Below are 144,179 nucleotides of genomic sequence, written 5' to 3'. Positions count from 1 at the left end.
ATTTAATGATTGTGGACATTTGGGAGAGTTCTTCGGACGAGGAAGATGCTGATCGGAGGATTCCTATTAACATTTGGGACGAATCGGATGATGAGCCGGAAATCACCGTCATGACGAGATCAGGTCGAGTGGCCGAGGGAAAGGCACCTATGGTAGAGACTAAGATAGGGGAAGGGTCGGCTCCTAAGCCCGATGACCAAGTTCTTGAGCAGTTGAAGAAGACACAAGCTAAGTCCACGGTCTGGGAAATTTTATGCCATTCCAAATACCATCGTGAAAATTTGATGAAAGAGCTGCAGAATTTGGTTATTTCTACCGATACTGAGCCGGAAGCACTAGTAGGGGCAATCATGGCTCGAAAGAAAACCGAAATCACATTTACGGACGAGGATCTCCCAGAAGAGGGGAAGGCTCAGAATAAGCCTTTGTATATCCGAGCGGAAATCAATGGGAAGAAGACTAGCTGTGTGATGGTCGATGATGGATCGGCTATTAATGTTTGTCCGTTGAAACTCTTGTCTAAACTGGGAGTGGAAAGAGGAGACTTGACGGCCTCGGAAACTGTGATTAGGGCTTATGATGATAGCCGAAGGCATATTGAAGGAGTCTTTAAGGCCAAGTTGAAAGTGCGGCCGCATGAAGAAGAAACTGAGTTCACAGTGCTGGATATCCCGGTAACCTTTGCCGTATAGTTGGGACGCCCATGGTTCCACAAGTTGGGAGGTGTGCCCTCCACGCTCCATCAAATGATCAAATTCCCCTTCGGGGAGGAGATAGTGACGATCAGAGCGGATAAATTAAGCTCGGTGGCGGCATTGGGAATTGAGCCCCAACTTTTCTCCGGATTCTAAGTTTCTGGGATTTACGAGTCTAGCATGACCACCGATGTAGTGAAGATGATGAAGGGAGGCTTCATCCCTGGTATGGGCTTGGGAGCGCACCATCAAGGGTTGCCAGAATTTCCGGACTTCAAGAGTCAGAAAACCCGGAGGGGTTTAGGATATGAGCAGGGAGGTCCATCCAACACAAGTAATGAAGGAAAGGTGGGCCTAAAGGGGTATTTTATGAATGAGGGGCACGGAAAGGTGTATTCGGGGACTCCCGAGTCGTGGACTAGCACTGAAGGAAAGATTCTGCCAGGTTTTGAGATCTTCAATGATGTGACTGACTGGGGCAAATAAAAGGCGAGCTGCTTCGTCGAGGAGATCATGGTGTTAGATTTGAATGCCGAGGAGCAGGTGATCACCATTGAAGCCACTGTGGGAGCGGTGGACGAGCCCAGTACCTCCGAAGCTTATGAGAAACCCGAGAACCCCGATGATGAAAATTGTATTACTGCTTTATTTGAATCAGATGATGTACTCGCCAATACTATCAATGAAATGAATTCTGATTTTGCTTACTTGCTTGATGTTGATCGTGATCATTCCATGCATTCTCATTCATATAACATGCCTACATTTGAAATCAATGCAATAGAAATGTCAACTTTCAATCTTGGCACGGATGAAAATCCTAAACTTATACAAATTGCTCAAGAATTAACTATTGAAGAGAGGAAAGAATTCGAGAGAATAATTAAAAAATACGAAATAGTGTTTGCTTGGAAATACGAAGACATGCCAGGAATTGATCAATCAATCGTAACTCACCGTATTCCAACATACCCCGATGCGAAGCCCGTAAAGCAGAAGCTCCGACACATGAGACCGGAATGGGCAGATAAGATCAGAGAAGAAGTGAAAAAGCAGTTAGAAGCAGGGTTCATCGAAGTAATCGACTATCCCCCTTGGGTCACAAATGTAGTGCCCATCGCAAAGAAGGACGGCAAAGTGAGAATGTGCGTCGATTATAGAGATCTTAACAAGGCGTGCCCCAAAGATGAATTCGCGTTGCCTCATATTGACGTGTTGATCGACAGTGCAGCATCAAGCGTCTTGCACACGAATGTGGACGGTTTCATGGGCTACATGCAAGTTCAGATGGCTGAGAAACACAAAGCAAAAACCTCATTCACCACTGAGTGGGGAACATACTGCTATAGGGTGATGCCGTTTGGTTTGAAGAATGCCGGAGCAACTTACCAGCGAATGGCTACGGCTCTGTTCCATGATATGATACACAAGGAGGTAGAAGTTTATGTGGATGACATGATGGTCAAATCAGAGACAAGGGAAGGGCATTTTGCTGCGCTCGAGAAGTTTTTGGCCCGAATCGCAGAATTCAAGCTAAGGTTAAACCCGAAGAAGTGCTTTTTTGGCGTTTCGTCGGGGAAAATCTTAGGCTACGTAATCGGAAATAAGGGAATCGATGTAGATCCCGATAAAGTGAAGGCCATACGGGAAATGCCGGCACCAAAAAATGAAAAAGAGGTGAGAGGGTTTCTAGGGCAGGTTCAGTATATCAGTCGATTCATAGCGAGACTTACCGCAATCTGCGAGCCAATCTTCAAGTTGCTATGGAAAGATCAACCCACAATTTGGAATGATAAGTGTCAGCAAGCTTTAGAGAACGTCCGGAATTACTTATCCAATCCACCAGTGTTAAGACCGCCTAAACTAGGAAAACCTCTTCTCCTCTATGTGGCGATCGAGGAGCGATCTATTGGGGCAATGTTGGCCCAAGAAGGAGACACCGGTGTGGAGCACGCGGTGTATTATCTGAGTAAGAAGTTCCTGGAATACGAGCTTAAGTACAACATGATCGAAAAGACGTGTGTGGCAGTAGTATGGTTGACAAAGAAACTACGACACTATTTTCAATCGTATAAAGTGATCATTATTTCTTGGATGGACCCCGTGAAGTATTTGTACCGGACTCCGTCTTTAACAGGGAAGCTAGCCCGATGGTTGTTGCTTTTGTCCGAATTCGATATTGAATATGTAACGAAGAAGGTTATCAAGGGAAGGGCCGTAGCAGAATTTCTGGCCAACCAACCTCTGAACACAGAAGAGGAAGAGATAAATTATGATTTCCCCAATGAGCACTTGAACGCAATAGAAGTCATACCGTGGAAAATGTTCTTCGATGGAGCGGTTAATTCAAAGGGAGCCGGAGTAGGAGTACTACTTATCTCACCAGAGGGAGAAAGGATCCTGATGGCGAAGAAGTTATCCTTCCCTCTCACCAATAATATGGCCGAATACGAAGCATGCATCTATGGGTTGGAGTCACTAGCAGCACTAAGGGCATCATATGTCGAAATCTGGGGCGACTCAAAGCTGATCATCGAACAGGCACAAGGAAACTAGGAAGTGAGGGAAGAAAGGTTACGTCCATACCTAGACCAGCTAGAAGGGTTGGCACTAAGATTCAATGAATGTCGTTTTTATCATATCCCTCGAGCACCGAACCAAGTTGCGGACGCTTTGGCCACTTTGGTGTCAGTTTGGGACAACCCTCGGAACCTTGCCTCGAAGTCGTTGGTGTTGAAGAGATCTCACAAACCATGCTACGAAGACGTAATGCTATTAGGGGCAGATGAAAAGCCGTGGTATTTCGATATCGTGAATTTTATGAGAAGTGGAACATACCCGGCAGAGTCAGAACTTAGGGATCAAGCTGTGATTAGAAGGTTAGCTCAGCAGTTCGTTATCCACAACGACTTGCTTTACAAAAGGCACATCGATGGGTTACAACTGAGGTGCTTGGATGCGGGAGAAGCCCGCGAGGCAATGGAATCGGTACACTCGGGAATTTGTGGGGCCCATATGGGAGGAGCGGCGTTAGCAAAGAAAATCATAAGGCAAGGCTTCTACTGGCTCACCATGGAAAGGGATTGTAACGAATATGCGAAGAAATGTCACGATTGTCAAGTCCACGGTGATCATAGTCATCTACCAGCCATGGAATTGCATGCGTTGGCGCCTATTTGGCCATTCGCGGCTTGGGGCATTGATATCATCGGGGAGGTGAGGCCTAATGCTTCGAATGGGCACAAATTTATTGTAGTCGCCATTGATTACTTCAGCAAGTGGGTAGAGGTAGAGTCGTTTGGCAAGTTGGGGTCTCAACAGATGAGGAAGTTTATCGAAAAACACTTAATCACCAGATTCGGAGTGCCTCATCACATGATTACGGATAATGGGGTCCAGTTTCAAGGGGAAGTAAGAAGTCTCTTCCGAGAATATGGCATTGAACATCACAGGTCTTCTCCGTACCGTCCACAAGCTAATGGGGCAGTAGAAGCAGCTAATAAGAACCTTAAGAGAATTCTCATAAAAACGGTGGAATCACATCGGAATTGGCATGAGCAGCTCCCACTCGCGTTATGGGCTTATCGCACGACGGTTAGAACCTCAACTGGGGCAACGCCATTCTCCTTGGTATACGGAACAGAAGCAGTCCTCCCAATTGAGATCGAAAAGCGATCGTTGAGAATCGCAGTGGAAGCAGAGATTCCCGAGACGGAATGGGTGAAGAAGCGATATGAGCAGTTGGCTTTGGTTGACGAGAAAAGGATGGAAGCCCTTTACCATGTGCAGCTATATCAGAGAAGGATGGCCCGAGCCTTCAACAAAAAGGTCAAGGCCAGCCCTATCAAAGAGGGGAACATGGTGCTGAAACAGATCCGTGTGACGCACACCGACCCTAGGGGCAAGTTTAAGCCTAACTGGGAAGGGCCATTCTTCGTGAAGAAGATACTAAGCAAAGGAGCGGTGAAGTTAACTACTATGGACGGCATGGAATTCTCCGAACCTACCAACCTGGATAGGCTTAAGAAATACTTATCGTAAAAAAAAAAAAAAAAAAATTCCCGATAGGTTGAAAACCCGTAAAGGGCGGCCTATGCAACAATAAGGGACATCCCAGTGGGTGAAAACCCGAAAGGGCACTCATTTGAAAATTCCGGGAGAGAGGAGAAAAATCACCGGGATCCGAAAACCGAAAGGCGGGTCCTGGTAACAGTAGTTATAACTTGAGCAATTACAAAAACAATGTATAAGAGGCTAAGTATTTCTGTTGTTTGTAAATAAATAAAGGCATGAATATATTTGAAGAGAATGATTGGAATCATCATAATCTACTAAATGCATGGTAATACGAATCATGAGTTATACATTTCTAATCTTTCTTTTCACAATAAAAAGCCTATATACTATCCACCCCACTCCCTATACATCAGCTATACATCGGGGTAATCCTAATAAAAAAAAACTATTAAGCCATACATGACAAGCCTAATAAGGAGGGAAATCCCAGTAGTCCTCAAAATCCCTCAAATACGACGCCCGCTCCGCGGATAAGGTCTCCTCGGTAACTCGGAGTCTGTCCTCGGCAACTCGTGCTCTCTCCTCGGCAGCGAGGCGTCCAATGGTCTCATCACACGCCCTCTCCTCAACGACAAGACGTCCAGCAGTCTCTCTCCATATCACCTCCGACCAGTGGTCGTTCCGCTCCTGGTACACCTGGCCAACCCTGGCGTCGGCCTCCCGCACCGACTCACTCCATCTCCGCTCATGTGCGTGAAGATCGCTCTAAAAAAAAGAAAAACAGATGTGAAAAAAAAAACTGCATAGGCAAGAACAGAAATCATACATGCATGCATTCCACTACACTAAAATAAGGCAAGGATACATACCAGGTGGTCGGCACAGCGCAAGCTGAGGCGGTCTCTGAGGTAACCGGACAGCCCCACGTAGTCAGTACAAGTCTCTCTCGTAGTCTGAGAAGCGTCGGAAGGGTCAAATGGTACCCTCGATGTGAAGACAGGAGGAGCCATCTCGACACCCGCGTAGGCTACTCCGGACTCGTCGTAACAAACGGTCGCAAAATCCCTCCCAAAGTCCGGGACGGGTACGCCTAAAGGGGACCTCTCCGGTCGGACAGCGCTGGAGGACTCGCCGACATAATATGGCGGCTCGCTCGCAGATGTCTGAGCTCGAGCGTCGTCAAAGAAATCTGACAGATGGGCACTCCTCCAGGAACTCTCCTGCAAATACAGACACAATAAATACCGCCAACTATCTCGTAAATAAAGATAAATAGGCCGAACCACTCACCGGAACCGCCTCCTGACCAAAAACCGCCGCGACCGCCTCCCGCGAAAACACGTCCGCCGCAGGGTCCACCTCCATCGCCACCACCGGGGCATCCCTCACACTCAACAAAGTCGATAGATAAAGGGCACGGCCCCCGGCGTGAACCCACACCTCTCTACCAACGTATCGACGGGTCAAGTCCTGACGAATGACCGACAAGGGCATGGTCCGCACCGCGAACATGGAGACAGGGATCTCGCCTGGTGACCAGTGCGAGGCCCTAATCCTGGTAATGCCCCGGTCGCCCAAATACCAGGCCGGCACGCAAGGGCCAGTGAGCACGCACTGTTGCTCCTGGATCAAAGTCACATACGCGTAATCGGGACCGAAGTCAAGGTCGTCCCACCTAAACTTGATCTGAAAACACAAAGAAAAAGTCAGATCTTTTCAAACAAGAATCTAGCACGACTAGAAGATATCTACCTGTCCCAAAGTCCGCGAGTCAATCCAGTCTAGGAGCCGCACCACCGTCCGTCTCTTCTCTGTGCCTAAATCGAACTCTCTCCACCGAGTCATGAGTGGGAGCCTCGGTACTCGTGACCGATGCCGAGACTGGCTAGGAAGAATCCGCCTCTCATACGCCCAAACCTGCTTGTAAAAAAAAACAAAGGTTACGAACGGAAACATGAAGAAGATAGAAAGGGCGAGTCTAGGGTGCACACATACCAGAAGAGCGAAAGTGTAACCACCGAAGTCCTTGCGCTTCTAGCAAGTCAAATCCAAAAACTTATATAGGAAGGCTAGGCCCGCCCCCGCCCAATCATAAGACGCCGCCACATCCAAATCGCTAAAAGCCTGAATAAGACCAGCATGTACCTTCCCGCTCTTAGTGCGGAAAATCGTCTCACTCAAAGTGTACACTAGGAAGCTACGGACAGCCAAGTCAGCGTCATCCGTCTCACAAAAATCTCTGCGACTCAAGAGGCTCGCGGTAGAAATGAACTTCGCTGGAGAGGATTTGGCACCTGGGTAAACTCCTGGCCCAATCAAAGCGGCTAGCCTAGCACGGTCGACCCGCGGACGTATCATGTCAAAGCAGAAGGGAACTGGAGTGCTACTCCCCCGCAGCCCTGTCAGCAAAGAAAAATCTCGGGGTGAGATGGTCATCTCCCCGAAAGAAAGGTGGAAGGTATGGGTCGAGTCAACCCACCTCTCGCATAGGGCCCGCAGGCCAAAGCGATCGCACACCCCATTGGTGCGGGGCAGCGCTGAAATAAAGGGCTCAAAGCCCAACTCACGCACACGGGCTCTCGCCGCGGCGCCTAACATAGAATACCACACGTGGATCTCGGCTGTGGTCCCGGAAATCTCGAGGAACTAGAAAGAACAAGACAGGAAAATTTAAATATGATTCCTAAGCGTGCGTTTGATGAAAACACGTTAAGACTAGTTATTCTTTCGGTCAGAATCTAACCTAGAGACGTCTGGTCAATCTGGACTAATTTTCTATAAAATCTCTCCTTAGGGTCATTTATGTAGGATTTAGTTAATTCTTTATTCTTTAATCCACTCTCTTCCGCACTGACAAGGAGCATTGGTCAAGTTTTTACTATTCACGTGCATTAGTTAAGTTTTTACTATTCACGTGCATTAGTTAGGTTTTTACTCTTCACGTGCATTAGTTAAGGTTTTTACTATTCACGTGCCTTAGTTAGGTTTTTACTATTCACATGCACTATTCACGTTTTTACTATTCACGGGCATTAGTTAAGTTTTTACTATTCACGTGCACCATTCACGTTTTCGCTCTCCACGTGCACTATTCACGTTTTTTTACTATTCACGTTCATTATTAATGTTATTTTTACTGTTAGCATGCATAAAGTCGTAGTTTTACTATTCACAATGCATATAGCGCACATTCTTACACAAAAGTAAACAAGTGTTACTTGTAAGTAAAGAAATTCACATTTTCTAACTAGAGTCCTATAAGGCAATCTAAAGGTTAGCATGCAAATCATGTTCGGATAAGGATACTAAAGCCTAGAATTTGAACCAAATAACGAAAAAGTGAGAAAGTACTTACCTCGTTACAGCGTGTCCGGCTCAGATGCATCGTAGGGTCGTGGAAAGGGTCCACTCTAGCAAGGTTCACGTAAACCTCCTCCATGCCTTTCGTGCCATCGCATTCATCCAAATCCATCCCGAGAATAATCCAAATCAAAATCTAGAGAGAGAGAAGAAAGAGAAGGTGTGGGGTTGAAATGGAACCCCACCACCTTATATAGGAAAGAGGAATGGCATTCCCGTAAATAGCGAAAAAGTACGATGTGACATAAAGGTAAAAAGTAAATAATTAATTACCAGGTGCACAGACCTCCGATTTGCAGTCCGTTTCAGCATGCGCTTCTCCTAGACAGTGGCCAATACTGCCAAGATAAGAACTCCCGATGATAGCCAATTTTTACAGAACTGTGGCATCAGTCAAAATACAGACGACAGTCAACAGAAAAATAATTGACAATGTGAATCATTCCGAACCAAAAAAGACATTCCTACCAAACCATTCGAACCTCCAGGACACTAGCTCCAGTGAGAAAATACAGACAATGGTGTTTTAAAAGAATTCAGAATCGTTAGAAAGAACTTTTTTGCCCTTGAGCCACCTTACCTACGGTTCACGACCGAGGTAGCTTTTTAGCCATCTTACCTACGGTTCACGACCGAGGTAGCTTTTTAGCCATCTTACCTACGGTTCACGACCGAGGTAGCTCTTTAGCCATCTTACCTACGGTTCACGACCGAGGTAGCTCTTTAGCCGTCATACCTACGGTTCACGACCGAGGTAGCTCTTTAGCCATCTTACCTACGGTTCACGACCGAGGTAGCTTTTCAGCCATCTTACCTACGGTTCACGACCGAGGTAGCTTTTCAGCCATCTTACCTACGGTTCACGACCGAGGTAGCTCTTCAGCCATCTTACCTACGGTTCACGACCGAGGTAGCTCTTCAGCCATCTTACCTACGGTTCACGACCAATGTAGCTCTTTAGCCATCTTACCTACGGTTCACGACCGAGGTAGCTTTTTAGCCATCTTACCTACGGTTCACGACCGAGGTAGCTTTTTAGCCATCTTACCTACGGTTCACGACCGAGGTAGCTCTTTAGCCATCTTATCTACGGTTCACGACCGAGGTAGCTTTTTAGCCATCTTACCTACGGTTCACGACCGAGGTAGCTCTTCAGCCATCTTACCTACGGTTCACGACCGAGGTAGCTTTTTAGCCATCTTACCTACGGTTCACGACCGAGGTAGCTTTTTAGCCATCTTACCTACGGTTCACGACCGAGGTAGCAAAAAACGTTTTCAAAACACACACATCACTGTCAAAATAGGAAAGTAGGGGCAACTGTAGACACCGAGTCGGAGGACCTGTGACGAAAACCTAAAAACAGGATGGTTGAAAAGTTACGGCGGGTCGCTGTTGTCGATCGGATGGCTCGCAAATGCTTAGCGGCACGGTGCGAGTGCTTAGCGGCAGCCGACGCGCGTTCGACGACAGTCGGACGCCCGCTCGACAGCACGAAGCGCGAGCTCGACGTCCGTCGGACGCACGCGTCCAGCCACGAATGGCACGCGCTCGACGTCCGAGCGAGGCACGGGCCCGGCAGCGCGGTGCGCGCGCTCGTCGGCCACGGGGCGTGTGCGCCCGGTAGCACGGAACGCACGTTCGGCGGCCACGACGCGTGGGCGCCCGACGGCACGGAACGCGCGCTCAATGGCCACAAGACATGCGCGCCCCGACGGCCGTTGGGCGAGCGCCCAACAACGTCGGGCGAACGCCCAACGTTCGTTGGGCGAACGCCCAACGGTAGTTGGGCGCTCGCCCAATGCTGTTGGGCGATAGCCCAACGGAAGGTTGGGCGGCCGCCCAACATGCCTTGGGCGGCCGCCCAACCCTCTTGGGCGACGCCCGATTTTGCTCGGGCGTCGCCCATTCTTCCGGAGATCCGTTTTCCTATAAAAGGCATGGATCCCCATGCATTTTAAAGGGGTTATTCTTTGGAGCTTTCTCACTCTAAACATTTTTAGAGAGAGAAAGTCATTTTTTTTGGAGAAAATATTTTTTTTCCCAAAAAAATCCAAATTTTCCCAAAGTTAAATTTTTACTAAAAAACACAAAAAACCGGAAAATCACGACTCGTGGAATCAATCGGCTTCGACTGTCAGATACCGAACTTAAGGTATTATCCTAGGACTAGACTCGTTTTATTTTATTTAATTTATTTCTTTTCCTTTATTAATTTTTATGTTATAATTTTATTTATTTAGCTATTTATTTATTTACCACGTTTTATTTAATTTTGCATATTTCTTTAATTTTCGTCTCGTGTTGAATAAAATTTGGTTTTGTTTTAAAATAAAAACCTCGTTTTGATATCCCAATACGAACCGTGATCCGATAAAAAGGTAGTTCGGGTATTAAAAACGTTGTAATTATAAGCTTTTTAAAAAAGATATTTCCGAATAACGTTTTAAAATAAAAACATCGTTTTAGGAACTTCCGTTATTGACTATGATCCATTTTTGGTAGTTCGGAAATCCAAAACGATTGAATTAGACTTAATTTAAAGCTTTTGAATAAATCTGGAAATAATTGGAGTGTTGCTGTAATTTTCCGTTTTCTGTCAGTAAAGGCTGTTTACCGACGGAATTTCCGTCGGTAAATCTGCTGGAATGTAAAAAATGTTGTTTTGGTCCCTCTTTCTCAACTTTTAAGCTTTTAATCCTTTGTACATATATGTATATTTATGTAATAAACATTTTCAAATTATTTTTGGATAGTTGGTACATATAGTTATTTAGGATATTTATATATCATTTTTTTGATTTAATCTAATATAAGTATATGTATATATATCTTTTTCTTTTTCCTTCATTTAAATGATAATGGATTTTATTTTAAAATGATATTTATTTGGGTGTTTTGGGAGTGATTAATTAGTAGACATTTTGTGGATAAATGGGTATTATTTTGATATTTAAACTACATTATGTATGTATATATATAGTTTTGGGCTATTTGGGTTATAATAGTTATTATTAGATAAAACTATTTTGGGGACAAATAATATTTTCTTATTTAGGGGTTTTATTTATTATTTTCACATATTTAAAGTAAAAATGTATTATATTTAGTATTTTCATTATTATTCCTTATATATGTATTATATAGTATCTTTTCACTTATCCTTATTTCATGTTCCTTTTTTTTTGCTAAAATGTATATATATACCTATATTATTTTCTTTATTCTTTGGACATTTATGGGTCCATATTTCAAATGGGCTTTATTTGGGAGTGAATTTTGATTTAATATGCTTATTGTTGTAATTATGACAAGTAAAGAGTCCATTGAGTAAAAAGGGGAAAATAAATCACAAAAAGAGTTTTCAATTTAATTATTTAAACTAATGGATTTTTAGAGGTTCCTAATGTAAATAAATAGTGTTTTCTTGACATTTCAAATCGTTTCTTAAAACACCACGTTTTAAAACCTTAGTCCGTTCCAACGACGGATTAAGCGAACCTTGTAATTAAAATCGTTTTCATTGTGAATAATAGAGTTTTTGAATCGTTTTCTTAAATGATTTATGCAAAATAAATGAACTTGTATGCTTAACCACGTTTTCTTATTGAAAAGTTTTTACCTTAACGTTTTCAAACACTCGAGTCATTCCAACAGCGATTCAGGTGAACTTCATCAAACAGGGTTTTAAAACGCACCTAAATCGTTCCAACGGCGATTAAGGTACGAACCATGTAAATGAACTAGTTTTTGGGGAAATAAGTTAGTATAGAATTAACATGCAACACGACATGTAAATCACATCGTAAATAAATCAATTCTTTCTTCTCCCCCTCTCTCTTGTATACTTTAAATTTATGCAAAATGGGTGATTCTTTACCAAATTGGCTTTCAATAATATATGCTCAAAACGGTTTTCAAAACGAGAAAGAAAAGGTTTCAAATGAATTTTAAACTTAAAGAAATATGCGATTAGTCCGTTATCGCCTAACATGCTGAGTAGGAGGCCGGTGGTTCATAACCGGGCGGTGTCGGGGTGCCTAGTAGCCTTTCTCCAGAAAGGAGCTAGCCTTCTCGGCTCATACCTAAATTTCCCGAACCCTCACCGGTCTCCCGCAAGGGATCGGTGTTCATTTTCCCATTCGTGGGTGGCGACTCTTCCATACTCTGAGCTCCGGTCCTGCCGAGTAGCTTGATTCCACGATTGGTTGCTTTCGGCGCCAATCACCGCTTACGTCGCCATGAGGTGTCCACCCCCCGATCCGCCCGGGAGATTAGGCCGCGGCACCTCGTCTAACAAACGTTTGTTCTTTTCTCCTTTAAATAAACGTAGTGCGGGGAAAGGAAGATATACCTTTTTGTGAACTAAAAATAGATGTTTTGGTAGAGAGAAGAGCTCTCGAGGAAGATGATAACTCCACTGATGGATTTCTGTAGATGGAAGGCAGACTATTCACTCCGTAGTATGAGTGAGTAGTCCTTTTGAACTGGTTCGACCAGTTAGGGCTGGTTATGTAAGCTCTCTATTTTCTATTTATGAATGAATGTTGATAATTTATGATGTGTTTGATGAAGCTTCTTATTCCATTGCTTATGCATGTATGCTAGTGTTAGATGAATGATAGGGAACTGCTTTCATCTTCACGAAACTTTTTATCAAACATCCAACCCTGAAGTAGGAATGTTAGGAGGTTGTATCAAGGGTTTTCTTTATTGAAATGATGTTTCGATCGTAATGCAAGAAAGAACCAACCTTAGGGACTCTTATGATTATAGTAATTCTGAGAATCTTAAGAACACACGAGAGTTGACTTAAGTGAGCATTAAAGCAGAAACCTTGACTTTACTTTACTTCATTCATGAATAAATAGGATGTTTAGGGACTTAAAGTAACCTGTCTGTTGTCCCTAACCTGTTCTACCTTTTATCCATTATCAAGTAATCGTTTTTATAAGTTAAATCATTGACTTAGTTACCTATTCACAATATCTCCTAATCTAAAGAATTCACACACCACGAACACCTTGTTCTGCAAAGTTTTTCTAGTAAAATTTGGTCCTCAATCCCTGTGGAGACGATACTCTATTTATCACTTTAATATTGTATCTAGTGCATTTGCTAGATTCTGTTTAGTGGACAACACTTGGGATGAGTTGGAAAAACAGTTTCTAACAAAATTCTTTACACCCAAACAACTCATGAAATTTAGAAATGAAGTCACCGAATCCTAGCAAAAGCAAGATGAATCTCTATCGGAACCATATGATAGATTTAAGGAGTTACTGAGGCGTGAACCTAACCACCAAATTCTGTTATGGCTACAAGTCCAAACATTGTATAATGGTCTCACTAATTCATTCAAGAGTGTTTTCGAATTTGTGGCTAATGGCGAGCCTGATTCCATGTCTACCACTAACATGTACGCATTAACCGAGAAAATGCTATATCAAACTTACAAATAGTATTTAGAGAGTTCATCTGTGTCTCAACTAGCCATTCAAATGACAAAACTAATTAAGCAAGGTAGGAGCACAAACTATTCTTACAAGTCTATCAATCCAAGTTTTAGTATGTACTTTCTATGGTTATAATCACAAGACTGTTGATTGTGCATCTAATGAATCTGACCCAGAATATGTTGACTATATCAATAATCAAAGGCCACAATAGCACAAACCATACTCAAACACATACAACACAGAATGGACTAAGCATCCTAACTTTTCATGGCTGCCAAATCCAAAGCAGCCAACCACTGTTCAATCTCAACTAATGTACCAAAGCCCTCAACAATACAATCAAGCTAGAAATCCACCACCACCACAATGTGTGCAGCAAGAAAAGAAACCCTCGATGGAGGAATTCAGGGATAATCCATGCAACTAACCCAAACGTCCATAAAAGGGCTAGAGACACAAATGCACCAGCTTCCCAACATGGTCTCTACCGGAAGTAAATGAACTTTACCAACCAAGACTGTACTCGCCATCCTTTTATGGAATGGAATGATGTGTTTGATGAAGCTTCTTATTCCATTGCTTATGCATGTATGCTAGTGTTAGATGAATGATAAGGAACTGCTTTCATCTTCACGAAACTTTTTATCAAACATCCAACCCTGAAGTAGGAATGTTAGGAGGTTGTATCAAGGGTTTTCTTTATTGAAATGATGTTTCGATCGTATTGCAAGAAAGAACCAACCTTAGGGACGCTTATGGTTACACTAATTCTTAGAATCTTAAGAACACACGAGAGTTGACTTAAGTGAGCATTAATGCAGAAACCTTGACTTCACTTTACTTCATCCATGAATAAATAGGATGTTTAGGGACTTAAAGTAACATGTCCGTTGTGCCTAACCTGTTCTACCTTTTATCCATTATCAAGTAATCGTTTTTATAAGTTAAATCATTGACTTAGTTACCTATTCACAATATCTCCTAATCTAAAGAATTCACACACCACGAACACCCTGTTCTGCAAAGTTTTTCTAGTAAAATTTGGTCCTCAATCCCTGTGGAGACGATACTCTATTTATCACTTTATTACTTGTATCTAGTGCATTTGCTAGAGTCTGTTTAGAGGACAACACTTGGGATGAGTTGGAAAACAGTTTCTAAAAAAATTCTTTACACCCAAACAACTCATGAAATTTAGAAATGAAGTCACCGAATCCTAGCAAAAGCAAGATGAATCTCTATCGGAACCATATGATACATTTAAGGAGTTACCGAGGCATGAACCTAACCACCAAATTCTGTTATGGCTACAAGTCCAAACATTGTATAATGGTCTCACTAATTCATTCAAGAGTGTTTTCGAATTTGTGGCTAATGGCGAGCCTGATTCCATGTCTACCACTAACATGTACGCATTAACCGAGAAAATGGTATATCAAACTTACAAATAGTATTTAGAGAGTTCATCTGTGTCTCAACTAACCATTCAAATGACAAAACTAATTAAGCAAGGTAGGAGCACAAACTATTCTTACAAGTCTATCAATCCAAGTTTTAGTATGTACTTTCTATGGTTATAATCACAAGAATGTTGATTGTGCATCTAATGAATCTGACCCAGAATATGTTGACTATATCAATAATCAAAGGCCACAATAGCACAAACCATACTCAAACACATACAACACAGAATGGACTAAGCATCCTAACTTTTCATGGCTGCCAAATCCAAATCAGCCAACCACTGTTCAATCTCAACTAATGTACCAAAGCCCTCAACAATACAATCAAGCTAGAAATCCACCACCACCACAATGTGTGCAGCAAGAAAAGAAACCCTCGATGGAGGAATTCAGGGATAATTCATGCAACTAACCCAAACGTCCATAAAAGGGCTAGAGACACAAATGCACTAGCTTCCCAACATGGTCTCTACCGGAAGTAAATGAACTTTACCAACCAAGACTGTACTCGCCATCCTTTTATGGAATGGAAAAACTGTATCAACTGGGTATAGAATGAGTGAAAAGGGAGAGTCATGAAAAACATCCAAAATAAGCACAAATGAGGAAGCCACTACTCTAGAAGAGAATAAACTGACACTTTTTACCGACATCATCATCAGTTTTACCACCTGCTGTGTAAAAACAAATGTCATGTCCTAAACCGAGGTTGAAGAACTCTCAACTAAAAATATTCTAACACCTGTTACCCATGTACCAATTTATAAACATGTGCCACCATATCCATGTAGACTAAAAGGGAAATAGATGGATGTACACTATAACAAATTCTTAAATGGTAATAATAAGATATCATTCCCACAGAGAACGCTGATTAAAACGTAGTTAAATTCAAAATCTTTATAAGGAAAGTTTGTTGAACACTTAGGCAAATTGATATCATCAGTAGAGTACCAATTTGGTTAAGGTAGCGATCTAACCCGACCGTATGAGGATTGACTGCAGTTCAAAGCCCTAAAATTAGAGGAATCGACGTTTATTTCATTGTTTTAATTTATGCAAAGTTTAATGTTGTTTTCTTTGCTTAATGCAAACGAATATATTTATTCACTTTTCTAAAGGACTAAACGTTTCTGTTTTGTAAATTTATCCCTGTGGAGACGATACTCTATTTATCACTTTATTACTTGTATCTAGTGCATTTGCTAGAGTCTGTTTAGAGGACAACACTTGGGATGAGTTGGAAAACAGTTTCTAACAAAATTCTTTACACCCAAACAACTCATGAAATTTAGAAATGAAGTCACCGAATCCTAGCAAAAGCAAGATGAATCTCTATCGGAACCATATGATACATTTAAGGAGTTACCGAGGCATGAACCTAACCACCAAATTCTGTTATGGCTACAAGTCCAAACATTGTATAATGGTCTCACTAATTCATTCAAGAGTGTTTTCGAATTTGTGGCTAATGGCGAGCCTGATTCCATGTCTACCACTAACATGTACGCATTAACCGAGAAAATGGTATATCAAACTTACAAATAGTATTTAGAGAGTTCATCTGTGTCTCAACTAACCATTCAAATGACAAAACTAATTAAGCAAGGTAGGAGCACAAACTATTCTTACAAGTCTATCAATCCAAGTTTTAGTATGTACTTTCTATGGTTATAATCACAAGACTGTTGATTGTGCATCTAATGAATCTGACCCAGAATATGTTGACTATATCAATAATTAAAGGCCACAATAGCACAAACCATACTCAAACACATACAACACAGAATGGACTAAGCATCCTAACTTTTCATGGCTGCCAAATCCAAATCAGCCAACCACTGTTCAATCTCAACTAATGTACCAAAGCCCTCAACAATACAATCAAGCTAGAAATCCACCACCACCACAATGTGTGCAGCAAGAAAAGAAACCCTCGATGGAGGAATTCAGGGATAATTCATGCAACTAACCCAAACGTCCATAAAAGGGCTAGAGACACAAATGCACTAGCTTCCCAACATGGTCTCTACCGGAAGTAAATGAACTTTACCAACCAAGACTGTACTCGCCATCCTTTTATGGAATGGAAAAACTGTATCAACTGGGTATAGAATGAGTGAAAAGGGAGAGTCATGAAAAACATCCAAAATAAGCACAAATGAGGAAGCCACTACTCTAGAAGAGAATAAACTGACACTTTTTACCGACATCATCATCAGTTTTACCACCTGCTGTGTAAAAACAAATGTCATGTCCTAAACCGAGGTTGAAGAACTCTCAACTAAAAATATTCTAACACCTGTTACCCATGTACCAATTTATAAACATGTGCCACCATATCCATGTAGACTAAAAGGGAAATAGATGGATGTACACTATAACAAATTCTTAAATGGTAATAATAAGATATCATTCCCACAGAGAACGCTGATTAAAACGTAGTTAAATTCAAAATCTTTATAAGGAAAGTTTGTTGAACACTTAGGCAAATTGATATCATCAGTAGAGTATCAATTTGGTTAAGGTAGCGATCTAACCCGACCGTATGAGGATTGACTGCAGTTCAAAGCCCTAAAATTAGAGGAATCGACGTTTATTTCATTGTTTTAATTTATGCAAAGTTTAATGTTGTTTTCTTTGCTTAATGCAAACGAATATATTTATTCACTTTTCTAAAGGACTAAACGTTTCTGTTTTGTAAATTTATCCCTAAATCAGAAGTATTTTCTAACATTTGTTATACTCTATTCTAATTCTTATTTTAGCAATTTCAAAACCAAATCCGATTTAACGATTTTCCATATTATAAACCTTAAAAGTAAATTTAACCAATTCAAAATAAGTTTTTGTTAAAAAACGTTCCCTGTGGGATCGATATCTTTTATTACTACAAGCGTATACCGTGCACTTGCGGAAATCACTCAACAAGTTTTTGGCGTCGTTGCCGGGGAACGCCAAAAATTTTGACAAAAATTTAGATTTTTCATGTTTTATTTCGAATCTAGGTTTATTTATACTTATTCAAAATTTTATATTTTACTTATTTCAAATTACTAACATATTTATTTTTCAAATTCTGTTTTGAAGGTAGTTTCGGTTCGTGCGAAATTTCAAGTTCATGCGCAGTTCTCGAAGTTCAGGCATTCCACCAAAACCGCTAGACCCAGAAATTGAAAAAACGGTTAAAAAGAACAAGAAAGACAAGAAAAACAAAAACAAGACTCCAATAAAAACTAGAGTTACTGAGCTAGAAATTATGGCCACACTTATGGATTATGCTAGGGCAGGAGTGGTCGGTGTAACGAACAGCATAGTTAGACCCCAAATAAATGCAAACCAATTTGAAATTAAGCCAGCATTGCTTAATATGTTGCAAAATAACGTAACATTTTACGGGTTACCTAACGAAAATCCTAACACCCATTTGACAAATTTCTTAGAAATTTGTGACACTTTTAAAATACCAAATGTGACTGTGGAAGCAATCAGCCTTCACCTTTTTCCTTTTACTTTGAAGGATCGAGCCAAAGAATGGTTAACTTCTATGCCAGTCGCAACATTTGAAACTTGGGAGCAATAAGCCCAAGCATTTTTATCAAAAAAATTTCCTTTAGCAAAAACCGCAAGAATCATAAAAGAGTTAACATCTTTTTCTCAAAATGATAATGAAACTCTTTATGAGGCTTGGGAACGTTTTAAAGAACTTCAACGTTTATGCCCACACCACCAACTGCCCACTGAACTTTTAATGCAATCATTTTATAATGGATTGAATCCTACAACTAGAGGTTCATTAGATGCTATGTCTGGAGGGTTATTCATGAAGAAAACGTCGGCCCAAGCAAGAGAACTTTTGGGGGAAATGGCAATCAACAGTAGTATGTGGCCCGCGGAACGTGGACACGTACCAGTGGCGAAACCATCATCCTCAACTACGTCATCAGTTAAAGGTATAGTGAATCTTGATCCAGTTGCGATGTTGCAAGCCCAATTTTCTGCCTTATCACACAAAATTGAATGGTTTATGGCACCGTGCGATCCTAATGGTAAGCCAATCCAAACGAATGTGGATTATGAAGGTATGAGCGAAATTGAACAGGTAAATTTTGTCCAAGGGCAAAACCAAACTAATAACCCTTATTCCAATACATATAATCCTGGATGGAGAAATCATCCTAACTTTAATTGGAGAGATAATAATAATAATGCCAATGCTAATCAAAATCAATCAAGAGATACGATTAGCACTTTATCTTCTAAAATCGATAAATTTATTGATGTTATGAGCGGAAAAATAAGTAATCACGATGATGGTTTTAAACGGATCGAGAATAAATTCGATCAGCTTATTAAAAACCAATCATCTAGCGTCCATAATTTGGAGGTTCAAATTGGACAACTTGCTAAATCAATTCCATCCCGCAAAGAGGGAAGTCTTCCCAGCCATACGGAAGAAAATCCGAAAAAGCATGTAAAGGCTATCACTCTTCGCTCTGGGAAAAATTACTTAGGTCCGGAAATGCCCGGAAATTCAACTTTACCAGGAACTGATTTACCAAAATCCAAAGAAGACACATTAAACCAAAAAGATACACCAATTGACTCGAGTACAAAAAAATTTGTACCCAAACCACATTTTCCACACAAAGTCCGAAATAAGGACTATGACAAACAACTTTTAACGTTTTTAGACAAACTTAAAAATTTGCATATTAATTTGACGTTTATGGATGCGATTACGCAAATTCCCAACTATGGTAAATTCCTAAAAGATTTAATTTCAAAGAAAATCTGTTGGGAAGGAATTTCATCCATTTCACTAACTGAAGATTGTAGTTCAATTGTGTCAAGTAATTTGCCCACTAAACTCAAGGATCCCGGATGTTTTACCATTCCGTGTAAGTTGGGAGATATTGAATTCCCAAGTTGTCTTTGTGATTTAGGAGTGATAGGGGCATTTCGTCCCTATCTTTTAGCGTGATTTACGTCTAATTTGGGACTAAATAAATAAGTTTAATTACAAAAATAAAGTGTTTTAATAAAATAATGAAATAAAAATAAAATCCGTACTGTTGGTTAATTATCTCTATTTTTGATTGAATTTAGGAAATAAAACGTCAAGCTAACTCGGCTCTCGAGAGTTGTATTTGAGGTACGAGCAAGGAGCAAAAATCCACCGACATACGCGGGGCGTGGAACACTTAGTCAGAAATAATTGCTCAATCCGCACGTACCACGTGGGATTCAACAACTGATACGCGGGACGTACCCCAATCTACACGGGGCGTAGATGCAATGATAAGGCCCAATCATGAATGTCAGACTGCATGGTCTCCTAAGTCAACCATCGATACGCGATGCGTGTTTTAGGATACGCAGGGCGTAAATGGTGTATTTCGAGCTCTTTAAAGCCAGGAGCTCAAACACGCACGATGTATATCAATATACGCGGGCCGTGGTTGAGACAACAAGATTCGAATTAAGTCCACATACAGGAAATTATTGAAGGAATGGGTCATTACGCGGGACGTCTTCTACCCCACGCGAGGCGTGTCATGAGAAATCTGCAGAAAATCATGTTCCTCCATGCTTGCACCTTATAAACTTACAATTTTACCCCTAGCTTGATGTGTATAAATAAGAGTGACTAGCACTCATTTAGTAAGCTTTGGATATACAAAAATTCTTGTTATAGATTAAGCTCTTGTTATATAGTTTGAGATTTTATTTTACATAGCAAAACTCTATCACCTTGAGAGCTTGTTCGTTGATTCCGGCATTCCGGCAAAGTTCTGTTCCATATCCGTTCACCAAGCTCGAGAGTTCCACCTCCAAGTCCTAAGAGACGGCCTTGAGTCCGGTTAGCTAGTTCCGAGGATGGATTCTTCCCTTTTCACTTGGTAATTAGCTTGTACTCTTCCTATGTACTAGGCTTGGTTGTATTCCATATTTACATTCTCCATATTTATAATTTATGATTCATAATCTCTTTTTCTATATATGTGTTGATGTTTGTTACTTGTTTTGATACTCGTAATTGATTATTGTGTAGGAGAACACGATTTCCGACGCCATTCGGGCTATCTTTAGGGATTCATATAGGTGTTGCCTCACCGGAAGTGACGCTCTGGAAACCGTAGGAATTGACAAACCACGAAACTTACGGGCCCTAATTTCTGATCCCAAGCATTAGACACGCCTTGACTAGGAACCACATAGTCTAAGTACTTCACGGGTCGGTTACACTACACGTAGTCATCATTGCAAGAGTAAATCATTAACCGTATATGTATTAGGAGTCATTGTTTGTCATATTTATAACTCATCGCCATCCATATTATTTCGTAGAGTTTTTGTTATATAAATTTGTCTCGCCCGTAGTTAGGAGTAGTTTGTAGTTGTTCCCCGAATCAACTCAAAGTATTCACCGATTAGATAACGTATAAAACTGAGTCGTTTAATACTTGTAGTTATAAATCCCGTGGATTCGATACCCGATCTTAACCAGATTATTACTTGATACGACGGGGTACACTTGCCCCTAAGTAGTAGCATCTAGTAGAGATAGAGCATTTAGGAAGATCACATCCATAGTCGTAATGCACTTATCATAATATATATTTCGTAAGCTCTACCTAGGCGCCACTACGCATCAAGGAGCTAGCATAAACTTGATGCCATTATCAATTTTTAATAAGTTAGGCTTAGAGGAAGATATCAAACGTATCAATATGGTTTTGCAATTAGCGGACCAAACCACTAAAAGACCATATGGTATTATCGAGGATGTTTTAGTTAAAGTTGACAAATTTATTTTTCCCACCGATTTCGTTATATTAGATTTTGCTTATGATGTTAATTGTCCGCTAATCTTTGGTAGACCATTCATGAACACGGGACGTGCTCTAGTTGATGTGTCAGAAGAGAAAGCAGTTTTAAGAATAGGAGACGATAAGATCGAGTTTGATATGAACCAAGCAATGAAATATCCTATGGAGGATTTCTCTTGTATGAAACTTGATTTAGTTGAAGATTGTGTAAATGACATTGTTCAAAAAGAAGAAATAATAGAGCCTATAATGAGTGAAGAATTAGAAGATAAGGACCCAGAGCCTTTGATTCGAGAAGATGGACCAGTTTCGCCTTCAATTATAATTCCACCTAAATTAGAACTTAAAGAATTACCAAACCATTTGAGGTACGCTTTCTTAGGCGAAGGCGATTCTCTACCTATAACTATCTCTAGCAAACTAACACAGGTTCAAGAAGAAAAATTAAAAGATGTTGTTAGAAATAGAATAGGAAGTATGGGTTGGCAGATTTCAGACTTAAAAGGAATTAATCCTAGTATTGTAATGCACAGAATTCACTTAGAAGAAGATAAGCCACCTAAAGTGGATAGGCAAAGACGCTTAAATCTGAATATGAAAGAAGTAGTAAAAAACGAGATTACTAAACTTCTAGACAATGGAATCATTTATCCGATCTCGGATAGTGAATGGGTTAGTCCAATCCACTGTGTACCTAAAAAGGGAGGCATAACTGTTGTAAGGAATGACGAACCACCACCGGTTGGAGGGTTTGTATATATTATAGGAACCTTAATAAAGCAACTAGGAAAGACCATTTTCCTCTTCCGTTCATTGATCAAATGATCGAAAGGATAGTTGGTCATGCTTTTTATTGTTTTCTAGACGGTTACTCGGGATTCTTTCAAATATATATTTACCCGGATGACCAAGACAAAACAACCTTCACATGTCCTTACGGAACATTTACATATAGGAGAATGCCCTTTGGTCTATGTAACAAACCATCAACATTTCAACGTTGTATGACTGTGATCTTTAATGATTTCATTGAAGATATCATGGAAGTTTTTATAGATGATTTTTCCGTTTATGGAGATTCTTTCGATTCATGCTTACAGAACTTGGATAAAGTTTTGTCTAGGTGTGAAGAAACAAATTTAGTATTAAACTGGGAAAAATGTCATTTCATGGTTGACGAGGGAATTGTTTTAGGACATAAAATATCTGAAAAGGGATTAGAAGTGGATAGAGCAAAAACTTCAGTAATAGAAAAATTACCCCCTCCAATTACTGTTAAGGGAATAAGGTCATTTTTAGGACATGCAGGTTTTTACAGGAGATTTATTAAAAACTTCTATGTAATTTCCAAACCACTTACTAATGTACTCATGAAAGCTTCGACGTTTGATTTTAATGAAGATTGCATTAAAGCTTTCGAAACATTGAAAACAGCTTTAGTCAGTGCACCTATTATTGCTAAACCCGATTGGGATTTACCTTTTGAAATCATGTGTGATGCAAGTGACTTAGCCGTCGGATGTGTTTTAGGTCAAAGAAAGGATAAGAAACTTCATGTCATTTATTATGCAAGTCACACACTGTCTGGTGCACAATTAAACTACACCAAAACCGAGAAGGAAATGTTAGCTGTAGTTTTTATTGAAACACCTTTACACATGATTTTCATTTGACAAAATTATTTAAGTAAAATTAAATATATTCTAAACACACTAAGTTTAAATGCTTTGATTTATTATACTAATGTGTTTGTTCAATGTTGAGTTAAAATTATTTATAAGTCATAAAGAGTAAAAGGCCAAAGCCCAATACGAAAGTCAAAGCCCAAGTCAAATAGATCAAGACAACTCTGCCCGCGTGTATGAAACGCTGTCGTTACGATCAAAACGCAACTCAGCAAGAGAATGATCTAGAAGACCTTCATTGAACAACTTCGGAGTGAAGCCTCTGAGTTGAATTGATAAAGAGTACGAGACAGCAGCTGAGCAAGAACAACTTCCAGACAAAGTAATCCCACTTTGGGTAAAGTTCAGAAGACACAGAACGCTGTCTAGTTGACCTTACCATAAATGGAGAGACACTCTGCCGAGCTGACTTAAAGCTAATCAACACTGACCGAGGACAGAAGATACTCAAATTTGATTGGCCGGGAGCTCTGAACAAGACTGAGTGACAACGACAGGAAGTCGTTTCCCTCCAACGGTTATTTTGAAATTCTAAATGACCGATGCCTCGGACGTCTCTATAAATAGAGCCCTTCAGTTGCTTCATTCGCAATAGAACTTGATCAAGCCATTACGCTGACCAAAATTCTACTCAAAGTTCTGCAAGAAAAAGCAAAGCATATTCTTACACCAAATTTCATATCTTTTGTGTAAAAGTCTAGAGTGATTATTCAATCATCTAAGGTGTCTTAGCAATTGTTGTTTAGGACAAATCTTTATCATTTCTAGAGATTAGAAAGGAGAGGCTGAGTACTCGGTTATAGTACTCAGTGTGAGATTAGGAGTGAGTAGAGGTATAGAGGAAGGTACTCTTGTTATACTCAGCTTCTAAGTTGTAAAAGGTTTGATGCTCTACCGTTAAAGAGCTCAATAGAGAATTCGAAATCTCGGAACGTGTTCTAGGGACAGGACGTAGGCTTGGAGGACGAACCTGGATAAATCTACTGAGTAATATCTTTCTAACCTTAAACTCCTTAATATATATATTGCTTGCTTAATCAAAACTGACCAAGTAAAGAGGTCAAGCTGAGTTGTGTGCATTGAGTGTCTGAGTTTAGGAATAGACTCAAAGTGCTTTCTCCTGAATCAACGAAAGAAGCTGACTTAGTCACCAGTTGACTAAGCTAGTGTCTTATTTACTCAGCGCGCTGTGTAATCCTTTTTCAAAGAAAAAGAAGTCAGCCTTAACGTATTAAAATTTTGAATAGTTCCTATCCCCCCCTTGGAACTAACTTGTTACGTTATAAGGGACCAACAAGTGGTATCAGAGCTCGAAAGCTCACTGATAAAGGTTTAACTACCTAGAGCTGAGGCCAAATGGATAGAGGATGATCTCAAGAAGCTACAGAATCACGCTTCGGCTATAAATATGCTTCACTGTGCCTTGATGCTGCAGAATATAATAAGATATCAGGTTGTGAGTCGGCGCAAGAGATCTGGAAGAAGCTGGAAGTCACCTACGAAGGAACCAACAAGGTGAAGGAGTCCAAGGTGAACTAGCAGATGAGACTATATGAGCTGTTCGAAATGAACGATGATGAAGGAATATCTGACATGAATGCAAGGTTTAAAAACATCATCAACGAGCTCAAGAGACTTGGGAAGATCTTCACCGAGGAAGAACAAGTCAAGAAGATTCTTAAGAGTCCTCCTAAAAACTAGCAAGCAAAGAAGACAGCTGTTGAGGAAGCTCAAGACTTAACCACCTATAAATATGATGAACTCATCGGCTTACTGCTGACTCATGAGATCTCGATGAAGAATTTTGAGGTGAAGGAAAAGTCTGAAGACAAGAAGCAAAAGTCTCTTGTCATGAAAGCTGACTCCACTGATGGGAGCTCAACAGATGATGAGGAGATGGCTATGTTCACCAGGAAGATGAAAAGGCTATTCAAAAAGAATGACAAATATTCTAAGAAGCCTTACAGAAAGTTTGATAAGTATAAAGCTGAGTCCAGCGACAGCAAATACAAGAAGGACAATTCAAAGCCGATTACATGCTTTGAATGTCATCAAACTGGCCATATTAAGTCAAGCTGACCCACACCGAGGAAAGAAAGGAATAACGGCAAAAAGGCAATGGTGGCAACATGGAGCGACAGTGATGAGTCTTCATCATCAGAAGCTGATGCCACTGAGTCAGCAAAGATCTGTTTTATGGCTGACGAACTTGCTGAGCCATGCATCTCTGAGCATGCTGACCCCTCCATTGCATCGGACGATGAGGAGCAATCAAATGAGGTAATATCACTTCCCCAGCTCAGAAATGAAATGGTTAATGCCCTGAGTGACCTCTACACACTTGTCAAAAAGTGTAATAAGAAAATTAGAGCACTCAGCAGGCGATGTGACGAGGTTGAGGAGGTCAAACTGAGTGACCTTCGATATCTTCTTCAGGAAAACTCAGATTTGCATAGTAACATCGGAATTATGCAAAAGTTTGTCTCTGAGGTCCAATCAGATTCCAAGAAACTGAGAAAGGATGTCACATCCATTCAGAACCAACTAAAGGTTCAAAACAAAAGAAATATTCCTCTGAATGCTCAGTACCGAAGTACTGGTCAGCAGAGATGGAATCCCCAACGGAATGTCCAGTGTGACTTTTGTGGGAAGAAAGGACACGCCACTAAGGTGTGCTGGCACGCTCAGCACTGGGGTGCTGACCAGTCAGTGAAAAATCCTAAACGGAAGGTCAGTTGTGACTTCTGTGGAAAGAATGGCCATACTGTCCAAGTATGCCGCCATAAAATAAAATATGATGCTTTACCTGTTGAACCTAACAAGCAAGGACCCAAAAAGAATTGGGTACCTAAAAGTAACTAGTTACATTGCAGGTAAGCCTGGGATGTGCCGAGAAGTCAAAGATGTGGTATATTGACAGCGCATGCTCAAGGCATATGACTGGTGATGAAACTCAGTTCATCACATTCGAGCGTAAACGAGGAGGAAGTGTAAGTTTTGGAGACAACAAAAAGGGTAAGATAGTAGAGTCAGGAACCATTGGAGGTAATCCTACTATTGAGTCAGTCTCCCTAGTCAGCGGACTCAAATATAACTTACTCAGCGTAGCTCAGCTATGTGATAATGGAAGAAAAATTATATTTGATGACACTGGATGTAAAATATTCGAGGGTAAAACTAATGAGTTAATTTTAACTGCCCCTCGCATGGATAATGTCTTCATGCTGAGCTTGGAGAAAAAGTTTTCAAAAACTGTATGCTTAGTTTCAAAGGAAGAAAATTCCTTGCTATGGCACAGGAGACTTGGTCATGTAAGCATGGACCTCCTGGCCAAATTAGCAAGAAAGCAATTGGTTGAGGGACTGCCAGAACTTAAATTTGAAAAAGATCAATTATGCCACACTTGCCAAGCTGGAAAACAAACCAAACAATCTTTTCATAGTAAAAATGTTGTCTCAACTAAGCGTCCGATAGAGTTACTACACTTGGATCTCTTCGGTCCAGTCCAACCGCTGAGTCTGGGTGGAAGAAGATTTTCCTTGGTCATTGTAGATGACTTTTCTCGGTACACTTGGGTCATCTTGCTGAGTAGCAAGGATGAGACCTTTGAGGCATTTTCAAATTTGGTTAGAAAACTTGAAAATGACAAAGACCTAAAATTGGCTCACATCCGAAGTGATAATGGTGGAGAATTCAAAAACCAACAGTTTGTTGAATTCTGTGAAGCCAGCGACATTGACCATAATTTTTCTGCTCCTATGACGCCTCAACAAAATGGGGTTGTTGAAAGGAAGAACAGAACCTTGGTTGAAATAGCCAAGACAATGCTGAGTGAGCATAGGCTTCCAAAGTACTTTTGGAGAGAAGCTGTTAACACAGCGTGCTATATTCTTAATAGGGCTCTTGTTAGACCTATACTAAAGAAAACCCCCTACGAGCTTTGGAAAGGACGAAAGCCCAACATTGGATACTTTCATGCCTTTGGCTGTAAATTTTTTATTTTAAACACCAAAGATAGCCTAGCTAAATTTGACTCAAAAGCTGATGAAGCTATCTTTTTAGGCTACTCAACAAACAGCAAAGCATACAGAGTTTTCAATAAACGAACTCAAGTTTTAGAAGAGTCAGTACATGTTGAGTTCGACGAAACAAACCCTGCAGGAAGATATCTGCCGCTGACCGAGGATGATCCACACTCAGTACCCGCTGATCAAGATACAGCCGCCGAGTCATTCCCTCAAGGGCTGACCAAAGGTAAAAGTGAACCAAATATTGTTTTCACTGACCAGTCTTCACCTGCAGAGATTGTTGAAACACAGACAGCACAAGACATAAATCTACCAAAGGAGATAAGGATACCAAGAGGACACTCAAAGAGTGCTATTCTTGATGCCACTGAGAATACCCTGATGACAAGAAACCAACTCAGGAGATACCTCAGTAACGTAGCCTTCGTCTCAGTTCAGGAGCCTAAGAACTTCACTGATGCTGAGGAAGATGAATTCTGGATGAGCGCAATGCAAGAGGAACTTGACCAATTCAGAAGAAACGATGTATGGGAGCTAGTGCCACATCCAAGGAGTCAGAGGACCATTGGAACAAGATGGGTCTTCCGCAACAAGATGGATAAGCAAGGAAATGTAGTCAGGAACAAAGCAAGGCTTGTAGCTCAGGGCTACAATCAGCAAGAAGGTATTGACTACGGTGAGACCTTTGCCCCAGTGGCAAGGCTAGAGGCTATTAGAATTTTATGCGCTTATGCAAGCTATATGAACTTTAAACTATTTCAAATGGATGTTAAGAGTGCATTCCTTAATGGAGTTATAAACGGGGAAGTTTATGTTAATCAACCTCCAGGGTTTGAGGATCCTAAATTCCCAAACCACGTTTATAAACTCAAAAAGGCTCTGTACGGCCTCAAGCAAGCACCACGTGCTTGGTATGAGAGGTTGACCAGTTTCCTGCTGACTAGAAACTATGTCAGGGGCAAAGCTGATACAACCTTATTCATTAAGAGAAAGGGTAAAGATACCCTGCTGGCTCAAATATATGTTGATAATATTATTTTCGGTGCTACTAATGAGTCAATGTGCAAGGAATTTAGCAAGCAAATGCAGACTGAGTTTGAAATGTCTATGATGGGAGAACTCAACTTCTTCCTTGGACTTCAAATCAAACAAGGGAAAAATGGCATCTTCATCAGTCAAGCTAAATATGCCAAGGAGATATTGAAGAAATATGATCTTGAAAATTGCAAGCCAATATCCACTCCTATGGGCACTGACACTATCCTCTACGCTGATGAGAATGGTAAGTCGGTAGACAGCAAATTGTATCGAGGTATGATAGGCTCTCTACTTTACTTAACAGCAAGTAGACCGGACATTCAGTTCTCAGTATGCTACTGTGCTAGATATCAATCTAACCCTAAGGAATCTCATCACATAGCTGTAAAAAGAATCCTTACATATTTGCAAAGCTCAGTGAACACAGGTTTATGGTATCCCAACATTCATGGCTTTACACTCGTTGGATACACTGACGCTGACTATGGACGAGACAAGCTAGAACGGAAAAGCACCTCTGGAGGATGTCATTTCTTAGAAAGTTGTCTTGTATCCTGGTTCAGCAAGAAGCAGGCGTCAGTAGCATTGTCTACCACTAAAGCTGAGTACATTGCTGCTGGACACTGTGTTGCTCAAGTCCTATGGATTAAGCAACAGCTTGATGACTATGGTGTTCAAACAAAGACAATTGAGGTCAAATGCGACAGCAAAAGTGCAATTGATCTATCAAAGAACCCAATTCAACACAGCAGGATGAAGCATGTCAGTGATAGGGGTCAAAAACCCCTATCTTTGGGTACGGTTTTAGGACGGTTCTTAGGTTTATTTGGCTAATAAGCGAGCAATTCTCGCATTTAAATGCTTTTGTGTGAGTTAGTTAGAAATTGGAAGCATTCTATTTACTTTTCATCGTTTAGGCTCGTTTTGTGATCAATTTAGGCAAATACGGCCGAAATAACACGCATAATAGAATTCCGTTATCTTTTGAAGCTAATTGGTCCGTCAAAAGTCACACCAAACGGATCAATTCGGCTTTTGGACTAATGTTTTCTGGAGTTTTTATGCGTGTGCAGGTGTAAGTTCAGACGAAAAAGGGTTTGGAAGTCATCCGGTACGGATCGAGAGCGCTTCGGACGAAAACGCTCGGCGAGCAGGGCCCCCCGGGCCATTTCTGCTCGCCGAGCAGGAGCCTGCTCGCCGAGCAGGGCGCCAGGCGCCTGCTCGGCGAGCAGAAGCCTGCTCGCCGAGCAGGCCACCAGGCGCCTGCTCGGCGAGCAGGGGCTGCTCGTCGCAATCCTGCTCGGCGAGCAGCCTTTTCTGCTCGGCGAGCAGACCTGCGGCAATTGGTCAAAAAGACCAATTCCGCCCCCACAAAGCCACGTTCGGCCCCACGTCTTCCTACACCAACAAGGACACGAAATTAGGTCAAAACGAGGCCCGAGACGCGGCTATAAATAGGAATTTCCAATTGTAAATTAAATATCTTTTGTTTTTGTAATTTTCTTATCTTCCACCTCGATAAATCCTCTCCACCTCCTCCAAAAACCTTCAAACCTCCATTGAAGACGCCTCCAAAGCTCCATTCACCGAGGATTGCTCGAGCTCCATCCTTAAGTCCTAGGAAGACGCCTGCATTGGTTGACAGGTTCCCTGAAAGGGATTTTTCTTCTTTTATAACTTGTTTATCCTATGATACATGCTATGAATCTTAGGCTTATTGTAACTTCGTGACAATGTTCTCCATCTTTGATTAATATAATAGTTTTGTTTCTTCAATTGTTTTAATGCTTTGAATCTTTGTCTTACGCTTTGTTTGATTGGTTTAACTCATTCGATAATCCCAAAATCAAGTTGGCACATATTGCGAGCTGAATCTGACCTAGTCAGTGCCTATAGGATTGACGACCCTATAGAAGATTAAGCCCAAATTACTGAGCCTTAGAGCTAGTTTCGGCCTTACAAGGGAATCACGAACTAGGAACTTTAGGAGGATAGGTCGGGTTAATCGCCTCGAACACAAGTGACTTAGATTTTAATTCAATTGTTTAAACAATCTATTTCCATTATCATCGTATCCCTCCATGATCCTTTAGATGATTGCATTGACAAAAGATCACTTAGGAGTAGTTTAACTTAATTAGGGGTAGAGTAATTTAGTTAGGGTTAGAATAACTTAGTCAGTATTAGATAATCTAGTTAGGATTAGTGCAAACCAACCTAGGAGTAGATTAATTAAACAAAACCAACTCAAACCCCTTAAGCCTAGATAACATCCGAGACTTAGTAATTCGGTACTTGCAGAAATAAATCCTGTGGACGATAACCTGGACTTAAACCCAGAAATTTATTACTTGATAACGACGGGGTACACTTATCCCTCAGATCGGGTTCTTCGCAAGAATCCGCATCAAGTTTTTGGCGCCGTTGCCGGGGATTTATTTCTTCTGCAATATCGAACCAAAGGTCAACTTGTTAGTTCAGGCATTCTTTGTGAATACTTTCCTTGTTAATATCATTCATATTTGTATAGATATATATACTTGTTGATATACTATTACTTAAATTGGATCGTTCTTCCAGCAATTATGGACAACAGAGCATCAAACCCGTCCATGAACGATCTCAACATAAAAATGGACTTCCTGGTGGCTTCATACAACCAAAATAACCAACCAAGGATACCATTCTGCGAGAGATGCGGCCAGAATCACCCCGGTAGGGTATGCCACATCAACTATTACGTACCTAGAGGTGAGAATGTAAGTTATTTGGGTAATCATCAAAGGTATAATTCTGAACCCTCAACTTACAACTACTACGATCAGGAGCATACACGATACCCACCGGCGCCCTACGTGGCACCTATGGATACCCTTCTATGTCCTCATTCTAACTCTGATTTTTATGGCAGGCAAACAGGGTACTCAGAAGGAATAATGACTCTCCTAAAGGAGATATCCGTCCGACTGGCAGCCAACGAGGAGGCATGCAGGACCTTGAGTGACCAACTCGCCATAATCAGACAAGAAGAAAGGGAATGCCATGAGGCGTTCCTCTTGCAAGAAGAGGCGGCTCAAACCATTGCCCTAAGGAGCGGCAAGGAAGTGGATACACTCGTGGCATCTCCATCGCAAATACCTCTGTCACCTCAGGTAAGTAGGGAACCGGAAGTGGTAAGCAACCCCGGTCCCGCATCTGAAACTTCAGCCTCTGAAAAAGCTGTAGAAAAAGTGGTTAGGCCTTATACACCAAAACTGCCATTCCCTCAGAAGCAGAAAAAGGCCAACCTAGATAAGAAATTTGCCCGGTTCTCAGAAATCCTTAGTAGATTAGAAATAAACATTCCATTAATGGAAGAACTAGAGGAGATGCCGAACTATGCAAAATTTCTTAAAGACATGTTGTCGAAAAAGAAAAAGTTTGGGGAAAACGAGATAGTGGCTTTAACAGAACAATGCTCGGCCATAATCACCCATAAATTACCCCCCAAGCTTAAAGATCAAGGGAGCTTTACCATCCCATGTAGGATAGGGAACATGCACATAGATAGGGCATTATGTGATTTAGGAGCAAGTATTAATCTTATGCCTCTATCAATTTTCAGGAAATTGGGGCTCGGAGAACCTAAACCAACAAACATGACACTGCAACTAGCGGATCGGTCAATTGCACGGCCTAGAGGCATAGTTGAAGATGTGCTTGTAAAGGTGGACAAACTGATCTTCCCAGTCGATTTTGTGGTCCTCGACATGGAAGAAGATGACTCCGTCCCCATTCTCCTCGGGAGACCGTTTCTTGCAACCGGTAGGACACTAATAGACGTCTATGGAGGTAAATTGGTCCTAAGGGTGCAGGACGAAGAGGTAACATTTAACGTTTATGAATCTATGAAATTTCCTCAAGAACGCTCCAAAAGTTGTAACTTTGTGGATGCACTTATAGATAAATGTGTTGAGGAAGTTGATCTCGATATAAGAAATGCCTCTTTAAAACTCGGTCTAGGTGGTGAGACATGTGAAAACTCAAGTGAGCCATTTGAAGATCTCCCACCTGAAAAATGTTATTGGGTTAAGGGTAGAAAAGAGGACCTTGATCGTGAGATCAAACCTAAACCTAAGACCTCGTTGGAGGAACCTCCAAAATTAGAGCTTAAACCCTTGCCCAACAACCTGAAATATGTTTTTCTTCAACCTCCCACAGATTTACCCGTTATTATTTCTTCTTTGTTGACAGTTGAACAGGAAGAAAAATTGGTGGAGGTGCTGATGGAACATAAAGGAGCCTTTGGATGGTCAATCCACGACATCAAAGGTATCGACCACAAAATCTGCACACATAGAATTTTTCTTGAGGAGGAGATCAAGCCATCTGCCCAACCTCAACGACGGCTCAACCCTAACATGAAAGAGGTGGTAAAAGTCGAGGTTATAAAACTCCTCGACGCAGGTATCATCTTTCCAATTTCTGATAGTCAATGGGTAAGCCCGGTTCAATGTGTGCCCAAAAAAGGGGGAACAACAGTAATGGAAAATGAAAAAGGAGAATTAATCCCAACTAGAAAGGTTACGGGTTGGCGTGTATGCATAGATTATAGGAAATTAAACGAGGCCACCCGTAAAGACCACTTTCCCTTACCATTTATTGATCAAATGTTGGAACGATTGGCAGGGCACGAATTTTTCTGCACTTTAGATGGGCTATCTGGCTATATGCAAATCCCTGTGGACCCTTTGGATCAAGAGAAAACAACATTCACTTGCCCCTATGGGACTTTTGCATATAGACGGATGCCTTTCGGATTATGTAATGCCCCTGCCACGTTCCAACGTTGTATGATGGCTATGTTTTCTGACATGGTCGAGGAGTTCCTAGAAATTTTCATGGATGATTTTAATGTTGTAGGACCTACTTTCGACCAATGTCTTGAAAACTTGGACCGAGTCTTAGAACGTTGTGAAGACAAGAACTTGGCATTTAATTGGGAAAAGTGCCAGTTCATGGTCCAAAACTGCATAGTATTAGGACACAAGGTGTCGGGGAAGGGGATCGAGGTCGATCCGGCAAAAATTAAGGTGATTGAAAAACTGCCACCTCCTACTAATGTGAAATTAGTTAGGAGCTTTTTAGGACACGCGGGGTTTTATAGACGATTTATAAAAGACTTTTCAAAAATCACTAAACCCCTCACTCAATTATTGCTAAAAGATGCTGATTTTAATTTCAATGAAGAATGTATGCTTGCATTTAAATTGCTGAAAAAGAAATTAATTGAAGCACCCATTATGGTAAGCCCGGATTGGTCCCTTCCCTTTGAGTTAATGTGCGATGCTAGTGATCTGGCTGTAGGAGCCTGTCTTGGGCAGAGGGTGGATAAACTTTTTTGCCCAATTTTCTATGCTAGCAAAACCTTAAATGATGCACAACAGAATTATTCAATAACTGAAAAGGAATTGCTAGCCGTAGTATTTGCCTTTGACAAATTCAGATCTTATTTGGTGTTATCTAAGGTAATTGTTTTTACTGACCATGCAGCCCTGAGATATCTGATGAGCAAACAGGATGCAAAACCTAGGCTGATCCGTTGGATCTTACTACTCCAAGAATTTGACATCGAGATCAGAGACAAGAAAGGGGTAGAAAACGTGATAGCGGACCATCTATCCAGGTTAGAGTCAGATCAGCAATCCTTAGAGCATAGGGCAATAAAGGAAGTATTCCCGGATGAAACACTATATTCGGTAAAAACTCTCCCCTGGTTTGCAGACATCGCGAACTACAAAGTCGGTAACATTCTTCCTCTTGATTTAGATGCAAATAAAAGACGTAAGTTTTTGTTTGAAAGCAAACAATATTTTTGGGAAGAGCCCTATTTATTTCGATTCTGCACTGATGGCATGATTAGGAGATGTATACCTGAGGAAGAGGTAGAGTCAGTGATTAACATGTGCCACTCTAGGGAACCAGGCGGCCACTTCGGGCCAGATAGGACAGTGGCTAAAATTCTCCAAAGTGGACTTTGGTGGCCACAAATGCATAGTGATATCAATAATTATATTAAATATTGTGATGCATGTCAGAGAGTAGGGAATATTTCTAGGAGAAATGAAATGCTTCAACAAGGCATACTCGTTTGTGAGCTATTTGACGTTTGGGGCATAGACTTTATGGGACCTTTCCCTATGTCACACACCAACCAATACATTCTTGTTGCGGTTGATTATGTCTCTAAATGGGTAGAGGCCGAAGCCCTACCCACAAACGATGCTCGAGTAGTGATAAAATTCCTGAAAAAGAATATCTTTACTAGATTTGGTACACCCCGGACTATCATTAGCGATGGGGGATCCCATTTCTGCAATAAGCAGTTTGACACATTGCTCCAAAAGTATGGCGTAGCCCATAGGGTCGCAACACCTTACCACCCTCAGACAAGTGGTCAGGTAGAAGTGTCAAATAGAGAGCTAAAACGCATTCTTGAGAAAACGGTAGGGAATGCTAGAAAAGATTGGAGTCTTAAACTGGACGATGCTCTCTGGGCATACCGGACAGCATTCAAAACTCCCATAGGAATGTCCCCCTACCGTCTGGTTTTTGGGAAATCTTGCCACTTGCCTGTTGAATTAGAGCACAAAGCTTATTGGGCGCTAAAATTTCTAAACTTTGACCCTAAACTTTCAGGTGATCTACGGTTAACACAACTGCACGAACTGGATGAGCTCCGATATAACTCTTACGAGAATGCCAAATTGTACAAAGAACGAACCAAGCGGGTGCACGATAAAAAGGTACAGCAGAAAACCTTCCAAAAAGGCAACCAAGTGCTACTCTATAACTCCCGATTGAGATTCTTCCCAGGCAAGCTCAAGAGTAGATGGTATGGACCATTTTCAGTTCTTGACGCACATCCCTCCGGTATGGTTGAGATCATGTTGAAAGATGGAACCACCCAAAAAGTTAATGGACACCGACTTAATCTTTATCTCGGTAAAGACACTTCGGGTGTCCAAATCCTCCGGCTTCAAGATGATCAGTAAGTTGTCTTCTCCACCCTAACTTTTTACACTCGTATTTCATGATCTATAATGCAATGTTGGAACTTATTGCATATTTTAAGTGTGAGGAGGAGGGGTAGACAAACTTACAAAAATTGTATAAATTTTTAAATTTTTGTTGCGTCGTGTCTAGTTTAGGTTTGCGTTTTGGCGTTTTATTATGTTTTTGCATGTTTAGGACCTAAAACCGTGAACCTCCTTCGAATCTAAACTTCGTTATTTGTCTTTGAGGGCTGAGAACCGAATCTAAAATTGCATGACAACTAGTTTAGGTGTGGGACATAACTCTTGTATCTGTAAAAGCATGAGCTACAGTTTGCATTTAGACCCTACTTTTGAAGAAATGCTAAAATCATTACTTAGGTAGATAACTTAAGAATTGAAGGCACGTGACATTAAACTTGAGTTTGGGGAAAACTAGTAAACACAAAAATTGAAACCCAAAGAATTGTGAGTTGAATTTGAGCCTAAGAGCGAACATCAAAAAGCTCTTTTTCTTGACATTTTTGTGTGAATGCTTTGACTTGTGGAAGATTACAGATTTTGCACCTAATACTGTGTTGAACCTACATGCAATGATTTGAGATGATAAACGATGAATCATCCTCATTAGAATTAACCTTTTCTTTACCTTGTTTTTCTTTTTCATCCACTCTAGGAAGCCCCTTTGAGCCGACATTTTTGTAGTTTGTAGATTTTTCTTTCGTTCTAACCCGTTTTTACGAACCACAACTTGGTTCGCTACTTAACCTTTGTTTTTGCAAAGCTCAAATTGAGCCTTTGTTTTTCTCTAGCGCTTTATCGTTGTTTATGGCATTATAGTAGCAAGCCAAAAGGCTAAGAAGTGAATGAGCATCACTATCCCAAAAGAAAAAAAAAAGAGAAGAAGAAAAACAGAAAAAGAAAAAGAAAAGAAAAGAGACGAACAAAAGGGAAGAACTCCATTCCCTAGTTCTTAGAAAAATAAAAAATGTCTCAAAGAAAACATCCCAAAAAGAAAACAATAAGGGACGAATAAAAAGCTCAATCACTTCATGTTTGCTAAAGCCATTTAAACTTTGTTGTTGTAGCGCTAGAACACTTAACCTTTGTTGTACCTTTAACCCTCTAACCACATTACAACCCCAATTAGAGGCTGTTTTTGATATCATCGGAGTCATATAGCATAGTAGAGGAACTCGGATGAACGTTCAAAATCAACGTAATCCTAAGCAAGAATATAAGCCGAGAGTAAACACTTTAGCCACCAAAATTGTGTGAATGAGTGAACTACCTATGGTGAGGTGTTTTACTTAGCGATCCCCTCAAGCTCGTTCAATTGAACATGTGTTCCTTTACTTAAAACTATGACCTATTGTAATTGAAATGCGGCTTTTGGATATCGTGTCTCTACTTTGTATTTCCGAATGCATGTAATTACAGATGCTCGAAATTGTGTCAAGCACCTAGTCAAACTGGGAAGTTTTCTAGCTTGCTTGTGATGGCGGGTTTAGTTTTTTAGTTTACTTGGGGACAAGTAAAGTTTTAAGTGCGAGGAGGTTTGATAGGGGTCAAAAACCCCTATCTTTGGGTACGGTTTTAGGACGGTTTTTAGGTTTATTTGGCTAATAAGCGAGCAATTCTCGCATTTAAATGCTTTTGTGTGAGTTAGTTAGAAATTGGAAGCATTCTATTTACTTTTCGTCGTTTAGGCTCGTTTTGGGATCAATTTAGGCAAATACGGCCGAAATAACACGCATAATAGAATTCCGTTATCTTTTGAAGCTAATTGGTCCGTCAAAAGTCGCACCAAACGAAGCGTTTGCTCAAAATAAGCGATTGACGGATCAATTCGGCTTTTGGACTAATGTTTTCTGGAGTTTTTATGCGTGTGCAGGTGTAAGTTCAGACGAAAAAGGGTTTGGAAGTCATCCGGTACGGATCGAGCGCGCTTCGGACGAAAACGCTCGGCGAGCAGGGCCCCCCGGGCCATTTCTGCTCGCCGAGCAGGCTATGCCTGCTCGCCGAGCAGGCCGCCAGAGGCCTGCTCGCCGAGCAGGAGCCTGCTCGCCGAGCAGGGCGCCAGGCGCCTGCTCGGCGAGCAGAAGCCTACTCGCCGAGCAGGCCACCAGGCGCCTGCTCGGCGAGCAGGGGCTGCTCGTCGCAATCCTGCTCGACGAGCAGCCTTTTCTGCTCGGCGAGCAGACCTGTGGGAATTGGTCCAAAAGACCAATTCCGCCCCCACAAAGCCACGTTCGGCCCCACGTCTTCCTACACCAACAAGGACACGAAATTAGGTCAAAACGAGGCCCGAGACGCGGCTATAAATAGGAATTTCCAATTGTAAATTAAATATCTTTTGTTTTTGTAATTTTCTTATCTTCCACCTCGAGAAATCCTCTCCACCTCCTCCAAAAACCTTCAAACCTCCATTGAAGACGCCTCCAAAGCTCCATTCACCGAGGATTGCTCGAGCTCCATCCTTAAGTCCTAGGAAGACGCCTGCATTGGTTGACAGGTTCCCTGAAAGGGATTTTTCTTCTTTTATAACTTGTTTATCCTATGATACATGCTATGAATCTTAGGCTTATTGTAACTTCGTGACAATGTTCTCCATCTTTGATTAATATAATAGTTTTGTTTCTTCAATTGTTTTAATGCTTTGAATCTTTGTCTTACGCTTTGTTTGATTGGTTTAACTCATTCGATAATCCCAAAATCAAGTTGGCACATATTGCGAGCTGAATCTGACCTAGTCAGTGCCTATAGGATTGACGACCCTATAGAAGATTAAGCCCAAATTACTGAGCCTTAGAGCTAGTTTCGGCCTTACAAGGGAATCACGAACTAGGAACTTTAGGAGGATAGGTCGGGTTAATCGCCTCGAACACAAGTGACTTAGATTTTAATTCAATTGTTTAAACAATCTATTTCCATTATCATCGTATCCCTCCATGATCCTTTAGATGATTGCATTGAAAAAAGATCACTTAGGAGTAGTTTAACTTAATTAGGGGTAGAGTAATTTAGTTAGGGTTAGAATAACTTAGTCAGAATTAGATAATCTAGTTAGGATTAGTGCAAACCAACCTAGGAGTAGATTAATTAAACAAAACCAACTCAAACCCCTTAAGCCTAGATAACATCCGAGACTTAGTAATTCGGTACTTGCAGAAATAAATCCTGTGGACGATAACCTGGACTTAAACCCAGAAATTTATTACTTGATAACGACGGGGTACACTTATCCCTCAAATCGGGTTCTTCGCAAGAATCCGCATCAGTCAGCATAAGACATCACTTCATTAGAGACCATGTACTCAAGGGTGAGATAAAGATGACCTACGTCCCAACAGGTGAGCAGCTTGAGGATATCTTCACAAAGCCACTGGCTCGTGAACAGTTTAGCATACTGAGAGAAGCCATTGGTATGTTTAATCCTCTTCAGTAAATTCTAGCTCTTAATATAGACTCATGCTGAGTGAATTAACATGCTGAATGATCTATTGTTTGCTGAGTGAATAAACGCATGCTGAGTGTTTAATGTCAAATGAATGAATATCACATACTGAGCAAACATTGGCACCGAGTAGTTACCTCAAACTGAGAAATCATCCGTATAAAACTGACCACTCAGAATATAAAACACTTAGTATTCTAAACGCTGAGTATAAGATCCATTGCATTCAATGCTAGAGCACGCGAATAGCCACCTAGGATGATGTATGCGCCGAATGTGTCATAAAAGCCAAGATTATTGTCGGTTCACAATCCCAAGGCAAAACTGACACATGGATTCGATAAGATCCACTTTTCACCGCTATAAATAATGGGCAAATCCCCATTGTTATCTCTTTACACTTACCGAATTCTCTGGCAAAGCATTCTCTCTCTAAAACTCTCAAAGCTTCCCAATCTTTTTCTGAAACTATGACTAAGGTTTCCGTTAACATCTCCGGTGCCGGTCACCCTAAGACCAGTTCCGATGAACCCTCCAGGCAAACTACTTCGCCTGAAACCATAAAGGTCACTACGCCGAGCAAAGGCAAAGCTGGCCAAGCCAGCTCCTCTAAGGGAAAGCCGACCAAGGTCAGAACCTACACCAAAGTCTTTGCAGACGTTAGGGAATGCAAAATAGACTTCTCACGATGGTTCTCTGAGGCCTTCGTAACAACCGAGCAACCATTCTGTGAATGGATATCGAAGAATGGCTGGACCGAGCTGTTCTCCATTAGAGATCCCACTTACCCTGACCTAGTAAGGGAATTCTACCAAAACTTACGGGTTGCTAACGATAACCAGGACTATCTAATAGCCGTGGTAAAGGAGAAAACAATCTTCATCAACCCTACCTACCTTGCCAATTTGCTGAAGTTGAAGAATGAGGGAACAAAGCTGAGAAGGAAGGGTGATCATGAAGGAACTGGGTATGTTGCCACCTTCTACAAGCCTGCTGGCCATTCTGGAGAAATCTCAAGTTCATCAATGGGCCAGCACCAAAAGATGGCACACTATCTGCTGACCAATTACATCTACCCCAAGATTAATTGCACTAGCTCAACGACTAATTTCGAGCAATGCTTCATATGGCATATGCTGACCTACAAGCCCATCAACATGCCAGTTTTCCTAATAGTCGGCTTCCAGAGGAGCACTGGAACTTTAAGGCTAGGCTCACTCATAACTAGAATCCTCAAAGACCATCAAATTGATCTCTTCGAGGAAACTGAGGCCCAAGGCTCTAAGATCACAGCGGCTTCGCTGCGTGCCTTGAAGTATAACCAACCGATTAAGAAAGGCAAAAATGCTGATGAGGCTGATGAGGAGACAACTGTCTCAAAGAAAGGGAAAAGGATAAAGGCTCCAGCTACCCGAAACAGGAAAGCTGTTGGGACTCCTTCAAAGAAGGCTGAGCCTCAAACCAAGAAGCTTAAGTCAGCTTCTCAAAAAGGTCATGAGAGACCTAAGTCAGCCGAGAAGAGAAGCAGGCAAGATGAGCCTGAAATAGAGGAAAGAACAGATGCTGATGAGCAATCTCAAAAGAAGCAGAAGTCTTCTGTGCTGACCCCTATTGATGCTATCCCTACTGACATCATTGTTCCTGGTGATTCTCACTACACACAGTGTCAAGGAACTGAAGTTGAGCATCAAGAAGATGATCTGGAACTGGATGATCACTTCATCATTCAAGTGGAAGAAGAATTAGATAACTCAGATCAGGATGAAGCAGAAGAAGAAGATGAAGAAGAAGAAAGCGGTCAGGATGACGCTGAGGAGACAGCTAGTGAAGAAGCTGCTGACCCAATGATGCAGTTTCTGCGAAACCTAACTAAGGGATAAGTGTACCCCGTCGTTATCAAGTAATAAATTTCTGGTTTAAGTCCAGGTTATCGTCCAGAGGATTTATTTCTGCAAGTACTGAGCTACTCGATCTCGGATGTTATCTAGGCTTAGGGGGGTTTGAGTTGGTTTATTTATATTAATCTACTCCTAGGTTGAATTATACTAATCCTAGCTAAGTTATCTAATTCTAGCTAAGTTATTCTACGCCTAACTAAGTTACTCTACCCTTAATTGATCTTTTACCAATGCAATTAACCGAATGAACATGAAAGGATACGATGATAATGAAAATAGAATGTTTAAACAATTGAATTGAAACTAAGTCACTTGTGTCCAAGGCGATTAACCCGACCTATCCTCCTAAAGTCCTTAGTTCGTGATTCCCTTGTAAGGCCGAAACTAGCTCTAAGGCTCAGTAATTTGGGCTTAATCTTCTATAGGTTCGTCAATCCTATAGGCACTGACTAGGTCAGATTCAGCTCGCAATATGTGCCAACCTAATTTTGGGATTATCGAATGAGTTAAACCAATCAGACAAAGCGTAAGACAAAGATTAAAACATCAAAACAATTGAATAAACAAGAACTATAATATATATCAAAGATGGAAACATTGTCATAGCATGTATCAGAGGCTAGACAGAATGTAAAAGAAGAAAAATCCCTTTCAGGGAACCTGTCTACCAATGCAGGCGTATTTCTAGGACTTAAGGATGGAGCTTGAGCAATCCTCGGTGAACGGAGCTTCGGAGGTGTCTTCAATGGAGGTTTGAAGGATATGGAGGAGGTGGAGAGGATTTCTCAAGAGGAAAAACTAAGAAAATTACAAAGGAAAAAGATGTCTAATTTACATTGGAAAAATCCTATTTATAGACGCGGCTCGGGCCTCTTTTTGACCCATTTTCGTGTCCTTATTGGTGTAGGAAGACGTGGGGTCCATCGTGGCTTCGTGGGGGTGGAATTGGTCTTTTTGACCAATTCCCGCAGGTCTGCTCGCCGAGCAGGGCGAGCTGCTCGCGCCTGGCGCCCTGCTCGGCGAGCAGGCTCCTGCTCGCCGAGCAGGCGCCTGGTGGCCTGCTCGGCGAGCAGGATCCTGCTCGCCGAGCAGGCCTCTGGCGGCCTGCTTGGCGAGCAGGCATGGCGAGCAGGCATGGCGTGCTCGGCGAGCAGGCCTCCAGGGGCCTGCTCGGCGAGCAGAAATGGCCCACGGGGCCCTGCTCGTCGAGCGTTTTCTCCCGGCATGCTCTCGATTTCTTGCCGAGTACTCTTGATGTCCTTTTTCTCCCGAACTTACACCTGTGCACGTATAGAAACTCCAGATAACATTAGTCTGAAAGCTAAATTGATCTGTCAATCGCTTATTTTGAGCAAATGCTTCGTTTGGTTCGACTTTTGATGGACCAATTAGCTTCAAAAGATAACAGAATTATACTATGCATGCTATTTCGGCCGTATTTGCCTAAATTGATCATAAAACGAGCCTAAACGACGAAAAGTAAACAGAACGTTTCCAATTTCTAACTAACTCACACAAAAGCATTTAAATGCGAGAATTGCTCGCTTATTAACTAAATAACGCTAAAACCCGTCCAAAAACCGTACCCAAAGATAGGGGTTTTTGACCCCTATCAAACCTCCTCGCACGTAAAACTTTACTTGTCCCCAAGTAAACTAAAAAACTAAACCCACCATCACAAGCAAGCTAGAAAACCTCCCGGTTTGACTAGGTGCTTGACACAATTTCGAGCATCTGTAATTACATGCATTCGGAAATACAAAGTAGAGACACGATATCCAAAAGCCGCATTTCAATTATCATGGGTCATAGTTTTAAGCAAATGGACACATGTCCAATTAAACGAGCTTGAGGGGATCGCTAAGTAAAACACCTCACCATAGGTAGTTCACTCATTTCACACAATTTTTGGTGGCTAAGGTGTTTACTCTCGGCTTATGTTCTTGCTTAGGATTACGTCGATTTTGCACGTTCATCCGCGTTCCTCTACTATGCTATATGATTCCGATGATATCAAAAACAGCCTCTAATCGGGGTTGTAATGTGGTTAGAGGGTTAAAGGTACAACAAGGGTTATTAGTTCTAGCGCTACAAAAACAAAGTTTAAATGGCCTTAGCAAATATGAAGTGATTGAGCTTTTTATTCATCCCTTATTATTTGCTTTTTGGGATGTTTTCTTGAGACGTTTTTTATTTTTAAGAACTGGGGAATGAAGTTCTTCCCTTTTGTTCGTCTCTTTTCTTTTCTTTTTCTTTTTATGTTTTTCTCTTTTTTTTTTCTTTTTGGGATAGTGGTGCTCATTCACTTCTTAGCCTTTTGACTTGCTACTTTGATGCCATAAACAAAGATAAAGCGCTAGAAACGACAAAGACTCGATGTGAGCTTTGCAAAAACTTTGGGTTAGGTAGCAAGCCAAGTTGTGGCTTGCAAAAATAGGTTAGAACGAAAGAAAAATCTATAAACTACAAAAATACAGGCTCAAAGGGGCTTCCTAGAGTGGATGAAAAAGAAAAAATAAGGTAAAGAAAAGGGTTAGTTCTAATGAGGCTGATTCATCGTTTATCATCTCAAACCATTGCATGTAGGTTCAACATAGTATTAGGCGCAAAATCTGTAATCTTCCACAAGTCAAAGCATTCACACAAAAATGTCAAGAAAAAGAGCTTTTTGATGTTCGCTATTAGGCTCAAATTCAACTCACAATTCTTTGGGTTTCAATTTTGTGTTTACTAGTTTTCCCCAAACTCAAGTTTAATGTTGCATGCCTTCAATTCTTAAGTTATCTACCTAAGTAATGATTTTAGCATTTCTTCAAAAGTAGGGTCTAAATGCAAACCTTAGCTCATGCTTTTACAGATATAAGAGTTGTGTCCCACACCTAAACTAGTTGTCATGCAATTTTAGATTCGGTTATCAGCCCTCAAAGACAAATAATGAAGTTTAGATTCGAAGGAGGTTCACGGTTTTAGGTCCTAAACACACAAAAACATAAATAAAACCTCAAAACGCTAAACTAAACTAGACACGACGCAACAAAAATTAAAAATTTATACAAATTTTTGTAAGTTTGTCTACCCCTCCTCCTCACACTTAAAATATGCAATAAGTTCCAACATTGCATCTAAAACCATCAAACGCATGTGCAAAAAGTTAGGGTGGAGAAGACAACTTACTAACCAAAGTTAAAGACAGAAATCTATAATTGAATTAAAAAGAAAAACAAACCTAGAAAAAGTTTAATCCAAACTTGGGTTGCCTCCCAAGAAGCACTACTTTATAGTCGGTTAGCTCGACATGGAGTTCCTTCCTAGGTGTAAGCTTCTACTCGCGTTAGGAACTCGAACTCCTTGAGAAATAACCCGTACCTATAAAATGGATTAAGAGCCTCTAATAACTTTAATGAAAGCAGGAGGTCGAATTTAAACATATTATGAAAAAGTTTGGTTTGCTCCCTTTTGGATTCTCGTGGTAGGTCGAAGAGAATGAAAATTTCTGAGCATGAAGCAAACCTAAACTTTTCTAATTTTTGAGGAAAAGGTAGTTGAGATACACAAGTTTTGATTTGATCTTTTATCTCTATCACATGATTTAGAATTTCAGATTTTGAACCGGGGTTGCTTACCGCTTCCGGTTCCTCACTTACCTCGAGTGATGCATGTGATAGTGGACTTGGTTCTACCTTTTTGTCATTCCTCAAGGAGATGGCTTGAGCTGATTCCCTTTGTGGGATTTCTATGTTTTCCTTTATGCCTGGGAGAGCATCTCGGGATTGCTCTTGCATCTCATGGTTTATTTGAGCCAATTGGTTGCTCAAGTCCTTGTAAACCTCCTCGTTGATTGTAAGTCGGGCTGATATTCCTTTCAAAAGGGACAGCACCTCATCTCGTGAGCTAGAGGGTTGTGGAGGAACTTGGCTTGCTTGTTCGTAAGGGAACATTCCCAATTCGTTTTCCCTGTGCTCATTAACAAACCTATTTGGAGGCCTCAACATGTTAGGGTTCCCGTAGGACAGATTTGAGTGTTGAGGTCTCCTCCAATCACTACCATAAAAGCTGTAAGAATTGGGGTTAGAATTATACCTTTGGTGATTACCCACAAAACTTACACTTTCATTGGTGTTGAGGCTCAGTTTCGTCATCAAGATGTCCATTTTCTCATTTAAGTCGGCCATGGAGGGATTGGGAGCCTCATTCTCCAGGGCATGAATGTATTGTCTTGATGGGATAGTAAACTTTTGAGCTTGCCACTCGACTCTTTCTTGCCAATTCATTGATCAGAGAATGCTGAGAAAAAGTGAAGTTCTAGCACAAAAGTTGATAAGTAAAAGTATATAGAACAAATACAAAAGATATGAACAAGTATAGAAGTTATAAAGAATTATATATAAACAAGTATAAACAATATAAACAAAGGATATTCACAAGGAATGCCTAAACTAACAAATCGACCTTTGGTTCGATATTGCAGAAGAAATAAATCCCCGGCAACGGCGCCAAAAACTTGATTATTGGCGGTTGTCGAGTATTTATAGAATTAATCTACTTTCCCCGGCAACGGCGCCAAAAACTTGATGCGGTTTCTGCGAAACCTCACTAAGGGATAAGTGTACCCCGTCGTTATCAAGTAATAAATTTCTGGTTTAAGTCCAGGTTATCGTCCACAGGATTTATTTCTGCAAGTACCGAGCTACTCGATCTCGGATGTTATTTAGGCTTAGGGGGGTTTGAGTTGGTTTGTTTATATTAATCTACTCCTAGGTTGAATTATACTAATCCTAGCTAAGTTATCTAATTCTAGCTAAGTTATTCTACGCCTAACTAAGTTACTCTACCCCTAATTGATCTTTTACCAATGCAATTAACCGAATGAACATGAAGGGATACGATGATAATGAAAATAGAATGTTTAAACAATTGAATTGAAACTAAGTCACTTGTGTCCAAGGCGATTAACCCGACCTATCCTCCTAAAGTCCCTAGTTTGTGATTCCCTTGTAAGGCCGAAACTAGCTCTAAGGCTCAGTAATTTGGGCTTATTCTTCTATAGGGTCGTCAATCCTATAGGCACTGACTAGGTCAAATTCAGCTCGCAATATGTGCCAACCTAATTTTGGGATTATCGAATGAGTTAAACCAATAAGACAAAGATTAAAACATCAAAACAATTGAATAAACAAGAACTATAATATATATCAAAGATGGAAACATTGTCACGAAGTTACAATAAACCTAGAATTCATAGCATGTATCAGAGGCTAGACAGAATGTAAAAGAAGAAAAATCCCTTTCAGGAAACCTGTCTACCAATGCAGGCGTCTTTCTAGTTCTTAAGGATGGAGCTTGAGCAATCCTTGGTGAATGGAGCTTCGGAGGTGTCTTCAATGGAGGTTTGAAGGATATGGAGGAGGTGGATAGGATTTCTCAAGAGGAAAAACTAAGAAAATTACAAAGGAAAAAGATGTCTAATTTACATTGGAAAAATCCTATTTATAGACGCGGCTCGGGCCTCTTTTTGACCTATTTTCGTGTCTTTATTGGTGTAGGAAGACGTGGGGTCCATCGTGGCTTCGTGGGGGCGGAATTGGTCTTTTTGACCAATTCCCGCAGGTCTGCTTACCGAGCAGGGCTGCTCGCGACGAGCAGGCGCCTGGCGCCCTGCTCGGCGAGCAGAAATGGCCCACGGGGCCCTGCTCGTCGAGCGTTTTCGCCCGGCATGCTCTCGATTTCTTGCCGAGTACCCTTGATGTCCTTTTTCGCCCGAACTTACACCTGCGCACGTATAGAAACTCCAGATAACATTAGTCCGAAAGCTAAATTGATCCGTCAATCGCTTATTTTGAGGAAATGCTTCGTTTGGTGCGACTTTTGACGGACCAATTAGCTTCAAAAGATAACGGAATTATACTATGCATGCTATTTCGGCCGTATTTGCCTAAATTGATCATAAAACGAGCCTAAACGACGAAAAGTAAACAGAACGTTTCCAATTTCTAACTAACTCACACAAAAGCATTTAAATGCGAGAATTGCTCGCTTATTAACTAAATAACGCTAAAACCCGTCCAAAACCGTACCCAAAGATGGGGGTTTTTGACCCCTATCACCCAACTAATACTGAGTTGGGTACACATAAAGAATAAGAACAAGCTGACCAACTTAATGCTGATCAAGAAGAAACTTCTCCCTCTCACCCAGGAGAGTCTATCCAAGCTGACACTCCTCCTCGCAGAAGAAGATTAATCAAGGCAAGTCAGAAAACTGTCATTGACTTACCTGTTCAAAAGTCGACTAAAGATCCTTCCTCTCTTAAGCTGAGGTTTTTTAGTAAGAAAACCCCTTCTTCTCAACAAGCTTCTCTTGAAAAGCAAGCCTCTGTTTCTTCACCAAAGGAACAAGCCGACTTGAATGCTTCTGCAAACTCAACGAGTCAGATCGAGCAAGTTCTCGTTAATGCTGTTGCTCCAAGAACCGTGCTGACTCAGAATATTCCTGCACCAATCATCACTGACAGCATTAGGATTACTACTTCACCGACCATCACTACTGCCGATCAATCCTCTCTCCCAGAAAATCAAGTACAGCTTGAAAACACACTTCCAGTCACTGACCCTATCATAACTCTGACTCCTCCACAAACTGGTCAAACTGAGGAAACTAGGCAACATGATGATGAAACCCTCAACTATCTACATACCACCGAGACTGGTAGAAAACTCATCAACTCGGTGCAGTCATTCATTAAGGACATTCATCAATCTGCTGAACCTACTGCTGGGTCGAGTAACAATGCATCAGCTCAGCTGTCCCAAGTCACTTAGCTCTTAAATGAGGTTAAAGGACTGAAGGATCTGCTAAGTGATATGATTTCAATTCAATCACATCAGCCCAAGCAAGACTCAATAACGAAGCTGGCTGAGCTCCAACTGACAACTGTTCAACATCTTAACACTCTTCAAGGCCAATTCCAGACCTTGTCAGCTGCGAATACTCAGTATGCCACTTCTGATGAAGTAAAGATGCTCTTTTCCCAGCTTCACACTGAGCAAATCAAGACCAACAATCATGTGGCCTCCTACTCTCAATGCTCGGTGGAGAAAATAAGCGAAGCAGTTCGTTTGCTGAACTTAAATAAACAGGAGATGGACACTGACCAAATGAAGCAAAATAGATATTGGTCAACTCTCAAAGGATCTTCACTCATGTGCGTCATAACAATCTCCAACGTCAATATTATGACACAGCCTTGCTGAAGACCTTTCATCAAGTTTTTGCTGCATTGACAGATTCAATTACTTGGGTAGGTAAGTCTCAAGCCTACGTACTGGAACTACTCAGCGCCGCTAAAATCGGCATACCAAAAGAGGTCTTGAATGAAGGCGTTATTGTCTTTGATGGCATTAATGAAAGCGCTGATAAACTTAAGGAGCTGTCCGCCGTGCTAACCGCCGCTGTCTTAACCGACTCTTTTAGAATTCCTGCTCCTCCCGATGCTGACAAAACGGGGGAGAAAGAACAGGCTAGAACTCAGCAGGAGGCTCCTAGAAGCAGTCAGTCCAAGCAAAAGAAAAAGAAGTAGAAATAGGCTAGGCTTAGTCTTTAACTTAGTCTGTAGCCCTATGTTCTTTTATGATCATCTTTTTTCTATGTATGCTGACTACTTTACTTTAATACAATACTTGCATCTTTTATCTTAACTTGAGTCATTTCATATGATGTTGAGTATTATGTTGTTATGTATCTTCAATTACATCAACTGTGTTTACTGTCTATAATACTTGTTGATTGTATCCCATGCTGATCATATGTTTGACATTATCTTGTATGTTTATAAAACACTGTCTCATAAAACCCATTGAACAAAATGTTTACTCAGTGCTCTCTGAATGTTACACCTTCCGCTTAATACTGAGTAAAATAGAATATGTTCCATGAGCTGACCTATATCTGAAAACTGACCTTAGACCTACTTGATTAAACCTTAGAATGTTTAAGAGCTAAACTAAGTCAGTAGCTCAACCCTGACGGGGGAGTTTGCTAAGTAATAATAGGTCAACTATCATGGGGGAGCTCAACACAGAGTTCCTCGCTGAATAGTTTTGCCAACATCAAAATGGGGGAGTTTGTTGAAACACCTTTCCACATGATTTTGATTTGACAAAATTATTTAAGTAAAATTAAATATATTCTAAACACACTAAGTTTAAATGCTTTGATTTATTACCCACTGAGCTGTGTTTGTTCAATGTTGAGTTAAAATTATTTATAAGACATAAGGAGTAAAAGGCCAAAGCCCAATACGGAAGTCAAAGCCCAAGTCAAACAGATCAAGACAACTCGGCCCGCGTGTATGAAACGCTGTCGTTATAATCAAAACGCAACTCAGCAAGAGAAGGATCTAGAAGACCTTCGTTGAACAACTTCGGAGTGAAGCCGCTGAGTTGAATCGACAAAGAGTACGAGATAGCAACTGAGCAAGAACAACTTCCAGACAAAGTAATCCAACTTTGGGTAAAGTTCAGAAGACACAGAACGATGTCTAGTTGACCTTACCATAAATGGAGACACTCTGCCGAGCTGACTTAAAGCTGCTCAACACTGACCGAGGATAGAAGATACTCAAATCTGATTGGTCGAGAGCTCTGAGCAAGACTGAGTGACAATGACAGGAAGCCGTTTCCCTCCAACGGTTATTTCGAAATTCGAAATGACCGATGCCTCAGACGTCTCTATAAATAGAGCCCTTCAGTTGCTTCATTCGCAACAGAACTTGATCAAGCCATTACGCTGACCAAAATTCTACTCAAAGTTCTGCAAGAAAAAGCAAAGAATATTCTTACACCAAATTTCATATCTTTTGTGTAAAAGTCTAGAGTGATTATTCAATCATCTAAGGTGTCTTAGCAATTGTTGTTTAGGACAAATCTTTATCATTTCTAGAGATTAGAAAGGAGAGGCTGAGTACTCGGTTATAGTACTCAGCGTGAGATTAGGAGTGAGTACAGGTATAGAGGAAGGTACTCTTGTTATACTCAGCTTCTAAGTTGTAAAAGGTTTGATGCTCTACCGTTAAAAAGCTCAGTAGAGAATTCGAAATCTCGGAACGTGTTCCGGGGACAGGACGTAGGCTTGGAGGCCGAACCTGGATAATTCTGCTGAGTAATATCTTTCTAACCTTAAACTCCTTAATATATATATTGCTTGCTTAATCAAAACTGACCAAGTAAAGAGGTCAAGCTGAGTTGTGTGCATTGAGTGTTTGAGTTCAGGAATAGACTCAAAGTGCTATCTCCTGACTAAACAAAAGAAGCTGACTTAGTCACCAGTTGACTAAGCTAGTGTCTTATTTACTCAGCGCGCTGTGTAATCCTTTTTCAAAGAAAAAGAAGTCAGCCTTAACGTATTAAAATTTTGAATAGTTCCTATCCCCCCCTTGGAACTAACTTGTTACGTTATAAGCGACCAACAGTTTTTGCATGTGATAAGTTTAGGTCATACTTGTTAGGTTCAAAAGTTATTATTTATACTGATCACGTAGCTTTAAGATATTTATTTGCTAAGAAAGATGCAAAACCACGTCTAATTAGATGAGTTTTATTGTTACAAGAATTTGATATAGAAATTAAAGACCAAAAAGGAGTAGAAAACCTTGTCGCCGATGATCTATCAAGACTCGAAGATGAAAACGCTCCTATAGGTGAGACTATCGGTATACGAGATGATTTCCCTGATGAATATCTCTATCAAATAAAAAGTGTCATGTCGCCATGGTATGCGGATATTGCAAATTATCTTGCAGCCAACATTGTTCCGGAAGGATTAACTTTCCAACAAAAGAAGAAATTCTTCTTTGACATTAAACAGTATTTTTGGGAAGATCCTTTCTTGTTCAGAACTTGTGGTGACGGGATAATTAGGAGATGCGTTAGTGAAACTTAATATGAGTCTATAATATCGGAATGCCATTCTAGCTCGTATGGGGGACATAACGGCGTTTGTAAGACAGTAGCCAGGATATTTGAATGTGGATTCTTTTGGCCTACATTGTTTAAAGATGTCCGTTCATTTATTATTCGTTGTGACAAGTGCCAAAGAATAGGAAATTTAGGCAGAAAAGATGAGATGCCCCTTACAAACATGTTAGAAGTTGAAGTCTTCGACATGTGGGGAATAGATTTTATGGGACCTTTTCCCCCTTCTAATGGTAAAACTTACATATTAGTCGCCGTAGATTATGTTTCAAAGTGGGTTGAAGCAATTGCAACCCCGACGAACGATTCTAAGGTTGTTGTTGGTTTTCTTGAAGATATATTTTGTAGATTTGGTTGTCCTAGAGTCATTGTAAGTGATGGAGGTACCCATTTTATAAACCGAAGTTTTGATATACTTATGAAAAAATATGGAGTACGCCACCGCGTGTCAACGCCCTACCATCCTCAATCGAATGGTCAGGCAGAGATATCAAATAAAGAACTCAAATGGATTCTAGAGAAAACAGTTTCGTCTTCAAGAAAAGACTAGTCTCGTAAACTGAACAATGCGTTATGGGCATACCGTACTGCATTTAAAACACCAATAGGAATGAGTCCATACCGATTAGTGTATGGGAAGGCATGTCATTTGCCAGTCGAACTAGAACACAAAGCCTATTGGGCTATTAGGGAACTTAACTTTAATTTGCAACAAGCAGGTAAGAAACGTTTGCTCAACTTAAATGAGTTAGACGAGTTACGTCATCTATCTTACGAAAATGCGAAAATATATAAAGAAAAAGTGAAAAAATGGCATGACGCCAAGATTAAAGTCAAAAGCTTTAACATTGGGGACAAGGTGCTGTTGTTTAATTCACGGCTCCGGTTATTTCCAGGTAAACTTAAGTCCAGATGGACAGGACCATATCTAGTCATTAAAGTATTTGATTATGGCTCTTTAGAACTTGAAGGACCTGACGGCGTTCGTTTCAAAGTTAATGGTAATAGATGTAAGATCTGTTACGAAAATGTTTCAAACGAAGAAATTGCGTTCGTGACACATTTTTCTGACGATTAATTCATTTAGATTTAATGTACTTTATTTATTTTTATTTTATTTTATTTTGTTTCGTTTTGTTAGTTTTAATAAGTTTTAATGATTTTTGATTTAGTTTAAATTTTTACACATGCCAATTTTATGATTTTTAATTATTAATAGACTTTATATTAAGGTTTAGATACATAAAAATATGTTTAAGTCATGCTTTTATTTTATTTTTAGGCCTTTAGTACGAATTAGGAGAAATTTGGTGATTCTCAGCCGAGAATTTGGAATTCTCAGTTGAGAATTCACATTTTCAGAATTCTCCAAACATGTAAGGTTTTTTCTGAACTTACCGAGAATTTATATTCTCGGCCGAGAATCAGACACATAGGGTTTCGACGCCTGATTTCCGCAAGGAAATCAGCGTGTCGCGACCGAGAATTAGGAATCTCGGTCGCGACACGGGAATTTTCTGCACCATCAGACCTGTATCTTCTTCTACCTGTAGACACAACTTTTCAATATCGAAAAATTGAGTTTCTTCAACTTTTAGAGGTATGATTTTATGCCTTTTCGCATCAAAACAACACCTCATTTCGTCCTAAAATCCTATAAATAAATCATAGAGGATCAAAGTTTTGTTACATTCTTTTCATCTCTATCAGAACAAAATTCTGATTTTCTCAAAACACCATTGTTAACTAAGTTACAGAACCCTTATTCCTTTTCTCAAAATCATGACTACTAAACACAAATCCCCTAGGAAAAATGTTGCTTCAAGCAATAAACATCCCGACTTATCCAAGCGATATGGTGCGCCATTTCCTATCTTCAATCATGATGAAGGCAGGCGCTACTGGAGGCTTCGTTACAAGTTCTTCGTCGGAATGTTATATATGGATGAGTTTTTTAATAAACAACTCGGAATAAGCGATGACATGTGTCGCTATTTGGAACGCTTAGGATGGACAAAATTTGCCAACATGCGATTTCCTATAATTGGCGATTGGATTCTCGAGTTTTTCTGTACCGTTCGTTTCGTTAACAAACGATGGGTGCGTCTTAGTTTTCATCGAGATAGTGAAATATTTACTTTCGGATATCCCGAGTTGAATGACTGGTTTGGTTTTCCCCCGAGGGACACAATCAAACGTCATCCTGGCAAAGATATGACATCCACAGACATATGGAGAATGCTCACTGGATTATGACGTTCCAATCCTAGACTCGCCTACAATCAATCTTTTCACTCCAATTCAATGATGTATCTACACAAGTTTCTGTGTCATAGTCTGTTCGGTCGCACATTTAGCAGTGTGGTCTGCGACACCAACTTATATGTCCTTGGGGATATATTCTAAGAAAATACAGTTGATTCTTCAAAAATTCTGATGGAGGGTCTTGTTGCCGCTTCTCGATCCAAGGATAAAAAGATTGGATTCAGGAATATAATTTGCGGAATAATTCTCGGTACCAAGGGTACTATTACTGTTCCTTGGAGTGAGGATGAATCTTTTCCGACACTAGACTATGAGTTTTTGGAATATGAAGGTCTAGTGAAACGTGTCTTTCGAGCAGGCCCGCATTTTCTTTCTGCACCAAAACGTCAAGCTTTCGTGCAGTTGAAAATTGACCGCTATAGGGCTAGAGAAATCCCGATTGATAGGGATGAGTATATAGAATAGTTTAGGTTTATAAGTTTTATTTTGTAAATATTTATGTATTTTGTGTTATTTAATTTCATTCTTTGTTTTTTATGTTTTGTTTCAATTTTTGTACATATATGTTGATTCAATAAAAATTTCTATTCATTTTAGTTCATTTCTTGATTTGACCATAGTTAATATATATTTGTTCCATTTCCTATGTGATTATGGATAAATCTATACTAAGTCCATTTTATGTTGACCAATTCTAATTATTCTTGCTCAAATGGAAATAGCAAATACTTACAATGAACTAGTATGGTTTTTCTTAATCAACACATATGTTCACACTTAATCAAAATTCATATACTTAATCTATTTTTATTGTGTTCAATACATTCAGATCTAACTCAATTAATTAATGCATGAACTTGTATTTATTTGCACTTAACATGATTCATTTAACTCATATACATAAATGTGCATTAATGTTTCATTAAATCTTATTATGCCATTTATTTCTCTTTATTTTTCTAATTAATAAGGATAAACCTTTGGTTTTCCTTATATTTAATGTTATTCATTTAAGTTTTTAAGTGCAGGTACAGTTTTAATTTAATTCAGGACACAATTAATCAAAAATATTGCACAAACCAAGTCAAAACACACATAATCAGCCACAATTGACCGATTCTCGGCCAAGAATTATATATTCTCGGTAAGTCCAGCAAAATCAGGCCGAATTCAGAGCAAAACATTCTCTGAAATTCGTGTGTTGCAACCGCATTTCATTCCGGATTTTTGACATATTTTTGGCCTATTCCCATTCCTACTCAACCTCTACATCTCCCTATATCATCCTATATAAACCTACTCCTTACACAAACCTCACATCACCTCAATTTTTACCCAATCACCTACTCTAAACTCTTCCCTATAAATTACTTTTACTCTTCCCAATTTATTCTTTACCCATGAATAAGAAGAAGACATCAATTTAACCATGAATAAGAAGAAGACATCAATTTCCTTTAGGAATAATGGTGTAACTTATACCATAGATTATGAGGGTATGGGGAATATGTTTGGTTTCCCTATTAGTGATTTTTATGACAAGCCTAAGGATTTTGATAACGACTCTATTTGGCAAACTCTTTCGGATCAAGAATATTTTAACTCCAAAAATACCTCAAGCAAGTTGATTAAGGACAATTGTGTGTTCTTCTTTCACAAATTTCTGAGTTTTTCATTATTTGGTCGTGTTGAGAGCTCCAAAATTCAAGTTCGGGATTTGTTCGTTTTGGATAGTTTGTTTAAGGGTTTGAGGGTTGATAGCATCGGTATGCTATTTGACAATTTATTTCGTGCTTCGAGGGCTCATACCATTCAAGTCCCTCTTGGTAATTTTATCACTGCTATTATTTTGGGAGCACGGGGTGAATTGGCCGATTATGACATGTCCACCTACCATGGGTATGTTCTGATTTTGGACATTTCGGCGCTTGAGAGGGCTCACTTATTACTTACTTCGGTTCCTCCTATTTTTATTTCATATGCTTCTCGTATTGCCCATCTTCGTGGCACTATGGGTGGAGGAGCTTCAAGTTCCTAATTTGTAGGTACCAAAGAAGGAGGTGCGACGGAAGGCGAGGAAGATGCACCGCAAGCTCAACCACAACCCCAAGCACCTCAAGATGATGATCCGGTGGGTTTAAGGCGGATTTGAACCAAATCAATTCCAATAATCGCCAAATGAATTTACGAATTGATGATTTGGTGGAGAATAATATGGTGATGAATGACAACCTCAATACTTTGAGGCGTGAGCACAGGTCTACTCGGCATCGGATGCTTTCGTTTTTCCGTTGCCGCAATGTGGAAACTTCACCAACACCTCCGGATTCCCCGCCTCATGCTTAGGTTTTATCTTTTCTTTTTATCTTATTATGTTGTTTTTAAATTTCAGTTTGGCACAATATTACTATTTATTATGTTTCATAAAATTTTAATTCTATGTTAAATGCTTTTTATTTGCTAAATTTCTATTTTATTTCGTTTGCTTTATTTCGTTCCTATTTTTCATGTTATATCCATATTTGCACCAATGAGGACATGGTCCAATTTAAGTGTGGGAGGAGATATACATATATCATTTATATACATACGAATAAATGCAACGAATAAATTTGATAAGCAACATTTATAAATGCAACACTTACATTTATAAATGCAACACTTATTTTATGCAAATGCAACATATATTGCAACACAATTTCTTTAACATTATTTTTCATAACTTTACATTTTTATATGTTTACTTATGATTATTTTTAGGTTATCATTATCCTTAGAAATAATATTTCTATACGGGTAATAATTTTTAAATTTTTTCACAAATCTCCGATACGATTTTAAGTAAAAACGTCTCGAGTGAATGTATTTAAGTTAATAAAATTCTTTATTTTACCTCTATTTTATATCATGCAATTCATGATACAATAAATCTTATTTTAAATTTTCAATTAGGTTTATAGGCATTAAATTGAACTAACAATTTTAGCTCGGTTTGATTTCGTCTTACATTAACACCAATTGAAGTTTTTAAGGAAACTTTAGCCATAATACATGTTGAATCTTAAGTCAATATAGGATGAATGTGCTATCTTTCTTTTTTCCAATTTACAAATTAAATTTTATAATTCATATTAATTAATCAATTAGTTGAATTCTTAACTTTTGGCAACGATTGAGACCAACCTTATCACAATCGAGGTATGAATGGGAAGAAAATTAAGTACCATTTACTTTTGGCCACGGTTGCGACCACCCTTATCACAATCGAGGTATGGAAGGAACGTTTAAAAAAAAAATATAAATTAAGCGTGTTTAAGTTTAAAGTAATGATTGCGTCCACCCATGGCATGGTCGGTACCTCTTAAGCAAACACTAAGCAATAAAATACGTATAAGGTTACGATCAAGACCACCCTTATCTCGGGCGTAACTAGCAAATAAGATTAACTCAAGTACTTATTCATCTAATATATTTCATATATTAGTTTAGGTTTGGGAAAGGAAATTTTGTGCTTTGAAATGCCTTGAGACGAAAGACTCAATAACATGCGTGCTTATATCGTCCCGAATACTTCAATTCAAAATTGAAAATACAAGACGAATGATGTATCATATTTATACTAAATTAGTTTGATATTTTGCGTATAAATTTACCATGCGAAGTTAATCTTTTCGGCTTAACTAATTTAAAAAGTAAAACAGAGATATATGTTTTATTTTCATAAAGAGATTAGTTAAAGAATAAATTCAGTGAAATTTTGCTCGGGGACTAGCAAAAGATTAAGTGTGGAGATTTGTTAAGCCCAAAATATACCTAAAATATCATTAATATTTACATCAGTTTTGCTTCGAATTCATACTATTTATATCTATTTAGAGTACTTTTACATTTGAATATATTTCTTTCTTACAAGGTACCTAAATGTTTGGTAAAATCCAAATAGGAACGAAAAGAGGTTAAAAACAGAATAAAAACCCTACAAAAGGAGTCACAGACGACGAAGATCAATTACACCAAAACGAGGACAAAGACGAAGTCAGAAACAGAGAAAAATGCCAAATTCTTGATCGCGACACGCGTCGTCCAGATCTCCCTCCCTTTCATTCGAAGACCAAATAATTTCTCCCCCATTCTTGGCCGAGAATTTGCATTCTCGGCAAGTTCAGAAATTCCTGGAGAGCCATTCGCACACATTCGTTTTCGACGAAACGCGTTCGTTCGGGTGGATAAAAACATCTCTTCGTAGAGGATACGACCCTTCACAACGGACACGACACTTCAATCACGACTCTTCAACATCTATAAATAAAGAGTTGATGGAGAGTTGGAGATATAGAAAAAAGAGAAGATTAGTATAGAATTAATGCAGGAATTCTGAGTCAAGCGATTCGGAATTTAGAGTTCATTTCTATAAAAAACAATATGATGTACACACATTGTTTATTCAATAATTACAAACACGGTAGCATTTAGATTTGTTCATATTAGTTTACATTTTGGTTATAGCCGATCATATCTCTATTACGAAGTTACAGCGAGAAGATTGAGTAGAGGATCAGCCCTGAGTCTGACAAACTCTAACGAAACCCAAGGAAAGGATTGACAACCTGTTCACTTGCAAGCCGTCAAATGTTTTCATACTTCTTGTTCTCTGTAAACTTGTATCAAATTTATATTTCATCTAATAAAGTTCATTCTATTCGATAGATTTTTATGCAGCACTTTGATAAAGGATCCGAAGTGGATGCTGGTGTTTTCATTAAAACGTAGTTAAATTCAAAATCTTTACAAAGAAAGTTTGTTGGACACTTAGGCAAATTGATATCATCAGTAGAGTATCAATTTGATTAAGGTAGCGATCTAACCCGACCGTAGGAGGATTGACTGCAGTTCAAAGCCCTAAAATTAGAGGAATCGACGTTTATTTCATTGTTTTAATTTATGCAAAGTTTAAAGTTGTTTTCTTTGCTTAATGCAAACGAATATATTTATTCAATTTTCTAAAGAACTAAACGTTTCTGTTTTGTAAATTTATCCCTAAATCAGAAGTATTTTCTAACATTTGTTATACTCTATTCTAATTCTTATTCTAGCAATTTCAAAACCAAATCCGATATAACGATTTTCCATATTATAAACCTTAAAAGTAAATTTAACCAATTCAAAATAAGTTTTTATTAAAAAACGTTCCCTATGGGATCGATATCTTTTATTACTACAAGCGTATATCGTGCACTTGCGGAAATCGCTCAACAGTGAAGAATCATGTCTCTTTAAGATGATAACTCTTCAAGTGTTGTCCTGTTCCGTGAAGTAATGTATCGGCAAGTATATATGAGGCGAATGATGAAGAAAGAAGAATAAAGAGGACCGATCCATTTCGATGGCTCTCAAAGGTCCGTGATGCACCTGTGCTTCCTACTGAAACTAGTGCATCAAAAAGGGGTTGTTTATTTAAAGGTGCATGATATATTATCAAACAAACGAGCATTGTAAGATGCATTGGGAAAATACCCAGTTAAGATTATATTTAAATGGAGAGTGTATAAGTCTAACAAGTCCATGTTTGAAGTTAGATGTAGGCATGATGGAACATGTAAATGGCGTGCAAGAGGTATTGTGATACCCTTTTGCGATATATTTAGTCTACGAAGAATGAATGAAATGAAGAAACATGTGTCAGAGATTATATGTTACCACATCACAGACAAGTGGGGAAACGAGTTGCCGACATACTACTTGTAGCTATAAACTAACGAAAAAACACATCAAAAGCATAAACCCTAAACCAAAATCGCAGAAACAGAAAAAAAGATAAGTGAGAACCCTAAAACCAAGTGGAAATCGCATAAATAAAGTAATACATACATTCTTGCCGCTTTTTGCCATTGAAATCGATTTGAAAGAAGAAATGCAGAGATTCAATGACGCTAGAAATTTGCACAGATTGGGAATGAAACACACTTCGAGTTCGCAGACTAAAGATGAAGAAGAAGAAAGGGAAATTTGGCTAAGTTGTTATATATATATAAAGGATATTATGGGCAATTGATAATGAAACTTTCTAGATATGTAAGTTGTTTTTAAATGGGTCTTAATATGTAAACAAGCCTCTAATTTGCCCAGTTTTGTAATTTTTCCTTGTTTTTAAAGTCTATTATTATCAGTATCGTTAAATTTAGTTTAGTTCAACACCATTCATCAGTAGTATTCACTTCAGTTCAGTTCAGTCAAAAAGAACATGGTGTAGTTCTCATAAATATAAAAAAATATAAAAATATATAAAAAATTCCATATTATTCATGAGTTTCTATCGAGATTATTCATAAACATTGTAATCAAGCTTGTTCGTTAACTTGTCCACTCCAACTTGAACCGAGGTTTGTCATGTTAAAACTCAACTCGTTTAGGAGTCTCTAAATTACGCCAGCTGCTGATTTCCTTCAAATTTTTGCTGTCGTCATCTTAAAATGGCAGGAATCCATAATATTGTTCCTAACATTAGGCGGTGTGTTTTGACAAATTCAGCTTTGCCAAAATATATTGGCTTTTTCTTCATGTGGCTTACATAAGGGTGCTTTTAATACTTTGCAAGAAGCTAGTTAAGGACCAAAAATGTTTTTATATTAATTTTCGGCATACTTCTTCATTCTGAATGTTTTATGGACATGCAACCTGTTCGTATTACCATGTATTTTTAGTTCACCGATTAAATTAATAAGGTTGTGAGTATTCGAATGATTAATTATCATGATACCATGTCAATGAACCAATTAAACTAAAAACTTAAGGTAATTCTTAAAGCTCAATAATATCTTTTATATTAATTTTCAGTAGTTAAGAAATAATAATAAATAAACTTAATTTTATTATAAAAAATTTAAATTAAATGGTCGTGAGGGGGGTTTACCCACGATACACGAGAGAGAGAGAGAGGTCCATGATTATAAAAACGTAAATTATAATGTTTCCGACTCGTAATCATCCATTTCCGGGATTCTCGGATTGTTACGCATCAAATATCCCTAACGTTTTGGGTCAGGTGCAATTTTACCCCTAATGTTTGTAGCCAAGAGCAATTTTATCCCTAACCTTGATAAATCGGATAAATTTCAGACACTATTATAAAATACAGTCATTTTTTTCTTTATTTTGCACCAATTGCATATCAATTTTGTAATTTTGCACCAATTTTACCCCAACGTTGATAACTTGGATCAATTTCAGACACTATGATTCATGACCGAGAAGACAGTTTGATGAATTATTTCTCAAATTGACCCAATTTATCAACGTTAGGGGTAAAATTGCTCTTGGCTTCCAACATTAGAGATAAAATTGTACCATTTTAGACGTTAGGGATAAAATTGCTTCTGACCCAAAACATTAGGGGTATTTTTGCACTTTAACCCTTATTTTTGGACTTAATTTTTTTTTAATGGGATGAAAGGGGCCCGAATCATTTCGGGACTAAGGCTCTATTGTTGTTGTTGTTGTTGTTGATGAAAGGGGGTGGGGCAAATGCCCCCTCTGACCCACTACATCCGCCCCTGACTCATCGAATATCCTATTTACCCCTTAACTTTATAATAATGACCGATTTTAATACTGATCCCGACTACACATATGGTATCATATTAATTAAAGCTGATGTGCATTATCTGAGTAGAGAAATGAGTAGTAATTCATAATATTTTCTATAAGCAATATTATTTTTTATTTATAAGCATTCAAAATGAGTCTATCTTTATATTATAATACGATTTTAAATTGATTTCGATTCTCATATGCCTTCATATTATATAAACAAATTTTCAAAACAAGATGATTGCTTTTTTTCTTCTTATTCATTTTCAGTTTGGTTTATAGTAAAAAATATAGTCAGCTTCAGATGTAATGTATTTCAATTTTTTGTATTATATTTAAAGAAACGGTGCTTGGTGACCTAATGTTTTATTAAATTATTATCATGACATAATGCAGCAACATACAATATACAAAGTAAAAGACATGTGTAATATGTATTAATTTTACAACAAAAAAAAAAAAGTTTAAAGTTGAAAAAACTAGGTAAAAGTCTTAAAAAAGAAAAAAACTAATTTAGTTTCGCATGGGTAGAATTTTTTTATTCAAATGGAGGACGTTTGCTTTTTTGCGATCAGAAAATGAGTGGGGTTCTACGCCTACCAATGAGGGCTAAGTTCACTTCACGGGTTTCCTTTGTGATCCCGACATGCCTAATAGATTGAAGGGAAAATTCTACCGAACGACAATTAGACCAGCATTGTTATATGGTACGGAGTGTTGGGCAGTGAAACACTGCCACATCCATAAGATGTCGGTGGCGGAGATGCGTATGTTGAGATGGATGTGTGGTCATACGAGAAAGGACCGGGTGCGTAATGAAATAATTAGGACAAAAGTAGGAGTCACATCTATTGAGAATAAAATGAGAGAAAACCGACTAAGGTGGTTTGGTCATGTGAGACGTAGAGCGCTTGATGTGCCGGTTAGGAGAACCGAAGAGTGGCAAAGGGATGTAGTGGTGAGGGGTAGGGGAAGACCTAAGCAAACTTGGAGGAGGGTGATCGAGAGTGATATGAGTTTACTGGGAATTGAGGAAAATATGGTAGTGGATAGGACGGAGTGGAGGGAGCGAATCTGTGTCGCTGACACGGCTTGATTTTCAAGGTTTTATATGATGGTTCATGTTAGCCGACCCCGAATCATTTCGGGACTAAGGCTTTGTTGTTGTTGTTGTTGTTAGAAATCGAACCTCAAACCTGTCAAGCAGAGGTTCAACGCCTTACCACACAGATCAACCCTCATTGGCAACTTATTTACCTTATTAATTAATAGCATTAGGATTTGTGAACAGCTGGACAGTAATTAATTAATATTTGGAGGTCAAATTTAGTCATGCGGTAGGGAATAATTTTTCAAATTCCAACCCATGAGGACTCGATAAACTTCACTTTAGTCTCTCTCAACTTTAGTTTTGTCCAATGTGGAATTTATACATGTTGTTTACTATCTAGTTGCTTCACTTTTGAGACCTTTTGGTTGTTAAAATTCAAGGGACCGAAATTGTAATTTAGAATGGACTTGGTTTGTAATTTTCAAAGGCTAATAGTTTTCTAAATATAATAAAACAAAATGATAAATACACAAACTTTTATTGCCTCACCCTTTGGGCTTCTCTCAACTCATATTACAAAATACATAATATTGGGACTCTATATATAAGAGTTCCATCAAAACATGTAGCCCAATTAATTAAAAAAGACAAAATCTACCATACATTGACTTAGCTAAACAATAAAGACTTAGCTAAACAACAAAGACTTTTTATCCAAAATATGGGTAGAATTTAATTCTAACAATCATGGACTTTAGTAATAATTTTTTTTTATTATTTTCTTAATTTTCTAAATTAAGTTTATTATATATATATATATATATATATATATATTTAACATGCCCCTTTAAACTTAATTTTCTGTGACTCCTAGTTGAGCTCTCAAATGATCGAACACATCGTACGTTAACGGTTTCGTAAAAATATCTGTAATCTGATCTTGCGTTTTCACGTACTTCAGTGTCACCTTCTTTTGCTCAATGCACTCCCGAATAAAATGATACCTCGTGTCAATGTGTTTACTCCGATCATGAAACACATGGTTTTTTGCTAATGCCAATGCAGACTTATTATCGATAAAAATCTTCGTCGGATCTTTTTGAGTCATCTGAAATTCTTCTAGCAATTTTCGGAGCCAAATCGCATGACACACACATGAGGTTGCAGCAACATATTCAGCTTCGTAGGTGGACAACGTCACAATCGCCTGTTTCTTCGAACTCCACGTAAATGCAGTATCACCCAGAAAAAATACAAAACCAATTGTACTTTTTCGGTCATCCTTGTCACCGGCCCAATCACTATCACAGTATCCAACTAATTTGAAATCGTCAGTTTTTGAATAAAGTAATCCCAAATTAGTTGTACCTTTCACGTAACGGAGAATTCTTTTTGCTGCATTCCAATGTGACACAGTTGGGGCTTCCATGTATCGACTTACTAAGCCGACTGCATAGAGAATATCCGGTCTCGTACACGTCAAATATCTGAGACTTCCAACCAAGCTTCGGAATAATGTCGGGTTGACTCTGTCTCCACCTTCATCTTTTGTCAACTTGATTCCACATTCGACTGGCGTGCTGACGGAATTACAATTTTCCATCTTAAACTTCTTTAAGATCTCCTTTGCAAAACCACTTTGAGAAATAAAAATTCCGTCATCATTCTGCTTCACTTCAATGCCAAGATAATATGACATTAGACCAATGTCAGTCATCTTGAACACACGAGCCATTGTCTTCTTGAACTCCTCAAACATCTTAGGATTGTTCCCTGTAAAAACAAGATCATCCACATACAAACAAACAAGTAACATATCGCCATTTTTCACCTTTGCATACAGGGCATATTCATGTGGGCATTTGACAAAACCATTTTCTTGAAAATATTTGTCAATGCGACTGTTCCAGGCTCGTGGTGCTTGTTTAAGACCATAAAGTGCCTTTTTTAATTTTAGCACTTTATTTTCTTGACCTTTCACAACATACCCAGGTGGTTGCTGGATATAAATTTCCTCTTCTAGATATCCGTTGAGAAATACGGATTTCACGTCCATTTGATGAATTCTCCACCCGTGTTGAGCAGCTACAGAAATTGCCAGTCTGATACTCTCCATTCTGGCAACAGGAGCAAAAACTTCATTGTAGTCAATTTCGGGTCGTTGATTGAACCCTTTCGCCACCAATCTTGCTTTATGTCGGACAATTTCACCGTTTGCATCTTTCTTTGCTTTGAACACCCATTTAACTCCAATGGGTTTTTGACCTGCCGGAAGTGATGTCAGCTCCCATGTTTTATTTTTCTCGATTGAATGAATCTCCTCTTCCATAGCTTTTCTCCATTTTCCATCTTTCATTGCTTCTTCTGGATCTGTTGGTTCATCATTAACAAAATGACAATAAAGAGTTAATTCATCATCGAGATTTCTTGTTACATCATAGAGATCTTTAATAGGTATGAATTTTTTGGCTTTCCGGGCGGATGTTCATCTGAACTGTCTCCATCACTCGAGGATGAACTCGAACTGGATGAGCTTGCTGATGTCGAACTGGTTGCTGGTGTTGTGGCTGCGACTGTGGCTGGTTCTTCCTGATCATTGTCTTTATCCACGAAAGGATAAAAACTGTAGCTGTTTTCTTTTTCACCTGTCCAATCCCAAACTGCTTCTTCATCAATGGTGACATCTCTACTGATTACAATTTTCTGAGTCTGTGGATCGAACATTTTGTACCCTTTGGAATGTTCTGAATAGCCCACAAACAAATATTTCTTGCTTTTATCATCTAGCTTCTTACGTTCTTCATCCGGTACATGGACATGAGCAACACTGCCAAAAACACGCAAATGAGAAATACTGGGTTTTATTCCGCTCCATGCTTCTTGTGGAGTTTGATCCCAAACACTGACAGTTGGCGATCTGTTCAACAGGTAGACAGCACAGTCTACTGCTTCGGCCCATAACTCCTTCGGTAAATTTTTACTTTTTAACATGCTCCTCACCATGTTGAGCACAGTTCTGTTCTTTCTTTCTACTACGCCATTTTGTTGAGGTGATATGGGGACTGAAAGGAAATGACGGATTCCATGTTTTTCACAAAATTGCTTGAAAGAGATGGACATGTATTCACCGCCTCTGTCTGATCTGAGTGCTTTAATAAAATGACCACTTTCTTTCTCCACTTGGACTTTGAATTTTTTAAATGTCTCAAAAACTTCTGTTTTTTCCTTCAAAAAATACACCCAAGTTTTTCTACTATACAACTTCGTCAACTGACATTTCACTGATGTCTCTAGACTCCTCCATAGCCACCACTACATAATCAAATTTTGGTAGTAGTGATCGCATAATTTTTTCAACAATTCTGGACTCTTTAATTTTTTCTCCATACTGCCGCATCTGATTTACGACAGATTTTACTCGGGATGAGTAATCACTAATGGCCTCCGTCTCTTTCATCCTCATCATCTCAAATTCTCCTCTCAGCATCTGTAAATGAACTTTTTTCACTTTCTCCTCCCCTTGAAGAGAAACTCGTAGGATTTCCCATGCTTGTTTGGCGGTCGTAGCTTCGGCTACTTTCTCGAACATTAATTCATCCAAACCTTGATGGATGAGAGTAAGCGCCTTTTGATCGCTTTTGCGATTTTTCTACAGAGTATCTTTTTCTGCCTGTGTCAACGCTGCCTCGTTACCTGGGACTACGTAGCCTTTTTCGACTATATCCCAAACATCTTGACATCCGAGTAACGCCTTCATTCGAATACACCAACTTGAATAATTGGTTTTGGTGAGCTGAGGGTATTGATAAGGAAGTTTGAGACCGTCTGACATTTTTGTAGGGTTTGTTTTGCGGAAGACTGACTCTCGTAACGTGGCTCTGATACCACTTTGTTGAAATTCAAGGGACCGAAATTGTAATTTAGAATGGACTTGGTGTGTAATTTTCAAAGGCTAATAGTTTTCTAAATATAATAAAACAAAATGATAAATACACAAACTTTTATTGCCTCACCCTATGGGCTTCTCTCAACTCACATTACAAAATACATAATATTGGGACTCTATATATAAGAGTTCCATCAAAACATGTAGTCCAATTAATTAAAAAAGACAAAATCTACCATACATTGACTTAGCTAAACAACAAAGACTTAGCTAAACAACAAAGACTTTTTATCCAAAATATGGGTAGAATTTAATTCTAACAATCATGGACTTTAGTAATAATTTTTTTTATTATTTTCTTAATTTTCTAAATTAAGTTTATTATATATATATATATATATATATATATATATATATTTAACATTGGTAACATAACTCAACAAGGTCTCTCGTTTCTCCTCCATGATTGATCTAAGTAGAGAACTAAGTTTTCTGTTTATGATGTGCATCAATTACTTTATTTCACATGCATTTAAGCAAATTATTAGTAAACATAATAAACATATATAATTATATTAAAAATAAATAAATAAATAATTTATAAATGTTCAAATCTATTATAAAACAAAGAAAAATTGAAACAAAATCAGGCCCGCGTTACATGCTCTCCATCCATTTCTGGATAGTGGTATTACATTTTGCTTTATTGCTTGTGTACAACTCATCCACTTGTTCTTGCCCTGTATATAGCTCATCAAGGCAAGGCTCTGTCATCAGAGCAAATATATGCCACATTACTACCAAAAGCATAGATAAATTAGAATTCAACATGAATAATTATCTAGCAAATACATATAAAAAAATTTGTGGCACATCTAATCGTGGAAATGAGATATACAGGGCAATAATTGAGCTTGCCAAGAGAGATCAACCCTCTAGGACTGAGATTTGGGTGATATATATAAGAATATGAATACATTAATCAGTATATACAACCACTTTATACATACTATTATATGCACTAGCTTTTATAATTCGTTTTTTTGTTATTATGATTAGAGGTTTGAAGGGATAATAGGAAGCCCAAATGGAGTATAAAGACTCCTCCTTCCTATGAGGTATATTGACCGGACCTACATCCATTATCTCTAAACCATGATTGTTTTTTCTGCAAGGATATTTCATCTCTTTAGACTACTTTTGTTAGAAAAAGATGTTTAATTGAATTCAAATTACAAGATTGAAGATGTTATACTTTTTTTTCTACACAATTATATTAATTTTGTATATTATAGATTATGATTGAATACAGATTACAAATTATGTGCATATTACAATTATGATTGAATACACATTACGATTTTTGGTATATACAATTTTATGTGCACGTTTATTTCATGCATAATTGAGGTAAAAACATGAAAATTACTTATATTGCATGGTGAATAAAAATAAGAAAATAGCTTCTAAGCCACATTGAATTAAAAAAATTATCATCTTAACATCAATACAAACACAAATAATAAACAAAATCTGTCCTCTCAATAAATATACTTGGGCAAAATTGATTAAAGCATATGTTATCTGAAGCATGCTACAACTACAAACTTAAATATGCAAATTGTCATTGTCTGAAAAACTGTCATTGTCTGAAAGAGTTATGGGCTTTGCGCAACGCTGTTAGACACTAGTGCCCGTCCATATATGTTAGCATTAAAAATTTACTAGTATTAGCTCTCTATGTTACGTAATCTTCCTATATATTAGCATAAAAAAATTTATTAGCATTGTGTAAAAGAAAAAAAACAAAAAAAAAATTCATCTATGGTAAGTTTTTCACTATATAATAGGATAAGGAATTTGAAAGAACACATTCATACAACAATTATCATAAAAATGGAGTTTCAAATACCCTCTTTTCTCATCCTCTTTAGCTGCCTCATTTTAACATTAATCATATGGAAGAAAATAAATAAGGACTCAAATCCTCCTCCTGGGCCATGGAAATTTCCTCTTTTAGGTAACATTCCTCAATTACTCCGCGGTCTGCCCCATGAAAGCCTCCGAGATTTGGCTAAAATTTATGGCTCTGTAATGAGCATTCAACAAGGCCAAATCCCGGCAGTTGTGTTTTCTTCGGTAGAAACAGCCAACCAAGTCCTCAAAATTCAGGGCGACCTATTCAGTGAACGTCCACGTCTCCTCTCCCGAGAAATTGCAAGTTACAATTACATGGACATGGCATCTGCGCCATATGGAGATTATTGGAGACAAATAAGGAAAATTACAACACTCCAATTTCTTAGTCCGAAAAGGATATTATCCTTCCAATCAGTCCGAGAAGAACAAATATCAAATTTCATAAAATTGCTTGGTTCTAAAGAGGGGTCATCTGTCAATCTTCCGAGAATCATCTCAGATTTGATTGATAATATTTTTCTGATAACCATATTGGGTAAGAATGGGGAAAGTGAACAAACTATATTACCTATGTTAGAAAATATGCAGAAGGAAGTAATTGCTGGTATTGCTTCTGATTTATTCCCTTCCTTGAAATTCTTACTTGATTTTCTAAGTGGAGCAAAGTCAAGAATGCAGAAAGTGCACAAAGACACAGACAATGTACTTGAAGACATCATAAATGAACACAGAAATCAAACCAGCTTTGGAGATAACTTTTTGGATCTTCTTTTGAATCAACAGAAAAATGGAGAACGGGAATTTCCATTAACAAACCAAAGCATCAAAGCAAATATTCTGGTGAGTATTTACTTATAATTAACATCCAAAGATTAAATGACTAGTTTTATTAGGAAAAAAAAATATTAAGAACATTCTTATTGTCCTTGTTATTTTCAAATTTTTCTCTTAACAGTTGAAATGTCATATTTGTCTCTTAAACTTGCTTAAACTAAAATGGACTTGTAAGATTACACTTTTAGTAAGTTAAGAGAGCTATTTGCATTTTTATTAGAGATACTTCATATATCTCATAAATATTGGCACTGAAATTGTAGTGTTTTGTACTTATGTTCACATCTTACTAATTGATAAGTAGAGACTTAAAGTGTGCCATTATAATTGATTCGATGGTTCGACCAATAATTGATATGTTTTTACTTTAACTAAACTCTAGTCAATTGAGCAAGTTCTAACACAGTACTTGAAATCAGTTATTAAAGAAACTCTTAGATTACATCCACCAATAACCTTCATTTTCAGACAATGCAAGGAAAGAACAAAAATTATGGGATACGATATTCGCCCCAAAACTACAATTATGGTTAACGCTTGGGCAATTGGAAGAGACCCAATTGTTTGGAATGAACCTGAAAAGTTCTATCCAGAAAGATTTGAAGATAGTCAAATAGATTATAGAGGTGGAAATATGGAACTAATACCATCCGGTGCAGGAAAAAGAATATGTCCAGCAATTACTTTGGCCATAACGTATGTGGAGCTTCTGCTTGCAAACTTACTATATCATTTTGATTGGAAACTACCTGATGGAATCACACCTGCCAATCTTGATATGACTGAAATTTTTCATGGTACCTTCAAAAGAAAAGAACATCTTAACATGATTCCCATTCCATTTTCTCCATTGTCTCAAGATCAGGCCAAGAAAATTACATCTTCAGAATTCATGGAATAAGATGTTAATTCCTTCTTATTTCCTACTTCTTGTGTTGGTTTCTCTCTTTCAAATAATGTCTTGTCAAAAAAATTATATGATATTTAATGACAAGGCCAGTTGCTAGTGCTCATTGATTGTGGTGCTTTAATGGAAGCACAGTTCAACATTTTTTAGACAATTAATGAAACTTCTACATTAGAATAAAGAATGAGCCAAAAATATAGAAAAAGACAACAAAATCATACACCGAAGAATTATCTCAAAACACAAACCAAAATAGAAAACAAATACACGGTCGAATGACATGTATTTTTAATACATATGCTCTTCAAAAAATTTATTATCTAGAATTTATAAGTTTCCATATAAAAGTAAAAAATTGCAAACAGAAAAGCATAGATCTAGAGAACTTAAGAAATGGAAAACCATATTGGAAAAAATTGGAACTTACAAATGCAATTTTGGAAAAGGGTAATATGAGGAAATGAATATTGGTTGTCAAAATACTTCATTTTTATCTTCGTGGTGCGCCGAATCTTCTGAATAAGAACAAACATATTCTAGAAAAACAATGAACGAATATATTGAGAGGAAAATTAAAAGAGTACAAGGGATGTTAGAAGGTCTAACCATAGTTATTGAATGGTTACACCATATAGAAAGGATAAAAAAATGGGTTAATACAAATAATTGAATGGCTAAGTGCATATTAAGAGGAATATGGAGACTTTGAATTGTTCAGAATATCCATTTACCGCGTGATAAATTTGGTTTTGGTAACGGAATAAAACACCACACCGTTATAAATACGCGGTATTTGTAAGGGGTCCAAACTACAACGACTATTATTAGTAACTCGCTAAACTTCACCCGTAACAAATAGTCCAATAAAATTGACATGACTAGTCTTTGTGTAACATGCTTTCGCAATGACCTCTACAAATATAGGTTTCTCAACTATCAAACCAGAATGTGTCACTAGTAAGGGGTTACTAACCACGTTTTTTCTACTAATATTTTGTTATACTAAGTAAACGCAATGTTGTAAAAAAACAATAGGTGATAGTCAGGCAAATAGGGCCCTCGGGGACTAAATGGGTTTGTTTTTCTATATTTTCTTTATTTGTTAATAAACAATATTATGTGTTTTTCTATCGTTGATTCGACACACGAATGCCGCTAGCTAACTGTAGGCTCTGATACCAACTGACGCAGCGGGAATATGGATAAATGTTAACTATCGTTGATTCGACACACGAATGTCGCTAGCTAACCGTAGTCTCTCAAACCAACTGACGTAGTAGGAATATAGATAAATGTTAACTATTGTTGATTCGACATACGAATGCCGGTAGCTAATCATAGGCCCTGATACCAACTCACGCAGTGGGAATATAGATAAGCGTTAACTATCATTGATTCCACACACGAATGTCGTTAGCTAACCGTAGGCTCTGATACTAACTGACGCAGTGGGAAATTAGATAAACGTTTGCTATCATTGATTCGACACACAATGCCACTAGCTAACCTTCAAAAGTCGTTGATTCATAAGAATGCCGATAATTCGAAAAGAAAATGGAAAACTCTCTCAAATTTTATTCATCCAAAGTCTCCTAAAAAAAAGAAAAACTTGCCTTTATATAGGCTTATAGAAAAGAAAGAAAAATAGGAAAAAAAGATAATTAATCCAAGTGTGAAAAGGAAAATAGACAAGTCTAGGTGCATCGAAAATATAAACTTTTATCTATTTTGTCTATTTGTCTTTTCCAAGATCCGTTCATCGTTATTTCATATAGAAAGGAATTAAATAAATGTACCTATGGTTGATGAACTAATCTACCGTTGTAAACGAAGTGCCCACATGGATGTCAAGTCAATCACAAACACAAACAAGAAATCAAAACTGAAACTTAGTAATCAACCAAATAGCAATCTAAGTGTAGATTGCCTCTAACGGTATCCACACGAATATAAGAAACAGATTGAAGAGAGTGAATAATTTAATCGAGTGAGAGACGAGAAGAAATCCTATTCCTCTATATTGTGTTTTCCGAAATTTACATACTAGGGTGGTCTATTTATAGTGCTCAATTAATTAAATCTCAATTTTATTAGGTTTAGTAAATTAGAATCCTAAACAATTTAGTTATTCTATTTAGACAATTATTCTATTTATTAAACATTATCTTATATCTAATAAAATATATTTAATAAATATTATCCTAATCCCATTAGGATAATTAATTAGGATATGATAATAATAAAGATAAATAATCACATTATATTATCTAACCAATATTATTTCTTTAATTGATTTAACCATAATGTAATCTAACCATATATTTCTCTAAATAAATCAACTAAAAAACCCTAATTTATTCACTACATAATTCGCCCCTCCCATGTCTCTCCGTTAAATTACTATTCCATCATTCGGTCTTAATTCCTGTGTGGCCTATTAGGTTCTTACTGAAGCTAGCCGTATATGTTTATTTAAATTAATTCAACTAGATCAATTTAATCCTAAACATATAACAAAATGGGTGCGTAAACTGTTTTATCATAATCATCACATTCCCCTAGAGCGATAACGTTTACCTTTCAGTGTTAGGTCTAGTATAATTCGATCATTCCTCAGCTATATCAGTAGATGAATTCGTAACTATGGAATATGTCAGGTTACATATAATGAGACGTCTGTTTTACTTGTTCAGATAGAATTAACTCTAAATAGACAGGTTAAGTGAAATCTCCATTTACACTCTTAACCCTATCACCTTGCAAGGGTTTCAGTTAATTCTTCCACAAGAGGCCCATAGATATATCTCCTATCTATTAGGAGTGATGAATGCTCAATCTAACATTAATTATCTTGCAATTACTTTATATGATATCCAACTCTGCTCTCACACACCCCAGAGTCCCCCCTGTAGTGGATCATGCTCGCACAGAATCAAAGCATCGCACTCCATCATCCAGAATCACTAGTTAATGTTTATTTGAGTCTGAGGATTACTTATACTTACTAATACCATTTGAGATGAAACAGGTGACACTAGATAAATCCATCCATCCTATTATCTCAAGTCGAGTCCCAAATCCTAATGAAATCCTTCACATGATCCTTGTAACTGTCTAGATATCTCCATATGTAAAGCTTGTGAGATCAGCTCTCTGTTCATAATAGAAAACATTATTACATGCAAGTCTCAATAGCATTATGTCAATCCCTAAAAACATATTACTTGACTAGGGCTGTTTTAAGTTTATCAGTTTTATTATAAAGTTATGTCTCACTTTATACTTTTATGAACACTTTATTATTACTTAAATAAACTTCGAGATTTCTTTTATTTAACTTAATTAGCTCTGATAAAAGATAAATGTCTTTATATAGTTAAACTTACTATATCACAAAACAAACGATAATGAACAATTCATTTACAACTGGTTTATATCCTACAACAATTGACTATATGACACTAAACGCCAACATCTTCCACTTGGACTAAAACCAATTATTTCTATAAACATTCTCATAATCGTTCGCATGACGATCATGAACCTTTTGGGGGTAAGACATTCTTTAAATGGATCTATAAGATTGTCCCATCATTGGCAGTCTTTTAATTCTCACATCTACAATTGTTGTTGTCTTTCGAAAAGATAGTAATGAATGGGGTAGTGTTTGGATGTAGTATGAGACTGCGGGTCCTTAGCAATAGCAACAAATCTATTATTAATCTCATTAAAAATGCCAGGTACCGCGCCTAGTTAATTAATAAACCTCCATTCCAAACTTCCCTTTTAGCTGCTTTCGAAGCTGCTATATACTCTGTTTTTACTACAAGAAAAAACAGTTTACCAAGGACTTCATGTCGTCGGTATTTAGCATTTTTCCGCTAGTAAAAGTCATTACTGATGACTTACCATCCAAACAGGCGTTCAAGGCAATTCCTCCGTTGGTAAAAAAATAACCATCGACAAAGCCATTGTCATTGGCATTTACGACGACAATTTCGTCGGTAACTTCTAGGAAAAGAATCTAAACATATGATACTTCTCACAGTTACTAATGTCTACTATCATTGGTAAGTCATGGGTAACCTGAAATCGTTGGTAAGCCATCAGTAAAGTTTAACCATAATATGGCACCAATAATATTAGACAGTACGTTGTCGGTAATTTTTTAGGCTATATTTTGGTACGAAATTATTGTCATTGGTAATATCATTCGCAATTATATAAATATTGGATGTTATATTTTTGGCATAAAATTATAATCGTCAATATGTCGGTAGAAATGTATAAATTTTGAAAATATAATCGTAGAATATGTCATTGGTACTGTATATATACCGAATACATACAAGACAGCAACACAGATGAACAAAGTCTTTTACATTCACATTTCCATCGTAAACTTAGATAAACAAAAACAAAATAGACTTGCACATTCGTCAAATTCAGGGGATACGTTATGTTCTGCAACAATTATACAAAGTGTCAAAAGAGACTTTAACTATTGTCCAATGCTTGGGTTTGGAGGTGCTACCCAGATTGGCTGCCCACCAGCATTGAGTCGGGTTCATGTTTTGTCAAAGTGTCAACAGCGGTACACAATTTCTTCCCTCCTGTGATTATATATCATGAATAATAGTTTTAGTGACCACTTAGAGATCCAATTCAAAATACCATATCTAAAAAAGAGGACTAAATAGTTGAAGAAACGTTTAGCTACTACTCTGAATTTGGACGCAGAAAAGTTTATAAGATGTCTAACTAGACATGCATATTAAACAGATTGTCTATATAAATCGTAATGTCGTCAGTATTTTTTTTATGTCATTGCTAAGATGTTGGTATTTTTTAGAATTAAAAGTTAAAATAACCTTAAACTTAGTTGCCAATATAAAATTAGCTTAAATTTAAGTATATGTATTAGTTCAACAAAAAAAACCCTTAAGTTGTTAATTTTGATAAATTACTCTAAATTTTATAAAAAAATTGGTATCAAAATTAATTATACCTAGGTCAATTTGTCAAAAATTACAAATTTGAGAACTAAATTGATACCTAAACTTTGATTTTGACAATCATTCTTACCAAATTTAAAGACTAATTTAACCATTAATTCTATTTTTTTAATATAGTTTTGGAATTTTTGAAGCTATGTCATTAGTATGTTCTCTGTAATACCAACGACATGGCATTGACACATACTGTCATTAAAATTTCCAATGACAAAAGTCGTTTGTAATATATGTCGTTGGTAAGTCATTTGTATTTTATAGGTATATTCGTTTATAATGTTGGTAGAATGATTTTGTACGTAAATTGTAGGTATGTCGTTGGTACTAACCACGACATATATGTCACTGGTAAATTATCATCGGTAAACTGTTATTTTCTTGTAGTGTTTGATTTTTGTCTCGGCCATCGTTTCCTACTTGGAACTATTCTAGCTAACCGTACCTCTTTCAGAATAAACTTGTATTTTGTGATCATTATACGTGATAAGGGGAATAATATATTCGAGGTGAAGGCGTCAATGATCCATATGTTGCAAGCAGTGGTTCAGTACGAAGGTTTGGCTCCTGAGGATCCACACAGCCATATACAAGATTTCCTGATTATGTGCGATACTTTCCAAAATGCAAGAGATGTGATGGACGATGTGATCAGACTAAAGTTGTTCCCATTTACACTAAAGGATCGAGCAAAGCAATGGCTAAAAAACATACAGCCAATAACCATTCGTACTTGGTGTTAGGCATGAATTTACTACAATTTAACATATTATTTATGATGAATTAAGGGTGTTTTGAGGGTTAAATTACGTAAAAGAAGGTCTTATAAGTGTTTTTATGCAGATTGGGAAAGATTAAGTCAAACAGACTGTAAGCATCCTATTTTGCACAAACCATGAGGAGATGAGCAACCTATGATCCAGCGGTCTAACGCTGCGTTTCTGATGACGGATGGCGACTTGACAGGAGGCATGAGCGGCAGGCAGGAAAGGCAGGAAAAGAGCAGTTAAAAGAAGCATCATGACAAGAGTGTTCGACCCTTGAGTGTTCAAGGGTCAAAAGTATCTTAACCACTTCTAGTAATCTAGGATCTATGAAAAATTTATTTGGTTTTGTAATATTTTATCACATACTTTCGGTATCGTTGTAGACACCGAGTCGGAGGACCTGTGACGAAAACCTAAAAACAGGATGGTTGAAGTGGTTGATTCCGGAAGTTTTGAAAAACAAAAAAAATATAAACATAATAAGCAAGAAAAGTTACGGCGGGTTGCTGTTGTCGATCGGATGGCTCGCGAATGCTTAGCGGCACGGTGCGAGTGCTTAGCGGCAGCCGACGCGCGTTTGACGACAGTCGGACGCCCGCTCGACAGCACGAAGCGCGGGCTCGACGTCCGTCGGACGCACGCTTCCAGCCACGAATGGCACACGCTCGACGTCCGAGCGATGCACGGGCCCGGCAGCACGGTGCGCGCGCTCGTCGACCACGGGGCGTGTGCGCCCGGTAGCGCAGAACGCACGTTCGGCGGCTACGACGCGTGGGCGCCCGACGGCACGGAACGCGCGCTCAACGGCCACGGGACGTGCGCGCCCCGGCGGCCGTTGGGCGAGCGCCCAACAATGTTGGGCGATAGCCCAACGGAAGGTTGGGCGGCCGCCCAACATGCCTTGGGTGGCCGCCCAACCCTCTTGGGCGACGCCCGATTTTGCTCGGGCGTCGCCCATTCTTCCGAGGATCCGTTTTTCTATAAAAGGCATGGATCCCCATGCATTTTAAAGGGGTGATTCTTTGGAGCTTTCTCACTCTAAACATTTTTAGAGAGAGAAAGTCAATTTTTTGGAGAAAATATTTTTTTCCCAAAAAAATCCAAATTTTCCCAAAGTTAAATTTTTACTAAAAAACACAAAAAACCGGAAAATCACGACTCGTGGAATCAATCGGCTTCGACTGTCAGATACCGAACTTAAGGTATTATCCGAGGACTAGACTCGTTTTATTTTATTTAATTTATTTCTTTTCCTTTATTAATTTTTATGTTATAATTTTATTTATTTAGCTATTTATTTATTTACCATGTTTTATTTAATTTTGCGTATTTATTTAATTTTCGTCTCGTGTTGAATAAAATTTGGTTTTGTTTTAAAATAAAAACCTCGTTTTGATATCCCAATACGAACCGTGATCCGATAAAAAGGTAGTTCGGGTATTAAAAACGTTGTAATTATAAGCTTTTTAAAAAAGATATTTCCGAATAACGTTTTAAAATAAAAACGTCGTTTTAGGAAGTTTCGTTATTGACTATGATCCATTTTTGGTAGTTCGGAAATCCAAAATGATTGAATTAGACTTAATTTAAAGCTTTTGAATAAATCTGGAAATAATTGGAGTGTTGCTGTAATTTTCCGTTTTCTGTCACTAAAGGCTGTTTACCGACGGAATTTCCGTCGGTAAATCTGCTGGAATGTAAAAAATGTTGTTTTGGTCCCTCTTTCTCAACTTTTAAGCTTTTAATCCTTTGTACATATATGTATATTAATGTAATAAACATTTTCAAATTATTTTTGGATAGTTGGTACATATAGTTATTTAGGATATTTATATATCATTTTTTTTTATTTAATCTAATATAAGTATATGTATATATATCTTTTTCTTTTTCCTTCATTTAAATGATAATGGATTTTATTTTAAAATGATATTTATTTGGGTGTTTTGGGAGTGATTAATTAGTAGACATTTTGTGGATAAATGTGTATTATTTTGATATTTAAACTACATTATGTATGTATATATATAGTTTTGGGCTATTTGGGTTATATTAGTTATTATTAGATAAAACTATTTTGGGGACAAATAATATTTTCTTATTTAGGGGTTTTATTTATTATTTTCACATATTTAAAGTAAAAATGTATTATATTTAGTATTTTCATTATTATTCCTTATATATGTACTCCCTCCGGTCCATATTATTTGTCAGTGAGAGAAAAATTTTCTTGTTCCATATTATTTGTCAGTTTAGGTTTTCTATGTGAATTTTTCCTATTTTACCCCTAATAATGGTTTAAGCACTAATTACTCCAACATAACTCATTCAGCTTTTTGGGTAGTATTTCAAGAACAATATCTTTAATTTTAGACATAGAAAAACGTAGGAATATGAAGGGTTAAAGTTATCAATTTCTATATAGGCATTTCGTGATTTTTACTTGTGTCCATAATGATTTTTTTTGGCTGGACTAGTTCTTATATAGGCACCAATATTTCATAATTTTAGAATAAAAATTTTGGTGGGAATGAAAATTTTGGTGGGAAACTTTGGCGGAAGAATGAAATTTTTGTTGAAAATTTGAAAAATAAAAATGAATCTTCATGAATTTTTTTTGGAGTGATTGTATTTTGGCATACTTACTAAACAAGTAAACATACGTGTGAAAATGCTCTCCATAATTTGAGAATTCAGTTTTTAAATGACTCCTCTAAAAATGTGCAAACAAATGGCAGCATTTAATCATTTTTCATTGTTAAAGATAAAGATAGTCCAATGGTCTCTCTTTATGGCAGGATATGGTTTCAATTTCAGATGCTTAATTAGTAAGGGTATTCTAGTCCATTTTACATAAATTTAATGCAAACTAATCATTTTCTTAATATGTGTGTTTTTGTCAAATGTGACAAATAATATGGACTGGAGGGAGTATTATATAGTATCTTTTCACTTATCCTTATTTCATGTTCCTTTTTTTTGGCTAAAATGTATATATATACCTATATTATTTTCTTTATTCTTTGGACATTTATGGGTCCATATTTCAAATGGGCTTTATTTAGGAGTGAATTTTGATTTAATATGCTTATTGTTGTAATTATGACAAGTAAAGAGTCCATTGAGTAAAAAGGGGAAAATAAATCACAAAAAGAGTTTTCAATTTAATTATTTAAACTAAATCGTTCCAATGGCGATTCGGGTGAACTTCATCAAACGGGGTTTTAAAACGCACCTAAATCGTTCCAACGGCGATTAAGGTGCGAACCATGTAAATGAACTAGTTTTGGGAGAAATAAGTTAGTATAGAATTAACATGCAACACGACATGTAAATCACATCGTAAATAAATCAATTCTTTCTTCTCCCCCTCTCTCTTGTATACTTTAAATTTATGCAAAATGGGTGATTCTTTACCAAATTGGCTTTCAATAATATATGCTCAAAACGGTTTTCAAAACGAGAAAGAAAAGGTTTCAAATGAATTTTAAACTTAAAGAAATATGCGATTAGTCTGTTATCGCCTAACATGCTGAGTAGGAGGCCGGTGGTTCATAACCGGGCGGTGTCAGAGTGCCTAGTAGCCTTTCTCCGGAAAGGAGCTAGCCTTCTCGGCTCGTACCTAAATTTCCCGAACCCTCACCGGTCTCCCGCAAGGGATCGGTGTTCATTTTCCCATTCGTGGGTGGCGTCTCTTCCATACTCCGAGCTCCGGTCCTGCCGAGCAGCTTGATTCCACGTTTGGTTGCTTTCGGCGCTAATCACCGCTTACGTCGCCATGAGGTGTCCACCCCCCGGTCCGCCCGAGAGATTAGGCCGCGGCACCTCATCTAACAAGTGGCGACTCTGCTGGGGAAGCGAGAAATTTGATTTCGGAAGGCGTGTATTAAGCCCTTAATGGGGACGGATCGTATTATTTCTTTTCATATGCATTCATGTGCATTATTGCAAACCTTTTGGGTAATTTCCGCGAAACCTCTAGCGAGAGTCCATTCGTCGCTCGAAAGAGGCTAGTGTAAGTACCCCCTTACAGTAAGGCGCCAAAGGGTCCCCATCCATTCGTTAGGGGCGAATTTGTGCGGTCCTGTGAGGTCCCGCGCTCAGCCGTGTCAGCATATAGTAGCCTTAGAAGTTTCCATAGGATTGCCCGTTACCATTTTTGATGTGATGAATGAATCAGTTCGTGTTTTCAAATTGCCATGATACGTGTCTAATCCTAAAATATGTAAAGAAAATGAAACGATACGTTAATATATACTCTTAAGCCGACATACAAACTACCCCGAAACATCGAATCGATTCGAACTAAAGACGACTTAATCATCTCGTATGAATGAACTTGTGCGACCCGTCTGGTCCCTTTCCGTGTCCCGAAGAAGGCGCATGTTCAGGAAATATGTTATGACGTAAGCACGTGTTAGTATGAATTGGTTTGGTGTTAGGGATAGTTACATCTCGATTTAAAAAAAATTATTATATTAACGATAGTCGTTATTCACATTCTTTAAATACGTTGGGATAAAATGAAATTATGACGAAACGAAAACCAAGAACATTTCTGTCTTGAACGACCCCGTTGTAACGTAAAGAGTTTCGCAAACGTGGCCCGTCCCTTCCGAATAAAAGACGAGCTCTTACGTTATGCCTTGTGTCGTTCTTAAGAGAAATGGACGTGTCCGCAAAAGTGACTAAGAAAATAAAAGAAAAGCAAAAATAAATAAACGACCAAAATCCTTCTGTATCTACGATATACATCAATCCCGAGAGTAGTTAAAGAAAACAAACCAATGCCGTCAAATACGTGCCTCGAACTGGTATATACGTCGTTTAAAATCATAAAGCCGAATTAAGCTAAACCGTATGATTGCACCATATGGACGAGACTGTGGGTTTGACTAATGGCTCGATCATTTCAACCGTTACCAAAACTACAAGAAATATGGCCCGATCTGTGTGTTTGCTTAACTCGCGCCTAAATGAAAAAAAACGGTAATATCCCTGCTTCGAATAAGCATGCGATTCAACGAAACGTTGATTTTCTATAACCACGCTAGGATGATATATCCCGTAAATTGGAAGAAGTAAAAGCTTGTCGCTAGCCGAAAGATTACCGCACGCTCGAATAAGACTCGCCGTCTTTTCACGTAGCCAAAACGAGCAAACGAATTCTTAACGCTAAAAACAAACACGTTACGCGATGAGTCCGTTCCTTAAAATAAAAAGTGCTTTCATCACTAAATAAACACGTGGTTACGTCTCTCGATAGATCCAAAAGATCCCGTTGTAATCTAAAAATCGAGACACGAACCCACGCGAATAAAAAGGAATGAGTCATTTTCGATAATGAACGGTTGGACTAAAAAAATAACTCGTACCACGTCTAAAGACCGAGATGCGCTCAAAGGGAATCAAAACCCGAACTAATGCATCTCGCAAAATGACAAAAGATGAGTTATTTCGAAAGAACAATCCATTTGGTCGATATCTTAGTCACTGAACGCTGATACGTTAAAACGAACTGTGTTCTCTGATGGATGATTTACTTTTCCGCAATAATCGTCGGCATCACGCGTCCCCTAGACCGCAATATGAGCCCCAAACCAAAATCCTAGGACAGAGACTTGGACCATCGAGTGTGTGGAGGAATAAGGGTGGAAGAGAGATGTTGTGATACGTGTAATTAGACTAACGTTTGTACTTCTTATCTTATATATCCGTAAATAAATAAAAGCACACACCACGAATCATGCATATAAAATCATGCATACATACTAATGAATACCGTTCACGCAGACGTCATCATTAAGCGGTTGTGGTTTCGTGAGAGTAACCGGCTTGTCAGACAGTTTGATCAGCTACAGGTAGACAGTTCCGAATCGGTAGTTGTGGCTTCTGAATCATCTTCGTCTGGGTATACTCAGTCCTCTGTCAGTATGTCTGCGACCGACGAAAAAGTGGCTGAATTGGAAAACTCTGTGAACAATATCAATGATCAGCTGGCCGCAATCTTGGCCCAGCTAGCTGATCTAGCACTAAAAGACAACAAGAGTGGCAGTAAGCGTGCTGAGAACGAAGTAAACATCGGTCCCCGCTTCGGGAACGAGGATGATTATCAGGATTATATCCAGAAACAGCTTGAGAAAGAGAAAGCTAAGGAAGAGGAGTGGAAGCAGCACATCACTCAGGAGGTGCAGGACCTACGTGGGGGAAGTTCCGGGAGTCAGGACTTTTATAATTTGAAGAATTGTTTATTGGCAACGGCTTTGCCTTTGAAATTCCGGCTCCCTGACATGAAAAAGTTCGATGGAACTGGAGATCCCACTACCCACATGAATCAGTATGTTGCCGTGATGAAGGACACGATCCTGACTGAGGATCAAGTCCTAGGGTTGTTTAACACCTATATGGAGGGGGCGGCCCTCACATGGTTTCATGCATTGCCTATGGTGACGAAGAGGGATTGGAAGGAGTTAGCGAAGTCATTCATCGCTCAGTATAGCTTCAACACCATGCTTGAGGTCACTTTGAAGGAACTAGAGAGCACTAAGCAACAGGCTGGGGAATCTTTTTCCGATTTTGTGAAAAGATGGAGGGCTAAGGCCGCGGTTATGAAGCAGAAGCCGCTTGAGCAAGATCAGATCCGAATGGTGGTGGGCAACACGTTGCCGTATATTAAGAATGAGCTGCGGTATATGCCTTTTACCGACTTTAATCAGATGTATAGCTGCGCCTTGACAGTTGAGGGGGATGGAGAACCAAAGAAAGCCTATACCAAGTGGACGAAGTCTGGATATAGTGCCGGAGGGCCAAATGAGAGTACAAAGTCCGCTGCAGTGAAAGTGCTTGATCTTAATGCTATCGAAAAGAGGCAATTCGCCAAATTTGATCAGACCTACGCAAAAGTTTTTGAACAATTGCAGAAAAAGGGGCTGCTGAAAGCTCTTACTCATTATAACAAGACACCGCCTCCTCCGCAGATACAAGCTAGGGGATATTGCGAGTTCCACAGCAATTATGGGCATACAATTGAGAATTGTGAGAGGCTGAAACACGAAATCCAGGATTTAATCGAGGAGAAAAAGATAGCTGATCCTTCGTCAACAAACCCTTCCACTAAGCGTAATCCATTGCCTAATCATAGGGTGAGCATGATCGGAGTTGGTTTGACAGAATGCGTAGTGATGGAATCCTTCGAGGATAACGTAGAGGAGTTGCTGGACTCTGACGAAAAGAACAATGTAGGAAATGGTCTATATGTGTCCTTCCTTGGCAAGGAACAAGGAGATGAACCGATGGATGAAGGATTAGATGGTGGAGCACCGTATGATGAAGATAGTGCTGAAGAGACCGGAGAAGGGTCGTCTCGAACTATTGTGCCTAATTTGGGTCTGTTTAGTGGTGGAGGAAATCCCGAGGTGCACCTGCGTGAGTATATGCATGACATGTTTGTTGAATCCTTCGGGGTGGATGAGATTGCTCAATGGTTCCACCATTCGCTGGTAGGCGAGCCTTTGGAATGGTTCCACTCATTACCCGACTCTTGCAAGCATGATTGGGATCAATTATCAGATTCATTCTTAGAAAAGTACCAAAGAGCTGAGGACAGAACCGCAAAACGCTTCGCAATGCAGATCGGACCTATCAAGCGTCCGTTACCGAGGGTTAGTAAGTATAATGGCAACAAAGATCCCATGGAACACCTTCACTTCTACTTATCGGCCATGGCGCCTTTGGGTTTTAAGGAGGAAGAGATCACCAACTTGTTTTGTAATTCACTGATGGGTGAACCGTTAATGTGGTATATGTCGCTGCCGATGTATGTTAAGACCGATTGGGCGGCAATGACGAAGAGATTTATCAAGGAGTATACAGTATGGATGCTGGCAGAGCAAACCCCGGATTCCCCTTCTTACCAAACACCTGATGCAGTGTTAGCAATGCCTAGGTATGGTGGATACCAGGATCCTGTTGAGCATGCGAGGTTATTCCGCAACCATATGTATGATGCCGGATTTCCGCAATGTGAATTACATGAACATTTTCCAGAAACCTTAATGGGAGAAGCCTTGTTGTGGCATCAAGGCCTATCAGAGGAGGAAATGGGTCATTGGGTACCGCTCAGGAGTGCCTTTGTGGCAAGGTATGAAATGTATAGTCCGTGGACGAGATCCCTGGAAGATCTGGATAGGATTAGGCAATTCCCCGAGGAACCATTTGTGGATTATGCTAGAAGGTGGAGGCACCGTTATGAGCAGTGTCACGAAACAATGAGCAATAAGGTGAAACTTATGTGCATACAACGAGGTGCTATTCCGTTGGCCGCAAGAAGAATGAGCAGAGTGTCCCTCCATGATTATGATGAGTTGATAGGTTGGGCTTTGTATGGATCAGTGGATCCCTTTTATTTGAATTCGAACGTTCCTCACGTCATGGATTTAATGATTGTGGACATTTGGGAGAGTTCTTCGGACGAGGAAGATGCTGATCGGAGGATTCCTATTAACATTTGGGACGAATCGGATGATGAGCCGAAAATCACCGTCATGACGAGATCAGGTCGAGTGGCCGAGGGAAAGGCACCTATGGTAGAGACTGAGATAGGGGAAGGGTCGGCTCCTAAGCCCGATGACCAAGTTCTTGAGCAGTTGAAGAAGACACAAGCTAAGTCCACGGTCTGGGAAATTTTATGCCATTCCAAATACCATCATGAAAATTTGATGAAAGAGCTGCAGAATTTGGTTATTTCTACCGATACTGAGCCGGCAGCACTAGTAGGGGCAATCATGGCTCGAAAGAAAACCGAAATCACATTTACGGACGAGGATCTCCCAAAAGAGGGGAAGGCTCACAATAAGCCTTTGTATATCCGAGCGGAAATCAACGGGAAGAAGACTAGCTGTGTGATGGTCGATGATGGATCGGCTATTAATGTTTGTCCGTTGAAACTCTTGTCTAAACTAGGAGTGGAAAGAGGAGACTTGACGGCCTCGGAAACTGTGATTAGGGCTTATGATGATAGCCGAAGGCATATTGAAGGAGTCTTTAACGCCAAGTTGAAAGTGCGGCCGCATGAAGAAGAAACTGAGTTCACAGTGCTGGATATCCCGGTAACCTTTGCCGTATAGTTGGGACGCCCATGGTTCCACAAGTTGGGAGGTGTGCCCTCCACTCTCCATCAAATGATCAAATTCCCCTTCGGGGAGGAGATAGTGACGATCAGAGCGGATAAATTAAGCTCGGTGGTGGCATTGGGAATTGAGCCCCAACTTTTCTCCGGATTCCAAGTTTCTGGGATTTACGAGTCTAGCATGACCACCGATGTAGTGAAGATGATGAAGGGAGGCTTCATCCCTGGTATGGGCTTGGGAGCGCACCATCAAGGGTTGCCAGAATTTCCGGACTTCAAGAGTCAGAAAACCCGGAGGGGTTTAGGATATGAGCAGGGAGGTCCATCCAACACAAGTAATGAAGGAAAGGTGGGCCTAAAGGGGTATTTTGTGAATGAGGGGCACGGAAAGGTGTATTCGGGGACTCCCGAGTCGTGGACTAGCACTGAAGGAAAGATTCTGCCAGGTTTTGAGATCTTCAATGATGTGACTGACTGGGGCAAATAAAAGGCGAGCTGCTTCGTCGAGGAGATCATGGTGTTAGATTTGAATGCCGAGGAGCAGGTGATCACCATTGAAGCCACTGTGGGAGCGGTGGACGAGCCCAGTACCTCCGAAGCTTATGAGAAACCCGAGAACTCCGATGATGAAAATTGTATTACTGCTTTATTTGAATCAGATGATGTACTCGCCAATACTATCAATGAAATGAATTCTGATTTTGCTTACTTGCTTGATGTTGATCGTGATCATTCCATGCATTCTCATTCATATAACATGCCTACATTTGAAATCAATTCAATAGAAATGTCAACTTTCAATCTTGGCACGGATGAAAATCCTAAACTTATACAAATTGCTCAAGAATTAACTATTGAAGAGAGGAAAGAATTCGAGAGAATAATTAAAAAATACGAAATAGTGTTTGCTTGGACATACGAAGACATGCCAGGAATTGATCAATCAATCGTAACTCACCGTATTCCAACATACCCTGATGTGAAGCCCGTAAAGCAGAAGCTCCGACGCATGAGACCGGAATGGGCAGATAAGATCAGAGAAGAAGTGAAAAAGCAGTTAGAAGCAGGGTTCATCTAAGTAATCGACTATCCCCCTTGGGTCACAAATGTAGTGCCCATCGCAAAGAAGGATGGCAAAGTGAGAATGTGCGTCGATTATAGAGATCTTAACAAGGCGTGCCCCAAAGATGAATTCGCGTTGCCTCATATTGACGTGTTGATCGACAGTGCAGCATCAAGCGTCTTGCACACGAATGTGGACGGTTTCATGGGCTACATGCAAGTTCAGATGGCTGAGAAACACAAAGCAAAAACCTCATTCACCACTGAGTGGGGAACATACTGCTATAGGGTGATGCCGTTTGGTTTGAAGAATGCCGGAGCAACTTACCAGCGAATGGCTACGGCTCTGTTCCATGATATGATACACAAGGAGGTAGAAGTTTATGTGGATGACATGATGGTCAAATCAGAGACAAGGGAAGGGCATTTTGCTGCGCTCGAGAAGTTTTTGGCCCGAATCGCAGAATTCAAGCTAAGGTTAAACCCGAAGAAGTGCTTTTTCGGCGTTTCGTCGGGGAAAATCTTAGGCTACGTAATCGGAAATAAGGGAATCGATGTAGATCCCGATAAAGTGAAGGCCATACGGGAAATGCCGGCACCAAAAAATGAAAAAGAGGTGAGAGGGTTTCTAGGGCAGGTTCAGTATATCAGTCGATTCATAGCGAGACTTACCGCAATCTGCGAGCCAATCTTCAAGTTGCTATGGAAAGATCAACCCACAATTTGGAATGATAAGTGTCAGCAAGCTTTAGAGAACGTCCGGAATTACTTATCCAATCCACCAGTGTTAAGACCGCCTAAACTAGGAAAACCTCTTCTCCTCTATGTGGCGATCGAGGAGCGATCTATTGGGGCAATGTTGGCCCAAGAAGGAGACACCGGTGTGGAGCACGCGGTGTATTATCTGAGTAAGAAGTTCCTGGAATACGAGCTTAAGTACAACATGATCGAAAAGACGTGTGTGGCAGTAGTATGGTTGACAAAGAAACTACGACACTATTTTCAATCGTATAAAGTGATCATTATTTCTTGGATGGACCCCGTGAAGTATCTGTACCGGACTCTGTCTTTAACAGGGAAGCTAGCCCGATGGTTGTTGCTTTTGTCCGAATTCGATATTGAATATGTAACGAAGAAGGTTATCAAGGGAAGGGCCGTAGCAGAATTTCTGGCCAACCAACCTCTGAACACAGAAGAGGAAGAGATAAATTATGATTTCCCCGATGAGCACTTGAACGCAATAGAAGTCATACCGTGGAAAATGTTCTTCGATGGAGCGGTTAATTCAAAGGGAGCCGGAGTAGGAGTACTACTTATCTCACCAGAGGGAGAAAGGATCCCGATGGAGAAGAAGTTATCCTTCCCTCTCACCAATAATATGGCCGAATACGAAGCATGCATCTATGGGTTGGAGTCACTAGCATCACTAAGGGCATCATATGTCGAAATCTGGGGCGACTCAAAGCTGATCATCGAACAGGCACAAGGAAACTAGGAAGTGAGGGAAGAAAGGTTACGTCCATACCTAGACCAGCTAGAAGGGTTGGCACTAAGATTCAATGAATGTCGTTTTTATCATATCCCTCGAGCACCGAACCAAGTTGCGGACGCTTTGGCCACTTTGGTGTCAGTTTGGGACAACCCTCGGAACCTTGCCTCGAAGCCGTTGGTGTTGAAGAGATCTCACAAACCATGCTACGAAGATGTAATGCTATTAGGGGCAGATGAAAAGCCGTGGTATTTCGATATCGTGAATTTTATGAGAAGTGGAACATACCCGGCAGAGTCAGAACTTAGGGATCAAGCTGTGATTAGAAGGTTAGCTCAGCAGTTCGTTATCCACAACGACTTGCTTTACAAAAGGCACATCGATGGGTTACAACTGAGGTGCTTGGATGCGGGAGAAGCCCGCGAGGCAATGGAATCGGTACACTCGGGAATTTGTGGGGCCCATATGGGAGGAGCGGCGTTAGCAAAGAAAATCATAAGGCAAGGCTTCTACTGGCTCACCATGGAAAGGGATTGTAACGAATATGCGAAGAAATGTCACGATTGTCAAGTCCACAGTGATCATAGTCATCTACCAGCCATGGAATTGCATGCGTTGGCGCCTATTTGGCCATTCGCGGCTTGGGGCATTGATATCATCGGGGAGGTGAGGCCTAATGCTTCGAATGGGCACAAATTTATTGTAGTCGCCATTGATTACTTCAGCAAGTGGGTAGAGGCAGAGTCGTTTGGCAAGTTGGGGTCTAAACAGATGAGGAAGTTTATCGAAAAACACTTAATCACCAGATTCGGAGTGCCTCATCACATGATTACGGATAATGGGGTCCAGTTTCAAGGGGAAGTAAGAAGTCTCTTCCGAGAATATGGCATTGAACATCACAGGTCTTCTCCGTACCGTCCACAAGCTAATGGGGCAGTAGAAGCAGCTAATAAGAACCTTAAGAGAATTCTCATAAAAACGGTGGAATCACATCAGAATTGGCATGAGCAGCTCCCACTCGCGTTATGGGCTTATCGCACGACGGTTAGAACCTCAACTGGGGCAACGCCATTCTCCTTGGTATACGGAACAGAAGCAGTCCTCCCAATTGAGATCGAAAAGCGATCGTTGAGAATCGCAGTGGAAGCAGAGATTCCCGAGACGGAATGGATGAAGAAGCGATATGAGCAGTTGGCTTTGGTTGACGAGAAAAGGATGGAAGCCCTTTACCATGTGCAACTATATCAGAGAAGGATGGCCCGAGCCTTCAACAAAAAGGTCAAGGCCAGCCCTATCAAAGAGGGGAACATGGTGCTGAAACAGATCCGTGTGACGCACACCGACCCTAGGGGCAAGTTTAAGCCTAACTGGGAAGGGCCATTCTTCGTGAAGAAGATACTAAGCAAAGGAGCGGTGAAGTTAACTACTATGGACGGCATGGAATTCTCCGAACCTACCAACCTGGATAGGCTTAAGAAATACTTTTCGTAAAAAAAAAAAAAAAATTCCCGATAGGTTGAAAACCCGTAAAGGGCGGCCTATGCAACAATAAGGGACATCCCAGTGGGTGAAAACCCGAAAGGGCACTCATTTGAAAATTCCGAGAGAGAGGAGAAAAATCGCCGGGATCCGAAAACCGAAAGGCGGGTCCTGGTAACAGTAGTTATAACTTGAGCAATTACAAAAACAATGTATAAGAGGCTAAGTATTTCTGTTGTTTGTAAATAAATAAAGGCATGAATATATTTGAAGAGAATGATTGGAATCATCATAATCTACTAAATGCATGGTAATACGAATCATGAGTTATACATTTCTAATCTTTCTTTTCACAATAAAAAGCCTATATACTATCCACCCCACTCCCTATACATCAGCTATACATCGGGGTAATCCTAATAAAAAAAACTACTAAGCCATACATGACAAGCCTAATAAGGAGGGAAATCCCAGTAGTCCTCAAAATCCCTCAAATACGACGCCCGCTCCGCGGATAAGGTCTCCTCGGTAACTCGGAGTCTCTCCTCGGCAACTCGTGCTCTCTCCTCGGCAGCGAGGCGTCCAATGGTCTCATCACGCGCCCTCTCCTCAATGACAAGATGTCCATCAGTCTCTCTCCATATCACCTCCGACCAGTGGTCGTTCCGCTCCTGGTACACCTGGCCAACCCTGGCGTCGTCCTCCCGCACCGACTCACTCCATCTCCGCTCATGTGCGTGAAGATCGCTCTAAAAAAAAGAAAAACAGATGTGAAAAAAAAAACTGCATAGGCAAGAACAGAAATCATACATGCATGCATTCCACTACACTAAAATAAGGCAAGGATACATACCAGGTGGTCGGCACAGCGCAAGCTGAGGCGGTCTCTGAGGTAACCGGACAGCCCCACGTAGTCAGTACAAGTCTCTCTCATAGTTTGAGAAGCGTCGGAAGGGTCAAATGGTACCCTCGATGTGAAGACAGGAGGAGCCATCTCGACACCCGCGTAGGCTACTCCGGACTCGTCGTAACAAACGGTCGCAAAATCCCTCCCAAAGTCCGGGACGGGTACGCCTAAAGGGGACCTCTCCGGTCGGACAGCGCTGGAGGACTCGCCGATATAATATGGCGGCTCGCTCGCAGATGTCTGAGCTCGAGCGTCGTCAAAGAAATCTGACAGATGGGCACTCCTCCAGGAACTCTCCTGCAAATAGAGACACAATAAATACCGCCAAGTATCTCGTAAATAAAGATAAATAGGCCGAACCACTCACCGGAACCGCCTCTTGACCAAAAACCGCCGCGAACGCCTCTCGCGAAAACACGTCCGCCGCAGGGTCCACCTCCATCGCCACCGCCGGGGCATCCCTCGCACTCAACAAAGTCGATAGATAAAGGGCACGGCCCCCGGCGTGAACCCACACCTCTCTACCAACGTATCGACGGGTCAAGTCCTGACGAATGACCGACAAGGGCATGGTCCGCACCGCGAACATGGAGACAGGGATCTCGCCTGGTGACCAGTGCGAGGCCCTAATCCCGGTAATGCCCCGGTCGCCCAAATACCAGGCCCGCACGCAAGGGCCGGTGAGCACGCACTGTTGCTCCTGGATCAAAGTCACATACACGTAATCGGGACTGAAGTCAAGGTCGTCCCACCTAAACTTGATCTGAAAACACAAAGAAAAAGTCAGATCTTTTCAAACAAGAATCTAGCACGACTAGAAGATATCTACCTGTCCCAAAGTCCGCGAGTCAATCCAGTCTAGGAGCCGCGCCACCGTCCATCTCTTCTCTGTGCCTAAATCGAACTCTCTCCACCGAGTCATGAGTGGGAGCCTCGGTACTCGTGACCGATGCCGAGACTGGCTAGGAAGAATCCGCCTCTCATACGCCCAAACCTGCTTGTAAAAAAAAAACAAAGGTTACGAACGGAAAACATGAAGAAGATAGAAAGGGCGAGTCTAGGGTGCACACATACCAGAAGAGCGAAAGTGTAACCACCGAAGTCCTTGCGCTTCTAGCAAGTCAAATCCAAAAACTTATATAGGAAGGCTAGGCCCGCCCCCGCCCAATCATAAGACGCCGCCACATCCAAATCGCTAAAAGCCTGAATAAGACCAGCATGTACCTTCCCGCTCTTGGTGCGGAAAATCGTCTCACTCAAAGTGTACACTAGGAAGCTACGGACAGCCAAGTCAGCGTCATCCGTCTCACAAAAATCTCTGCGACTCAAGAGGCTCGCGGTAGAAATGAACTTCGCTGGAGAGGATTTGGCACCTGGGTAAACTCCTGGCCCAATCAAAGCGGCTAGCCTAGCACGGTCGACCCGCGGACGTATCATGTCAAAGCAGAAGGGAACTGGAGTGCTACTCCCCCGCAGCCCTGTCAGCAAAGAAAAATCTCGGGGTGAGATGGTCATCTCCCCGAAAGAAAGGTGGAAGGTATGGGTCGATTCAACCCACCTCTCGCATAGGGCCCGCAGGCCAAAGCGATCGCACACCCTATTGGTGCGGGGCAGCGCTGAAATAAAGGGCTCAAAGCCCAACTCACGCACACGGGCTCTCGCCGCGGCGCCTAACATAGAATACCACACGTGGATCTCGGCTGTGGTCCCGGAAATCTCGAGGAACTAGAAAGAACAAGACAGGAAAATTTAAATATGATTCCTAAGCGTGCGTTTGATGAAAACACGTTAAGACTAGTTATTCTTTCGGTCAGAATCTAACCTAGAGACGTCTGGTCAATCTGGACCAATTTTCTATAAAATCTCTCCTTAGGGTCATTTATGTAGGATTTAGTTAATTCTTTATTCTTTAATCCACTCTCGTCCGCACTGACAAGGAGCATTGGTCAAGTTTTTACTATTCACGTGCATTAGTTAAGTTTTTACTATTCACGTGCATTAGTTAGGTTTTTACTCTTCACGTGCATTAGTTAAGGTTTTTACTATTCACGTGCCTTAGTTAGGTTTTTACTATTCACATGCACTATTCACGTTTTTACTATTCACGGGCATTAGTTAAGTTTTTACTATTCACGTGCACCATTCACGCTTTTACTATTCACGTTTTCGCTATCCACGTGCACTATTCACGTTTTTTACTATTCACGTTCATTATTAATGTTATTTTTACTGTTAGCATGCATAAAGTCGTAGTTTTACTATTCACAATGCATATAGCGCACATTCTTACACAAAAGTAAACAAGTGTTACTTGTAAGTAAAGAAATTCACATTTTCTAACTAGAGTCCTCTAAGGCAATCTAAAGGTTAGCATGCAAATCATGTTCGGATAAGGATACTAAAGCCTAGAATTTGAACCAAATAACGAAAAAGTGAGAAAGTACTTACCTCATTACAGCGTGTCCGGCTCAGATGCATCGTAGGGTCGTGGAAAGGGTCCACTCTAGCAAGGTTCACGTAAACCTCCTCCATGCCTTTCGTGCCATCGCATTCATCCAAATCCATCCCGAGAATAATCCAAATCAAAATCTAGAGAGAGAGAAGAAAGAGAAGGTGTGGGGTTGAAATGGAACCCCACCACCTTATATAGGAAAGAGGAATGGCATTCCCGTAAATAGCGAAAAAGTACGATGTGACATAAAGGTAAAAAGTAAATAATTAATTACCAGGTGCACAGACCTCCGATTTGCAGTCCGTTTCAGCATGCGCTTCTCCCAGACAGTGGCCAATACTGCCAAGATAAGAACTCCCGATGATAGCCAATTTTTACAGAACTGTTGCATCAGTCAAAATATAGACGACAGTCAACAGAAAAATAATTGACAATGTGAATCATTCCGAAACAAAAAAGACATTCCTACCAAACCATTCGAACCTCCAGGACACTAGCTCTAGTGAGAAAATACAGACAATGGTGTTTTAAAAGAATTCAGAATCGTTAGAAAGAACTTTTTTGCCCTTGAGCCACCTTACCTACGGTTCACGACCGAGGTAGCTCTTTAGCCATCTTACCTACGGTTCACGACCGAGGTAGCTCTTTAGCCATCTTACCTACGGTTCACGACCGAGGTAGCTCTTTAGCCATCTTACCTACGGTTCACGATCGAGGTAGCTTTTCAGCCATCTTACCTACGGTTCACGACCGAGGTAGCTTTTCAGCCATCTTACCTACGGTTCACGACCGAGGTAGCTTTTCAGCCATCTTACCTACGGTTCACGACCGAGGTAGCTCTTCAGCCATCTTACCTACGGTTCACGACCGAGGTAGCTCTTCAGCCATCTTACCTACGGTTCACGACCGAGGTAGCTCTTTAGCCATCTTACCTACGGTTCACGACCGATGTAGCTCTTTAGCCATCTTACCTACGGTTCATGACCGAGGTAGCTTTTTAGCCATCTTACCTACGGTTCACGATCGAGGTAGCTTTTTAGCCATCTTACCTACGGTTCACGACCGAGGTAGCTTTTTAGCCATCTTACCTACGGTTCACGACCGAGGTAGCTCTTTAGCCATCTTACCTACGGTTCACGACCGAGGTAGCTCTTTAGCCATCTTATCTACGGTTCACGACCGAGGTAACTTTTTAGCCATCTTACCTACGGTTCACGACCGAGGTAGCTCTTCAGCCATCTTAACTACGGTTCACGACCGAGGTAGCTTTTTAGCCATCTTACCTACGGTTCACGACCGAGGTAGCTTTTTAGCCATCTTACCTACGGTTCACGACCGAGGTAGCAAAAAACGTTTTCAAAACACACACATCACTGTCAAAATAGGAAAGTAGAGGCAACTGTAGACACCAAGTCGGAGGACCTGTGACGAAAACCTAAAAACAGGATGGCTCGCAAATGCTTAGCGGCACGGTGCGAGTGCTTAGCGGCAGCCGACGCGCGTTCGATGACAGTCGGACGCCCGCTCGACAGCACGAAGCGCGCGCTCGACGTCCGTCGGATGCACGTGTCAAGCCACGAATGGCACGCGCTCGACGTCCGAGCGATGCACGGGCCCGGCAGCGCGGTGCGCGCGCTCATCGGCCACGGGGCGTGTGCGCCCGGTAGCACGGAACGCACGTTCGGCGGCCACGATGCGTGGGCGCCCGACGGCACGGAACGCGCGCTCAACAGCCACAGGACATGCACGCCCGACGGCGCGAGACGCGCCCCGGCGGTCGTTGGGCGAGCGCCCAACAACGTCGGGCGAACGCCCAACGTTCGTTGGGCGAACGCCCAACGGCAGTTGGGCGCTCGCCCAATGCTGTTGGGCGATCGCCCAACAAATGTTGGGCGGCCGCCCAACTATTGTTGGGCGATCGCCCAACAATGTTGGGCGATAGCCCAACGGAAGGTTGGGCGGCCGCCCAACATGCCTTGGGCGGCCGCCCAACCCTCTTAGGCGATGCCCGATTTTGCTCGGGCGTCGCCCATTCTTCCGGAGATCCGTTTTCCTATAAAAGGCATGGATCCCCATGCATTTTAAAGGGGTGATTCTTTGGAGGTTTCTCACTCTAAACATTTTTAGAGAGAGAAAGTCATTTTTTTTGGAGAAAATATTTTTTTTCCCAAAAAAATCCAAATTTTCCCAAAGTTAAATTTTTACTAAAAAACACAAAAAAATCGAAAAATCACGACTCGTGGAATCAATCGGCTTCGACTGTCAGATACCGAACTTAAGGTATTATCCGAGGACTAGACTCGTTTTATTTTATTTAATTTATTTCTTTTCCTTTATTAATTTTTATGTTATAATTTTATTTATTTAGCTATTTATTTATTTACCACGTTTTATTTAATTTTTCATATTTATTTAATTTTCGTCTCGTGTTGAATAAAATTTGGTTTTGTTTTAAAATAAAAACCTCGTTTTGATATCCCAATACGAACCGTGATCCGATAAAAAGGTAGTTCGGGTATTAAAAACGTTGTAATTATAAGCTTTTTAAAAAAGATATTTCCGAATAACGTTTTAAAATAAAAACATCGTTTTTGAATAAATCTGGAAATAATTAGAGTGTTTCTGTAATTTTCCGTTTTCTGTCACTAAAGGTTGTTTACCGACGGAATTTCCGTCGGTAAATCTGCTGGAATGTAAAAAATGCTGTTTTGGTCCCTCTTTCTCAACTTTTAAGCTTTTAATCCTTTGTACATATATGTATATTTATGTAATAAACATTTTCAAATTATTTTTGGATAGTTGGTACATATAGTTATTTAGGATATTTTTATATCATTTTTTTGATTTAATCTAATATAAGTATATGTATATATATCTTTTTCTTTTTCCTTCATTTAAATGATAATGGATTTTATTTTAAAATGATATTTATTTGGGTGTTTTGGGAGTGATTAATTAGTAGACATTTTGTGGATAAATGGGTATTATTTTGATATTTAAACTACATTATGTATGTATATATATAGTTTTGGGCTATTTGGGTTATATTAGTTATTATTAGATAAAACTATTTTGGGGACAAATAATATTTTCTTATTTAGGGGTTTTATTTATTATTTTCACATATTTAAAGTAAAAATGTATTATATTTAGTATTTTCATTATTATTCCTTATATATGTATTATATAGTATCTTTTCACTTATCCTTATTTCATGTTCCTTTTTTTTTGCTAAAATGTATATATATACCTATATTATTTTCTTTATTCTTTGGACATTTATGGGTCCATATTTCAAATGGGCTTTATTTGGGAGTGAATTTTGATTTAATATGTTTATTGTTGTAATTATGACAAGTAAAGAGTCCATTGAGTAAAAAGGGGAAAATAAATCACAAAAAGAGTTTTCAATTTAATTATTTAAACTAATGGATTTTTAGAGGTTCCTAATGTAAATAAATAGTGTTTTCTTGACATTTCAAATCGTTTCTTAAAACACCACGTTTTAAAACCTTAGTCCGTTCCAACGACGGATTAAGCGAATCTTGTAATTAAAATCGTTTTCATTGTGAATAATAGAGTTTTTGAATCGTTTTCTTAAATGATTTATGCAAAATAAATGAACTTGTATGCTTAACCACGTTTTCTTATTGAAAAGTTTTTACCTTAACGTTTTCAAACACTCGAGTCATTCCAACAGCGATTCGGGTGAACTTCATCAAACGGGGTTTTAAAACACACCTAAATCGTTCCAACGGCGATTAAGGTGCGAACCATGTAAATGAACTAGTTTTGGGGGAAATAAGTTAGTATAGAATTAACATGCAACACGACATGTAAATCACATCGTAAATAAATCAATTCTTTCTTCTCCCCCTCTCTCTTGTATACTTTAAATTTATGCAAAATGGGTGATTCTTTACCAAATTGGCTTTCAATAATATATGCTCAAAACGGTTTTCAAAACGAGAAAGAAAAGGTTTCAAATGAATTTTAAACTTAAAGAAATATGCGATTAGTCCGTTATCGCCTAACATGCTGAGTAGGAGGCCGGTGGTTCATAACCGGGCGGTGTCGGGGTGCCTAGTAGCCTTTCTCCGGAAAGGAGCTAGCCTTCTCGGCTCATACCTAAATTTCCCGAACCCTCACCGGTCTCCCGCAAGGGATCGGTGTTCATTTTCCCATTCGTGGGTGGCGACGCTTCCATACTCCGAGCTCCGGTCCTGCCGAGTAGCTTGATTCCATGATTGGTTGCTTTCGGCGCCAATCACCGCTTACGTCGCCATGAGGTGTCCACCCCCCGATCCGCCCGGGAGATTAGGCCGCGGCACCTCGTCTAACAAACGTTTGTTCTTTTCTCCTTTAAATAAACGTAGTGCGGGGAAAGGAAGATATACCTTTTTGTGAACTAAAAATAGATGTTTTGGTAGAGAGAAGAGCTCTCGAGGAAGATGATAACTCCACTGATGGATTTCTGTAGATGGAAGGCAGACTATTCACTCCGTAGTATGAGTGAGTAGTCCTTTTGAACTGGTTCGACCAGTTAGGGCTGGTTATGTAAGCTCTCTATTTTCTATTTATGAATGAATGTTGATAATTTATGATGTGTTTGATGAAGCTTCTTATTCCATTGCTTATGCATGTATGCTAGTGTTAGATGAATGATAGGGAACTGCTTTCATCTTCACGAAACTTTTTATCAAACATCCAACCCTGAAGTAGGAATGTTAGGAGGTTGTATCAAGGGTTTTCTTTATTGAAATGATGTTTCGATCGTAATGCAAGAAAGAACCAACCTTAGGGACTCTTATGATTATAGTAATTCTGAGAATCTTAAGAACACACGAGAGTTGACTTAAGTGAGCATTAAAGCAGAAACCTTGACTTCACTTTACTTCATTCATGAATAAATAGGATGTTTAGGGACTTAAAGTAACCTGTCTGTTGTCCCTAACCTGTTCTACCTTTTATCCATTATCAAGTAATCGTTTTTATAAGTTAAATCATTGACTTAGTTACCTATTCACAATATCTCCTAATCTAAAGAATTCATACACCACGAACACCCTGTTCTGCAAAGTTTTTCTAGTAAAATTTGGTCCTCAATCCCTGTGGAGACGATACTCTATTTATCACTTTAATATTGTATCTAGTGCATTTGCTAGATTCTGTTTAGTGGACAACACTTGGGATGAGTTGGAAAAACAGTTTCTAACAAAATTCTTTACACCCAAACAACTCATGAAATTTAGAAATGAAGTCACCGAATCCTAGCAAAAGCAAGATGAATCTCTATCGGAACCATATGATAGATTTAAGGAGTTACTGAGGCGTGAACCTAACCACCAAATTCTGTTATGGCTACAAGTCCAAACATTGTATAATGGTCTCACTAATTCATTCAAGAGTGTTTTTCGAATTTGTGGCTAATGGCAAGCCTGATTCCATGTCTACCACTAACATGTACGCATTAACCGAGAAAATGCTATATCAAACTTACAAATAGTATTTAGAGAGTTCATCTGTGTCTCAACTAGCCATTCAAATGACAAAACTAATTAAGCAAGGTAGGAGCACAAACTATTCTTACAAGTCTATCAATCCAAGTTTTAGTATGTACTTTCTATGGTTATAATCACAAGACTGTTGATTGTGCATCTAATGAATCTGACCCAGAATATGTTGACTATATCAATAATCAAAGGCCACAATAGCACAAACCATACTCAAACACATACAACACAGAATGGACTAAGCATCCTAACTTTTCATGGCTGCCAACCACTGTTCAATCTCAACTAATGTACCAAAGCCCTCAACAATACAATCAAGCTAGAAATCCACCACCACCACAATGTGTGCAGCAAGAAAAGAAACCCTCGATGGAGGAATTCAGGGATAATTCATGCAACTAACCCAAATGTCCATAAAAGGGCTAGAGACACAAATGCACCAGCTTCCCAACATGGTCTCTACCGGAAGTAAATGAACTTTACCAACCAAGACTGTACTCGCCATCCTTTTATGGAATGGAATGATGTGTTTGATGAAGCTTCTTATTCCATTGCTTATGCATGTATGCTAGTGTTAGATGAATGATAAGGAACTGCTTTCATCTTCACGAAACTTTTTATCAAACATCCAACCCTGAAGTAGGAATGTTAGGAGGTTGTATCAAGGGTTTTCTTTATTGAAATGATGTTTCGATCGTAATGCAAGAAAGAACCAACCTTAGGGACGCTTATGGTTACAGTAATTCTTAGAATCTTAAGAACACACGAGAGTTGACTTAAGTGAGCATTAATGCAGAAACCTTGACTTCACTTTACTTCATCCATGAATAAATAGGATGTTTAGGGACTTAAAGTAACCTGTCCGTTGTGCCTAACCTGTTCTACCTTTTATCCATTATCAAGTAATCGTTTTTATAAGTTAAATCATTGACTTAGTTACCTATTCACAATATCTCCTAATCTAAAGAATTCACACACCACGAACACCCTGTTCTGCAAAGTTTTTCTAGTAAAATTTGGTCCTCAATCCCTGTGGAGACGATACTCTATTTATCACTTTATTACTTGTATCTAGTGCATTTGCTAGAGTCTGTTTAGAGGACAACACTTGGGATGAGTTGGAAAACAGTTTCTAACAAAATTCTTTACACCCAAACAACTCATGAAATTTAGAAATGAAGTCACCGAATCCTAGCAAAAGCAAGATGAATCTCTATCGGAACCATATGATAGATTTAAGGAGTTACCGAGGCACGAACCTAACCACCAAATTCTGTTATGGCTACAAGTCCAAACATTGTATAATGGTCTCACTAATTCATTCAAGAGTGTTTTCGAATTTGTGGCTAAATGCGAGCCTGATTCCATGTCTACCACTAACATGTACGCATTAACCGAGGAAATGGTATATCAAACTTACAAATAGTATTTAGAGAGTTCATCTGTGTCTCAACTAACGATTCAAATGACAAAACTAATTAAGCAAGGTAGGAGCACAAACTATTCTTACAAGTCTATCAATCCAAGTTTTAGTATGTACTTTCTATGGTTATAATCACAAGACTGTTGATTGTGCATCTAATGAATCTGACCCAGAATATGTTGACTATATCAATAATCAAAGGCCACAATAGCACAAACCATACTCAAACACATATAATACAGAATGGACTAAGCATCCTAACTTTTCATGGCTGCCAAATCCAAATCAGCCAACCACTGTTCATTCTCAATTAATGTACCAAAGCCCTCAACAATACAATCAAGCTAGAAATCCACCACCACCACAATGTGTGCAGCAAGAAAAGAAACCCTCGATGGAGGAATTCAAGGATAATTCATGCAACTAACCCAAACGTCCATAAAAGGGCTAGAGACACAAATGCACCAGCTTCCCAACATGGTCTCTACCGGAAGTAAATGAACTTTACCAACCAAGACTGTACTCGCCATCCTTTTATGGAATGGAAAAACTGTATCAACTGGGTATAGAATGAGTGAAAAGGGAGAGTCATGAAAAACATCCAAAATAAGCACAAATGAGGAAGCCACTACTCTAGAAGAGAATAAACTGACACTTTTTACCGACATCATCATCAGTTTTACCACCTGCTGTGTAAAAACAAATGTCATGTCCTAAACCGAGGTTGAAGAACTCTCAACTAAAAATATTCTAACATCTGTTACCCATGTACCAATTTATAAACATGTGCCACCATATCCATGTAGACTAAAAGGGAAATAGATGGATGTACACTATAACAAATTCTTAAATAGTAATAATAAGATATCATTCCCACAGAGAACGCTGATTAAAACGTAGTTAAATTCAAAATCTTTACAAGGAAAGTTTGTTGAACACTTGGGCAAATTGATATCATCAGTAGAGTATCAATTTGGTTAAGGTAGCGATCTAACCCGACCGTAGGAGGATTGACTGCAGTTCAAAGCCCTAAAATTAGAGGAATCGACGTTTATTTCATTGTTTTAATTTATGCAAAGTTTAATGTTGTTTTCTTTGCTTAATGCAAACGAATATATTTATTCACTTTTCTAAAGGACTAAACGTTTCTGTTTTGTAAATTTATCCCTAAATCAGAAGTATTTTCTAACATTTGTTATACTCTATTCTAATTCTTATTCTAGCAATTTCAAAACCAAATTCGATTTAACGATTTTCCATATTATAAACCTTAAAAGTAAATTTAACCAATTCAAAATAAGTTTTTGTTAAAAAACGTTCCCTGTGGGATCGATATCTTTTATTACTACAAGCGTATACCGTGCACTTGCGGAAATCACTCAACAAGTTTTTGGCGTCGTTGCCGGGGAACGCCAAAAATTTAGATTTTTCATGTTTTATTTCGAATCTAGGTTTATTTATACTTATTCAAAATTTTATATTTTACTTATTTCAAATTACTAACATATTTATTTTTCAAATTCTGTTTTGAAGGTAGTTTCGGTTCGTGCGAAATTTCAAGTTCATGCGCAGTTCTCGAAGTTCAGGCATTCCACCAAAACCGCTAGACCCAGAAATTGAAAAAACGGTTAAAAAGAACAAGAAAGACAAGAAAAACAAAAACAAGACTCCAATAAAAACTAGAGTTACTGAGCTAGAAATTATGGCCACACTTATGGATTATGCTAGGCCAGGAGTGGTCGGTGTAACGAACAGCATAGTTAGACCCCAAATAAATGCAAACCAATTTGAAATTAAGCCAGCATTGCTTAATATGTTGCAAAATAACGTAACATTTTACGGGTTACCTAACGAAAATCCTAACACCCATTTGACAAATTTCTTAGAAATTTGTGACACTTTTAAAATACCAAATGTGACTGTGGAAGCAATCAGCCTTCACCTTTTTCCTTTTACTTTGAAGGATCGAGCCAAAGAATGGTTAACTTCTATGCCAGCCGCAACATTTGAAACTTGGGAGCAATAAGCCCAAGCATTTTTATCAAAAAAATTTCCTTTAGCAAAAACCGCAAGAATCATAAAAGAGTTAACATCTTTTTCTCAAAATGATAATGAAACTCTTTATGAGGCTTGGGAACGTTTTAAAGAACTTCAACGTTTATGCCCACACCACCAACTGCCCACTGAACTTTTAATGCAAACATTTTATAATGGATTGAATCCTACAACTAGAGGTTCATTAGATGCTATGTCTGGAGGGTTATTCATGAAGAAAACGTCGGCCCAAGCAAGAGAAATTTTGGAGGAAATGGCAATCAACAGTAGTATGTGGCCCGCGGAACGTGGACACGTACCAGTGGCGAAACCATCATCCTCAACTACGTCATCAGTTAAAGGTATAGTGAATCTTGATCCAGTTGCGATGTTGCAAGCCCAATTTTCTGCCTTATCACACAAAATTGAATGGTTTATGGCACCGTGCGATCCTAATGGTAAGCCAATCCAAACGAATGTGGATTATGAAGGTATGAGCGAAATTGAACAGGTAAATTTTGTCCAAGGGCAAAACCAAACTAATAACCCTTATTCCAATACATATAATCCTGGATGGAGAAATCATCCTAACTTTAATTGGAGAGATAATAATAATAATGCCAATGCTAATCAAAATCAATCAAGAGATACGATTAGCACTTTATCTTCTAAAATCGATAAATTTATTGATGTTATGAGCGGAAAAATAAGTAATCACGATGATGGTTTTAAACGGATCGAGAATAAATTCGATCAGCTTATTAAAAACCAATCATCTAGCGTCCATAATTTGGAGGTTCAAATTGGACAACTTGCTAAATCAATTCCATCCCGCAAAGAGGGAAGTCTTCCCAGCCATACGGAAGAAAATCCGAAAAAGCATGTAAAGGCTATCACTCTTCGCTCTGGGAAAAATTACTTAGGTCCGGAAATGCCCGGAAATTCAACTTTACCAGGAACTGATTTACCAAAATCCAAAAAAGACACATTAAACCAAAAAGATACACCAATTGACTCGAGTACAAAAAAATTTGTACCCAAACCACCTTTTCCACACAAAGTCCGAAATAAGGACTATGACAAACAACTTTTAACGTTTTTAGACAAACTTAAAAATTTGCATATTAATTTGACGTTTATGGATGCGATTACGCAAATTCCCAACTATGGTAAATTCCTAAAAGATTTAATTTCAAAGAAAATCTGTTGGGAAGGAATTTCATCCATTTCACTAACTGAAGATTGTAGTTCAATTGTGTCAAGTAATTTGCCCACTAAACTCAAGGATCCCGGATGTTTTACCATTCCGTGTAAGTTGGGAGATATTGAATTCCCAAGTTGTCTTTGTGATTTAGGAGTGATAGGGGCGTTTCGTCCCTATCTTTTAGCGTGATTTACGTCTAATTTGGGACTAAATAAATAAGTTTAATTACAAAAATAAAGTGTTTTAATAAAATAATGAAATAAAAATAAAATCCGTACTGTTGGTTAATTATCTCTATTTTTGATTGAATTTAGGAAATAAAACGTCAAGCTAACTCGGCTCTCGAGAGTTGTATTTGAGGTACGAGCAAGGAGCAAAAATCCACCGACATACGCGGGGCGTGGAACACTTAGTCAGAAATAATTGCTCAATCCGCAGGTACCACGTGGGATTCAACAACTGATACGCGGGACGTACCCCAATCTACACGGGGCGTAGATGCAATGATAAGGCCCAATCATGAATGTCAGACTGCATGGTCTCCTAAGTCAACCATCGATACGCGATGCGTGTTTTAGGATACGCAGGGCGTAAATGGTGTATTTCGAGCTCTTTAAAGCCAGGAGCTCAAACACGCACGATGTATATCAATATACGCGGGCCGTGGTTGAGACAACAAGATTCGAATTAAGTCCACATACAGGAAATTATTGAAGGAATGGGTCATTACGCGGGACGTCTTCTACCCCACGCGAGGCGTGTCATGGGAAATCTGCAGAAAATCATGTTCCTCCATGCTTGCACCTTATAAACTTACAATTTTACCCCTAGCTTGATGTGTATAAATAAGAGTGACTAGCACTCATTTAGTAAGCTTTGGATATACAAAAATTCTTGTTATAGATTAAGCTCTTGTTATATAGTTTGAGATTTTATTTTACATAGCAAAACTCTATCACCTTGAGAGCTTGTTCGTTGATTCCGGCATTCCGTCAAAGTTCTGTTCCATATCCGTTCACCAAGCTCGAGAGTTCCACCTCCAAGTCCTAAGAGACGGCCTTGAGTCCGGTTAGCTAGTTCCGAGGATGGATTCTTCCCTTTTCACTTGGTAATTAGCTTGTACTCTTCCTATGTACTAGGCTTGGTTGTATTCCATATTTACATTCTCCATATTTATAATTTATGATTCATAATCTCTTTTTCTATATATGTGTTGATGTTTGTTACTTGTTTTGATACTCGTAATTGATTATTGTGTAGGAGAACACGATTTCCGACGCCATTCGGGCTATCTTTAGGGATTCATATAGGTGTTGCCTCACCGGAAGTGACGCTCTGGAAACCGTAGGAATTGACAAACCACGGAACTTACGGGCCCTAATTTCTGATCCCGAGCATTAGACACGCCTTGACTAGGAACCACATAGTCTAAGTACTTCACGGGTCGGTTACACTACACGTAGTCATCATTGCAAGAGTAAATCATTAACCGTATATGTATTAGGAGTCATTGTTTGTCATATTTATAACTCATCGCCATCCATATTATTTCGTAGAGTTTTTGTTATATAAATTTGTCTCGCCCGTAGTTAGGAGTAGTTTGTAGTTGTTCCCCGAATCAACTCAAAGTATTCACCGATTAGATAACGTATAAAACTGAGTCGTTTAATACTTGTAGTTATAAATCCCGTGGATTCGATACCCGATCTTAACCAGATTATTACTTGATACGACGGGGTACACTTGCCCCTAAGTAGTAGCATCTAGTAGAGATAGAGCATTTAGGAAGATCACATCCATAGTCGTAATGCACTTATCATAATATATATTTCGTAAGCTCTACCTAGGCGCCACTACGCATTAAGGAGCTAGCATAAACTTGATGCCATTATCAATTTTTAATAAGTTAGGCTTAGAGGAAGATATCAAACGTACCAATATGGTTTTGCAATTAGCGGACCAAACCACTAAAAGACCATATGGTATTATCGAGGATGTTTTAGTTAAAGTTGACAAATTTATTTTTCCCACCGATTTCGTTATATTAGATTTTGCTTATGATGTTAATTCTCCGCTAATCTTTGGTAGACCATTCATGAACACGGGACGTGCTCTAGTTGATGTGTCAGAAGAGAAAGCAGTTTTAAGAATAGGAGACGATAAGATCGAGTTTGATATGAACCAAGCAATGAAATATCCTATGGAGGATTTCTCTTGTATGAAACTTGATTTAGTTGAAGATTGTGTAAATGACATTGTTCAAAAAGAAGAAATAATAGAGCCTATAATGAGTGAAGAATTAGAAGATAAGGACCCAGAGCCTTTGATTCGAGAAGATGGACCAGTTTCGCCTTCAATTATAATTCCACCTAAATTAGAACTTAAAGAATTACCAAACCATTTGAGGTACGCTTTCTTAAGCGAAGGTGATTCTCTACCTATAATTATCTCTAGCAAACTAACACAGGTTCAAGAAGAAAAATTAAAAGATGTTGTTAGAAATAGAATAGGAAGTATGGGTTGGCAGATTTCAGACTTAAAAGGAATTAATCCTAGTATTGTAATGCACAGAATTCACTTAGAAGAAGATAAGCCACCTAAAGTGGATAGGCAAAGACGCTTAAATCTGAATATGAAAGAAGTAGTAAAAAATGAGATTACTAAACTTCTAGACAATGGAATCATTTATCCGATCTCGGATAGTGAATGGGTTAGTCCAATCCACTGTGTACCTAAAAAGGGAGGCATAACTGTTGTAAGGAATGACGAACCACCACCGGTTGGAGGGTTTGTATATATTATAGGAACCTTAATAAAGCAACTAGGAAAGACCATTTTCCTCTTCCGTTCATTGATCAAATGATCGAAAGGATAGCTGGTCATGCTTTTTATTGTTTTCTAGACGGTTACTCGGGATTCTTTCAAATATATATTTACCCGGATGACCAAGACAAAACAACCTTCACATGTCCTTACGGAACATTTACATATAGGAGTATGCCCTTTGGTCTATGTAACAAACCATCAACATTTCAACGTTGTATGACTGTGATCTTTAATGATTTCATTGAAGATATCATGGAAGTTTTTATAGATGATTTTTCCGTTTATGGAGATTCTTTCGATTCATGCTTACAGAACTTGGATAAAGTTTTGTCTAGGTGTGAAGAAACAAATTTAGTATTAAACTGGGAAAAATGTTATTTCATGGTTGACGAGGGAATTGTTTTAGGACATAAAATATCTGAAAAGGGATTAGAAGTGGATAGAGCAAAAACTTCAGTAATAGAAAAATTACCCCCTCCAATTACTGTTAAGGGAATAAGGTCATTTTTAGGACATGCAGGTTTTTACAGGAGATTTATTAAAAACTTCTCTGTAATTTCCAAACCACTTACTAATGTACTCATGAAAGATTCGACGTTTGATTTTAATGAAGATTGCATTAAAGCTTTCGAAACATTGAAAACAGCTTTAGTCAGTGCACCTATTATTGCTAAACCCGATTGGGATTTACCTTTTGAAATCATGTGTGATGCAAGTGACTTAGCCGTCGGATGTGTTTTAGGTCAAAGAAAGGATAAGAAACTTCATGTCATTTATTATGCAAGTCACACACTGTCTGGTGCACAATTAAACTACACCACAACCGAGAAGGAAATGTTAGCTGTAGTTTTTATTGAAACACCTTTACACATGATTTTCATTTGACAAAATTATTTAAGTAAAATTAAATATATTCTAAACACACTAAGTTTAAATGCTTTGATTTATTATACTAATGTGTTTGTTCAATGTTGAGTTAAAATTATTTATAAGTCATAAAGAGTAAAAGGCCAAAGCCCAATACGAAAGTCAAAGCCCAAGTCAAATAGATCAAGACAACTCTGCCCGCGTGTATGAAACGCTGTCGTTACGATCAAAACGCAACTCAGCAAGAGAATGATCTAGAAGACCTTCGTTGAACAACTTCGGAGTGAAGCCTCTGAGTTGAATCGATAAAGAGTACGAGACAGCAGCTGAGCAAGAACAACTTCCAGACAAAGTAATCCCACTTTGGGTAAAGTTCAGAAGACACAGAACGCTGTCTAGTTGACCTTACCATAAATGGAGAGACACTCTGCCGAGCTGACTTAAAGCTGCTCAACACTGACCGAGGATAGAAGATACTCAAATTTGATTGGCCGGGAGCTCTGAACAAGACTGAGTGACAATGACAGGAAGCCGTTTCCCTCCAACAGTTATTTTGAAATTCGAAATGACCGATGCCTCGGACGTCTCTATAAATAGAGCCCTTCAGTTGCTTCATTCGCAATAGAACTTGATCAAGCCATTACGCTGACCAAAATTCTACTCAAAGTTCTGCAAGAAAAAGCAAAGCATATTCTTACACCAAATTTCATATCTTTTGTGTAAAAGTCTAGAGTGATTATTCAATCATCTAAGGTGTCTTAGCAATTGTTGTTTAGGACAAATCTTTATCATTTCTAGAGATTAGAAAGGAGAGGCTGAGTACTCGGTTATAGTACTCAGCGTGAGATTAAGAGTGAGTAGAGGTATAGAGGAAGGTACTCTTGTTATACTCAGCTTCTAAGTTGTAAAAGGTTTGATGCTCTACCGTTAAAGAGCTCAATAGAGAATTCGAAATCTCGGAACGTGTTCTAGGGACAGGACGTAGGCTTGGAGGACGAACCTGGATAAATCTGCTGAGTAATATCTTTCTAACCTTAAACTCCTTAATATATATATTGCTTGCTTAATCAAAACTGACCAAGTAAAGAGGTCAAGCTGAGTTGTGTGCATTGAGTGTCTGAGTTCAGGAATAGACTCAAAGTGCTTTCTCCTGACTCAACGAAAGAAGCTGACTTAGTCACCAGTTGACTAAGCTAGTGTCTTATTTACTCAGCGCGTTGTGTAATCCTTTTTCAAAGAAAAAGAAGTCAGCCTTAACGTATTAAAATTTTGAATAGTTCCTATCCCCCCCCTTGGAACTAACTTGTTACGTTATAAGGGACCAACAAGTGGTATCAGAGCTCGAAAGCTCACTGATAAAGGTTTAACTACCTAGAGCTGAGGCCAAATGGATAGAGGATGATCTCAAGAAGCTACAGAATCATGCTTCGGCTATAAATATGCTTCACTGTGCGCTTGATGCTGCAGAATATAATAAGATATCAGGTTGTGAGTCGGCGCAAGAGATCTGGAAGAAGCTAGAAGTCACCTACGAAGGAACCAACAAGGTGAAGGAGTCCAAGGTGAACTAGCAGATGAGATTATATGAGCTGTTCGAAATGAACGATGATGAAGGAATATCTGACATGAATGCAAGGTTTACAAACATCATCAACGAGCTCAAGAGACTTGGGAAGATCTTCACCGAGGAAGAACAAGTCAAGAAGATTCTTAGGAGTCCTCCTAAAAACTAGCAAGCAAAGAAGACAGCTGTTGAGGAAGCTCAAGACTTAACCACCTATAAATATGATGAACTCATCGGCTTACTGCTGACCCATGAGATCTCGATGAAGAATTTTGAGGTGAAGGAAAAGTCTGAAGACAAGAAGCAAAAGTCTCTTGTCATGAAAGCTGACTCCACTGATGGGAGCTCAACAGATGATGAGGAGATGGCTATGTTCACCAGGAAGATGAAAAGGCTGTTCAAAAAGAATGACAAATATTCTAAGAAGCCTTACAGAAAGTTTGATAAGTATAAAGCTGAGTCCAGCGACAGCAAATACAAGAAGGACAATTCAAAGCCGATTACATGCTTTGAATGTCATCAAACTGGCCATATTAAGTCAAGCTGACCCACACTGAGGAAAGAAAGGAATAACGGCAAAAAGGCAATGGTGGCAACATGGAGCGACAGTGATGAGTCTTCATCATCAGAAGCTGATGCCACTGAGTCAGCAAAGATCTGTTTTATGGCTGACGAACTTGCTGAGCCATGCATCTCTGAGCATGCTGACCCCTCCATTGCATCGGACGATGAGGAGCAATCAAATGAGGTAATATCACTTCCCCAGCTCAGAAATGAAATGGTTAATGCCCTGAGTGACCTCTACACACTTGTCAAAAAGTGTAATAAGAAAATTAGAGCACTCAGCAGGCGATGTGACGAGGTTGAGGAGGTCAAACTGAGTGACCTTCGATATCTTCTTCAGGACAACTCAGATTTGCATAGTAACATCGGAATTATGCAAAAGTTTGTCTCTGAGGTCCAATCAGATTCCAAGAAACTGAGAAAGGACGTCACATCCATTCAGAACCAACTAAAGGTTCAAAACAAAAGAAATATTCCTCTGAATGCTCAGTACCGAAGTACTGGTCAGCAGAGATGGAATCCCCAACGGAATGTCCAGTGTGACTTTTGTGGGAAGAAAGGACACGCCACTAAGGTGTGCTGGCACACTCAGCACTGGGGTGCTGACCAGTCAGTGAAAAATCCTAAACGGAAGGTCAGTTGTGACTTCTGTGGAAAGAATGGCCATACTGTCCAAGTATGCCGCCATAAAATAAAATATGATGCTTTACCTGTTGAACCTAACAAGCAAGGACCCAAAAAGAATTGGGTACCTAAAAGTAACTAGTTACATTGCAGGTAAGCCTGGGATGTGCCGAGAAGTCAAAGATGTGATATATTGACAGTGCATGCTCAAGGCATATGACTGGTGATGAAACTTAGTTCATCACATTCGAGCGTAAACGAGGAGGAAGTGTAAGTTTTGGAGACAACAAAAAGGGTAAGATAGTAGAGTCAGGAACCATTGGAGGTAATCCTACTATTGAGTCAGTCTCCCTAGTCAGCGGACTCAAATATAACTTACTCAGCGTAGCTCAGCTATGTGATAATGGAAGAAAAATTATATTTGATGACACTGGATGTAAAATATTCGAGGGTAAAACTAATGAGTTAATTTTAACTGCCCCTCGCATGGATAATGTCTTCATGCTGAGCTTGGAGAAAAAGTTTTCAAAAACTGTATGCTTAGTTTCAAAGGAAGAAAATTCCTTGCTATGGCACAGGAGACTTGGTCATGTAAGAATGGACCTCCTAGCCAAATTAGCAAGAAAGCAATTGGTTGAGGGACTGCCAGAACTTAAATTTGAAAACGATCAATTATGCCACACTTGCCAAGCTGGAAAACAAACCAAACAATCTTTTCATAGTAAAAATGTTGTCTCAACTAAGCGTCCGATAGAGTTACTACACTTGGATCTCTTCGGTCCAATCCAACCGCTGAGTCTGGGTGGAAGAAGATTTTCCTTGGTCATTGTAGATGACTTTTCTCGGTACACTTTGGTCATCTTGCTGAGTAGCAAGGATGAGACCTTTGAGACATTTTCAAATTTGGTTAGAAAACTTGAAAATGACAAAGACCTAAAATTGGCTCACATCCGAAGTGATAATGGTGGAGAATTCAAAAACCAACAGTTTGTTGAATTCTGTGAAGCCAGCGGCATTGACCATAATTTTTCTGCTCCTATGACGCCTCAACAAAATGGGGTTGTTGAAAGGAAGAACAGAACCTTGGTTGAAATAGCCAGGACAATGCTGAGTGAGCATAGGCTTCCAAAGTACTTTTGGAGAGAAGCTGTTAACACAGCATGCTATATTCTTAATAGGGCTCTTGTTAGACCTATACTAAAGAAAACCCCCTACGAGCTTTGGAAAGGACGAAAGCCCAACATTGGATACTTTCGTGCCTTTGGCTGTAAATGTTTTATTTTAAACACCAAAGATAGCCTAGCTAAATTTGACTCAAAAGCTGATGAAGCTATCTTTTTAGGCTACTCAACAAACAGCAAAGCATACAGAGTTTTCAATAAACGAACTCAAGTTTTAGAAGAGTCAGTACATGTTGAGTTCGACGAAACAAACCCTGCAGGAAGATATCTGCCGCTGACCGAGGATGATCCATACTCAGTACCCGCTAATCAAGATACAGCCGATGAGTCATTCCCTCAAGGGCTGAGCAAAGGTAAAAGTGAACCAAATATTGTTTTCACTGACCAGTCTTCACCTGCAGAGATTGTTGAAACACAGACAACACAAGACATAAATCTACCAAAGGAGATAAGGATACCAAGAGGACACTCAGAGAGTGCTATTCTTGATGCCACTGAGAATACCCTGATGACAAGAAACCAACTCAGGAGATACCTCAGTAACGTAGCCTTCGTCTCAGTTCAGGAGCCTAAGAACTTCACTGATGCTGAGGAAGATGAATTCTGGATGAGCGCAATGCAAGAGGAACTTGACCAATTCAGAAGAAATGATGTATGGGAGCTAGTGCCACATCCAAGGAGTCAGAGGACCATTGGAACAAGATGGGTCTTCCGCAACAAGCTGGATAAGCAAGGAAATGTAGTCAGGAACAAAGCAAGGCTTGTAGCTCAGGGCTACAGTCAGCAAGAAGGTATTAACTACGGTGAGACCTTTGCCCCAGTGGCAAGGCTAGAGGCTATTAGAATTTTATGCGCTTATGCAAGCTATATGAAAACCGACTAAGGTGGTTTGGCCATATGAGACGTAGAGCGCTTGATGCGCCGGTTAGGAGAACCGAAGAGTGGCAAAGGGATGTAGTGGTGAGGGGTAGGGGAAGACCTAAGCAAACTTGGAGGAGGGTGATCGAGAGTGATATGAGTTTATTGGGAATTGAGGAAAATATGGTAGTGGATAGGACGGAGTGGAGGGAGCGAATCTGTGTCGCTGACACGACTTGATTTTCACGGTTTTATATGATGGTTCATGTTAGCCGACCCCGAATCATTTCGGGACTAAGGCTTTGTTGTTGTTGTTGTTGTATGCAAGCTATATGAACTTTAAACTATTTCAAATGGATGTTAAGAGTGCATTCCTTAATGGAGTTATAAACGGGGAAGTTTATGTTAATCAACCTCCAGGGTTTGAGGATCCTAAATTCCCAAACCACGTTTATAAACTCAAAAAGGCTCTGTACGGCCTCAAGCAAGCACCACGTGCTTGGTATGAGAGGCTGACCAGTCTCCTGCTGACTAGAAACTATGTCAGGGGCAAAGCTGATACAACCTTATTCATTAAGAGAAAGGGTAAAGATACCCTGCTGGCTCAAATATATGTTGATAATATTATTTTCGGTGCTACTAATGAGTCAATGTGCAAGGAATTTAGCAAGCAAATGCAGACTGAGTTTGAAATGTCTATGATGGGAGAACTCAACTTCTTCCTTGGACTTCAAATCAAACAAGGGAAAAATGGCATCTTCATCAGTCAAGCTAAATATGCCAAGGAGATATTGAAGAAATATGATCTTGAAAATTGCAAGCCAATATCCACTCCTATGGGCACTGACACTGTCCTCTGCGCTGATGAGAATGGTAAGTCGGTAGACAGCAAATTGTATCGAGGTATGATAGGCTCTCTACTTTACTTAACAGCAAGTAGACCGGACATTCAGTTCTCAGTATGCTACTATGCTAGATATCAATCTAACCCTAAGGAATCTCATCACATAGCTGTAAAAAGAATCCTTAGATATTTGCAAAGCTCAGTGAACACAGGTTTATGGTATCCCAACATTCATGGCTTTACACTCGTTGGATACACTGACGCTGACTATGGACGAGACAAGCTAGAACGGAAAAGCACCTCTGGAGGATGTCATTTCTTAGAAAGTTGTCTTGTATCCTGGTTCAGCAAGAAGCAGGCGTCAGTAGCATTGTCTACCACTGAAGCTGAGTACATTGCTGTTGGACACTGTGTTGCTCAAGTCCTATGGATTAAGCAACAGCTTGAAGACTATGGTGTTCAAACAAAGACAATTAAGGTCAAATGCGACAGCAAAAGTGCAATTGATCTATCAAAGAACCCAATTCAACACAACAGGATGAAGCATGTCAGTGATAAGGGTCAAAAACCCCTATCTTTGGGTACGGTTTTAGGACGGTTTTTAGGTTTATTTGGCTAATAAGCGAGCAATTCTCGCATTTAAATGCTTTTGTGTGAGTTAGTTAGAAATTGGAAGCATTCTATTTACTTTTCGTCGTTTAGGCTCGTTTTGTGATCAATTTAGGCAAATACGGCCGAAATAACACGCATAATAGAATTCCGTTATCTTTTGAAGCTAATTGGTCCGTCAAAAGTCGCACCAAACGAAGCGTTTGCTCAAAATAAGCGATTGACGGATCAATTCGGCTTTTGGACTAATGTTTTTTGGAGTTTTTATGCGTGTGCAGGTGTAAGTTCAGACGAAAAAGGGTTTGGAAGTCATCCGGTACGGATCGAGCGCGCTTCGGACGAAAACGCTCGGCGAGCAGGGCCCCCCGGGCCATTTCTGCTCGGCGAGCAGGCCTCCAGAGGCCTGCTCGCCGAGCAGGCTATGCCTGCTCGCCGAGCAGGGCGCCAGGCGCCTGCTCGCCGACCAGAAGCCTGCTCGCCGAGCAGGCCACCAGGCGCCTGCTCGGCGAGCAGGGGCTGCTCGTCGCAATCCTGCTCGGCGAGCAGACCTGCGGGAATTGGTCAAAAAGACCAATTCCGCCCCCACAAAGCCACGTTCGGCCCCACGTCTTCCTACACCAACAAGGACAAGAAATTAGGTCAAAACGAGGCCCGAGACGCGGCTATAAATAGGAATTTCCAATTGTAAATTAAATATCTTTTGTTTTTGTAATTTTCTTATCTTCCACCTCGAGAAATCCTCTCCACCTCCTCCAAAAACCTTCAAACCTCCATTGAAGACGCCTCCAAAGCTCCATTCACCGAGGATTGCTCGAGCTCCATCCTTAAGTCCTAGGAAGACGCCTGCATTGGTTGACAGGTTCCCTGAAAGGGATTTTTCTTCTTTTATAACTTGTTTATCCTATGATACATGCTATGAATCTTAGGCTTATTGTAACTTCGTGACAATGTTCTCCATCTTTGATTAATATAATAGTTTTGTTTCTTCAATTGTTTTAATGCTTTGAATCTTTGTCTTACGCTTTGTTTGATTGGTTTAACTCATTCGATAATCCCAAAATCAAGTTGGCACATATTGCGAGCTGAATCTGACCTAGTCAGTGCCTATAGGATTGACGACCCTATAGAAGATTAAGCCCAAATTACTGAGCCTGAGAGCTAGTTTCGGCCTTACAAGGGAATCACGAACTAGGAACTTTAGGAGGATAGGTCGGGTTAATCGCCTCGAACACAAGTGACTTAGATTTTAATTCAATTGTTTAAACAATCTATTTCCATTATCATCGTATCCCTCCATGATCCTTTAGATGATTGCATTGACAAAAGATCACTTAGGAGTAGTTTAACTTAATTAGGGGTAGAGTAATTTAGTTAGGGTTAGAATAACTTAGTCAGAATTAGATAATCTAGTTAGGATTAGTGCAAACCAACCTAGGAGTAGATTAATTAAACAAAACCAACTCAAACCCCTTAAGCCTAGATAACATCCGAGACTTAGTAATTCGGTACTTGCAGAAATAAATCCTGTGGACGATAACCTGGACTTAAACCCAGAAATTTATTACTTGATAACGACGGGGTACACTTATCCCTCAGATCGGGTTCTTCGCAAGAATCCGCATCAAGTTTTTGGCGCCGTTGCCGGGGATTTATTTCTTCTGCAATATCGAACCAAAGGTCAACTTGTTAGTTCAGGCATTCTTTGTGAATACTTTCCTTGTTAATATCATTCATATTTGTATAGATATATATACTTGTTGATATACTATTACTTAAATTGGATCGTTCTTCCAGCAATTATGGACAACAGAGCATCAAACCCGTCCATGAACGATCTCAACACAAAAATGGACTTCCTGGTGGCTTCATACAACCAAAATAACCAACCAAGGATACCATTCTGCGAGAGATGCGGCCAGAATCACCCCGGTAGGGTATGCCACATCAACTATTACGTACCTAGAGGTGAGAATGTAAGTTATTTGGGTAATCATCAAAGGTATAATTCTGAACCCTCAACTTACAACTACTACGATCAGGAGCATACACGATACCCACCGGCGCCCTACGTGGCACCTATGGATACCCTTCCATGTCCTCATTCTAACTCTGATTTTTATGGCAGGAAAATAGGGTACTCAGAAGGAATAATGACTCTCCTAAAGGAGATATCCGTTCGACTGGCAGCCAACGAGGAGGCATGCAGGACCCTGAGTGACCAACTCGCCACAATCAGACAAGAAGAAAGGGAATGCCACGAGGCGTTCCTCTTGCAAGAAGAGGCGGCTCAAACCATCGCCCTAAGGAGCGGAAAGGAAGTAGATACACTCGTGGCATCTCCATCGCAAATACCTCTGTCACCTCAGGTAAGTAGGGAACCGGAAGTGGTTAGCAACCCCGGTCCCGCATCTGAATCTTCAGCCTCTGAAAAAGCTGTAGAAAAAGTGGTTAGGCCTTATACACCAAAACTGCCATTCCCTCAGAAGCAGAAAAAGGCCAACCTAGATAAGAAATTTGCCCGGTTCTCAGAAATCCTTAGTAGATTAGAAATAAACATTCCATTAATGGAAGCACTAGAGGAGATGCCGAACTATGCAAAATTTCTTAAAGACATGTTGTCGAAAAAGAAAAAGTTTGGGGAAAACGAGATAGTGGCTTTAACAGAACAATGCTCGGCCATAATCACCCATAAATTACCCCCCAAGCTTAAAGATCAAGGGAGCTTTACCATCCCGTGTAGGATAGGGAACATGCACATAGATAGGGCATTATGTGATTTAGGAGCAAGTATTAATCTTATGCCTCTATCAATTTTCAGGAAATTGGGGCTCGGAGAACCTAAACCAACAAACATGACACTGCAACTAGCGGATCGGTCAATTGCACGGCCTAGAGGCATAGTTGAAGATGTGCTTGTAAAGGTGGACAAACTGATCTTCCCAGTCGATTTTGTGGTCCTCGACATGGAAGAAGATGACTTCGTCCCCATTCTCCTTGGGAGACCGTTTCTTGCAACCGGTAGGACACTAATAGACGTCCATGGAGGTAAATTGGTCCTAAGGGTGCAGGACGAAGAGGTAACATTTAACGTTTATGAATCTATGAAATTTCCTCAAGAACGCTCCAAAAGTTGTAACTTTGTGGATGCACTTATAGATAAATGTGTTGAGGAAGTTGATCTCGATATAAGAAATGCCTCTTTAGAACTCGGTCTAGGTGGTGAGACATGTGAAAACTCAAGTGAGCCATTTGAAGATCTCCCACCTGAAAAATGTTATTGGGTTAAGGGTAGAAAAGAGGACCTTGATCATGAGATCAAACCTAAACCTAAGACCTCGTTGGAGGAACCTCCAAAATTAGAGCTTAAACCCTTGCCCAACAACCTGAAATATGTTTTTCTTCAACCTCCCACAGATTTACCCGTTATTATTTCTTCTTTGTTGACAGTTGAACAGGAAGAAAAATTGGTGGAGGTGCTGATGGAACATAAATGAGCCTTTGGATGGTCAATCCACGACATCAAAGGTATCGACCCCAAAATCTGCACACATAGAATTTTTCTTGAGGAGGAGATCAAGCCATCTGCCCAACCTCAACGACGGCTCAACCCTAACATGAAAGAGGTGGTAAAAGTCGAGGTTATAAAACTCCTCGACGCAGGTATCATCTTTCCAATTTCTGATAGTCAATGGGTAAGCCCGGTTCAATGTGTGCCCGAAAAAGGGGGAACACCAGTAATGGAAAATGAAAAAGGAGAATTAATCCCAACTAGAAAGGTTACGGGTTGGCGTGTATGCATAGATTATAGGAAATTAAACGAGGCCACCCGTAAAGACCACTTTCCCTTACCATTTATTGATCAAATGTTGGAACGATTGGCAGGGCACGAATTTTTCTGCACTTTAGATGGGCTATCTGGCTATATGCAAATCCCTGTGGACCCTTTGGATCAAGAGAAAACAACATTCACTTGCCCCTATGGGACTTTTGCATATAGACGGATGCCTTTCGGATTATGTAATGCCCCTGCCACGTTCCAACGTTGTATGATGGCTATGTTTTCTGACATGGTCGAGGAGTTCCTAGAAATTTTCATGGATGATTTTAATGTTGTAGGACCTACTTTCGACCAATGTCTTGAAAACTTGGACCGAGTCTTAGAACGTTGTGAAGACAAGAACTTGGCACTTAATTGGGAAAAGTGCCAGTTCATGGTCCAAAACTGCATAGTATTAGGACACAAGGTGTCGGGGAAGGGGATCGAGGTCGATCCGGCAAAAATTAAGGTGATTGAAAAACTGCCACCTCCTACTAATGTGAAATTAGTTAGGAGCTTTTTAGGACACGCGGGGTTTTATAGACGATTTATAAAAGACTTTTCAAAAATCACTAAACCCCTCACTCAATTATTGCTAAAAGATGCTGATTTTAATTTCAATGAAGAATGTATGCTTGCATTTAAATTGCTGAAAAAGAAATTAATTGAAGCACCCATTATGGTAAGCCCGGATTGGTCCCTTCCCTTTGAGTTAATGTGCGATGCTAGTGATCTGGCTGTAGGAGCCTGTCTTGGGCAGAGGGTGGATAAACTTTTTCGCCCAATTTTCTATGCTAGCAAAACCTTAAATGATGCACAACAGAATTATTCAATAACTGAAAAGGAATTGCTAGCCGTAGTATTTGCCTTTGACAAATTCAGATCTTATTTGGTGTTATCTAAGGTAATTGTTTTTACTGACCATGCAGCCCTGAGATATCTGATGAGCAAACAGGATGCAAAACCTAGGCTGATCCGTTGGATCTTACTACTCCAAGAATTTGACATCGAGATCAGAGACAAGAAAGGGGTAGAAAACGTGATAGTGGACCATCTATCCAGGTTAGAGTCAGATCAGCAATCCTTAGAGCATGGGGGCAATAAAGGAAGTATTCCCGGATGAAACACTATATTCGGTAAAAACTCTCCCCTGGTTTGCAAACATCGCGAACTACAAAGTCGGTAACATTCTTCCTCTTGATTTAGATGCAAATAAAAGACGTAAGTTTTTGTTTGAAAGCAAACAATATTTTTGGGAAGAGCCCTATTTATTTCGATTCTGCACTGATGGCATGATTAGGAGATGTATACCTGAGGAAGAGGTAGAGTCAGTGATTAACATGTGCCACTCTAGGGAACCAGGCGGCCACTTCGGGCCAGATAGGACAGTGGCTAAAATTCTCCAAAGTGGACTTTGGTGGCCACAAATGCATAGTGATATCAATAATTATATTAAATATTGTGATGCATGTCAGAGAGTAGGGAATATTTCTAGGAGAAATGAAATGCTTCAACAAGGCATACTCGTCTGTGAGCTATTTGACGTTTGGGGCATAGACTTTATGGGACCTTTCCCTATGTCACACACCAACCAATACATTCTTGTTGCGGTTGATTATGTCTCTAAATGGGTAGAGGCCGAAGCCCTACCCACAAACGATGCTCGAGTAGTGATAAAATTCCTGAAAATGAATATCTTTACCAGATTTGGTACACCCCGGACTATCATTAGCGATGGGGGATCCCATTTCTGCAATAAGCAGTTTGACACATTGCTCCAAAAGTATGGCGTAGCCCATAGGGTCGCAACACCTTACCACCCTCAGACAAGTGGTCAGGTAGAAGTGTCAAACAGAGAGCTAAAACGCATTCTTGAGAAAACGGTAGGGAATGCTAGAAAAGATTGGAGTCTTAAACTGGACGATGCTCTCTGGGCATACCGGACAGCATTCAAAACTCCCATAGGAATGTCCCCCTACCGTCTGGTTTTTGGGAAATCTTGCCACTTGCCTGTTGAATTAGAGCACAAAGCTTATTGGGCGCTAAAATTTCTAAACTTTGACCCTAAACTTTCAGGTGATCTACGGTTAACACAACTGCACGAACTGGATGAGCTCCGATATAACTCTTACGAGAATGCCAAATTGTACAAAGAACGAACCAAGCGGGTGCACGATAAAAAGGTACAGCGGAAAACCTTCCAAAAAGGCGACCAAGTGCTACTCTATAACTCCCGATTGAGATTCTTCCCAGGCAAGCTCAAGAGTAGATGGTATGGACCATTTTCAGTTCTTGACGCACATCCCTCCGGTATGGTTGAGATCATGTTGAAAGATGGAACCACCCAAAAAGTTAATGGACACCGACTTAAACTTTATCTCGGTAAAGACACTTCGGGTGTCCAAATCCTCCGGCTTCAAGATGATCAGTAAGTTGTCTTCTCCACCCTAACTTTTTACACTCGTATTTCATGATCTATAATGCAATGTTGGAACTTATTGCATATTTTAAGTGTGAGGAGGAGGGGTAGACAAACTTACAAAAATTGTATAAATTTTTAAATTTTTGTTGCGTCGTGTCTAGTTTAGGTTTGCGTTTTGGCGTTTTATTATGTTTTTGCATGTTTAGGACCTAAAACCGTGAACCTCCTTCGAATCTAAACTTCGTTATTTGTCTTTGAGGGCTGAGAACCGAATCTAAAATTGCATGACAACTAGTTTAGGTGTGGGACACAACTCTTGTATCTGTAAAAGCATGAGCTACAGTTTGCATTTAGACCCTACTTTTGAAGAAATGCTAAAATCATTACTTAGGTAGATAACTTAAGAATTGAAGGCATGTAATATTAAACTTGAGTTTGGGGAAAACTAGTAAACACAAAAATTGAAACCTAAAGAATTGTGAGTTGAATTTGAGCCTAAGAGCGAACATCAAAAAGCTCTTTTTCTTGACATTTTTGTGTGAATGCTTTGACTTGTGGAAGATTACAGATTTTGCACCTAATACTGTGTTGAACCTACATGCAATGATTTGAGATGATAAACGATGAATCGGCCTCATTAGAATTAACCTTTTCTTTACCTTGTTTTTCTTTTTCATCCACTCTAGGAAGCCCCTTTGAGCCGACATTTTTGTAGTTTGTAGATTTTTCTTTCGTTCTAACCCGTTTTTGCGAACCACAACTTGGTTCGCTACTTAACCTTTGTTTTTGCAAAGCTCAAATTGAGCCTTTGTTTTTCTCTAGCGCTTTATCGTTGTTTATGGCATTATAGTAGCAAGCCAAAAGGCTAAGAAGTGAATGAGCATCACTATCCCAAAAGAAAAAAAAAAAAAGAGAAGAAGAAAAACAGAAAAAGAAAAAGAAAAGAAAAGAGACGAACAAAAGGGAAGAACTCCATTCCCTAGTTCTTAGAAAAATAAAAAATGTCTCAAAGAAAACATCCCAAAAAGAAAACAATAAGGGACGAATAAAAAGCTCAATCACTTCATATTTGCTAAAGCCATTTAAACTTTGTTGTTGTAGCGCTAGAACACTTAACCTTTGTTGTACCTTTAACCCTCTAACCACATTACAACCCCAATTAGAGGCTGTTTTTGATATCATCGGAGTCATATAGCATAGTAGAGGAACTCGGATGAACGTTCAAAATCAACGTAATCCTAAGCAAGAATATAAGCCGAGAGTAAACACTTTAGCCACCAAAATTGTGTGAATGAGTGAACTACCTATGGTGAGGTGTTTTACTTAGCGATCCCCTCAAGCTCGTTCAATTGAACATGTGTTCCTTTACTTAAAACTATGACCTATTGTAATTGAAATGCGGCTTTTGGATATCGTGTCTCTACTTTGTATTTCCGAATGCATGTAATTACAGATGCTCGAAATTGTGTCAAGCACCTAGTCAAACTGGGAAGTTTTCTAGCTTGCTTGTGATGGCGGGTTTAGTTTTTTAGTTTACTTGGGGACAAGTAAAGTTTTAAGTGCGAGGAGGTTTGATAGGGGTCAAAAACCCCTATCTTTGGGTACGGTTTTAGGACGGTTTTTAGGTTTATTTGGCTAATAAGCGAGCAATTCTCGCATTTAAATGCTTTTGTGTGAGTTAGTTAGAAATTGGAAGCATTCTATTTACTTTTCGTCGTTTAGGCTCGTTTTGTGATCAATTTATGCAAATACGGCCGAAATAACACGCATAATAGAATTCCTTTATCTTTTGAAGCTAATTGGTCCGTCAAAAGTCGCACCAAACGAAGCGTTTGCTCAAAATAAGCGATTGACGGATCAATTCGGCTTTTGGACTAATGTTTTCTGGAGTTTTTATGCGTGTGCAGGTGTAAGTTCAGACGAAAAAGGGTTTGGAAGTCATCCGGTACGGATCGAGCGCGCTTCGGACGAAAACGCTCGGCGAGCAGGGCCCCCCGGGCCATTTCTGCTCGCCGAGCAGGCCTCTGTAGGCCTGCTCGCCGAGTAGGGCGCCAGGCGCCTGCTCGCCGAGCAGGGGCTGCTCGTCGCAATCCTGCTCGACGAGCAGCCTTTCCTGCTCGGCGAGCAGACCTGCGGGAATTGGTCAAAAAGACCAATTCCGCCCCCACAAAGCAACGTTCGGCCCCACGTCTTCCTACACCAACAAGGATACGAAATTAGGTCAAAACGAGGCCCGAGACGCGGCTATAAATAGGAATTTCCAATTGGAAATTAAATATCTTTTGTTTTTGTAATTTTCTTATCTTCCACCTCGAGAAATCCTCTCCACCTCCTCCAAAAACCTTCAAACCTCCATTGAAGACGCCTCCAAAGCTCCATTCACCGAGGATTGCTCGAGCTCCATCCTTAAGTCCTAGGAAGACGCCTGCATTGGTTGACAGGTTCCCTGAAAGGGATTTTTCTTCTTTTATAACTTGTTTATCCTATGATACATGCTATGAATCTTAGGCTTATTGTAACTTCGTGACAATGTTCTCCATCTTTGATTAATATAATAGTTTTGTTTCTTCAATTGTTTTAATGCTTTGAATCTTTGTCTTACGCTTTGTTTGATTGGTTTAACTCATTCGATAATCCCAAAATCAAGTTGGCACATATTGCGAGCTGAATCTGACCTAGTCAGTGCCTATAGGATTGACGACCCTATAGAAGATTAAGCCCAAATTACTGAGCCTTAGAGCTAGTTTTGGCCTTACAAGGGAATCACGAACTAGGAACTTTAGGAGGATAGGTCGGGTTAATCGCCTCGAACACAAGTGACTTAGATTTTAATTCAATTGTTTAAACAATCTATTTCCATTATCATCGTATCCCTCCATGATCCTTTAGATGATTGCATTGACAAAAGATCACTTAGGAGTAGTTTAACTTAATTAGGGGTAGAGTAATTTAGTTAGGGTTAGAATAACTTAGTCAGAATTAGATAATCTAGTTAGGATTAGTGCAAACCAACCTAGGAGTAGATTAATTAAACAAAACAAACTCAAACCCCTTAAGCCTAGATAACATCCGAGACTTAGTAATTCGGTACTTGCAGAAATAAATCCTGTGGACGATAACCTAGACTTAAACCCAGAAATTTATTACTTGATAACGACGGGGTACACTTATCCCTCAGATCGGGTTCTTTGCAAGAATCCGCATCAGTCAGCATAAGACATCACTTCATTAGAGACCATATACTCAAGGGTGAGATAAAGATGACCTACGTCCCAACAGGTGAGCAGCTTGAGGATATCTTCACAAAGCCACTGGCTCGTGAACAGTTTAGCATACTGAGAGAAGCCATTGGTATGTTTAATCCTCTTCAGTAAATTCTAGCTCTTAATATAGACTCATGCTGAGTGAATTAACATGCTGAATGATCTATTGTTTGCTGAGTGAATAAACGCATGCTGAGTGTTTAATGTCAAATGAATGAAAATCACATACTGAGCAAACATTGGCACCGAGTAGTTACCTCAAACTGAGAAATCATCCGTATAAAACTGACCACTCAGAATATAAAACACTTAGTATTCTAAACGCTGAGTATAAGATCCATTGCATTCAATGCTAGAGCACGCGAATAGCCACCTAGGATGATGTATGCGCCGAATGTGTCATAAAAGCCAGGATTATTGTCGGTTCACAATCCCAAGGCAAAACTGACACATGGATTCGATAAGATTCACTTTTCACCGCTATAAATAATGGGCAAATCCCCATTGTTATCTCTTTACACTTACTGAATTCTCTGGCAAAGCATTCTCTCTCTAAAACTCTCAAAGCTTCCTAATCTTTTTCTGAAATTATGACTAAGGTTTCCGTTAACATCTCCGGTGCTGGTCACCCTAAGACCAGTTCCGATGAACCCTCCAGGCAAACTACTTCGCCTGAAACCATAAAGGTCACTACGCCGAGCAAAGGCAAAGCTGGCCAAGCCAGCTCCTCTAAGGGAAAGCCGACCAAGGTCAGAACCTACACCAAAGTCTTTGCAGACGTTAGGGAATGCAAAATAGACTTCTCACGATGGTTCTCTGAGGCCTTCGTAACAACCGAGCAACCATTCTGTGAATGGATATCGAAGAATGGCTGGACCGAGCTGTTCTCCATTAGAGATCCCACTTACCCTGACCTAGTAAGGGAATTCTACCAAAACTTATGGGTTGCTAACGATAACCAGGACTATCTAATTGCCGTGGTAAAGGAGAAAACAATCTTCATCAACCCTACCTACCTTGCCAATTTGCTGAAGTTGAAGAATGAGGGAACAAAGCTGAGAAGGAAGGGTGATCATGAAGGAACTGGGTATGTTGCCACCTTCTGCAAGCCTGCTGGCCATTCTGGAGAAATCTCAAGTTCATCAATGCGCCAGCACCAAAAGATGGCACACTATCTGCTGACCAATTACATCTACCCCAAGATTAATTGCACCAGCTCAACGACTAATTTCGAGCAATGCTTCATATGGCATATGCTGACCTACAAGCCCATCAACATGCCAGTTTTCCTAATAGCCGGCTTCCAGAGGAGCACTGGAACTTTAAGGCTAGGCTCACTCATAACTAGAATCCTCAAAGACCATCAAATTGATCTCTTCGAGGAAACTGAGGCCCAAGGCTCTAAGATCACAGCGGCTTCGCTGCGTGCCTTGAAGTATAACCAACCGATTAAGAAAGGCAAAAATGATGATGAGGCTGATGAGGAGACAACTGTCTCAAAGAAAGGGAAAAGGATAAAGGCTCCAGCTACCCGAAAGAGGAAAGCTGTTGGGACTCCTTCAAAGAAGGCTGAGCCTCAAACCAAGAAGCTTAAGTCAGCTTCTCAAAAAGGTCATGAGAGACCTAAGTCAGCCGAGAAGAGAAGCAGGCAAGATGAGCCTGAAATAGAGGAAAGAACAGATGCTGATGAGCAATCTCAAAAGAAGCAGAAGTCTTCTGTGCTGACCCCTATTGATGCTATCCCTACTGACATCATTGTTCCTAGTGATTCTCACTACACACAGTGTCAAGGAACTGAAGTTGAGCATCAAGAAGATGATCTGGAACTGGATGATCACTTCATCATTCAAGTGGAAGAAGAATTAGATAACTCAGATCAGGATGAAGCAGAAGAAGAAGATGAAGAAGAAGAAAGCGGTCAGGATGACGCTGAGGAGACAGCTAGTGAAGAAGCTGCTGACCCAATGATGCAGTTTCTGCAAAACCTCACTAAGGGATAAGTGTACCCCGTCGTTATCAAGTAATAAATTTCTGGTTTAAGTCCAGGTTATCGTCCACAGGATTTATTTCTGCAAGTACCGAGCTACTCGATCTCGGATGTTATCTAGGCTTAGGGGGGTTTGAGTTGGTTTGTTTATATTAATCTACTCCTAGGTTGAATTATACTAATCCTAGCTAAGTTATCTAATTCTAGCTAAGTTATTCTACGCCTAACTAAGTTACTCTACCCTTAATTGATCTTTTACCAATGCAATTAACCGAATGAACATGAAGGGATACGATGATAATGAAAATAGAATGTTTAAACAATTGAATTGAAACTAAGTCACTTGTGTCCAAGGCGATTAACCCGACCTATCCTCCTAAAGTCCCTAGTTCGTGATTCCCTTGTAAGGCCGAAACTAGCTCTAAGGCTCAGTAATTTGGGCTTAATCTTCTATAGGGTCGTCAATCCTATAGGCACTGACTAGGTCAGATTCAGCTCGCAATATGTGCCAACCTAATTTTGGGATTATCGAATGAGTTAAACCAATCAGACAAAGCGTAAGACAAAGATTAAAACATCAAAACAATTGAATAAACAAGAACTATAATATATATCAAAGATGGAAACATTGTCACGAAGTTACAATAAACCTAGAATTCATAGCATGTATCAGAGGCTAGACAGAATGTAAAAGAAGAAAAATCCCTTTCAGGGAACCTGTCTACCAATGCAGGCGTATTTCTAGGACTTAAGGATGGAGCTTGAGCAATCCTCGGTGAACGGAGCTTCGGAGGTGTCTTCAATGGAGGTTTGAAGGATATGGAGGAGGTGGAGAGAATTTCTCAAGAGGAAAAACTAAGAAAATTACAAAGGAAAAAGATGTCTAATTTACATTGGAAAAATCCTATTTATAGACGTGGCTCGGGCCTCTTTTTGACCCATTTTCGTGTCCTTATTAGTGTAGGAAGACGTGGGGTCCATCGTGGCTTCGTGGGGGCGGAATTGGTCTTTTTGACCAATTCCCGCAGGTCTGCTCGCCGAGCAGGGCGAGCTGCTCGGCGAGCAGGGCTGCTCGCGCCTGGCGCCCTGCTCGGCGAGCAGGCTCCTGCTCGCCGAGCAGGCGCCTGGTGGCCTGCTCGGCGAGCAGGATCCTGCTCGCCGAGCAGGCCTCTGGCGGCCTGCTTGGCGAGCAGGCATGGCGTGCTCGGCGAGCAGGCCTCCAGGGGCCTGCTCGGCGAGTAGAAATGGCCCATGGGCCCCTGCTCGTCGAGCGTTTTCGCCCGTCATGCTCTCGATTTCTTGCCGAGTACTCTTGATGTCCTTTTTCGCCCGAACTTACACCTGTGCACGTATAGAAACTCCAGATAACATTAGTCTGAAAGCTAAATTGATCTGTCAATCGCTTATTTTGAGCAAACGCTTCGTTTGGTGCGACTTTTGATCGACCAATTAGCTTCAAAAGATAACGGAATTATACTATGCATGCTATTTCGGCCGTATGTGCCTAAATTGATCATAAAACGAGCCTAAACGACGAAAAGTAAACAGAACGTTTCCAATTTCTAACTAACTCACACAAAAGCATTTAAATGCGAGAATTGCTCGCTTATTAACTAAAAACGCTAAAACCCGTCCAAAAACCGTACCCAAAGATAGGGGTTTTTGACCCCTATCAAACCTCCTCGCACTTAAAACTTTACTTGTCCCCAAGTAAACTAAAAAACTAAACCCACCATCACAAGCAAGCTAGAAAACCTCCCGGTTTGACTAGGTGCTGGACACAATTTCGAGCATCTGTAATTACATGCATTTGGAAATACAAAGTAGAGACACGATATCCAAAAGCCGCATTTCAATTATCATGGGTCATAGTTTTAAGCAAATGGACACATGTCCAATTAAACAAGCTTGAGGGGATCGCTAAGTAAAACACCTCACCATAGGTAGTTCACTCATTTCACATAATTTTTGGTGGCTAAGGTGTTTACTCTCGGCTTATGTTCTTGCCTAGGATTACGTCGATTTTGCACGTTCATCCGCGTTCCTCTACTATGCTATATGATTCCGATGATATCAAAAACAGCCTCTAATCGGGGTTGTAATGTGGTTAGAGGGTTAAAGGTACAACAAGGGTTATTAGTTCTAGCGCTACAAAAACAAAGTTTAAATGGCCTTAGCAAATATGAAGTGATTGAGCTTTTTATTCATCCCTTATTATTTGCTTTTTGGGATGTTTTCTTGAGACGTTTTTTATTTTTAAGAACTGGGGAATGAAGTTCTTCCCTTTTGTTCGTCTCTTTTCTTTTCTTTTTCTTTTTCTGTTTTTCTCTTTTTTTTTCTTTTTGGGATAGTGGTGCTCATTCACTTCTTAGCCTTTTGACTTGCTACTTTGATGCCATAAACAAAGATAAAGCGCTAGAAACGACAAAGACTCGATGTGAGCTTTGCAAAAACTTTGGGTTAGGTAGCAAGCCAAGTTGTGGCTTGCAAAAATAGGTTAGAACGAAAGAAAAATCTATAAACTACAAAAATACAGGCTCAAAGGGGCTTCCTAGAGTGGATGAAAAAGAAAAAATAAGGTAAAAAAAAGGGTTAGTTCTAATGAGGCTGATTCATCGTTTATCATCTCAAACCATTGCATGTAGGTTCAACATAGTATTAGGCGCAAAATCTGTAATCTTCCACAAGTCAAAGCATTCACACAAAAATGTCAAGAAAAAGAGCTTTTTGATGTTCGCTATTAGGCTCAAATTCAACTCACAATTCTTTGGGTTTCAATTTTGTGTTTACTAGTTTTCCCCAAACTCAAGTTTAATGTTGCATGCCTTCAATTCTTAAGTTATCTACCTAAGTAATGATTTTAGCATTTCTTCAAAAGTAGGGTCTAAATGCAAACCTTAGCTCATGCTTTTACAGATATAAGAGTTGTGTCCCACACCTAAACTAGTTGTCATGCAATTTTAGATTCGGTTCTCAGCCCTCAAAGACAAATAACGAAGTTTAGATTCGAAGGAGGTTCACGGTTTTAGGTCCTAAACACACAAAAACATAAATAAAACCTCAAAACGCTAAACTAAACTAGACACGACGTAACAAAAATTAAAAATTTATACAAATTTTTGTAAGTTTGTCTACCCCTCCTCCTCACACTTAAAATATGCAATAAGTTCCAACATTGCATCTAAAACCATCAAGCGCATGTGCAAAAAGTTAGGGTGGAGAAGACAACTTACTAACCAAAGTTAAAGACAGAAATCTATAATTGAATTAAAAAGAAAAACAAACCTAGAAAAAGTTTAATCCAAACTTGGGTTGCCTCCCAAGAAGCGCTACTTTATAGTCGGTTAGCTCGACATGGAGTTCCTTCCTAGGTGTAAGCTTCTACTCGCGTTAGGAACTCGAACTCCTTGAGAAATAACCCGTACCTATAAAATGGATTAAGAGCCTCTAATAAGTTTAATGAAAGCAGGAGGTCGAATTTAAACATATTATGAAAAAGTTTGGTTTGCTCCCTTTTGGATTCTCGTGGTAGGTCGAAGAGAATGAAAATTTCCGAGCATGAAGCAAACCTAAACTTTTCTAATTTTTGAGGAAAAGGTAGTTGAGATACACAAGTTTTGATTTGATCTTTTATCTCTATCACATGATTTAGAATTTCAGATTTTGAACCAGGGTTGCTTACCGCTTCCGGTTCCTCACTTACCTCGAGTGATGCATGTGATAGTGGACTTGGTTCTACCTTTTTGTCATTCCTCAAGGAGATGGCTTGAGCTGATTCCCTTTGTGGGATTTCTATGTTTTCCTTTATGCCTGGGAGAGCATCTCGGGATTGCTCTTGCATCTCATGGTTTATTTGAGCCAATTGGTTGCTTAAGTCCTTGCAAACCTCCTCGTTGATTGTAAGTCGGGCTGATATTCCTTTTAAAAGGGACAACACCTCATCTCGTGAGCTAGAGGGTTGTGGAGGAACTTGGCTTGCTTGTTCGTAAGGGAACATTCCCAATTCATTTTCCCTGTGCTCATTAACAAACCTATTTGGAGGCCTCAACATGTTAGGGTTCCCGTAGGACAGATTTGAGTGTTGAGGTCTCCTCCAATCACTACCATAAAAGTTGTAAGAATTGGGGTTAGAATTATACCTTTGGTGATTACCCACAAAACTTACACTTTCATTGGTGTTGAGGCTCAGTTTCGTCATCAAGATGTCCATTTTCTCATTTAAGTCGGCCATGGAGGGATTGGGAGCCTCATTGTCCAGGGCATGAATGTATTGTCTTGATGGGATAGTAAACTTTTGAGCTTGCCACTCGACTCTTTCTTGCCAATTCATTGATCAGAGAATGCTGAGAAAAAGTGAAGTTCTAGCACAAAAGTTGATAAGTAAAAGTATATAGAACAAATACAAAAGATATGAACAAGTATAGAAGTTATAAAGAATTATATATAAACAAGTATAAACGATATAAACAAAGGATATTCACAAGGAATGCCTAAACTAACAAATCGACCTTTGGTTCGATATTGCAGAAGAAATAAATCCCCGGCAACGGCGCCAAAAACTTGATTATTGGCGGTTGTCGGGTATTTATAGAATTAATCTACTTTCCCCGGCAACGGCGCCAAAAACTTGATGCGGTTTCTGCGAAACCTCACCAAGGGATAAGTGTACCCCGTCGTTATCAAGTAATAAATTTCTGGTTTAAGTCCAGGTTATCATCCACAGGATTTATTTCTGCAAGTACCGAGCTACTCGATCTCGGATGTTATCTAGGCTTAGGGGGGTTTGAGTTGGTTTGTTTATATTAATCTACTCCTAGGTTGAATTATACTAATCCTAGCTAAGTTATCTAATTCTAGCTAAGTTATTCTACGCCTAACTAAGTTACTCTACCCCTAATTGATCTTTTACCAATGCAATTAACCGAATGAACATGAAGGGATACGATGATAATGAAAATAGAATGTTTAAACAATTGAATTGAAACTAAGTCACTTGTGTCCAAGGCGATTAACCCGACCTATCCTCCTAAAGTCCCTAGTTTGTGATTCCCTTGTAAGGCCGAAACTAGCTCTAAGGCTCAGTAATTTGGGCTTATTCTTCTATAGGGTCGTCAATCCTATAGGCACTGACTAGGTCAGATTCAGCTCGCAATATGTGCCAACCTAATTTTGGGATTATCGAATGAGTTAAACCAATAAGACAAAGATTAAAACATCAAAACAATTGAATAAACAAGAACTATAATATATATCAAAGATGGAAACATTGTCACGAAGTTACAATAAACCTAGAATTCATAGCATGTATCAGAGGCTAGACAGAATGTAAAAGAAGAAAAATCCCTTTCAGAAAACTTGTCTACCAATGCAGGCGTCTTTCTAGGACTTAAGGATGGAGCTTGAGCAATCCTTGGTGAATGGAGCTTCGGAGGTGTCTTCAATGGAGGTTTGAAGGATATGGAGGAGGTGGAGAGGATTTCTCAAGAGGAAAAACTAAGAAAATTACAAAGGAAAAAGATGTCTAATTTACATTGGAAAAATCCTATTTATAGACGCGGCTCGGGCCTCTTTTTGACTTATTTTCGTGTCTTTATTGGTGTAGGAAGACGTGGGGTCCATCGTGGCTTCGTGGGGGCGGAATTGGTCTTTTTGACCAATTCCCGCAGGTCTGCTTGCCGAGCAGGGCTGCTCGCGACGAGCAGTCCCCTGCTCGCCGAGCAGGCGCCTGGCGCCCTGCTCGCCGAGCAGGCCTCTAGCGGCCTGCTCGGCGAGCAGAAATGGCCCACGGGGCCCTGCTCGTCGAGCGTTTTCGCCCGGCATGCTCTCGATTTCTTGCCGAGTACCCTTGATGTCCTTTTTGGCCCGAACTTACACCTGCGCACGTATAGAAACTCCAGATAACATTAGTCCGAAAGCTAAATTGATCCGTCAATCGCTTATTTTGAGCAAATGCTTCGTTTGGTGCGACTTTTGACGGACCAATTAGCTTCAAAAGATAACGGAATTATACTATGCATGCTATTTCGGCCGTATTTGCCTAAATTGATCATAAAACGAGCCTAAACGATGAAAAGTAAACAGAACGTTTCCAATTTCTAACTAACTCACACAAAAGCATTTAAATGCGAGAATTGCTCGCTTATTAACTAAATAACGCTAAAACCCGTCGAAAAACCGTACCCAAAGATAGGGGTTTTTGACCCCTATCACCCAACTAATACTGAGTTGGGTACACATAAAGAATAAGAACAAGCTGACCAACTTAATGCTGATCAAGAAGAAACTTCTCCCTCTCACCCAGGAGAGTCTATCCAAGCTGACACTCCTCCTCGCAGAAGAAGATTAATCAAGGCAAGTCAGAAAACTGTCATTGACTTACCTGTTCAAAAGTCGACTAAAGATCCTTCCTCTCTTAAGCTGAGGTTTTTTAGTAAGAAAACCCCTTCTTCTCAACAAGCTTCTCTTGAAAAGCAAGCCTCTGTTTCTTCACCAAAGGAACAAGCCGACTTGAATGCTTCTGCAAACTCAATGAGTCAGATCGAGAAAGTTCTCGTTAATGCTGTTGCTCCAAGCACCGTGCTGACTCAGAATATTCCTGCACCAATCATCACTGACAGCATTAGGATTACTACTTCACCGACCATCACTACTGCCGATCAATCCTCTCTCCCAGAAAATCAAGTACAGCTTGAAAACACACTTCCAGTCACTGACCCTATCATAACTCTGACTCCTCCACAAACTGGTCAAACTGAGGAAACTAGGCAACATGATGATGAAACCCTCAACTATCTACATACCACCGAGACTGGTAGAAAACTCATCAACTCGGTGCAGTCATTCATTAAGGACATTCATCAATCTGCTGAACCTACTGCTGGGTCGAGTAACAATGCATCAGCTCAGCTGTCCCAAGTCACTTAGCTCTTAAATGAGGTTAAAGGACTGAAGGATCTGCTAAGTGATATGATTTCAATTCAATCACATCAGCCCAAGCAAGACTCAATAACGAAGCTGGCTGAGCTCCAACTGACAACTGTTCAACATCTTAACACTCTTCAAGGCCAATTCTAGACCTTGTCAGCTGCGAATACTCAATATGCCACTTCTGATGAAGTAAAGATTCTCTTTTCCCAGCTTCACACTGAGCAAATCAAGACCAACAATCATGTGGCCTCCTACTTTCAATGCTCGGTGGAGAAAATAAGCGAAGCAGTTCGTTTGCTGAACTTAAATAAACAGGAGATGGACACTGACCAAATGAAGAAAAATAGATATTGGTCAACTCTCAAAGGATCTTCACTCATGTGCGTCATAACAATCTCCAACGTCAATATTATGACACAGCCTTGCTGAAGACCTTTCATCAAGTTTTTGCTACATTGACAGATTCAATTACTTGGGTAGGTAAGTCTCAAGCCTACGTACTGGAACTACTCAGCGCCGCTAAAATCGGCATACCAAAAGAGGTCTTGAATGAAGGCGTTATTGTCTTTGATGGCATTAATGAAAGCGCTGATAAACTTAAGGAGCTTTCCGCCGTGCTAACCGCCGCTGTCTTAACCGACTCTTTTAGAATTCCTGCTCCTCCCGATGCTGACAAAACGGGGGAGAAAGAATAGGCTAGAACTCAGCAGGAGGCTCCTAGAAGCAGTCAGTCCAAGCAAAAGAAAAAGAAGTAGAAATAGGCTAGGCTTAGTCTTTAACTTAGTCTGTAGCCCTATCTTCTTGCTATGATCATCTTTTTGCTATGTATGCTGACTACTTTACTTTAATACAATACTTCCATCTTTTATCTTAACTTGAGTCATTTCATATGATGTTGAGTATTATGTTGTTATGTATCTTCAATTACATCAACTGTGTTTACTGTCTATAATACTTGTTGATTGTATCCCATGCTGATCATATGTTTGACATTGTCTTGTATGTTTATAAAACACTGTCTCATAAAACCCATTGAACAAAATGTTTACTCAGTGCTCTCTGAATGTTACACCTTCCGCTTAATACTGAGTAAAATAGAATATGTTCCATGAGCTGACCTATATCTGAAAACTGACCTTAGACCTACTCGATTAAACCTTAGAATGTTTAAGAGCTAAACTAAGTCAGTAGCTCAACCCTGACGGGGGAGTTTGCTAAGTAATAATAGGTCAACTATCATGGGGGAGCTCAACACAGAGTTCCTCGCTGAATAGTTTTGCCAACATCAAAATGGGGGAGTTTGTTGAAACACCTTTCCACATGATTTTGATTTGACAAAATTATTTAAGTAAAATTAAATATATTCTAAACACACTAAGTTTAAATGCTTTGATTTATTATACTAATGTGTTTGTTCAATGTTGAGTTAAAATTATTTATAAGACATAAGGAGTAAAAGGCCAAAGCCCAATACGGAAGTCAAAGCCCAAGTCAAACAGATCAAGACAACTCGGCCCACGTGTATGAAACGCTGTCGTTACAATCAAAACGCAACTCAGCAAGAGAAGGATCTAGAAGACCTTCGTTGAACAACTTCGGAGTGAAGCCGCTGAGTTGAATCGACAAAGAGTACGAGATAGCAACTGAGCAAGAACAACTTCCAGACAAAGTAATCCCACTTTGGGTAAAGTTCAGAAGACACAGAACGATGTCTAGTTGACCTTACCATAAATGGAGACACTCTGCCGAGCTGACTTAAAGCTGCTCAACACTGACCGAGGATAGAAGATACTCAAATCTGATTGGTCGAGAGCTCTGAGCAAGACTGAGTGACAATGACAGGAAGCCGTTTCCCTCCAACGGTTATTTCGAAATTCGAAATGACCGATGCCTCAGACGTCTCTATAAATAGAGCCCTTCAGTTGCTTCATTCGCAACAGAACTTGATCAAGCCATTACGCTGACCAAAATTCTACTCAAAGTTCTGCAAGAAAAAGCAAAGAATATTCTTACACCAAATTTCATATCTTTTGTGTAAAAGTCTAGAGTGATTATTCAATCATCTAAGGTGTCTTAGCAATTGTTGTTTAGGACAAATCTTTATCATTTCTAGAGATTAGAAAGGAGAGGCTGAGTACTCGGTTATAGTACTCAGCGTGAGATTAGGAGTGAGTACAGGTATAGAGGAAGGTACTCTTGTTATACTCAGCTTCTAAGTTGTAAAAGGTTTGATGCTCTACCGTTAAAAAGCTCAGTAGAGAATTCGAAATCTCGGAACGTGTTCCGGGGACAGGACGTAGGCTTGGAGGCCGAACCTGGATAATTCTGCTGAGTAATATCTTTCTAACCTTAAACTCCTTAATATATATATTGCTTGCTTAATCAAAACTGACCAAGTAAAGAGGTCAAGCTGAGTTGTGTGCATTGAGTGTTTGAGTTCAGGAATAGACTCAAAGTGCTATCTCCTGACTCAACAAAAGAAGCTGACTTAGTCACCAGTTGACTAAGCTAGTGTCTTATTTACTCAGCGCGCTGTGTAATCCTTTTTCAAAGAAAAAGAAGTCAGCCTTAACGTATTAAAATTTTGAATAGTTCCTATCCCCCCCTTGGAACTAACTTGTTACGTTATAAGGGACCAACAGTTTTTGCATGTGATAAGTTTAGGTCATACTTGTTAGGTTCAAAAGTTATTATTTATACTGATCACGTAGCTTTAAGATATTTATTTGCTAAGAAAGATGCAAAACCACGTCTAATTAGATGAGTTTTATTGTTACAAGAATTTGATATAGAAATTAAAGACAAAAAAGGAGTAGAAAACCTTGTCGCCGATGATCTATCAAGACTCGAAGATGAAAACGCTCCTATAGGTGAGACTATCGGTATACGAGATGATTTCATTGATGAATATCTCTCTCAAATAAAAAGTGTCATGTCGCCATGGTATGCGGATATTGCAAATTATCTTGCAGCCAACATTGTTCCGGAAGGATTAACTTTCCAACAAAAGAAGAAATTCTTCTTTGACATTAAACAGTATTTTTGGGAAGATCCTTTCTTGTTCAGAACTTGTGGTGACGGGATAATTAGGAGATGCGTTAGTGAAACTTAATATGAGTCTATAATATCGGAATGCCATTCTAGCTCGTATGGGGGACATAACGACGTTTGTAAGACAGTAGCCAGGATATTTGAATGTGGATTCTTTTGGCCTACATTGTTTAAAGATGTCCGTTCATTTATTATTCGTTGTGACAAGTGCCAAAGAATAGGAAATTTAGGCAGAAAAGATGAGATGCCCCTCACAAACATGTTAGAAGTTGAAGTCTTCGACATATGGGGAATAGATTTCATGGGACCTTTTCCCCCTTCTAATGGTAAAACTTACATATTAGTCGCCGTAGATTATGTTTCAAAGTGGGTTGAAGCAATTGCAACCCCGACGAACGATTCTAAGGTTGTTGTTGGTTTTCTTGAAGATATATTTTGTAGATTTGGTTGTCCTAGAGTCATTGTAAGTGATGGAGGTACCCATTTTATAAACCGAAGTTTTGATATACTTATGAAAAAATATGGAGTACGCCACCGCGTGTCAACGCCCTACCATCCTCAATCGAATGGTCAGGCAGAGATATCAAATAAAGAACTCAAATGGATTCTAGAGAAAACAGTTTCGTCTTCAAGAAAAGACTGGTCTCGTAAACTGAACAATGCGTTATGGGCATACCGTACTGCATTTAAAACACCAATAGGAATGAGTCCATACCGATTAGTGTATGGGAAGGCATGTCATTTGCCAGTCGAACTAGAACACAAAGCCTATTGGGCTATTAGGGAACTTAACTTTAATTTGCAACAAGCAGGTAAGAAACGTTTGCTCAACTTAAATGAGTTAGACGAGTTACGTCATCTATCTTACGAAAATGCGAAAATATATAAAGAAAAAGTGAAAAAATGGCATGACGCCAAGATTAAAGTCAAAAGCTTTAACATTGGGGACAAGGTGCTGTTGTTTAATTCACGGCTCCGGTTATTTCCAGGTAAACTTAAGTCCAGATGGACAGGACCATATCTAGTCATTAAAGTATTTGATTATGGCTCTTTAGAACTTGAAGGACCTGACGGCGTTCGTTTCAAAGTTAATGGTAATAGATGTAAGATCTGTTACGAAAATGTTTCAAACGAAGAAATTGCGTTCGTGACACATTTTTCTGACGATTAATTCATTTAGATTTAATGTACTTTATTTATTTTTATTTTATTTTATTTTGTTTCGTTTTGTTAGTTTTAATAAGTTTTAATGATTTTTGATTTAGTTTAAATTTTTACACATGCCAATTTTATGATTTTTAATTATTAATAGACTTTATATTAAGGTTTATATACATAAAAATATGTTTAAGTCATGCTTTTATTTTATTTTTAGGCCTTTAGTACGAATTAGGAGAAATTTGGTGATTCTCAGCCGAGAATTTGGAATTCTCAGTTGAGAATTCACATTTTCAGAATTCTCCAAACAGGTAAGGTTTTTTCTGAACTTACCAAGAATTTATATTCTCGGCCGAGAATCAGACACATAGGGTTTCGACGCCTGATTTCCGCAAGGAAATCAGCGTGTCGCGACCGAGAATTAGGAATCTCGGTCGCGACACGGGAATTTTCTGCACCATCAGACCTGTATCTTATTCTACCTGTAGACACAGCTTTTCAATATCGAAAAATTGAGTTTCTTCAACTTTTAGAGGTATGATTTTATGCCTTTTCGCATCAAAACAACACCTCATTTCGTCCTAAAATCCTATAAATAAATCATAGAGGATCAAAGTTTTGTTACATTCTTTTCATCTCTATCAGAACAAAATTCTGATTTTCTCAAAACACCATTGTTAACTAAGTTACAGAACCCTTATTCCTTTTCTCAAAATCATGACTACTAAACACAAATCCCCTAGGAAAAATGTTGCTTCAAGCAATAAACATCCCGACTTATCCAAGCGATATGGTGCGCCATTTCCTATCTTCAATCATGATGAAGGCAGGCGCTACTGGAGGCTTCGTTACAAGTTCTTCGTCGGAATGTTATATATGGATGAGTTTTTGAATAAACAACTCGAAATAAGCGATGACATGTGTCGCTATTTGGAACGCTTAGGATGGACAAAATTTGCCAACATGCGATTTCCTATAATTGGCGATTGGATTCTCAAGTTTTTCTGTACCGTTCGTTTCGTTAACAAACGATGGGTGCGTCTTAGTTTTCGTCGAGATAGTGAAATATTTACTTTCGGATATCCCGAGTTGAATGACTGGTTTGGTTTTCCCCCGAGGGACACAATCAAACGTCATCCTGGCAAAGATATGACATCCACAGACATATGGAGAATGCTCACTAGATTATGACGTTCCAATCCTAGACTCGCCTACAATCAATCTTTTCACTCCAATTCAATGATGTATCTACACAAGTTTCTGTGTCACAGTCTGTTCGGTCGCACATTTAGCAGTGTGGTCTGCGACACCGACTTATATGTCCTTGGGGATATATTCCAAGAAAATACAGTTGATTCTTCAAAAATTCTGATGGAGGGTCTTGTTGCCGCTTCTCGATCCAAGGATAAAAAGATTGGATTCAGGAATATAATTTGCGGAATAATTCTCGGTACCAAGGGTACTATTACTGTTCCTTGGAGTGAGGATGAATCTTTTCCGACACTAGACTATGAGTTTTTGGAATATGAAGGTCTAGTGAAACGTGTCTTTCGAGCAGGCCCGCATTTTCTTTCTGCACCAAAACGTCAAGCTTTCGTGCAGTTGAAAATTGACCGCTATAGGGCTAGAGAAATCCCGATTGATAGGGATGAGTATATAGAATAGTTTAGGTTTATAAGTTTTATTTTGTAAATATTTATGTATTTTGTGTTATTTAATTTCATTCTTTGTTTTTTATGTTTTGTTTCAATTTGTGTACATATATGTTGATTCAATAAAAATTTCTATTCATTTTAGTTCATTTCTTGATTTGACCATAGTTAATATATATTTGTTCCATTTCCTATGTGATCATGGATAAATCTATACTAAGTCCATTTTATGTTGACCAATTCTAATTATTCTTGCTCAAATGGAAATAGCAAATACTTACAATGAACTAGTATGGTTTTTCTTAATCAACACATATGTTCACACTTAATCAAAATTCATATACTTAATCTATTTTTATTGTGTTCAATACATTCAGATCTAACTCAATTAATTAATGCATGAACTTGTATTTATTTGCACTTAACATGATTCATTTAACTCATATACATAAATGTGCATTAATGTTTCATTAAATCTTATTATGCCATTTATTTCTCTTTATTTTTCTAATTAATAAGGATAAACCTTTGGTTTTCCTTATATTTAATGTTATTCATTTAAGTTTTTAAGTGCAGGTACAGTTTTAATTTAATTCAGGACACAATTAATCAAAAATATTGCACAAACCAAGTCAAAACACACATAATCAGCCACAATTGACCGATTCTCGGCCAAGAATTATATATTCTCGGTAAGTCCAGCAAAATCAGGCCGAATTCAGAGCAAAACATTCTCTGAAATTCGTGTGTTGCAACCGCATTTCATTCCGGATTTTTGACATATTTTTGGCCTATTCCCATTCCTACTCAACCTCTACATCTCCCTATATCATCCTATATAAACCTACTCCTTACACAAACCTCACATCACCTCAATTTTTACCCAATCACCTACTCTAAACTCTTCCCTATAAATTACTTTTACTCTTCCCAATTTATTCTTTACCCATGAATAAGAAGAAGACATCAATTTAACCATGAATAAGAAGAAGACATCAATTTCCTTTAGGAATAATGGTGTAACTTATACCATAGATTATGAGGGTATGGGGAATATGTTTGGTTTCCCTATTAGTGATTTTTATGACAAGCCTAAGGATTTTGATAACGACTCTATTTGGCAAACTCTTTCGGATCAAGAATATTTTAACTCCAAAAATACCTCAAGCAAGTTGATTAAGGACAATTGTGTGTTCTTCTTTCACAAATTTCTGAGTTTTTCATTATTTGGTCGTGTTGAGAGCTCCAAAATTCAAGTTCGGGATTTGTTCGTTTTGGATAGTTTGTTTAAGGGTTTGAGGGTTGATAGCATCGGTATGCTATTTGACAATTTATTTCGTGCTTCGAGGGCTCATACCATTCAAGTCCCTCTTGGTAATTTTATCACTGCTATTATTTTGGGAGCACGGGGTGAATTGGCCGATTATGACATGTCCACCTACCATGGGTATGTTCTGATTTTGGACATTTCGGCGCTTGAGAGGGCTCACTTATTACTTACTTCGGTTCCTCCTATTTTTATTTCATATGCTTCTCGTATTGCCCATCTTCGTGGCACTATGGGTGGAGGAGCTTCAAGTTCCTAATTTGTAGGTACCAAAGAAGGAGGTGCGACGGAAGGCGAGGAAGATGCACCGCAAGCTCAACCACAACCCCAAGCACCTCAAGATGATGATCCGGTGGGTTTAAGGCGGATTTTGAACCAAATCAATTCCAATAATCGCCAAATGAATTTACGAATTGATGATTTGGTGGAGAATAATATGGTGATGAATGACAACCTCAATACTTTGAGGCGTGAGCACAGGTCTACTCGGCATCGGATGCTTTCGTTTTTCCGTCGCCGCAATGTGGAAACTTCACCAACACCTCCGGATTCCCCGCCTCATGCTTAGGTTTTATCTTTTCTTTTTATATTATTATGTTGTTTTTAAATTTCAGTTTGGCACAATATTACTATTTATTATGTTTCGTAAAATTTTAATTCTATGTTAAATGCTTTTTATTTGCTAAATTTCTATTTTATTTCGTTTGCTTTATTTCGTTCCTATTTTTCATGTTATATCCATATTTGCACCAATGAGGACATGGTCCAATTTAAGTGTGGGAGGAGATATATATATACATACGAATAAATGCAACGAATAAATTTGGTAAGCAACATTTATAAATGCAACACTTACATTTATAAATGCAACACTTATTTTATGCAAATGCAACATATATTGCAACACAATTTCTTTAACATTATTTTTCATAACTTTACATTTTTATATGTTTAAAAATATTTTAACTTATGATTATTTTTAGGTTATCATTATCCTTAGAAATAATATTTCTATACGGGTAATAATTTTTAAAATTTTTCACAAATCTCCGATACGATTTTAAGTAAAAATGTCTCGAGTGAATGTATTTAAGTTAATAAAATTCTTTATTTTACCTCTATTTTATATCATGCAATTCATGATACAATAAATCTTATTTTAAATTTTCAATTAGGTTTATAGGCATTAAATTGAACTAACAATTTTAGCTCGGTTTGATTTCGTCTTATATTAACACCAATTGAAGTTTTTAAGGAAACTTTAGCCATAATACATGTTGAATTTTAAGTCAATATAGGATGAATGTGCTATCTTTCTTTTTTCCAATTTACAAATTAAATTTTATAATTCATATTAATTAATCAATTAGTTGAATTCTTAACTTTTGGCAACGATTGAGACCAACCTTATCACAATCGAGGTATGAATGGGAAGAAAATTAAGTACCGTTTACTTTTGGCCACGGTTGCGACCACCCTTATCACAATCGAGGTATGGAAGGAACGTTTAAAAAAAATATATAAATTAAGCGTGTTTAAGTTTAAAGTAACGATTGCGTCCACCCATGGCATGGTCGGTACCTCTTAAGCAAACACTAAGCAATAAAATACGTATAAGGTTACGATCAAGACCACCCTTATCTCGGGCGTAACTAGCAAATAAGATTAACTCAAGTACTTATTCATCTAATATATTTCATATATTAGTTTAGGTTTGGGAAAGGAAATTTTGTGCTTTGAAATGCCTTGAGACGAAAGACTCAATAACATGCGTGCTTATATCGTCCCGAATACTTCAATTCAAAATTGAAAATACAAGACGAATGATGTATCATATTTATACTAAATTAGTTTGATATTTTGCGTATAAATTTACCATGCGAAGTTAATCTTTTCGGCTTAACTAATTTAAAAAGTAAAACAGAGATATATGTTTTATTTTCATAAAGAGATTAGTTAAAGAATAAATTCAGTGAAATTTTGCTCGGGGACTAGCAAAAGATTAAGTGTGGAGATTTGTTAAGCCCAAAATATACCTAAAATATCATTAATATTTACATCAGTTTTGCTTCGAATTCATACTATTTATATCTATTTAGAGTACTTTTACATTTGAATATATTTCTTTCTTACAAGGTACCTAAATGTTTGGTAAAATCCAAATAGGAACGAAAAGAGGTTAAAAACAGAATAAAAACCCTACAAAAGGAGTCACAGACGACGAAGATCAATTACACCAAAACGAGGACAAAGACGAAGTCAGAAACAGAGAAAAATGCCAAATTCTTGATCGCGACACGCGTCGTCCAGATCTCCCTCCCTTTCATTCGAAGACCAAATAATTTCTCCCCCATTCTTGGCCGAGAATTTGCATTCTCGGCAAGTTCAGAAATTCCTGGAGAGCCATTCGCACACATTCGTTTTCGACGAAACGCGTTCGTTCGGGTGGATAAAAACATCTCTTCGTAGAGGATACGACCCTTCACAACGGACACGACACTTCAATCACGACTCTTCAACATCTATAAATAAAGAGTTGATGGAGAGTTGGAGATATAGAAAAAAGAGAAGATTAGTATAGAATTAATGCAGGAATTCTGAGTCAAGCGATTCGGAATTTAGAGTTCATTTCTATAAAAAACAATATGATGTACACACATTGTTTATTCAATAATTACAAACACAGTAGCATTTAGATTTGTTCATATTAGTTTACATTTTGGTTGTAGCCGATCGTATCTCTATTACGAAGTTACAGCGAGAAGATTGAGTAGAGGACAGCCCTGAGTCTGACAAACTCTAACGAAACCCAAGGAAAGGATTGACAACCTGTTCACTTGCAAGCCGTCAAATGTTTTCATGCTTCTTGTTCTCTGTAAACTTGTATCAAATTTATATTTCATCTAATAAAGTTCATTCTATTCGATAGATTTTTATGCAGCACTTTGGTAAAGGATCCGAAGTGGATGCTGGTGTTTTCATTAAAACGTAGTTAAATTCAAAATCTTTACAAAGAAAGTTTGTTGGACACTTAGGCAAATTGATATCATTAGTAGAGTATCAATTTGATTAAGGTAGCGATCTAACCCGACCGTAGGAGGATTGACTGCAGTTCAAAGCCCTAAAATTAGAGGAATCGACGTTTATTTCATTGTTTTAATTTATGCAAAGTTTAAAGTTGTTTTCTTTGCTTAATGCAAACGAATATATTTATTCACTTTTCTAAAGAACTAAACGTTTCTGTTTTGTAAATTTATCCCTAAATCAGAAGTATTTTCTAACATTTGTTATACTCTATTCTAATTCTTATTCTAGCAATTTCAAAACCAAATCCGATTTAACGATTTTCCATATTATAAACCTTAAAAGTAAATTTAACCAATTCAAAATAAGTTTTTGTTAAAAAACGTTCCCTATGGGATCGATATCTTTTATTACTACAAGCGTATACCGTGCACTTGCGGAAATCGCTCAACAGTGAAGAATCATGTCTCTTTAAGATGATAACTCTTCAAGTGTTGTCCTGTTCCGTGAAGTAATGTATCGGCAAGTATATATGAGGCGAATGATGAAGAAAGAAGAATAAAGAGGACCGATCCATTTCGATGGCTCTCAAAGGTCCGTGATGCACCTGTGCTTCCTACTGAAACTAGTGCATCAAAAAGGGGTTGTTTATTTAAAGGTGCATGATATATTATCAAACAAATTGGGAAAATACCCAGTTAAGATTATATTTAAATGGAGAGTGTATAAGTCTAACAAGTCCATGTTTGAAGTTAGATGTAGGCATGATGGAACATGTAAATGGCGTGCAAGAGGTATTGTGATACCCTTTTGCGATATATTTAGTCTACGAAGAATGAATGAAACTTTCTAGATATGTAAGTTGTTTTTAAATGGGTCTTAATATGTAAACAAGCCTCTAATTTGCCCAGTTTTGTAATTTTTCCTTGTTTTTAAAGTCTATTATTATCAGTATCGTTAAATTTAGTTTAGTTCAACACCATTCATCAGTAGTATTCACTTCAGTTCAGTTCAGTCAAAAAGAACATGGTGTAGTTCTCATAAATATAAAAAAATATAAAAATATATAAAAAATTCCATATTATTCATGAGTTTCTATCGAGATTATTCATAAACATTGTAATCAAGCTTGTTCGTTAACTTGTCCACTCCAACTTGAACCGAGGTTTGTCATGTTAAAACTCAACTCGTTTAGGAGTCTCTAAATTACGCCAGCTGCTGATTTCCTTCAAATTTTTGCTGTCGTCATCTTAAAATGGCAGGAATCCATATATTGTTCCTAACATTAGGCGGTGTGTTTTGACAAATTCAGCTTTGCCAAAATATATTGGCTTTTTCTTCATGTGGCTTACATAAGGGTGCTTTTAATACTTTGCAAGAAGCTAGTTAAGGACCAAAAATGTTTTTATATTAATTTTCGGCATACTTCTTCATTCTGAATGTTTTATGGACATGCAACCTGTTCGTATTACCATGTATTTTTAGTTCACCGATTAAATTAATAAGGTTGTGAGTATTCGAATGATTAATTATCATGATACCATGTCAATGAACCAATTAAACTAAAAACTTAAGGTAATTCTTAAAGCTCAATAATATCTTTTATATTAATTTTCAGTAGTTAAGAAATAATAATAAATAAACTTAATTTTATTATAAAAAATTTAAATTAAATGGTCGTGAGGGGGGTTTACCCACGATACACGAGAGAGAGAGAGAGGTCCATGATTATAAAAACGTAAATTATAATGTTTCCGACTCGTAATCATCCATTTCCGGGATTCTCGGATTGTTACGCATCAAATATCCCTAACGTTTTGGGTCAGGTGCAATTTTACCCCTAATGTTTGTAGCCAAGAGCAATTTTATCCCTAACCTTGATAAATCGGATAAATTTCAGACACTATTATAAAATACAGTCATTTTTTTCTTTATTTTGCACCAATTGCATATCAATTTTATAATTTTGCACCAATTTTACCCCAACGTTGATAACTTGGATCAATTTCAGACACTATGATTCATGACCGAGAAGACAGTTTGATGAATTATTTCTCAAATTGACCCAATTTATCAACGTTAGGGGTAAAATTGCTCTTGGCTTCCAACATTAGAGATAAAATTGTACCATTTTAGACGTTAGGGATAAAATTGCTTCTGACCCAAAACATTAGGGGTATTTTTGCACTTTAACCCTTATTTTTGGACTTAATTTTTTTTTAATGGGATGAAAGGGGCCCGAATCATTTCGGGACTAAGGCTCTATTGTTGTTGTTGTTGTTGTTGATGAAAGGGGGTGGGGCAAATGCCCCCTCTGACCCACTACATCCGCCCCTGACTCATCGAATATCCTATTTACCCCTTAACTTTATAATAATGACCGATTTTAATACTGATCCCGACTACACATATGGTATCATATTAATTAAAGCTGATGTGCATTATCTGAGTAGAGAAATGAGTAGTAATTCATAATATTTTCTATAAGCAATATTATTTTTTATTTATAAGCATTCAAAATGAGTCTATCTTTATATTATAATACGATTTTAAATTGATTTCGATTCTCATATGCCTTCATATTATATAAACAAATTTTCAAAACAAGATGATTGCTTTTTTTCTTCTTATTCATTTTCAGTTTGGTTTATAGTAAAAAATATAGTCAGCTTCAGATGTAATGTATTTCAATTTTTTGTATTATATTTAAAGAAACGGTGCTTGGTGACCTAATGTTTTATTAAATTATTATCATGACATAATGCAGCAACATACAATATACAAAGTAAAAGACATGTGTAATATGTATTAATTTTACAACAAAAAAAAAAAGTTTAAAGTTGAAAAAACTAGGTAAAAGTCTTAAAAAAGAAAAAAACTAATTTAGTTTCACATGGGTAGAATTTTTTTATTCAAATGGAGGACGTTTGCTTTTTTGCGATCAGAAAATGAGTGGGGTTCTACGCCTACCAATGAGGGCTAAGTTCACTTCACGGGTTTCCTTTGTGATCCCGACATGCCTAATAGATTGAAGGGAAAATTCTACCGAACGGCAATTAGACCAGCATTGTTATATGGTACGGAGTGTTGGGCAGTGAAACACTGCCACATCCATAAGATGTCGGTGGCGGAGATGCGTATGTTGAGATGGATGTGTGGTCATACGAGAAAGGACCGGGTGCGTAATGAAATAATTAGGACAAAAGTAGGAGTCACATCTATTGAGAATAAAATGAGAGAAAACCGACTAAGGTGGTTTGGTCATGTGAGACGTAGAGCGCTTGATGTGCCGGTTAGGAGAACCGAAGAGTGGCAAAGGGATGTAGTGGTGAGGGGTAGGGGAAGACCTAAGCAAACTTGGAGGAGGGTGATCGAGAGTGATATGAGTTTACTGGGAATTGAGGAAAATATGGTAGTGGATAGGACGGAGTGGAGGGAGCGAATCTGTGTCGCTGACACGGCTTGATTTTCAAGGTTTTATATGATGGTTCATGTTAGCCGACCCCGAATCATTTCGGGACTAAGGCTTTGTTGTTGTTGTTGTTGTTAGAAATCGAACCTCAAACCTGTCAAGCAGAGGTTCAACGCCTTACCACACAGATCAACCCTCATTGGCAACTTATTTACCTTATTAATTAATAGCATTAGGATTTGTGAACAGCTGGACAGTAATTAATTAATATTTGGAGGTCAAATTTAGTCATGCGGTAGGGAATAATTTTTCAAATTCCAACCCATGAGGACTCGATAAACTTCACTTTAG

The 144,179-nt window shown here is 39.3% G+C and overlaps 2 non-coding genes and 1 pseudogene across 2 annotated transcripts; 1 reads left to right on the top strand and 2 right to left on the bottom strand.

Annotated features, from left to right (window-relative positions):
* Nucleotides 1-18,622: 18,622 nt before the first annotated feature.
* On the bottom strand, nucleotides 18,623-18,729 carry LOC136215910 (small nucleolar RNA R71). The gene has a single exon (XR_010682913.1). It is a non-coding gene; the product is annotated as a small nucleolar RNA R71 (small nucleolar RNA).
* Nucleotides 18,730-34,520: 15,791 nt separating this feature from the next.
* Nucleotides 34,521-116,728, top strand: LOC136216645 (uncharacterized; annotated as a pseudogene).
* On the bottom strand, nucleotides 100,685-100,791 carry LOC136215909 (small nucleolar RNA R71). The gene has a single exon (XR_010682912.1). It is a non-coding gene; the product is annotated as a small nucleolar RNA R71 (small nucleolar RNA).
* Nucleotides 116,729-144,179: the final 27,451 nt, after the last annotated feature.

The sequence above is a fragment of the Euphorbia lathyris genome, chromosome 1 (genome assembly GCF_963576675.1).
Source record: "Euphorbia lathyris chromosome 1, ddEupLath1.1, whole genome shotgun sequence".
Lineage (NCBI taxonomy): Eukaryota > Viridiplantae > Streptophyta > Magnoliopsida > Malpighiales > Euphorbiaceae > Euphorbia > Euphorbia lathyris.
This window is presented reverse-complemented; position numbering and strand designations above follow the sequence as displayed.